At 38.1% G+C, this 121,896-nt stretch overlaps 3 protein-coding genes across 4 annotated transcripts; all 3 read right to left on the minus strand.

Moving 5' to 3' along the window:
* Positions 1 to 8,698: 8,698 nt before the first annotated feature.
* On the minus strand, positions 8,699 to 39,940 carry FAM171B (family with sequence similarity 171 member B; the record flags this gene model as incomplete). Its single annotated transcript, XM_080347058.1, has 8 exons — positions 8,699 to 10,034; positions 10,301 to 10,424; positions 11,243 to 11,359; positions 15,261 to 15,428; positions 17,257 to 17,415; positions 17,711 to 17,803; positions 18,520 to 18,753; positions 39,772 to 39,940. The coding sequence occupies 8 exons, from the start codon at positions 39,938 to 39,940 to the stop codon at positions 8,699 to 8,701; spliced, it is 2,400 nt and encodes a 799-aa protein (XP_080203184.1).
* Positions 39,941 to 48,910: 8,970 nt separating this feature from the next.
* On the minus strand, positions 48,911 to 92,823 carry ITGAV (integrin subunit alpha V; the record flags this gene model as incomplete). Its single annotated transcript, XM_080346301.1, has 30 exons — positions 48,911 to 49,006; positions 49,381 to 49,503; positions 50,568 to 50,675; positions 50,768 to 50,881; positions 52,373 to 52,486; positions 53,878 to 54,036; positions 54,697 to 54,802; positions 55,831 to 55,911; positions 57,706 to 57,785; positions 58,850 to 58,942; positions 60,142 to 60,289; positions 61,267 to 61,334; positions 62,065 to 62,202; positions 62,593 to 62,747; positions 63,795 to 63,853; positions 64,623 to 64,724; positions 65,324 to 65,369; positions 65,479 to 65,670; positions 68,085 to 68,287; positions 68,700 to 68,752; positions 69,226 to 69,282; positions 69,370 to 69,413; positions 69,603 to 69,647; positions 70,337 to 70,462; positions 71,859 to 71,904; positions 73,510 to 73,571; positions 74,880 to 74,994; positions 75,501 to 75,592; positions 88,012 to 88,139; positions 92,663 to 92,823. 30 exons carry the CDS (start codon positions 92,821 to 92,823, stop codon positions 48,911 to 48,913), a joined length of 3,114 nt encoding a protein of 1,037 aa, XP_080202427.1.
* A 12,946-nt stretch (positions 92,824 to 105,769) lies between these two features.
* On the minus strand, positions 105,770 to 118,263 carry ZC3H15 (zinc finger CCCH-type containing 15). 2 transcript variants are annotated; one of them, XM_080347236.1, is made up of 10 exons: positions 118,074 to 118,263; positions 115,257 to 115,358; positions 112,791 to 112,902; positions 110,897 to 111,049; positions 109,838 to 109,929; positions 108,702 to 108,884; positions 107,865 to 108,011; positions 107,599 to 107,703; positions 107,233 to 107,359; positions 105,770 to 106,307 (listed from the first exon to the last, which is right to left on the minus strand). In XM_080347236.1, the coding sequence occupies exons 1-10, from the start codon at positions 118,149 to 118,151 to the stop codon at positions 106,210 to 106,212; spliced, it is 1,197 nt and encodes a 398-aa protein (XP_080203362.1). In that variant the 5' UTR covers positions 118,152 to 118,263; the 3' UTR covers positions 105,770 to 106,209. The 2 variants fall into 2 exon arrangements, with proteins under 2 accessions (XP_080203362.1, XP_080203361.1); XM_080347235.1 differs by having other exon boundaries at positions 105,770 to 106,579; positions 118,074 to 118,262.
* Positions 118,264 to 121,896: the final 3,633 nt, after the last annotated feature.

The following is a 121,896-nucleotide window of genomic DNA, read 5'->3' on the forward strand; positions in this document are numbered from 1 at the left end:
AAGCTGAAAAGGAAGGGTAGCAGAGTCAGCACTGTTTTCTTATAGCAGAGAATATATGTGTAATTATGTTACAGTTAAGTAACTCAATATTTTCAGTACCTTTAAAAATGGGATTTAAATATCCAGTTTACAGAACTCAGTAAAATTTTAACTTTCCTTAGCATGCCAGTCCCCAAAACTTAGAATCTGTTCGTTGTATACATAAGCAACACAGTTCTTTAGCGACGTTCCTGGGGGTTTACACTCCTAACATCAGAGGCTTCTGTGAATTAGTGTTATACGCAAGAACAATTGATTAGTCCATATTCAGTGAAGAAATATTATGCAACAGCTGACCTTATTATCTTTTAAGTTTCATAGGGAATGCATTGACAGTTGGCTACTGCAGCAAAGAAACACGTGTCCTATTGATGAATATGTTGTATACAATCCTCTGACTTGGAAGGATACGCCAGTCAAACGCGGAAACTACCCAACAGGCTGTCACCCAGATCTGAGCCAACTTGCAAAGCAAGTGGAACCAGAAATGTGTGTATCTGGAAGTGGATTATTTCTCAAGCAAATACCATCTAAAAATGCATCAGAAAATTCTCAAAGTAGCTTCAGAAAACTTTCTAACAAAAATATGCCAAAGTCCCAAAAGGATTTAAGATTTTTTAGCAACCTCCATTTAGAAGAATCTGATCGGAACAGCAGTAGAAATCCAAGTTGTTTTTCCAGGCATAGTACGGATAACTCTCTAAGCTCTTTTGAAACAGCATTTTCTGGTGAGGCCAGTACCATTAGAAAGGATGACATCCATAATGCTTTGAGAAACCAGCATCAGTTTGACTGTGGTAAAACAAACAAAGCAGTTACTTTTAAAAAAGATGGCAGTAGTAATTCCACAATTCTAAAATATCCCAGGGAGCTGAGTTTTGAAATCAATTTGTGCACACCAAGCCATTCCTCAAAAAAGGATAATAAGCATGTAGGAAACACCAGTCATCAACAGAGGCTCCTAACAAGACCACAACTTAAACGTAATCATCTGAACTTAAGAAAAATAGATGTGTTATTGGAAGGAATTACACTGCATACCAGCTCATGATTGTCTCATTTTAGATAACATAGCTATATTCTTATACTCCACACACAAGAATTCTTCAAGACCGAAAAACAAATAAGTGAATAATCAGATGTCATCAACTCTTAAGTACTACAGAAATTAACTCTGTGCTGCTCAATACTGTGAGAAATGTTCATATTACATCTTCTTGAATAAACAGAGGAACTGATTTGGCTGGTGTAGATGTATTTCAGAAAATAGCCATATATTTGTAAAATTGTAACTGTTTCTTATTTGCAAGTTTTTAGCCTTCAGTCAAGTAAATTACTCATACGTAAAATGCAGAAAGCTTTGTATTCTTGAAAGACCAGTTAGGTAATGGTTCTTATTCAGGGGTGTAATAAATTAAGCCAGATTCATTTTAACGTTCTTGCTGAACGAAATTACATCAAATGGGCTATTTTCAAATGTACAGTAGTAAAAACCTATTTATAGTATCAGGTACATTGTGTAAGATCTGCTATAGTTTCCTGATACTAATGCTCAAAAGAGGAGGTAAGCCTCCAAATAATATACAGGAACCTCAGCCATTTTCAATCATGTATAGATGGTCAAGCCGAAGAATTCTCAAGTCTAATAATTTTTTCCTATATGGTAATATAATAAATAAATTTACATTTTAGTAATTTTAGTTTTGTTTAAGGTCTAAATTCCCAATAAGTCTAATGAGGATTTAAACCTCGATACCTGCAATAAATGTAAATATAAAGCCTGATTGAATGAGAAATAATTTTATTTCAACCCAGCTGCCAGCTGTTGATTAAACTGAACAAAAAGATGTATGAAAAGAACCTGCCATTTTTGAAGTTTTACTCCAAGAATCTAAGAAAAATGGAAACATTTTGTTGAAACTTAGCCAGATTTGTGACTTTACTTTTTCCAATTACCTTTTCTTATGTTTTAACAGAAATTAAAATGTGATAGCATGTCTAATACTGTATTTATAACAAACATAACAATATCATCTACTCACACATTCTTTAATTCTTATTTAAATGAGTAATCTGTGTAGTTTGGACTTCGTGTTTTATATGATGACATAGAACAAGTTGAACTTCAGTCAATTTTGATATAAGTATTTGCATTTACAGATCAGCTGATGACCAGATATCTGATTTTTGTATGAAAGTGAAATATGACAGTAAACACAGTTCTCTTGTTGAATTGGAAATAAAATTCCTGGGATTTCTTTAGCTTCCTGTAGAAAGGAAGTTCACTCCATCTATTTTAAAGTATCCAATGGATTTGCAATGGTTAAAAAAATTACTTCTCGGGAAGGTTTAAAATATAAAAGTTCTGTGAGACTATGAAGAAAACCAGTAATTTACTAGAAGACTGTAGCTTCTTAGAGCATTAAAGGAGTGATCACAGAACACACGTAAGTGCTCTTCATGGCAGGAAAACCTTTGCAGTGTGCTTGCCTGCAGTCTTACAAGTTTTCTGAAAAATGGTGAAAATACTGAAATGTGGGTTTTGTGGAAAAATACGAGTGTTTTAAGTTAAGTTAAAAATAGGACATCATTACACCCTGAAGTTTAGCTTAAGCTCTTCTATATCAAAATACTGTCTTGTTCTTGTACCTAGATATAACTATTTGAGCTTAATTGTACCTGGAATCAATGCCTCTGTCTTATGTAGTGTGCACACATACAGCAATAATCTTTTATTTGTTCTCAGAGCCACAGAAAGTCTCTAATTGAAAGAATGGAGGAGGGATTAGACATAAGAACAAAACCTGAAATAATAGTCTTCTATGGCTACCCCTTTCCAATTGCAACAAAATGAATTTACACAAGCAATAATCTTACACAAGCTGCACTAACCAAGAAACAGGAATCAGATTTAATATGGATATAGATGTCTTTCTTCAGCAGAAATGAAACAGAGAATGTAACTGAATTTAAATGGGTAAACCTAAGGGTAACAACATTCTTTTGTAATGGGAATTATGGTGATTACAAAAATACACATTTTTAGTGCTATTTAGCAAAAAAGTATAAAGTAAAAGAGGTATGTTCTTGGAACAACATATGACTTCAAAGCTGTTCAAATAAAAGTTAAGACACCAATGACTTTTTTAAACTTTTATTATATTGCATAAGCTATAACATTTTACAAATCTTACATTTTCAGCAACAGATACACTGAGACTGTAGTAAATACAGAGATGAAAATACACCTCTGACAAAATATAAAAAGGTAGAAATACTTAAAACCAGGATGCTGAACATCAAGAAAGTTTTACATGAACAATATCCATACTAGAGAGTTTTTGAAAATGATTGCCCAGGTAATGAAGTGTTTGTTGAATATAAGGCTCCAACGTGCAAGGTGGTGAGCACAGTCAGCGCCATCAGTTCACCTATGGTTCAGCATCTCAGAGCCGGGCTTTTGTGGAACTCCATGCTCTAATAAGCACTAAAAAGCACTTTTCTACACAATCAGGTGTTGTAAAAATATTACTGTTTTAATATGGACTGAAGTGCAACAAGTGCTTCAAAGGAACTGGATCATTTCACTGGGGAATAAAGTACCAGTACATGGAGGTGGGGGGTGGCGGAAAATATAGGAATGTTCAATAAATCTTAAAACTGAATGAAAAATATTCATTTGGTAAAATAATTTTCAAGCTGAGAGTGCTAATACTAAAAATAATGACATAGTTTTCCCCTGCCAGTCTTAAAAAAAAAAGTGAAGCCATTGTTTTTTGGTCATCAACACACTGAACACGGCTTTTAATAGAAAATGAAGCTCAGATTAAAGTCATTTAAACCACCTTTCATATAAATTCTTTAACACACATGTAGCTGCCTACTGTTAGAAGTGTGGCACAAATTAGTGCAAACTACTATGAAAGAATGCTCATTTTTAATCGGTAGGTATAGGACTGTGCTTTGCATAATTCCACTGAAATAAAAAAAAAAAAAAAGCAGAAGCTTGGGTTATATAAACAATACAGGTTAGGCTCCAAATTGAGATAAAACTGGTTCTAGAAAATCAGAATTAAGTACCTATCTCTATATACTTTGTACTTCTACTGGCAAAGGATGTTAGCAGCTAAAAAAAAAAGGATTTTTAACATGATAGTAGTTTTCATATACAAACATATATTAATTTTGTTTTTGAAGTTAAAATCCCAGTCAGTTTCATACCTGTAAATCCAGTGACTTCAGGATGCTCACTCTTGACATATGAAGTTGAATGAGATCATGTAGGTGCATTTTTAAAAGGTAATACTGTTCACATTGCTAAAGATATATTTTTTGATTTCTTTTCAAACATAAAGTACAAAAAAACCCCAAAAGACAACAGGGTTTACAACAATTACCATCATAACTGACATGCAGGAGTCAGTATTCCAACATAAAGAACACTAGATCTGCCTTTTAAAATATTATAAAAGCTACATAATTGTAAGTATGAATTGAGGTTCTTTTGGCTAACAGAAAAAAAAACCCCAAACATAATGTGCTTTTCAGATAGTCAGGTGTCCCACTGATAAAATAAGTCTGATGAAAAAGAAAGGCACTTCAGCAGGCTTATTTACCTTTCAATTTTCCTAACACGCAGTACTAGACAACAGATATAGTGTACTGCCTTTTAATTTGTACAGCATTAGATGGGTAATTAGACTGGTGCCCATTCATTTCATCCTCTTTGGTACAAATTCCTGCATAAAAACAAAGCAGACAACTAAACATCTTCATTCCTACATCCTGGATTACTTTTTGTGCATCATCTCTAGCTCTACATTGGTAAATAATGTCTCTAATTACCAAATTGATTGTGCTTTCAGGTTTGTAAGATAGAGTTGTTTTATTTTCTGACAGTACTGTAATTTTTTTTCATGTTAATCAAATGGAATTTTTAGGTGATTCCTCCATTTTTTAAAAATTTCTATAATATGTGACATTTGATAGCAAACTGAGAATTACTGCCAATTAGCTTATCCTAGGTAACATATCCAGATTAATGTGCATATAGCTGCAGACTATTTAGCCTTAATTTGTGATACATCAAAGTAGTGATCCAAGCCACCTGACTTAATCTGTAGAAACAAGCCTTGACTAACTCCATTAACCACCTTATCAAAACCAGGGAAGTCCTGGAACTGGTTATAACCTTCTGCAAGAAGAATCTCGACATCATGTACTGCAACCACAGTGAGGAAACTCCTGGAGTTTATTAACTGCCTTTCACCTTAAATATGTGACAAACTTTGGTCCTGACTGTTGTGTACCTACCCAACACCCTTCACTTAAAAACTGTACGTACGTATATGTGGGTTTTTTGCAAAAACTGATAGCTCAAGAGGCATCCTATGAAGAACTGAGACCTAATTCTTGCAAATATTTGTATTCTTCAAAAAGAATTGATTCCACTGAAGCACAAATACCTAGCAGTTTGGAAACAAGCATCAGAAAGAAGCTATTAATATATCCTTTCCAATTTTGCCACTCATTTCCCTCTCCTGAGCAGGGGCTTAGTTAAAGGTGCTTCAGGCATGGCCCACTTCTTGTTCTCAAAGTAATCAACCTGCAGATTCAGAGAAGGTAAAACTGCTGAATTTCTCCCTGGTCTTTCCAAAAGCAGTGTGCCATGAATCCTTGCCACTTTTTGTATGGACCTAATTCTAGCACTAGCATTTGAGCACTCTGTTCGTGCTGCAATACTGAGCCAACAGAAAAAAATAAATAATAAATTCAGTCATTCCTATTAATTCATATGTTGATATCATATATAGAAATATAGAAAAGCATTAGTTTGACCACAAATTTCATGATCACATTTTGTCTTTTCCACATGTTACACATCATGTATTGTTACCTCTGGAATTAAAATTCTTAGAACTCAGTATAGCCAAACTCCTTTTTTTGATGATCTAAAACCAAAAAGAATTCCAGCTGCTAATAAGTAATAAAGGTCTCCAGTGCATAAATTCCAACATACAGTTGGAAGATGAAGACTCAGATAATATATTCTGTAAATAATGAATATAAATATGAAGAATAATTCTAATAATTTTAGAGTTATATAGAGTTTTTAAAATCCAAGATTAATGCTCATGGTAGGGCCAAGGAAAAATTCCCTGTCATTGTGTGGTTAGGGCCACCACCTCTTTCCACGTGGCATTTATCTTTGCAGATACAACTGCAGCAATAATTTCTCTCTATAGAATCTTGTGATCATATTCTGACACAGAAAACAAGATATGTATTTATTTTTAATATAAGACTCAACTCTAGAAAAGCCTTTTCAAGTGTTACCAGCAGCATAAGACATTATGCGAAAAATTCTAGCAAGTTACACACAGAAAAGTCGGCGGATGGGATCTCCAAAGCAAGCAAAGACGGCTGTCGCTTGACTGGCATGGAGAGAAGCAACAGCTAATGACAGCCTTGGAAAGGGTATCACCAGAACTGCAGCAAGTGCTCTCTAGAAAATCATTTAAATATTCCGTTAAAAGAAATGTCCGCACCCTCGTTTGGCAAGGGAGGAGCTACTATCTAGTAGAGATATCAATCCATGTATGATGGAGTGCCTGTTTTTCAGAAAACTTTATCATATCTTTCTTCCTACTACCGAGAAGCCCAGCAGCCAGAAACTCTTCCAAGAAGATCTGTTCTGTTCTGCCTTGCTTTGTTGGCTACAAGCTGAAGTGCCTCATTGATGTACGGCCTTTAAAGGGGCCATTTGGCACTACCGTATGTGCAGGGTAAAATTGTGACTAATCCAGATAGCCACAAAATCCTTTAGAATGATGGAACAGAATCAAACCCTGCCCTTTGCTCTTGATCAGCTGTCAGAGCTGAGGAGAAGCTGCGTGACATGAGTCTGTTTTTTGGCACTGTTACTTTGAAGTCCCAAAGTTATAACTGATCTTCTCAACATTTCTAATCTTTTTACTTTGGTGCCCAGAAACCTACCTGGATGCAGAGCGAGAACACTAGAGTGCAAAACTTCATTCCTTTGAACTCACATGAATTAAGTCATTTACAGGAGTCTGTATCACAATATCAGAGAATGTTAGGGATATTTCCCTACTCTTTAGTGTACTACAGGGCAGACAACAATTCAGATTCAGGCATCCTGGTATAGAACCTTAGCCAGGCTCCAAAGGAAATGTTTATAATGCTTTTTTAGGATGACTTATAATCAAACTGCCAAAGCCAAAATGCTGGAACTTATTTCACCAGGGAAACAACTTCAAAGCCACAGAAAGACATTTGATATACTATATGAAGCACATTAAGGGATACATCTACTTTTCTGTTAGCCAAAGTTGAAGCAATCACTTTGATGAGATAAACATTAAAAATAAAGAATATTCTGATGGCCTTTTCCTTCCTCTATACATATCTTAGTTACATTTCATGCATTCATGACTTTTGGTAAATTTAACTCTAAGATGAGTCGTAAGTACTATATATATTGCATTACAGACCAAATTTTGCAATTTGCTCTCATGTTCATAAAAACCCCCAACTTTTAAAGCCTGCTTAACCCCTCTGCAATGCACAACCTAGACAAAAGTAGCTCAGGCTGGCAAAATGTAGGCACATGAACCTCTGATGATCTTCCACTTTTTTTAAACATAAAATAAAAAGCAACCATGACAAACTTTCTTGCTAAGAAAAGTTGTTTCAAAGGCATAATTTGTCTAAGCTTGTGTATTTTGATTCTGGGCCAAACTCTAACTTACAAACCTGCAGGGATTCAAGAGTATGTTGTGGAGCTCAACTTGCCCAACAGCATGCAGAACGAAATATCTTAACTGACAACGAAACCGAGACAAGACACTGGGATCAGGAGTAGCAGCAGCTTTGAGTGCTACCAGAACCAGACCTTTTCTGCTGGATGTGGACACTTCATAGCAGATGCCAATCGTTAACGTCCACAGCTTGTAACAAAGCAGATGGGCAACATCTGAAGACAGCGTGGACCCTGAACTGCACTGGCCACAGAGCTCGGACAATTCCCGCTTCTGCCACTACTACATGGAATGGCAACCATTTGCACAGGGATGGGCACACAGGGAGGGCAGCAACGCTATGGAGCTCTGCTGGTAAATCCAACAGAGCTCGTCTGCTGGTGTTGTGGGACTAACGGATGAAACATTTTACATTATACAAAGAAGTAGGAACAGATCGCTAGAAAAGTTCACATATAAAATACTGTATAGATGGTCACATTGATTAGGAATAAGGCTGAGGAATGGCTTTAAGAATGCCAACACAACAGCAACAAGTACAAAAAAATTAAAAGGTGTGCCTACATTTCTCACCGTGCATTCCCAGAGGTGTGTCCAAGAATGACAGGCTAATTAAAATGTGGGCCTTCCCCATACTGCCAGCAAAATTAGGAACTGGAAAATCTTAATAGTAGCATTTCCCTGTTTTCAATTCACATTGAATATCAATTGCCCAGTTGAAGTTTAGTAACTCAACCAGTATATTAAAAAAAACCCAGTAACTTTGCTTATTACTGGAAAACAACATTTCCCTTGTAAACCCAACACTGCAGAATTACAGAAGAAGCCAAGAGGTCAATAACCAGCAAGGAGAGCAACACCACAAAGCACATTGTGTTTTAATTTATAGGAACAAGTGGCCGCTCCTCTCTTTTCTTCCAGATATTGGTTTTGCTATCTCTTTTTGTAATAGATGGTCTGTCCCTTTTTTTAGCAGAAGGGATACCAGATTCATGACTTACTGATACAGTTTTTCTTCTTAGACCTTCTTCATCATGCTGGTCCATGACTGGCCCGTTCCCTCCATCCAGAATGTGCCTCACAGCCTGGTCCTCTGGAGTGCAGACAGTGGTCCCACTTTCACTGCTACTCAGATCCAGATCTTCCAGGTCAAGGATCTTAGAATGCGGCATATTTTTAATGAAAGTTTTCTCTCTCTCCAGTTTCCTACTAGGATGATGCTCATTCATGTCCACACCAGAGTCCAGACTGGTATCATTACTCTCTGTTTTTCTGCCCTTTTTCAGATCTATGAAAGAATGCCTCACTTGAGCGATTGGCTTTCCATCCAGGGACACAAACCATGCTCGAGGGTGCGGAGATGGTTTTCCTTTAGAGAGTTCCAATAGTGTTTGCTCTGAAATACCTTGGAGTTCAGATGAAAATGGAGTCATTACAACAGCTTCATTCAATGTCCCAGGAACAGAGACAGACTCCAGTAAGCTGTTAGTGTACCGGCCCCAGTTTGATGTTTGTGAAGGTAAGCCCTGTTCAGTATCCAATGCACTGTTTTCATCTCTGCAGGCGGAAGGCTGTGGATGAGAGTGCACTGGCATTTTCGGTAATGTCTGCATGTAACTCTCGCGATTCATGGGTTCCACCATGGGGCTATACACTAACTGCCCTTTTCTTGGCAAAGTTGCTGATTTAGCAGGATGCAATTGTTCTGGAGAGTGGAAAAGGTCAGAGGTTTGAAGAATAGCGATGGGTTGATTGTAAACATGCATTAGATGTTCTGGGATATGGGAAAGCCCATACATCTCCTCTTTCACTGAAAGGTATCTGTTTGGGTCTTGAATGTCCCTAGGACCCTGGGAAGTAGCACTGCTGCTATGCTTCGGCTGCTGTAAATTCCTAAGTCCAGCATTAGGCTCCAATGAATGGCCTGAATTTCTTGCCTGACCAGTCTGACAGGATGACTGATAAGAAGCATCCTCTGTGTAGATTTTAAAGTTGTCTCGTGATTTTCCATCTTCTGTGTCTATAGACATCCTTCTTTGAGGGCTGTATGAAGAAATCTTCGGTGTATATAACTGTGACTTATCCTCCAACTTTAAAGACCCTTTGACAGCATTGATGTGATTTATGTGAGTTGTTGATGTTGTCTGGTCTTTTTTTATGATCTCCAGCTTAGTTGTATTTTTTTCCTTCTTTTGTGCCCGACCACATTTGTCCCTATGCAAAAGAGATATAAGGTGACTGTACAGCATATTAGGAAATCACTAGACTGTTGTCTACCAAAGCTGAATATTAGATTTTGGTAAAGAAGTTACACTGTACATCACAAACTTAAAATAAGGTTCTGTAATAACTGTAATTTTTGAAGCAATATTAGGCTACATATTATAGTTTACCTAAGGAAGTCTCAACTTCAAAAGACTCTTTTATCAACCTTAAATTCCATTCATGCTGAACTTCTTATAGCCTCTCTTTTTGCTTACCTGCAATAACAAAGAAGAACAGCAAAAAATCCAATGATAATGACAACAGTAGCTCCCAGTATGGCCGTAAGGAACACTGTGTGATAGGCTGTTATGTCCTTGGAAACCGCACTAATAATGGATTCTAGATTGTCAAACAAAACCAGGCAAGTATTAGTTCTCAAAAATATATGATTCCCCTTGATATGCAGAGCTGTAGCTAATGAATTAAACTGTAGTTTTCCAATGATTTTGTGTTCCTATGGCACTATGTTCATCCTTCCCTTTTCACCTTGCTATCTCAGCAAACTAGTAAACATACGAACAGAGGTTACAATATAGTAGATCTTCAAAGGATCATCTCAAGTACTAACACCTTGTCATGACATCTACTCAATTTCAGTCAAATTACCTTTGTATTAGTTGTCCAAACTGACTTTGAAACATGGTCTATGTTTTCTATTTAGTGCTTCTGTTGGAAAGTATTGGTTTTAAATTTTGACATAATATTTCTCCAATAAGAATCCCTTCATATGAATTTCCAAAAAATGCAACAAGTCTACATAAACCAGAATCCACTGGGATGGTTCTACCCAAGTCTAATTTTCTTGTTTTATTTCCTCGTGTCATATATGATCCTCAATACTAAGAGATACAGCCCTGCTGATTTTTAGACTCTAAAGTCACAGCTCTCTTGCAGGCTTCTTCCAAAAGGTGGCGACAGAATAAACATGTAAGTTCAAATAAGTACAGTCTAGACTTTGCCCATTACAACATTCGAAGTTCTAGGAAATGGTTACATGCACAAAGACACACTAGCAGCATTCAAACAAAAGTTATCTAACTGTTGAAACTGCATGTCATTTTTTCCTTTCTGTTGTAAATAAAGCAATCAAGCTAACAGCCTTATGATACATTTTAAGTTGGGTTACTCAGTCATTTCTTTGCCAGTTGTTGCAGTACCTTTTGTTCCAGGCAGTGGAGCTGCTATCCAGTAGCCCAAGTGTTGAGCAGTGTATGTCCAAACTAACTGACCATCTGCTTCCTTCACCATTCCCAGCCCACGGCTTACCCAAGCACCTGGAAAAGAAAAAAAAAAGGCAAAATATTATAAATGCCATGTAGGATTCTTACAGAAGAACCTCAAACCATTAGCAATTAAGCTATTATCAAAAATACACAAGGTCACAAGAAAACCTGAAACTTCTGACCTACACACTATTCATTACACAGCTTTAGCTAAACACACAAACTTTCTCTCTTGACAATTTCATTGTAAATGTCCCAGTGTGGACATTTACTTTGAAACTAAGCACCAACATTACTTACCATAATTAATTTAATATAATTCATTTTCCATTAACAAGTGTCTTTCATAGATATGCACACAAATCATTTGAAAAAATCAGATTATATGAGCTTAAGCATGTATGAAGGCCACTACTAAAAAAAAAAAAGATCAAGGAGCAGGTAATTTAAGCATACGAATACAACTTCAACATTGGCAGCACTTAGTGGAAAAGCATTTTAATATAATAAACTACAATAGGATAAACAATGTTTGTCTTGAGTGCTTCTGTCCTGCTCCCTGCCCCAAGGCAGTAACAGTTCAATTAGCCTAAGGAAGGTCTATCATTAGGACACAGATCCGACACCATCTGTTTGGCAATGCAAAGGACAAGTATCATGTTATGCCAGCTTCTACAAATAATAAAATCATGCAGTGGAAGAGACAGAATTGTACTGAAAGCACTTGACCACATTTCTTATGGGCCATCTGTGAAATTCTCAAGACAGAAAACAACCTCATAAATAACCTTACATTTTCAAAAGCAAATATTGAGAAGAAGGGAGAATGACTAGTTTTTTTAGAACAACAATAACCAAAGCATGCAAACAGTATAATTCATGTAAGCCCTGTAAGTTTCATTTTCCTCCAGGACCTTTCTTTCAGCAAAGCAAAAAGAACTATCTACCAGACAGGAGATAAAGATGAGAACTGACAACATGCCATGTATGCACACAGACACACACACAGTATCATTCAGCAGTAAAACTTGCAGCCTCTCCTGGTGCTTGTGTGGGCTGGCAGAGGGAACAGCAGCCACCACCTGCAGAGGTGGCTTCTCAGGTACCTGGAAAACCCCTTGGCCAGACTCAGGAGCAACACCCCCCGAAGGGTCTTCCACCCTGAACTCTCATATGGATGCAACAACAACAGATCCTCAAATTCTCTGTCCCATCAACTCTATGTCAGGATGTCACTATACTCCAAAACTATTGTTTTACAAGTACAGAGGGTGGGCTGCTTACAGGCAGATTTTAAAAAAAAAAAAAAAACCACAAACAAAAAAACCCATAAATCAACACATACAAAAGGCAAAAAAATGTCTAGGTCTCCAAAAGTTCTATCTTGACTGACCAAATCTATAAGAAGCTGCACAATCTTTGCCGTCCTCTTCTGTAAATTATATCTTCCTCCAATACACTCCACAGAAAACAGAACGTATTAAAAGAAACGTTAACATCTGATTTATGAGTAAGCATATATTCACTATGATTTACTGGCAAACACAGGGATACTGTTCCCAATTAAATGTTGCAATGCAAGCCTTCTTTTTTTAATTCTATTAAATCCCACATAATACTTTTGGTACTAATGAGGCAATAATTTAGTAGAAATGAAACCACATTCAATATAGATCAACAAATTCTGCATTTACAGCAGCTGGAATATAGTTTCAAAAGCTCATTTTCCTGGAACAATCTCAGTACTATGACACTTTGAGTAACCCCAGGGAATGCTGCACGAGCAGACATGCAAAAGCAGTTTCTATTTTTTTCTGGCGCATGCGGATCAGTCTACAGAACATCAAACACAGATCTTTTCCTTTACCCCTAACAATACTGACATGGAAGCCCTGATTATCATTATGACATATTACCCAAGGACTTCAGAGTGTATAGGTGAGTGTAAGCATCTTGCTGGGGACATTCCACATGCAACATCCTGGGTGCCAGAGCCTCATCACTCAGTGCAGTGACAGCTCTTCATCTGAGTGGGGGCTGTTGCTCCTTATGGATGCTCCCAAATGCTTGCTGGAGAGCTGAGGTGGTCAGCTGTCCTCAGTCACCTGAACCTTGACTAAGGAATGCCTTGATATTACCCAGTTACCTTCAAAAGTAGTTCGCACATGTCAGATCAAAGGTAGAAGAAACATATTTAAGAATACATATTCAGAACAGTGAATACTGCTGCAAATTTTCACTGCAGAGAAGAGTTAAGGAAGTGGAAGAAAAAATGGGAGTTATGCCCGAAATGTCGCTCCTTGTCCAGAGCCCTTGTTCTCTCCTCAGCAAGCAGCAGTGAATGCTCCATGTGAACACCGCAACTCAGTGAGCACCCATCACAAACAATTTACATTCACAGAACCTTTATCAGAGTCCAAGAGGAAAACAACTACTGTTTTAATTGTTTTTACTGGGTCAGCATGCCACATTCCTGCTCTTGCTCTATCCCTAAGGCCAACACACCTAAGTAGGCACGTTGAGTAGGTCCCTCAACACTCACACACACCTTACCCTGGTTTATACTCTAACCTGACCCTGTGCCGAGCTGCTCTAGCTCTGTCAACTTTTATTTTTAATAATGTTGTTGACCTAAGCTTTCTGTTTAGTGAGTTAAAACAGCTCAGCTTTAATTTTCCATTTAGCTATAACTTTATTCAGCATGACTGTAGATAAGAGTAGCAGCAAACAATCATTGAAGCTTATAGAACATTTTAAAAATAAGTACCAAGGCCTAATTTTGTTCTGAAACTGTTTTTTGTATTTTCAGGGAATACTGTTTAATTTAATTGTATTGATTTTGAGAGCAGAGGAGCTGGCAAAAGTGGCTGTGGCAGTAAGGAATTAAAACACATTGTGCTATTTGACTATGTCAGACTAACCCCGCTTTTTTGATGAAGAATGATATCTCTTATCACCAGTTAGTCCTCTGAAGTCTAGGTGTATAAATGGACTTAATCTTTTATGTCAAAATTATTTTATTAATTCTCTCCCCATGAGACAACCTAGCCAATTTTTTATTAGCATGTTCTTAATTCAAATTAATGTTCTTTGGTTGTCCTTCATTACAATGAGTTTATTTCTTGAACATGTAAACAAAGCTTTGTCAGAGTTTGTTTTCTCCTGTACTTTCAACAGTTGAATAACAGCTTTTTGCCTTAGTAAGGAGTAAGACACTTACCTCTTCACTTGCATATTTCAAGATGAAGCGTGATGGCAAGTATAACGTACAATGTAAGGCAATCAAGACACTAATGCACACACACCTAATACAGGACATTCAAATGGGATAAGTGTATGTCACTGTTTTAGTCACTGTTGACTAAAATTAGACATGAAGGGATGACAAAAGGTTTAGAATGTCTAATCCCCAGCCTCTTCTTCCCATGCATACTGTAAGAACTATGTTGTTCCCTTTGATAACTCTTATTGACCCCTCATTTCACTTTCTCAATTGTTTTTGTTAAGTAATGTCTATTCCAGTTTTAGCATCAAAGGATCTTTAGAGCTATATGCTATGAAACAGAGCATCCAAATCTTTAAATCTGATTTGTTTTCTTTTAAGAAAGCATTCACAAAAATACCAGGCTTAAAATTTAACATCACTCAAAATGTAGGTTCCCTGAATCCTCAGCCTCCCAAGAAAATAAAAATCCATTACATTAAACATTTGTTCAATAGGAAGACTAACGAATTTTACCAAAGCTTTTTGAAGTAATGAAAGCAGGGAAATTCCTTTGAACAATTCAGGCTAGTCAATCAAAAACCAATACAGAATCCCTAATATAATTGGTGACTATTTACCACTACTTCACATATATTAGTGCCATCACTGTTCCATGACAAAGTGTCATGTGCCCAAAACTATATACATGTGCTATAACGCAGAATAAAAATTACTTAGCCCACTTACCAGTTTTCATATCAAATGTCCATGCAGGTATAGCATCTCCTGATTTTACAGTACTTGTGGGAAGAGGAAGTGTGATCTGAATGGGACCATTGACCTTCAGTTCTTTCCCAGACAAAAGAATGTTTACGCATATTGCAGCAAGAGGAGCTAATTCCATGCTTTTGAAACCTGAATATGAGAAATATCTCATCGGTAATTTTCCATTCATAATGTATTTTTTAAAAATATTTAAAATTAAGACTATATCCTCTTTATAAACAAAGGCAAGCCCTCATGCACATCCAGCTACAGTCAGCTATCACCAAATTGGTCAAAGAAAAATCAACATTTCTGCTCTTCTGGACTTTCAAAATTTTATTATTAAAATAAACCCCAGTCATTTCTACACCAAATCTGTAAAAGAGAAACAGACTTTTGACATACAGGTTCAATGCTGACTGTAGAACCAATGATTAGGCAAAACTTGGCCTGTGGGTACGCGAAGAAGAGATTGCAAAATAGATAACCTATGTCAAATATAAATAAGATTTTTTTATATAATTGCAATATACACAGCACTGAATCAAATGGAAGACATGCAACCATGACTGCTGCCTTTCTCTATAGTTAATCAGTCCTCTTAAAGTTTCCTGTAAGGATTTCTAATTTAGCAGTTACAATTAACAGAAGAGTTCATCTTGAGGCTTGTCAAAGCACTCAGAGGAAACGTTGCATATACAGAGCTTTACAATGCAGCCTGAAAGTTTGTTTCCTTTGTTTTTCTTACACTAATTTGCAAATATTTCAGAATGCACAATATGACAGGATGGTGGAAGAAGCTGAAACAGAATTAGTAAGTTCCAGAATAACGTTAAATCTATGCAAGCTGTTAGAAGCTGGTTGTGAGAAAGCTCCTGATGCATCAGATATCAATTAGCTTCCACCTGCCTTAAAAGGAAGCCTATTCCTTCAGGAATATATGAATAATTTAAAACACATGTCAGACAGATTGAAAGAAAAACTCAAAGGGGAGAAACCACTGCTTATTCTCTTATGTTTTACATTTAATGAGGTGAAATATAGGTAAGAAAGGTTCACAATATGTAAGTCATGATATAAATATATGTGATTTTAATTCAATTAAAATTAAAGAAGAGAGCATGACACATTCAAACAAGCCATACAGTGGCCTCCTTCTGCGCTGCAATGAATTTAAGAGCCTCATGGCTTCAGGTCCACTGGGAACAGAAAGAAAAGAACAAAGAAAGATGACTGCACAGAGTACAATCTACCAGAGATTACTGTATTTATGCAAATTAAAGAAGGATCTGATAGAATGACAAATACAAAAAGATCCAAGTGCATATAAGCAGAGTTATAATGACTCATGAAACAACTTACTGCTTTTCCAGTGAAACAGATGCGCAAAAACGTTATTGCAATTGTGCTCTCTATACACAGTGACTACTTGGTGTCAAACAGGCTTCTGCAGATTAACTGTTTGTGAGCCAAATTAGAGCTTCTATTCAGTCATCATGCTCAGTGTAAAGCTCCCAGAGCAAGACATTCTAGTGACAATGCAGAAATCCCACAGCTGAAAGCGACTGCTGCAGTTTCACTGATATCTTTCTGTAGGTTCACCTAGTTTATGCTTAGCCATAACCGTATTTTTAAGGTGTTTACTAAACCAGTTCCACAGTCTCATGAAACCCTGAACACATACATACATACATACATACACATATAAAAAGCAGACTCTGAAGGAATATTTCAGTGTATAAGATATATGTTATGTTCTCATACCACACAGAAGCGAATAAAGAGTAACATCAGTTATTTACCTGTTGTGTTTGTAGCTTACTCCTATAGAACAAAGCTTTGTGATTTCATGCCATAAAAACAGGCTAAGGCCCTTTTAATTGAAGTGTATGTTTTTCTGAATCACTGTGCACTCATATGCATTATAATTTGAAGATTTCTTCTTCTAAAAAACTTCTTAAACAACACGGTTACATACCTGATTTATTTAGAAGAATTCCTGTTGTATAGAGAAAGCTGTCCTCTTTTAAAAATTGCTCTGGTGCTGTTAGATAGGCTGTAACATTTGTAATATGGTGATTTGTTGGAAGCTTCATTAAAAATTTTGGAAACTGAACACTTGGTTGAGATTTGGCATCTGTAAGAAAGTAATACTCTGTCTTAGCAATGGCGAAACACACAAACAGTGGTTTTATTACTGCTCAGAAATCCATTCAGCATAACAACTTGTTTTCACCCATTTTCTCCATGGTTTGTATATTTCTAGTCTAGCACTTGTCACAGCCACACATACAGCTACACAATTAACTGAAAATCTGGCATTGAGTAGATAGGTATTATATGAGAATATTAACATGCTTAATTTTTTTTGGTATGTGCACAGATGGTTATCACAAAGTGTTTAGATTATCGTCTGCATACACTGAACTTACCAGACAGTTTTCCAGTAATTAAGACAATATCTTCGAACAGCCGCAGATTTGCTTGCCTTTGTGGGAATAACGAAAGTGTCACAGAGGAGTATACTGTGGAAAGTGATAATATCTGTTACACTGTGCAACCCAAAGAAATCCTGTAAGATCTCAGAATCTGAAGGAACAGTGAATAGAGCATTTGAAAAAAAAGCGTTTATGAAGACTGGATAAATACATAACTCCTGTTGTACAGAGCAGGGATTTTAGTGGACAGGCAGGAAGACCTGTTGTATGTTCGCTACTGTCTTATGCCTTCTGTGGATAAATGAGTGGCTGAAATACTTAAAAGCCCATCTCTTTAAAAAAAAAAAAAATATAGCACTTTTCTAAGATCATGCAAGAATTAAACAGGAAAACTTGTGAGGAAACACTGCTGAAAGGAAGCTCTAGTAACAGGTTATACCTGTTACACACCACTCAGAGCATTGGTGCTCTAGGAATCAGTAAAGACAACATGATTTTTGTCAAAACACATTATCAGCCCTTTGCTAAGCTTAGGTAAGCAATTTCTCAGAATACACTCACGGTATCGCAATATAATCTACTTAAGAGTTAAAAAGGGCTATTTTCTGTTTTACAACAATAGGAATTTTGACAAGTTTGACAGATTATTCACCCTTACATCTGCACTGACAGGCACTGCCTCCCTTGCCTGACTTCATTCCGTCATTGTCAGTTGACAGTAATTATCTAGACTGCTGAGGAAGAGAGAAATTTAATTAGCGACAGATACAGTTTAATAATAGGACTGTAAGACGCTTACGTACTTGGCATTCTCGCAGTCTTCCAAGGCAAAGGTGTTAACATGTAGCCATCCTTGTATGATATGATAGTTAAACTTAATCCTAATTTGTAGGGAACTTTTATTAGTACTGCTCCATTGTTTCCAGTAAGAGTAGAATTTGTCTTCGTGTAGTTGACAAACACTTCTACAACCGCTTGTCGCAGGTACTGATGACTGATGATGTCATTCACTTGAACTTTTAGCGTAAAAACAGATCCTATTAACAGAAAGAAAAAAACAGGAGGTCATAATACATCATAACTAAGGACCATACCTTAAATTTGTAAGGAAGTCCTAGAGTTTAGGCCTTAGCTTTTCATCCACTGTATGGTGGATCTCTGTCTCAACGAAGGGTAAGCTCCGTATGATTATCCCTCCCTTTGGCCAATTATACACCATGGATAAAAAGGAAGAAAACACCCGTGAGATGGTGCACAAAGATGCCAAAAAAGTGTTTAGAAAACTCAGCAAATATAACACCTAACCAGGTAAAACAAACAAACAAACCCCAAACAAACAAAAAAAGCAACCAAAACAAAATTACAAAGCAATTCTTCCCCTGTTGTTTAAGCTTGAACAATGCATCTGTGACAACACGAGACCCAATGTGCCTTGCAAGTGCTCTGCGGTATCGCACCAATATCACAGCTGGTCTTGTTATCCAGTGTAACCCCTGGCTTGGGTCACACAGTTAAGGATGGACCTTGAGTTTCTAAAAACAGAGAACCTCATGTCTACAGACTGTGGGATAACACACTTATGTGTAAAATTATTATAAAGTACCCAAATGCATCCAGATACTTGGACTGTTTTAATCATCTCCCACCAGACTTACATTTCTGGTCTAGTTTTCACCTTTCTGTATTGCGACTTCTATATAGTATCTGTCCGCTGCTAATTAGAGGATCTGAGTGTCTTGCAGAGATCATATTACAGTGATGAGTGGTATGTTGAAAATAGCAGGCCTGCTTGAACAACAGTCTCAAGATGCTCTGAATTGCATTTAATGTGTCTCTCACCTTGACTGTAAATAAACTATTAGGGAGTCTTTTCATAAACAGAAGGTACATGGAAATGGACAGAAAAACCATGTTATTTCCAGTGTGAAACTAAGTTATTATCATAAATTAAAATACCTACAGACCACCATTAAAAATATTTCAAATAACATCAGTTTTCCAGTATTTTGATTACAGACGTACTACTATTCAACACTACTGCATTACTTTATACCCAAATATTTTCAGATACTTCAGTTATGAATATGCATTTCTATTTAGGTCAAATGTCAGGCTAAGTTTGTTTGAAATTTCTCTACATAAAATCATAGTTCAATTTCTTTATGTTATCTCCTCTAGAATTGAGATTGACATTGCACCAAGAGACTACTACCATTGACCTTGATTTAAATGAAATGGTCTGGAAAAGCCAAGTGCAATCCATCAAAAAAAAAAAAGTACACATCCAAATTAGGCCTCTCTGAAATAAGTATTTATTTACATCTATTGTATGCATGGATCATACCATCTATTAAAGCAAAAAATAACCCACACACAACAAAAGCTACATTAATTTATTACTACTTATTGCACACGCAGCAAAGCTTAGCAGCTGAGCCGGTTTGATTCTCTATCGTGTTATAGAAAAGTCTACATCTTCTTTTGCAAATTAATATGTACTTTCAAAAAAAAAAAAAGAAAAAAATATCCCAGTAGTACTTCAATATATTTTGATGGAATTGAACAGAAAATGTACAATAATCTTAGAACAATGTCATCTGTCTTTTTTTCCTTATGCATGATATTTCAAGAATAAAAATGCTTTTAAATTGCTGTTGCTAGAGAGTTTTAAAATCATGTAATAATAAAAAAAAAAGTCACGTAAGCAAATTATGGCTGCTAAACAGATCTTCCAAGGACTGACCCAGCTACACATGTACTAGTGTGATTCTTGGAATACAAGCCATTTGCCCTTGGCCAATGACAATTTAAAAGGCTACTAAACAGGGAAGCAGACTGTGTACAATATTCTGACCCTGTAATTGCTTGACTGCCAGGAGTATCTTGTGAAATAGTATTTAAAAAAATAAGAAATTCAGCAGTACAAAATTCAAGCCCATGCCAGTAGGAACCAGTACCAGAAATGCTTTGTATAAACTAGTATTTTAACAGCTGGAGTCAAGTCAGGAGAAAAAGAGTCTATTATTAACAGCTGAAATAAGTTGTAAAAAAAATGAAAACCTAGAATGTACTCAGAAAGACACTTTCTTTCAATCATTTCACACTTTTAATGTGTATTTTTCCACTTCCTGCTAACAAAAAGCCTAATGAAAACACAGGGGTGGCAGAATTGCTACAGTCCTCCTCCAGCTGGTAGTAAATTCAAAGGCTATTTTTTGCAAAAATATTTCTTCCTCTCATCTCCCTTAGTCACAGCCATATTAAAACCTACTGTTTTAGAGGCCTTTGGTTGAAAAAAAGACTGCAAAAATGTAGAAAGCTATACTATCTTCACTCTCATAATGAACTGAGAAATATCATGGTCTGCTTTTAGCCACACTCAACTTTCATTAGTTCTTTCTCCTTTGGGTTCAGAAATTGCCATAGCATTTTTCAGAACTGGTACTCTGTGTGAGGCGGTGATGAGAAGATGCAGAAGCGCGGCTGTAGATGCAGCCTGCAGTCCCGGGGGGGTTACTTACACAAAGGCCTCCCATGTGAAAACAGACACAGCCTTGTGCAACACCAGCTCCGAAAGAGTAATTACCTGCGTATCACGGCTGTATGTGAGCAGTGCTTACTCACGTGGAAAACTCTCACTTCACACCAGCTCATATTAAGACAAAGATTAAAGGAGACTTGATCCCCAGCTCTCTTTGCTTCTGCCCTTACCAGACAAGAGTCTTTCTGACAAAGGAAAGCACACCAAACGGCTGGGAGTTCTTCCCTCCCTGCAAGTCATATACACAAACAAATAATTAACATTTCCTACTATCAACCAGAATATGCTCTGCCAACAAGTCACTTGAAGCTTCTGTGCAATCTTTCAATATCTTGACAGTAACAGGGCAGAAGACAATATTATGCCTCAGAATCTAAATGCTAGTGAAATGACAACATATACAAAATTCCAGCTAAAAAAGCCAGAACTCAACAGAAACAACAATTTTCCTCCCCCCTCCCAGTCACATTCCACTACTGTTTTGTGTAAAGTGGAGTGTACCAGAGCATCCTATAGCAGTCCTGAGTTATTAACAACGTCCTATTGACGCTCACAAAATCTAATTTGTAAAGAAAATCTTGCTTCTTAATTTTTGTTGTTATAAACACCTTAAAGCACGAGTCCTTAAAGACACTTTTAAGTCTCAACTATGACTGAGACTGTTGTAGGGGTTTTTTTAATCACAATAAAATGTACTGAAAAATATTTCAGATGCAAAAATGAACTGTTGGTAAACTGTTTAACAAAGCCAAAGCTGATAAATTAAGCAATAGATGAAGTTTGTGGTTTTCTTCTCATCACTTACACTTGCTAAACACAAGTGGGTCAGCTGTATCACAATATTAAATAGATTTGACAGAACTCCTACAATTAGAAGAACGAACTCAGTCTTAGCTAATTTGATTTGTGCTGCCTCAGAGGAAGGGAGATTTGTCTCGTGGCAAGTCCGCTGGAAATGCCAGCTTCTACGACATTTAAACATTTGCTGATAAATGTTCAGACAAATGCAGCAGTTATTGAGACAAAGAGAAACAAGGCCTTCTACCACATTTAGCTACTTCAGAAATGTCACAACAGTAAAATGACATTTCATTTCTTCCAGCAACAACATCTAATGCCTGCAATTTAGCTTCACATCACAGTCCTAACTCAGAAATCATATCACAGAATTAAGCCAAAGGACTGCTCGGAATTTCAAGCCAGGTACAAAATGTAACACTGCAAAAAAAAAAAAATCTCTGTTTATAATACCCCTGTGTAATTTGTTCCTAATTCTTTACATGCAGATAATCATGTCATCTGGTTTCCATATTTATCTGAGATTTAATTAACATGGTCAAGGCCAGAGACCTTACAGGCACCAATATGTTCCAAACTACACATATTATTAACTGTGAGATACAGCAGCAAACACACACACACAGGGCACTGCCTGGGAAATATTCCTACACATTCTGCAACTCAGTCCTAAATCCCTTCTCCTATTCCTCATTAAGGTCCTGTGGCAAAAGACGTTCTACACCTCAAAGGAGGCAGCTACTCTTCTCAAGCACACAGACAGTTACTCAATTAAGCAATTATCTTATGGAGTGGAGGGAACAGTAACTACAATTAAATTATTCATTAGTTCCTTCCTTAGGAGGAGACTTTTCTTGTGGTTGCCTAGAGAATGTTCAAACTCATGCCAGAAAAGGCACATGCTTACATGTGTTTTATGGAAACTGCCTACACTGTGTTAGCTGCTCTTGGCTAACCAGACAGATCAAATGTGTGCTGTGCAATTTGCTTGGTCTTAGCTGACTGAACAATCATTTTCTCCATCTTTTATATTCATAGAACACCATATAGTTTGGCTTAATATAATTAAGGATATGAAAGGTGCACTGATCTGTAAAGAAGAAATTACATGTTCTAAGAACATCAGGTTTTACTATCCGCTGCAATACTGCATGTGTATCACCACTAGGGAAGAGGAGGAAAAAAAAAATTAAAAAATCAATGAAATATATATAATCTACACAGTCACACATCTGGCTTTAGTAAAAAAAGGTCATATAAAACAATCCTCCTGCCCATCAAGCACAACCATTACTTCTTAAAATTTCCTTAAAACTACAGAAATGCCAGTGCCAAACTATAAAAGCATACCTATAAAAAGTAAAAGCCTGTTATACCTTTAAAGCTCATTAACAATCCATGTATGTGAAGGTGAGCTGTGGCAGCAACTCACTGCCGCAGGGATGGTTTAATGCTGAAGCCAGCCCTCCTCAGCACAGCGCACGTCAGCCCGCGGTTACCTTTTGTTCTTTATTAGGGTATAATACATTGACACTGGACACATTTTTCTGCCTTGCATAGTGCATTAAAATGACATAATAGGTGACTCCTAAACCCTAGGAACTATTTTATGGCTATATTCTGACAGTTATTGTCAGACATGAGGATAAGCTCTCTGAGCAGTTTTCAATTTGCTTCTCGTAGCTATCAGATAACCTGCAAATCTCATTAATAACCCCTACATCCTAATGTAGCCTTCGTTTGGTAGCTATCAGTGGTCTTTAATGCTGCCTTACTCCACAGTCATTTATAGACATTTATATACAGATGGGCATGTACATGTATGATGACATTTCTAAGTCTATGCAAACAGTTGTGTATGTTCCAAACTGCTAACAGAGTATCTCATTTAAAAACTAATTATGTGATTCTTTATAAAGAAGTTTAGATGCTATTTATATGCTGCTCCTCTGATTCAAAATAATAGCATAAGATAAATGCAAAAAATTATTTTTCCTCCCTAAAATGACATAGGAATACTACTAAAATAAGAAACACTGCAAATGTTTTGCCCTCTGCAATTTAAACTTTGTCTTTGTTAATTAGTTACAAGTACAATCTACACATTTTATTCTCAACACATTTTAATTGAACTGAGAAGCTAAGAAGCTCACACGGTTCACAAAAGGCCTGAGGAAATTCAGCAAACAAATACCTAACAAGCAGTAAAAATCATTTTCTCTGGAAAAGAGTATGTTAGATTTTCCTAAGAATGACATACACACAGGAGAACAAACATAATCATCCTACCTGGCTACAAAGAAACAAACACTTGAAAGTTGACAACCAGCTGACAGTTTCATTCGTGCATTTAGCAAAGGGTTAAAAGTTGTACCACCCCTCTCCAGAAACACTATGGGAGTTAAAACTTTCATCTAATTAGCAAACAGCCCTGTAACTACCTGGCAGAGAACCTGAGTGCATAAGGACAGACCCGGGTTACAGCACAGCTAAAAGTCGCCCCTGTTTAGGTTGATCTTTAAGCAAAATGACAGCATGATAAGCCTAATTTTAAAGCAAGTGCAGACCGCTCCTTGAAATGCACTTGGGAAAAAGAAGAGATTGGCATTGTACTGCCACACGTCAGGGTTGATGTTCACTAGTGTTTGACTATGGAGACTGACAGAGAACTGCTTTCAGATAATGCAAAATTGTAAAAAAATAAGTATTAAATAAATTGGAGCCCAGAGCTAATTAACGTTTGCTCCATTTGTATATGAACAGCCAGTCCTGTGAAGGCAATACCACTGCATAATCTATACAGCACAGTTCTGTAGCTTCACACTCCCTTAAAATATTTTAATGCAAAATAGAACATTAAGATGTATATTTAAAAGAACAGCTTTGGAAAAAAAAATGCAGTGGTGCAGAATATATTACACACTTCCACGGACAAAGCAGCAAAACAGGGTCTGGGAAAGTAGGACACCACGGTATTCCCATTGCCCTATTTCTAGTCAACCAATTTCCACAGAAGCCATCAACAAAATCTCAATCATGAAGGAGCTAAGGCTAGATCCTGGGGGGACAAGCAGTGCCTTTTACACAGCAAAAGGCTGTTACAGGCATTTTACAGGAGACAGTTCAATCCCATCTAGTCAAATGTAGGTGTCTCCAGCAAGCACTTGCTTCATTTGAAGATAAACTGTAACAGATTAGAAATTAGAAAAAAATTGAATACACTGTTACCTAAGTGGGGGATTCGTCACCCATCAGGCTGCTCTGGAGAGCTTTTGCTGGGGAAAAAAAAAATCTATTCTAAATCTGAGAGCATTCCAAACATTTTCTTTTACATTTGCTTCAAATAAAGCGTTATTTCAGATACAGAGAAACACTTCCTTCCATCAATAGTATATGCTGTGAGAGGCACATGCAGACCACAGTGTCAGAGTCCTTAAGCATCTGTATATTGGTTAGAGGAAAAAAAAAAAAAGAAAGAAAAGGAATTATTTGCTATGAGCTCATTCATGTCGATGCCTGCACTATTCCAGCACACACCACAGTCTTCAGGTGGCCCTTCTTCCCGCCTTACTGGGAAAAACCAAAAATAGTACTTCAGAAAACATTTCGTGCTCTATCCTGCCTCCTCAGTTCCAAATCAACAGTGGGCTGCATCTCTTGAAACAACTGGATACATTTGCTTTTAAGAGCTGAGCAAAAGAGCAACATAGGAAAAGACATAAACCAGTCTACTGTAGCCTCAAACAAAAACATCTCATCCTTGCTCCCATCGCTTTTGATTTCTGAAAACTATCTTCCCCAGTTCCTATTTCTCCAGGCTCTCACGCTGCCCTCCTGTCCTGGCCGAGCTCTGCTCAGTTTCCTTTCTCCTAGCATCTGCCCCATCCCCAAGACCTCCCCGTGACAACAACTCCTCATAATATTTTAGCCCATGACATCACAGATCACAACAAAAGATCAATACTTTTCTAAAGATCAGGTTTTTCGCAAGCTTCATAAATAAAAAGAGATTGATAAATGCGTTACGTAAAATTCAATGCATTGAGTCAAACCCATCTTTAAATGGTGACTTCAAATCTAGGGGAATGACAAACTACAGAGGGTTGCCTGTGGCAAATTAGCACATAATCCAGAAAAAACTTCAAGGGTCTAAGAAAATTAGTAGGTCAAAGACTAACTATTCATTTAGTTCAAAACAGACCCAAAATCCAGTTTCATGTTATAATAAAACCATATCAAACAGTACGGAGAAGCCGACCAACTACTGAAATACTGGAGAGGGTGTTCTCTATTTTACAGATAAGAACAAGGCCTCTTTCCCTTCTAAAAGAGATTTTGGTAGCAAATGGAACTAAAACAAAAAAATAATCACACTACTTTAGAAACAGACTGTTTTTCTCAGGTATACATTCTAGTTTTTGGTGGGTTTTTTTTCCCAGCAAAAATATTTATAGACTTAGCACCATTTCTTTACATAAAATTAACACTGAATTTTTACCGATGTTTTTATTAAAAACAAATGTTCATTGAATTTATTTACTTACAACAATCTTGTTTCATTTAAACAGAATAATTTTCCTTTTTTATGAACTTATTTCATGGATTTACACTTCGTATGTATGTATGTGTGTGCATATATAAACACAAATATTAAGCAAAAACACAAGAGGAAAGGAAAACAACAAGGAAAGGAAAAACAAACACCACAAAGGAAACATTACATAGCATTCCAGCTATCTACCTCCATGACCCACTTGTACAGATACAGATGGCAGCACTACCTTGAGTTCATGTGTTTAAAAAATTACCACACTTCACGTGCAAACTTTTAGTGCTTCTCATTATTTTATTGGATTCGGGTTATTTTATGGTCTGGACAGCCTTAGCATTTGAAATCTGTCCTACTGCGTAGGTAAGTTAACATTTCAGCTTTTTCTATATTAAGACCTGTTGTATACAAGAGTGGACTGATTTAATGAGTTAAATAAATAAAAACAACAAACAAAACAAGCCTCTTCTACAGCCAACAGCTGAGTAATACCATGGTTAAGTGGTTACACTTCCAACAAATATCTCAGACCAGACGCATAAATAAACTAGTAAGCATGACATTCATTCCACAAATGTTGACGTGAACCAAATATCGATGAAATTAAGGTCCTTCAAAATCAGTAAAATAAATCAGACCATTACAGGCTGTGTCCTTCATGATTACTACTGCATAATCAATAAACACCTTCCTGGAATGATCACACTTGTAAGAACTACTCAAGAATGGCACCAGGCTAATCCATAAAGCTGTCAACAGCTCACATATCTAGGGGAACAGACCCCCAAATGCTTTCAAGCACACCCAGTAAGATGGATAAAATATAAAGAAAACAAGCCTTCCCCTTTAAATATTTTTGTGGACTACCTAAGCAAGTGCCATGACATTTAGGCATGAAAGCAGCTATAAAATTTAGATGGAATTTTTTCCCTGTATTTTTTAACATTGGATGGTATACCTATGTCATTAAAAAAAAATTCCACTCGAATATTTTTAAGTGCATATCACATACTACTGTTGTAAGGTACTCATTTGGTAAGTAGTTGCAAGATACTTTTTCTACCACTAGATACCTTCTTCATTCAACTTATATATTAAAATATTTCATCATCCAAGACAAAAAACGAGAACTCACAGGATATAATAAACCAGAATTTTCATTACAGAATTATATTTCATATGTCTTGCTGTATGGTATATTGGTATAAATAATAAGAATTTCAATAAAATTCAAAATTGACACCTGTTATTGAAGCTATGACAATTACAATTACCATAGCAACTTTGCATTTTTATTTGCTGCTATTTTGTTGCCTCAGCCAGCCTGGTTCTCAGAACTCTGGTTACTATGGAAGATGGAAGCTGAGAAATTCACCCTTCTGGGGCAAGGGAGATAAGCAGCAGGCAGGACTAGATGGTACAGTCTGTGGAACTTCACTCATTTAGGATTCATTTATTTTAAATATCATCTTCTGTACTCTTATCTGAAAAAAATTATCAATATTATGAAACCAAAAAGCTTAAATAAAACTTATATATCAAATAAAGATAAACTTGCAAGTGAAAGAGACTTAAATGACCAAGTAAATACTAATAACAGAGATCCTGAAGCCTACAAAATAGAAACTCTTTGCCCAGGCATTTCAGAAGCCATTGTAAGATCATTTTTTCCATCTCAGTTTACTTACTGGCTAATACTAAACGTGTAATGCTGCTCTTTCATTTTTTTAAATCATTGCCTGTATCATTCCACCTTGCATCAGAGTTGAGGGAATGAAACGAATAAATATTAAAAATTCACAGTTTTTTATAGAATACTGGGGAAAAAAGTACAGAAAGCAATCATCAAAATCTGCATAATACTATTTTAAATATGCTATCTTAAATATTCACATTATATTATATACCCTCAAGAAAAATGGGCAAGTGCCTATTAGGTGATAAGCAACCAACATGCATTTCCCTCTCATTAAGTTTACAATCAAACCTTCATTATGGAAACAAACCAACAAACAAAATTCAGCATCATCTCCTTGACAAAAAAAGAGACCATTTCTTATGGAAAATTTCTAATGATTTGCCAAACCTATCCTTTAACATTCAATATACGTGGACAAAGGAAGAATATTCCAGTAACCCTGTAGCATGAATAATCTTTTTGTAACCTCATGGGCTAGGTATAGGATTTGTATCACATAATTCTTAGTGGTGGATAGTGAATGGAATTAGCTGAAAAAAAAATCCGTGCAAGTTCAAACATGCCCTAATTTGGCAGAGTGAAAAAAAAAGTCAGAGGAAAACAAAGCAGTACCTTCTTCAAACATGACACTTAGTGCCCTGAAGGTTTCAACCTTAAGACAGATATGCTTGTAAAAACTCAAAGTGGCATAGTATAACCTACAGACTAGTAATTTGAATGTCAGCGCATGTTATTCGCTAATCACAGAGGAAAACTACTGATGCATCCAGTGACGTTATTCAATAACATGCTGGTCACTACTCTTTCCTGAAGATACTTTTCCTCCCCAAAAGCTGCAAAATCTCATACTACTCCTTGAAGAAAGATATTTGCAATGTTCCGGCAATCTTTATCTTCAATTACAGCAAAAGATCCTCTAACCCCTTGTAAAAAGGCCAGAGTGTAGAGACCTATATGGAGAAAATACAACTGAAACTCTGCAGGCCAGCATTTCCTAACTGCAATCTTGTACACGCGGGATGGGAATTTTTTAATGCACTAGTTAGGAAATCCATATTGCAGCAAAACAAGAGCATCCAACAAGCTACTATCTCTTCCTTATATAAATTTTTACTAAAATTGAGTTTCATAAAGTATATAATTTTAAAAAAAAATCAAAATAAATATGACATTATTTTTTAGAAAAATGATTGCAGATTCTTCCTAATTTTAGTTAAGTAAAATTTCATAGATGCCATCAAAAGAGTTTAAAAAAGAGAAGGATCTGTCAAATCAGATCACAGGATAAAGCAAAACAGTTGAATCAAGACTGCTGCCACATTTATATAACCCTTCTGCATATGTGGATGCCACTGAGCTAAGTGGCAATACTGAACCTATTAATGATTCAGCCACTGCCATGGAATCATTATTGCCTCCCTACAGCTGAGCACAGGATGAAGTGCTCCAGGAGTCAGCTAAGGGACAGCTGGTAGAGAAGAACATGGGGTCCACCAACTGTGTCTCCAACACAACCACCACCAACATGGATGCACAAGTTCTCCCCTCACAGCAAGTGGCCATATTCCTGCAGGGAATAATTGGAAAACAACTTAGCACCATGGAAACCTTTCTGGGGTGACAGAAATATTTTTATTGACTCCAAGACTAAAATTGGGACAGTAAACACTGCTTTTTCCCCAAAATACGCGGATTCATTCAGTGCCTCTGATATTGTGCCAACTGGACTGGAGGAAAACAAATCCACTTAAGTATTTTTGAGACAAGTTGTTCCATGAAACACAAGAATCCAGGAGACAGAATGTAGGACAGGTTTTCTATACTGTGCTTAAGAAAAAAAGAAATCTGACAAGTAATTAAGAGGCAAACAGCCATGACCGATTCTTTTGCCCAACGCTGCACCAAAACTATGCAGAATCTCACAAATGTTTTGCTGGGTATCTATTCCAGTCAACTTAATTAGAGGATTTTCTCAACATCAGTGGTCCATAACCAAAAGAAAAATCTCTCCTTCAGCCCCGTGAGAGGAAGTTTTCCCCCTTGCTCTCACAAAAAAATGAAAAAAGCTCCTGTGATATTTATCACAAGACATAGTTCATAGTATTAACAGCTTTTATTGTTCCAAACACACACGCCACTGATGTCCTGCATTTACCCAGCATAAAACTACTCATTTCTCCTGTTCAGTCACTTAATGAAAGGCTTCAGAACAGAGGAAGAATATTTTCCACAATGACCTGAAAAACTTTTTATAATTCCAGTAGTGTCTATAATAGTTGCAGAGGGCAAGCACTTCCTTATTCATTCCAGCAAAATGGCCTATATTTTCAAATCTCTTGACATCATTCACCTTTTTTTCCAGTTTAGCTCACATTAGCACAGACAAACTATTAACCAGATTTGATACCTCATAGAAAATAGTTTATACAAGAATGCTCCAATCTCATTGTTTCATTTGGAATCCTTGCCCATACAAACTTGCAATAATAAATTATGAATTATAAATTTGGTATCTTGCCAAACTTCATAACCAAGGACATGCTCATCAGAAGTCAGAAAGTCCATGCTACTCCTTAGTATATATTTCAACAGACTGAGCCAGCTGTATGTGTCATATTTATAAAACAGAAGCTTAGCCAACAGAGCAAGATAAGTAATTAATCCCTCTAATTTAACACTCGCTAGACTGCAGCTTTAACTGCATCCAGTTTTGGACCCACAGAAAGAAATGTGCCTTGTTTGACCTTGCAAAGGAAAGGCTTGGGGAGACCTAAACAACTGCCTTCTAATACCCAGGAGTTTACCAAGGAGACGGAGACAAGGTCTCTGTTGAGGTGCATGGCAGGATAGTGAAAGGCATCAGTCACAAATCGCAGGGAAGGATCTGACTGGACTTTTTTTCTCTCTGAGGATAAGCAGTCATTGGAATAGGTTGTCCAGAGAGGTTCTCCATTCCTAGAGCTTTCCAAGGCCTGACAGGAAAGAGCTCCCAGGAGCGAATTCACTGTCAACCCTGCTTTAAGCAGGTTGGACTAGACAGCTCCTGATACCCCCGCCAGCCTGAATATCTCCATGATTCCAGGTCCTCATAGTTACTTTCAAATCATAGAAAACAGTGACAAAAACCCACAAAGATCATCCACACTCAATTGTGGTTTATTTCAGCTGCTAATTTTAACACACTTAGCAAATCTGGCTGGATGTTTTAGCAGGAGTGCAGCATCCTATCATAATCTGGGGCTCAGAAACCAATGCTAATTCTACACTTTATTAAGGAAATAGTGTGAAAATATGTATTTTATCTTGTACGGCCTTACTCAATTACACTTGCAGTCAATGTAAACAGAAACACTGTTGATTCTGAAAGTAAAGTGAGTTTGACTAACCAAAGGGTTGCTTGGACCTGTGACTAAAAAAAACAACACGAAACCTGAAAGCTACACGCACAGTCCCGTGGGAAAGCTCAGTTATTGAATACAGGTAAAAGATCTATGAGAAATGAAGAAATAAAGCTATGTTGACCAGAAGAAAACATTTCAGAAGAGGTAGATAAACTATTAATGACCATTTAGAAAATCAAACAAACAAAACCACCCAACATCAACAAATAAATTAAACTCTTTCCTCCAAAAATAAACTGCATGATAATGGCTTGGTGCTCTAGTTTCTCTGGCTGTAACTACACTTTGTTTAGTAAAAGTGCTCAAGCAAACACTCAGTTATACAGGCTGAAGCACATATTAATCGAACGACACTCTATAGACCTTAGAGCGCTTTTGGGGTGCAGTGGTCATGTCAATAAAGCATTTCAATAGGAGTATGCTGGGGACACGTTGAAGCGCTTCTGAGGTTCTCTGTATTTTGCTTCTTCATGACCTCTTAATGCACATGGCTCAATACGTGCCTCACACTCATACCTATAACCAGTGCATCATGTTCAACACAAAAACCCCACTCCCCACCACAGTTATTCAGCCACCATTTGCAGGTTAACTTGCTAAAGCTGCCAGTGGTTCAGGTTAAGACTCACACCAAAAACATCAAATTATTCAAAATGGGACAAGGAAAATCAGGAGGTAGAGGGTCAAGAATTTTTTTGCTCTCTAATGCAACAAGAGCCACAATGCATTTCCATGTAATCTCAATGAGAAGCCACCACTTGCCTCTTCCACTGGTAGGACTGCAGTGTTAGGTACCTGGCGCTACCAGCAGTGAATGCAGAACGCTGAAACAAGAAGTGTCATGTGCAAAGTCCAGCAGGAAGATCTTCAGCTGTCTCGTTTCCACATGGTAAAAAAAAAAACAATTGTGCCCTGAAGTCTGACATGTCTTTCAGTCAGTGGAGACGCTCTTCAAGCACACATGATGAAATATAATCACAACCTCAGGGAAGACAAAGAAGGGCAAGAAATTGAGGGGGAAGGGATAAGGACAGCACAGGACCCAGACAGGATTCATGCCTGCGCTTAGTGAGCCTGGGGGGCTTATGTGTCCACAGATGGCCAAGAGCATCACTGCCCAGCCCTGTCAATCCCAGCAGGTCACACGGGATGGCTCCCAGGAGTAACACTGGACAAGAACAGGCATCCCCAGGGCCATGCCATGCATGTAGTGTAAACTGCAGACCTGTCAGTATTTTGTTAACAAGTATGCATAACACGTTTACAATCAGAGGGCAAGTAGAATCATTTGGAAAGTTACGGCAACTGGTGCAACTGAGACGGGAGAAGGATATTTTCTTCACATCATCTACAGACAGCTGATAACCTCTCGTGAAATTCATAGCATACAATACAGTATTTTACTTGACAGAACTGCTGGTGCCACAAATTAGTACTGTGTTCTGCCTGAGAAGCCGAATTTAAGGCAACTGGTGCAGCTTCAGACCTGGTTTGGAAGGACTGTCCTTTCCCAGGGACCCATGTCTTCTACTGGATGGATCTGAAGTGCCTGGCTTAGGGACAGAGGGCACTCCTAATGATTAATTCATTCTCTTGGTCTTTCTAACATTAAGTTCCTTCAGCAAATACACTTCCATATTGCGAATGGTAAAGCTGTGCACCCTCACATCCTCCCGTAAAGCATGTGCTAGCATGAAAACTGCTTTCAAACCTCATGTTCTCTGTACAACAGCTAGTGCCAGAAAAGCAGAGAAAGAAAAACAATAGCTGCTTTGCAGCCTGCTGAATGAAACTTCTTGTAGACATCTGTGGAAGATGAGAGCTTAGGAATACACATGAGGTATATGCTGGAACACCTCTGGCAAGCTAAGATTAGATAGGAGGAGCTAGATCCGGAAGTTTCATCCTACTGGACACAGAAGTGTTATTCAGGAGTATGTTAACTCCTACAGTGCAATGGAAATTCTTGCTGAAGGGATCTGGGTGCTCCTATGGCACACCAGATAGCTAGATCTATGAATCAGGAATTAAGGGCAGTATCAGGAGTAACACAGAGGACTCACCTGCTCTGTCATATTGTGCCTCAAATCCCCATTCATTTCAGAAGAATATAGTGAATATAGAAATATGCAGCTTTCAAGACGACAAAGTAACCTGTGCTATTTTTCTAAGTTTGACATGCCAAAAATTAAGTTTATTTTGAATAAGCTTTCCTGTCAGATTTTTGCCTCTGTGTTCAAAGACTTCATCAAATGAGATAGTTCACAGAGAAAGCATGCTATAGATCCCTAGTGACCCAGATAGCAGTTGCATTCCACATCCCCAAACTGCCTTTTTCTCAGCCTGACAACAAGTCTGTGAATGTTTTACATATCAATTGGCCTTTGAAGATGTATCATCTGCCAACAGATTGACAAAAAGTAATGAAACTTTAACAAAACAAACAAGAACTGCAAAAACTACCACCTTGCAATAGGTAGCTTATTGCTGTCATTGATTTCTCTTGCTCCCTGTCACTTCTCACTGAGTGACTGTGGGCTCCGCTTCTGCGAATGCTAAAACACATTTCTGCCCTTGTCCCTCTCAGATCCTTAAAACGACAGCTACCAGCAATGCAAGTTTCTTGAAATCAAGTTTTCTGAAGTACAGAGCATGATGCTGTATAATATATTATAAGCAATAAATCAATAGAAGCAAACTTGCACCTTGGGAGAGCTGCCTACCCCTTCATACCTCCTCAGTACCTTTTTGCGTACATAGATTCTCCTTCCAAAAGATAAAAAGTACTTAATTTTTCATTTGTGCTCTACCATGGAAAACCCCAAACTCTCCTTTTTCTTGTATTAGCAACTGAGTGATGTAAATGATGGAACACATGGACATATAAATGAAGTTATCCGTGAATATTTCTTTTTCATTATTCATTTCTAACTCAAACCGCAGATGCTTTACCACCTCTCAGTGTCCTAATGCCCTTCCTGATATTTTGTTGCACTACTAAGCCTGAGATCAGCACAGAAAGCTAAGTCACTTAAGAACATCAGCTCCAATAAATCAGGACAACTCTTAAGTATCACATTCTTTCTCTACTTTCTCACCTAGCTGAGAAACATTATTGCAAATCCCCGAGGCTGAGAATACTAAGAAAACTGAACAGGAAATCAAAGGACATTTTCTGAGCTTATTTCCATAGGTGGAGTTAGCTCTTTGCATTAAACCATTTTGCTGGGTTGTGCACATAATACTTTTGGAGTTCTATTTTGTAGTGAAAGCATTATTTCTCACCAGATCCAAAGTCAGCTTTCCAAAGTTTCATTAAGGATCTTCATATAAGAAAGACACAGATTCCCAACAAATTTTTACATTGGATATATCTGAAATCAAGTTTTAAAGACTGCAAACCATCTCCTCCATGTCCAATAGAAAACAATCACTACAATTTAACCCATAAGCTGTGGTAACTAAAAAAATAAACCTTTTCCGAGACAGCAATTATATTCCAATAACTAATGGACAAGAATGTTGTGTTGCTGGTTATACAAGACAATTAACCCCAGAGCTGACCAGAAGTCCCTAGTTAGACAGCCCTGGCTTCTTGAGCAGCAACTTTATCCTTAGTAATCACTCTGTCATGAAAATTACTGAATTTGGAATCCTCCAAAACAGAAATGGATATATTCCTGCCATACCAATCCCCTATCCAGTGACTATAGATAGAGTGAACCATAAAGGTTGTTCCATCAAACAACAAAAAGTCAGTCACACAGCACTGCATATTTCTGAAAACGTGCATCATTATGTATTATCACTCAAATTCAAACCCAGATTAACAGAACAAGCTATCAAACCCAAATGCTCCTCTGAATACCTAACTACTACCTACACCAATATATAAGTCATTAGGAAAAAATATTTCACAAATAGAAACATTGAAAACAAAGATGAGAAAAGCAGTAAGTCCCACAAATATGCGTCAGATATTTCTGTTCACTATCTCAAATAAAAAAGAAGCACAAGGAAGTTTTATCCTCCTTAAATGTCAAGGAGGAATAAGACAACGTACAAAAGAGTTTAGAAAAATCTTAACTAGAAACCTCTTGTCTAGGTTTTGCACCGTTTGCACTGTTTTGTATTATACAGCAACTCACCATCATATGCAAGTAGATAATATTGAGAAATGGGCACAGAATCAAATACTACAGGCAGCATCTTGACAACGTATTCACGTCCAACAGGTACAAACACCATCTCATATTTTCTTCTGGGTTTGCCAACAATCACTTATGTATCTCATCAGTCTCAACAAACAAAACTAACTGCAAAAATACATACAATACATACAATAATTTTCTCCTCTCCTTTGTTCAGGACCACTATTAGCTGCTACAGGTTTTTAATTTCACTCTACAAAATTCAAGATAATCTTCCCATTGTATGCAAAACCACCTGCTTTTTTTAAAAAAAAAAAAAAGAAAAAAAAAGGCAAAATCAGTTTATTTTTCCCCTCAATTCTGGAATGTGAGGCAGATTGGGAACAGTCTATAACAAATATGATGGCAAGTCTTTTCCTGTTTATCCTGGGATTACAAAAAGTATGGAGAGATCCCACAGTGTAGAACATGCAGTTCTATGACAGAAACTTGAAAAAAATAATACCTATTTTAAAACATACTTCAAATCCAATTTAAGGGCTCAACGTGGGGAAAAAAAAATCCAACATTAAGATGATGTATGTTATTCTGTGTGCTGTCTACACATATGTGACAGCTTCTATTTACCCAACTGCTGTTCTTTCCAGAAGAATCTGGTTCATTCAGTACACATCAGATCTACCATGGAACTGACACAGTTAAGTATCACTTATTCAATTAGTGGTCTCTGCTCTATTTATTGCACAATGTCTGTATTATAAAGAGAATAACAGTGCACCACATCCAGAATATCCCAAGCATCATGACCATTAAAGAACACAACCCATACCTCCTGTAAAGAATGCATCTCAATAAAGATAAACAAAAGGGAACAAGGAAAACAAAACCAGATTTGCCTGGATCAGAGCCAGAACTATAATTTACTGAATTCTGTGCTCAAGCCCGCTGACCCCAATGCTCACTATCTGAAGCTCTCAGCAACTTCAATTACTTCTGCACACCAGAGTCCAGATTTCTAAACTGCCACACAGAAAATGGAAAAACTCACTATGAATAATAAGGAACCAATGCAGGCTCTTCACTTCAGCAATCACCACCTTAACCAGAGAGGCCCATCTCTCTCTCTTTCTGAATATTTCTTTTCTAAAATTTGGAAGAATAGTCAGAGTAACTCCATTAACTGATCCCTCTTGTGCACATTTTCTCTGCCTCGTTTTTAGAATTTACTTATTTCTTTTACAAGTGACAAGTTTTCTGTTGTTTTTAAAGGAGAAGAAAGAAGTGATGAACCACAAAACCTATTCAGTCATGATGTGCAAATACCTTCTCACTGCTACATTTACATGTCAGCAGTAGAGTCTGCACCCCAAACAACCTCTGTACACAGCTGTGCTGACTTTAGCATCTCAGACAGCACAATAACTACACTGGCAGAAGTGTGTTAATCCAGGAGGGAATTGATCCGTAAAACTGTATAATTAGCTTCGACAGAACAGGGACATCGATACAGAAACATCAAATAAGAAAAGGCTGCGAACTCCAGCCTTTGCTCTGCACCTTTCCTGCTTTAGGAGGATAAGGCTCCTTTGCTGTAGCAACACTGGGGTCACAAATATGCAGCATAAACCCAAATTTGGCCAGACGCCTCCATACCTCCTGAAGCCACAGGACCTGCAGCTGCTGCAGGAGTGGCCTCTTCAGAGCATTCCCCTTGGGGATTACTCTGCTGCCAGTCTGCTGCTGGAAAGCCAACAGCCATTTATCCTGCCTACCTTTCAGCTGTAAACCATCAAATATAATCTCATGGAAAAAGACTACATTAGTATCTGATAAATATATATCTGGAGTCAAGCTCTTCCTTTTTAGAATTTCAAAAATGTTGATATATGCTTTACTGAAAAGAAATACCACACAAAAAACAAAGGTGCTTAGCTCCTTCTTCAGAATAATGAAACTTTCATAGCAGTGATTAGCTTGGATTTTTAAAAGATTTTTAATCAGTATTGTTTTTTTCAATTCTTTAAGAAAGAAAAAATTAAACAAGACCATTTAAAAACCCAGCCAACAAGTGAAATGAAGCTTTAATTGTATTTCAGTGTAAAATAAACAAATGCTGAGGATCAGCTCAAATGATAATTTTAAACATTCATAAACTGGGATTTACCATTAAATCTGCATACTATAAGACACTTTCGGGGATCTCATACCTCAAATTCTATGAAGCATAATAAGTAAATAAAAGAAAGCAACAACTACCAGGCACATGGGTCTGCAACAGCTACAACGGCAAACCAGTAGCATCAGTATCAAACTGTTTGGTACCAACAAAGATTTTGGCCAGGACTGATAACTATAAGCTAATAGAGCTTCTTGAAAAGAAATCAATACCTGAAACCAAAGAGGATCATTGAATTACAAAAACAGTCCTTTTTTTCTTGCCACTCAATTTTTAATGAGCAAAATGTTCACCACACAAGTTAGAAATGCTGCCAATGCCTTTTAAGTGGGGTTTGCTGGTGATTAATGGTATATTCCTCTAAAAGCATTATAAGAAACAAAATACTGAAAAATTGTCAGTTCCAAAAAGAAAAACTAAGAACCAAGCTGTTCAGCAAATACCTTTATTTAAAGTTCTATATTTTAAACATTTGGAAAAGAAAAAACAAAACAACAAAACCCCAAACCCTCACAAGAAAGAAAACAAAATGGAAATCAAGGCATTTTAGGAGTATATCAGTAGAATTTCAGAGTGTATTCATATTCTACCAAATCTAGTTTCTTGTTCCACATTTCTAACAAGTTACAAGTAAAGACCATAATTCAAGATCTTTGCTTATGTCCCCTAATTAACACACATACACTGGCAGCTTGGTAAATTGGCTTCAATTTAGCAAGATATTAACCATATGCCTGAAACTAAGATCATTTTGTAACTTTTTGAAATCAACGGAAATAGAAACATGCATATATGTTAAAAATGAAACATATGCTCTACTGATATGCCCAAATGGAGCACTGGTGCTAAAGGGTCTTAAATAATGCATGTTTGAAACCATTTTGAAATTTTTTGGTGAAAGGCAGCATGCCAGGAAAAATACTGGTTTATCTTAATTTAAGCCACTAAGACTTCAGAATATACATGTATTTTTTGAACTAGACAACAGAACAAACATCTCCTCACTTGCCCCTCTTCTATAAAGGGGTAACCTCATACATTTGACCACAATACCAAGGCCTAATACAGAAACGAGCACATCATTTTCACACTCTCAGCTGCTGGATAAATGACATATTTCATCATTCTGCAGAGGAGATGATCTCACCAGGCCCATCACTCATTTGACAGGCTTAAGGTACTTGCACACGTATAAGCCGGGTTTTATTTATTTTTTCAATAGATATAGATTTATACAGAAATAAATATATCTATATAGATATAGATAGATAAATACATATCTTGCTCTGCTGACTTCTGCTAGCAAATACCAGTTCGCAGAGCATCCTCCGAGCCCATTCGACCGGCACCCGAGAGAGCATCTCCAGCCAGGTCACAAACCGGCTACACGACCGCCGGCTTCTGTTTTCCACCCCGCCGGTGACTCGCTACAGACCCGGCGCTATTAAAGATGGATCCCTCTCCGCTACCCGCTTCGTTACCAACCTGGCGGCCCGGGCTCAGCTCGGGGCCGCCGCCGGTCCGTGGCACGGCAGCACAGCACCCGGCCCACCGGCCACACCGAAGCACCGGGGCCACCTCGGGAGCCCGGCGGGAGCGGCTGGGGGGACGCCGACCCCTCGCCCCGGGAGGAGGGGGACGCAGCGGTGCTGAGGGGGCCCCGACGGCGCGGCCGCGGGGAGGAGAGAGGGGAAATCTCCCCACGGAAGGCGGGAGGGGGTGTCTGTGGGGGATCGGTACCTGAGGCGGCCGCGGAGGCGCCCCCGGGCAGCGCCGCGCGCTGCTGCTGCGCGCGGGTGGCGGCGGCTGCGGCATCGACGGGGGGCGGCCGCCCCATCAGTAGCAGCAGCAGCAGCGCAGCCGCCAGCCCCGGGAGCAGGGAAGAGAGGCGCCCGCAGGTCCCCGGCATGGCGAGCAGCCCCAGGGCAGCGAAGGCATATTGCGGGCCAGGCGGCGGTCGGGAGGCCGGGACCCGCGACTCCAGCGGCGGGACTGCGGCGGCGAGCAGGCGGAGAGACCTGCGTGCGCCCCGCCCCCCGCACGTGACGGGGGCGGGGCCACGGCCTGACAGAGCTGCGGGGCGGGAGTGAAGGGAAGCGCATCGGAGCGCATTAACATAAATAAAATTGATCCCACCTAGAGTGAGATCATGGAAAAATTACTGGAGTTGTTTGCAGCAGGTTAAGACTGCTACACCTGAGCACAGGCAGTGCACCTGGACAAACCAAACTCACCCCCAGGATGCAGCCGTCTGCAGGGCTGAGCTGAACAGGTACCGGGACCACCTCACAGTGCGTTTCACACTGGTGTTGATGAGTGTGCCCATGCTGTGATTTCAGTGAGGGAAACATCTCATTCACTGGAGGACTCTGAGAACTGGGTGATGCTACATTTTCAATGTATGTTTGAGTAGTGAATATAAATTTCTTTGAAAAGTATAACATCACTTTATTTGCCTTTTAATAAAATAGAGATTAGGCAAATAAAAATCTTTATTTTAGACATAATGGTATATTATGCAAAATTCTGAAGTTTTCAGATCTCAGAAACTTCTTCAATGCAGGAGAAAAAGGAAGTAAATAGAGCTAAAAATTACAGAGGAGTAGAAATTTTCCCATACTTAAAGGAGGAACTACCTGGTTACAGTGCATATTTTCAACAATCTCTTGTAAAATCTAAGGGAAGTCAAATATATTTTTTCCTTATCATTTAATGTTATTCTATACAGTATTACATAATTAATTCATTGCCATTACCAATGACTTCAAATAAATTTGGGATTGGCATAACATAATACTATTTACTTTTATTGCAGTTACTGATTATTTGTTGGCACTTTTTGAATACAATTTACTTTTATCGCAGTTGCTGATCGTTTGTTGGCACCGTTTGGGACCACCAAAGAACGGACTGACTTCACCCACTCATGCGTTATGAACAATCGCTGCCTGCAGAGTAATGCTGCAGTGGGAAATGTACACTCTCCTCTCAGCAGGTACTATTCAATACTTTTCTTTAGAATAGTTTGAGTATGTCAGCTTTCCTTACACCAAAAAATATCTGTGCCATGAAAACTTCATTTCATGCTTACTTGAAAGGCCCTGTCAAATAAGTGTACAAAACCCAGACAAAACAATTATTTACTTGATGTAGAACCCTCCTTCAGCAGCTTGCAAAGGTGATCTGTTTTATCTTTTGTTTAGAAAACATTTGTTCAGTGCCTAATTGCCTAGTTAAAGTCCTCTCACTCAGCTTTCTATTTCAACCTGCAAAGCACTATTTCAGCACTGCAAAGAAAAATAGTCTGCTTCTGCACAATCTCTGTTAAGAGCTGAATTCATTTTGGAATCTCTGTAATATTGTGTTGTCAGGTGGAAGAACAGGGTCTACAGAAAGCTAGCTAGTGCTTTGAGCAATCTGCTTCCTTTGTTAATGAATCTGACAAATGAGTATGTGGTATTGAGAAGGTGTGGATCACCTACATGTTCATTTCCAAATGTTTGTACACTCAGGCTTTTAGAAAGATATAAATTGAGTTGTTGAGGAATAGCTGAACAAGCTTAGTAGCCACAACATTTTAAAGTACTGTTGATGATATGAATATGCACAATTACTCATTTATAGTTCTAAATCAAATCTGCTAAATGGGTTACAAAAGTTTATTGAATATGGCTCCAAAAGAGGAATAACACGTGTAAATTAAGTGTTTGTACCTCTTTTAGATAAATTGCTGAGAAGGGATTAGAGTACACAACTGCACCCATTTCAGAAAAAAAGTCATGATCTGGATTACAGTTTTTTTAACCAAATTTTCTTTGAAAAGAGATGAAAGTTGGTAATTTATTTCAACTACCTGAGTATTTACTTGAGGAAATTTGTCCAGCAGTAACTCCTGCAGTCTTTAAACGTTGTTTGCATACTCTTCAAACTAAACAAGTTACAACCTTCATCATCAACCACTGAAGGGATATAACATGGCTTCTGATATTTTGTCAGGGACTGAAAAGCATGTACACAAATTACACAGAAATGTAAATGTAGATAGATTCTGAAAAATTCTATGAAAAACAATAAGAGACATGGTCTGCATGTGAAATGGTAGAGACTAGTAATGGGGTATTTTACTGTAATTTTTTGTTTGCTTCTCACATTTGGAGGTCTGTGTTGTGCAGTTCTGTCCTGCAAGCTTACTCTTACTGCATGACCTGTATGGCTGTCAAGAGAGGTAATGATTCAGCACCAAACTTGTAGAAGGTTTATCAGAAAGATGGAATAAAACAGATGAATTGTGAAATACCTTGTGAGAAGACTGGCTGCTGGTAGCAGTAATCTAATTCTTTATGTATATTAGACAATATATTGATGAGATGTTCATACAAATACTTGCTTAAAAAAAGTCCTTTTGATTTTTCACCATGTTCTTAAAATTATTTGAACTTGCAGTTTAAAAATATATTAATGTACTAGTACGTAATAAAGTATTGATATATTAGTAATTAATTTACCAACTCACTAGTGATAAAAGCATACAATAAAGTATCATACATGTATGCAAAGAGTCAGAAACCTAGACAATGTGAAGCAGCATAACTCAAGTGGAGGCAGTGGACTTGAGTTGATGTAAATAACCTCAAGACATGGACCATTATTTTGTTGAAGGTGGTTGTGGTATAAGATGAGAATTTGGAAAACCACTCTGCCTTGTTGCTGTTGTCACTAATTTCTCAACAATGCATTAATTTGGAAACTGCTAAACATGAACACCTTCAGTTAGTTATCAGTTAACAAAAACTAGGCCTGTATTTGCTGCGGTGTGTACTGAACAAATGGTAAGAATCATGTTTTGACTACTGCTGTGATGTTTCTTAGGCACATGAAGTGTAGTTACTGTGATATCACTGGAAGCTGTTAATTAAAACACTAATATCAGTTTTTCATCTTTTCAGTTTCCTTTTCTTATTATTTTCTTTATGTTAACAAGTTCTGTACTAGCAACCCAGGAAACTCAGGAGTTCTAGCAATGTAAAATAAACATGTTTGCCTCTATTGTGACACAAAATATTTACTGTCACCCCACTCAAAGATAAGTATGATTGTTAATCAGAAAGCATGTAATATTAAGATAAAATTAGTCTCTAATAATATGGCAAGAAATGCCACCTGAGAATTTTCCTAAGCAAAGGAAAAGAATTTACTGTATTCTAAAGTGATATGGCAGCTATAAAATCTGAAATATTTACTTTTGGTGTATAAAATTTTTGTAGGAAATTGGTTTTCTGGTGACAGAATATAATTTGTGACTAAATCCTCCTCCTTGCTTGTGATTGCAAAATTATTTGACTCAAAGTTAATATGTGCTGCTTTAGCTGAGAATGTGTTAATGTGACCTTTTTGTATTTAGTAGATAACTGTGGATTACAAACATATACTATGAAATATTTTCTGATGAATCAAATGCATTCTTAAAAATATGTCTGGGATGAAAAAAGAAAAAAAATTCCTGTTCATTAAGAAGTATTTTATTCCAAAATTCTAAATATCAATTCAATACTTACATTTTTCAGTTTCTCCAATCATAATATTTTGAAATTGTATACATATTTAGAAAAATACAACCTAATAAAATCAATTAAATTTGCATTAGGATGAAAAGAAAACCATAGCTGAAAAGCTATATATTTGATATCAGTACAAAATTACTGTGCCACAATACCCACTTTTTTCAAGATTTATAATTTAATAAAAATAAGGTGACTTCAAATGTATATTGCTCTCTTTAAATGTACCGAAGACCTTTGAAACAAGTTCATAGTTACTTAAAATATTCCCATTTATGTTACAAGTATTTACTAAGAAACCCAAAATACAGCACTCTCATTAGTATGTTAATTTTCTGCTTGTGCAAACAATGCTCTACTGATTCAATGCACGAGCAAAAATGGCAATAAAAAATCCTATTACAAAGAAATAAAATGTTACATTTTTAACATATTTGTATCATAGCAAACACAGATTTCCTTCATGGACTAGAAAGGGCCACATAAACCTGTAAAAGTTTTTTTAAGATTCAAATGCTACATTGAATCTTCATTTACTTTGCAAAAGCCAAGGGTCAAGTTACTCAACCTCAATGCAGCATCTTTGGAGAAAGTCATTGCATGAAAGGTTAGATTTGTTAGATTTCCTCTATTATACAAAAATTCTACGCACTGGAAAAAATAGACCAAAACACTGAATACCATAATCACATGAAACAGTAGTAGCACTACAGACTCAAACTCATTATTATATAGTCTTAATCAAAATTTCCACAGTGGACTTAAAGAATACTGTACCAATTCTCAATACCTCAAGAGCTAGTAATGGATACATTTTAGAATATACATCATGTTTCACCCAATGTGGGTGATCAAAAACTTTCAATCCCATTCATTTATCACCTCAATTTAACACACTGGTTTTGTTAATAGCCTTAAAAATATTGACCACTGCAAGTCAGCAAATGCTACATCCCTTCTTAAGCAAACAAAAATAAACAGATGACTTGGCAGTGAACTAGCTCTGATCATGTTATATTGCACTTGGGAATTAGAAGCTAGAGATTCAGTACCAAAGAGTTCAGATCCCTCTCAAGTCAATGAGAGTTATTAGAGCTCAGCACATCATCATGATCCAAACCGTGGGATTTGTTTGTGATAGGAGGCCACTGCCAGAGAGCTAATGGGTTCTTCCCATCTCAGAAGTAAACACACAAAGAAAAAACCTCTCTTTGCTGTAAGGCTCATCTGTGGTCTGCCACCACCTTTTGATTTTTTTTTTTAATTTCCATTTTATAAAATCCTGTTTATTTTTATTTTAACAGCCAGCACCATTGAACACCAAGTGTCACATTCAAAGTTGCAGTGAAATGTCAGGTTTTCTGTGACTTCATTAGACTGTGGAAGAGGTCTTAGTCTAGATTTTCACCAGGGTGATGCTGCTCTGTGACTTTTTGTGAGGCTGTAGGAAAACAGTGGTGTGGGGCCTATGCCAAGGTAACAAACAGCAAACACAAATGTTGGGGAAAAAAAAAAGTCTAAGTGCAACATGAATCCTTCAAATCGCCAAGAATATGCTGATTATAGCCAAAATATTTTCAACATACCTGTGAGAGTTTACCTTAAAAACTATTTAAGCATGGACACAACTTTAGTAACATCTAAATATTAAACATCTTTGTTTGGAATAAATGTTTTAAAAAGAAAGAGTATATCTAATAAACTTTCTTAAAGTTTCCACAAGCATTATGTGAATCAAAGATCAACATGTAAATCAAAACTCTGCATAGAAAAATGGGACAAAATATTGTAAACTTGATAATGACATCTGTGAGCATTTCCTCAAATATTTCAACTTATGTTGACAAATGTGTCCCACATTTGACTTTGCAGTCATGCTTAAAACAAAAGCTTTCTCCATAATTTGGTAGGTTCTTGAAAGAAATGTAAACTACTAAATTAGGTTCCTTGCTTTACTTTTTCTAAACATTGTCAAATATAGCAATAGATAACATGCATTTTGTAATTGAAATCACTTTTTAATGTTGATCATAAGATTCCGCAATAATCGCAAACTGGAGTACTTTTAGATTTCATATTTCATTATAGAACGCATAGCTCTTTTAAAATGTTTTCATTGTCTAAACAATTACATAGCTGTGGATCTATATTCATAAAAACTATGCTTGTGAAACATACTCAAAAGACCACTAGTTCTCTGTTACTGTACTTGCATTTTTTAATGCTTGCAGGATGCATTTTATGCATATCAACTTTGACTCGAGGGCATTAATTTCATTTTAAAATACATTGTTTAAATTTTCTTTAAAAGTTTTAACATCATTCTACAGTATTTGCTATAAGATTACATTGATGCTTGTAAGTCAGTATGAAATTTATACTGACACAAGTACATATACAGTCTGTAATATTATTGCTGAATCTAGAATGTGGTATCATATGTTTTCTGCACCCCCATACAGAAAAAGATCCTGTTCAGAACATTCCAGAAACAAATGTTACTTTAAACTGAATTTGGGGTGCTACATCTATGTTCACAAAGTAACCTGTATACTGCATTTTCATATGCTACTGATTTTTATTTAACCAAACTGGAAATTAACGGACATGGGAGAAGCAACTATTTGCTTTTACTCTCCAGTAGAATGCAAGAAAATAAAAGTTACTTAAGTAAGTCTTTCTTTATGTAACTTCAATAAATGGAAGAAACTTCTCATAGCTACAGTAGATGTACTAATAACATGTACCTTTTTATCCTGAAAAAATCAGCAAAATGAGAGTTTCCAGTTCAGTTGCCACAGTAAAATTCAAGTGCAGTTAGCACTGACATTAACAAGGCTATGGTATCCCTTCCATGGGAGCCGAAGAGATCTTGGTCATGCCTTTTTTTTTTTTTTAAATTTTAATTTTCATCTCCTTATAATGCCTAGACATGCAAGTAGTCTAATAAATTTCAAGTCAACAGAGTGTATACATGTAATGAAAGCACACATGTAAGAATTAGAGCTATAATCTGTCTGACAGCGTCTTAAACGTCTTAACCTACTCAGATTAAGACTGGGAAAAAACAATCTCCTTGCATATAATCTGCTGACAAAGCGTGTGAACTAGAAGCCTGTGCAAGTAACTGAAATTGTGTTTTATAAGTCACATTTTGAGGCCAGGATTAAAGCCGGACTCCTGATTCTTTACCATATTACTAGTCACAATACTAGAAGTAAAGACAAAAATAAAATGTTGGCCACACTGAAGACCTTGAAAATTCAGTGAAAGTGGAATTATGCCCTACACTCTCTCACATAAACTAATTCTATCTAAACAGATTTTCTAAAACAAAAACATGTGAATGGATAAATAAGCAAGCCTGTATCTTATAAATATGGGCCCCCACAGATTTCATGCTGTCTCCCTTAATGACTCAAATACCATCACGGTTCAGTGAGTAAGAATGGACTTAATGATTTTAAATCTCAGAAAGGATGCAGAAATGAGAGTTGGATCAAACTGTTCATTTCAGATGATTCTGGGTTTACTGGGCATTGCAGTACTTACGGGGGAGATGCAGCTTTGAACAAAAACCTCACGATAAAAACCCAAACCAGAGTTTTTGGCCTTTTAAGAACTTATCTACTTGAAACCTCACTAGCATAATTCTAGTAGAAGTCTTCCTTTCTGTATGTGGCTGCATATAGGGGATTCATACTGTAATTTATTCCTTTTTTTTTCTTTAATAGAGAATAAACAAATCTCCTATAAGGCAACTTTGTAATAGTTTTAAGTATGTCCACTCTAGGATTTGTGCAATACCGTTACACGTGGTTACAAGCCAAACAACCTCCTAATTTGCAGTTACATGTCTACAAAACGCATATTGCCCATGTTCTTTTGTTCTCTCATAAGAAGCTTCATTTTGCCACACCACTGATGGGGGAAATAAGCTAATAACGACCCGTGGCTTTAAACCACTGAAATTTTGGTGTGCTTAAAAAAAAGCAACAATGAAACAAAATATTTAGTGTCTTTTCCAGTAGTGAAATGTATTAAACATAGTGAAATGTCTTGTGCAATGAAATGTGTTTTGTGCAATGAAACATACAATGAATGACACAAAACAAGCCAAATCAACCTTCTGTTTTCAAATCCTCTCTCATTGCCAGCCAGGCTCTGCTTCATTTGACAAGCTCACTGTTCTCTCAGGATGGGTGTGAGTGTGGCTGAAGTACTGATGTAATCTAGATAAATTTGGCTGGCAGATAGTCTAGTTTGAACAGTCCCTATATTATTCCATCCTGCACTTACACACAGTCAACCGCAAAATATGAGAATTATTATCAGTTTCCCTACTGTGCATCAGGTAACCTGTCACAAAGATTCCCTCAACTGTTTTGCCAGAAACTGAAATTGAAGCCAAGTAATATACAGACTTATCTTCAAACCCTGTGGACGTCTGACTTGTGAACATAGAGGCTGTGGGTCTTCTTATCAGACATGTCTGTTGGCAGCCACAGTCTAACATTTTGTTCCTGGCAGTACCTGAATGGATCCACGCTGCCATGAACACCTAGATCCTGCTCCATGGAAAGACACAGCAGAGTCTTTGGACCTTGCCCTAAATCTTTTCACCAGGTCCCATAAAAAGTACATCATATCCAGCTTTCTACCATGCACTTCTGATCCTTTAGGCTCAATCCCTTCAGTAAAAGACCTGGAACCTGGAGAACAGTATTTGTAAAGTCTAGAGGGAAACCACACGATAAATGACTGAGCAGGCAGGCATGCAGAACAGCTATCAGATGTGCATGATTCCACTGAATAATTTCTCCCATTTTTGGAGCAGGAGGAAAATCATCAGCAGAATTAATGGGTCAAAGAATAGTCTTCAGTTTTGTAAAACAAGCTGTGTTCATTTTTTTTTGTGCAACTAGCTTTCAAGAACTATGAAATGAAATGCAGTGTACTCCCAACAAAAATAAAAACTAAATGTGTAGTCCAGCAAGTATCTACAGAAGCTGCTGGCTTCAAGAGCAAATGCAGAATCAAAAACGATGATGTCTCTTACATCCCAATAAGCAAAATCATAGTACTACATATTACTCAATTTTTTTCACACACAAATCAGTGCAGATGCATTAGTCACATGTATGAACATAATTAATACAAAAAGGAGGTTTAAAATATATTGCTCTTATTTTGTACATGCCGATACCTTCTGAGAGCAGCAGCTTTGCAGTCAGAGTGTTTTCCATACTGGGGAGACCAATATTCGTAACCAAGATGTAGGCCTTTTAAAATTTCAGAATGTCTTACAGATAAAGCTCTGCTCAAGCTTCTGATGTTCCTTCTCCATTCTCATGTGGTTGTAGTTGTTCTCTTTCTTGTTCTTCCTGAGGTGGTCTCACACGTTTGAAAAATCCCATCTGTGATTCAGAGAAGAATAAAGAAATGGCACAGTGATTTTCAAAGCATATGCACATTCTTTCTCTTTCCTTCTTGATCGGTTCTTAACTGATTAGATATTAGATTTTTTTCCATCCTCCTCTCTTCTTCCATATTTTTGACCTCCAAAGCCAATAAATATCAGCTGAAAAATTAAACCAAATAATCGAGCGCAATCACAGACATCTTCTTTTATTCTTCCTGACAAAGCTGAAAAGTTTTTACTGTTATCCAAAAGCTTAACTGATTCAGATCATTAGGAGACCAAGGTATTTCTGCAAGCTGCTGGTACTAGTTGAAATAATAACATCACTAATATGGAAAACAATAACAAAACCTCAAATACAGTACTTACCCTGTACATAACAAACACTAGAACAGCCAAGAGCAATAATCCTGCTAGGACAGCCAGAATTATAACCCACACTGGCACAGGCATAGGTTGTGGTTGAATGCCCCATGTAATATTTGTAGTAACCTAAAGAAAAACACAATAAATCACAGTTCGCACAGCAGCAACATGCTGAGCTCATTCATGAAGTTGAAGTCTTTTATATGTTTATTCTATAGTATTTAAAATAATCTTAATCCATCATAAATTACTTTTTTCTCCAATGTCAGTAAACAGCTATAAATTGTGACAAAGGCTACACTGACCCAAATTTAATAGGATTTCAAAATAAAATAAAAACAGGGTTGTGGTTTTTGCTGTTGTTGTTTTGAGGGGGTTTATTTGTTTTAGGTGTATGGGGTTTTGTTTTGTTTGGTTGGTTTTTTAATCAGTGATACCATGGCAATATGTAGTCTGCTCTTCTGCAATGCCCAATGATTTTCAGTAAAACTGTAGAAATCTGGAAATATTTGGGAATTAGAGAAAAAGATTTCAGGGCTTTTCCTTTTTTTCTTAAAAAAAGGTATTCCTTGAAATAAAAAACAACTCCACAAGGCTTAGAGAGAAAAAATAAGTGTTAATAATAGTCATTAGAAACCATACTCAAAAATAAATCAGTCACAATAATTTTCAACCCCTTTCTTAAGGCTTATTATACGATAGTGCCTACCAAAACCTTTTAATTTGGCAGCCCAAATAAATGGCCCGTATCTTCCTTCCTGTTTGCACTCTGTCTCCTTTCTATTTGAAACACATTTGGGCACAGATGGTCTTTTTGTTCCATATTCACATAGCACTTCATATAATATAATAAAGGTCCTTATTCAAGCTCTAAGTGCTACTACAGTAGAAGGCAAACTTCAAGTAAAATATTTCTCTAACAACAATGGCATTAACAAGAACATCAGGACCATTCACCATCATTTTTTTCATTTTCAGTTAAAGTCTTTAAAGCTACAAATATTGTTAACTCTAGTTTTAGTACAAAAATTTGCTTTACCCTCAGTTGTATGTGTATAACTGAAATTAATATATTAGTAAATACTTCGATAAAATCACAAGCCACAAAAAAGCTACTCAACAATCACTGGTTTTGTATTAATTTTGAAGTAATTCTATATGGTAACTCAAGCTGGATGTAAATGACTTACTACTGTAGAATTGTGGATGTCTTCAAAGGAAAGGTTCTTATAAGGGAACTCAATAACATTGAAAGAAGCAGATGATTTGAGAGAATAGGAATGATTCTGATTTTCTTTCTGTGTAAGAAAAAGCAAAATTAGTGTTTCATCTGGATTCAAAAATCACTTTATGTTTCAGAAGCAGGGAGAGAATATTCACAGTCACTCACATTCATGAAAGTTTGGGTCCACAGGCGTGATTTTAAATACAATATTGCACTCTTTCCCCTTTCCAGGTGGCCAACTTGACAGACTATCTTCAAACAATCAGCATTTCCACAGCCCTGCATATAAAAATAGGAAGGATATTAAAAATATGAAAACACTTGAAAAGTTGTTAATGGCATTACTTTACTCGTATACATACCTTATGTCCTATTTTCCTGGCAAAGCACCACAAACTATTCAAATATATTAAATAAACCCTAGTATTGAATATTTGCTTAACGATTTTCTGTAAGTTTGCATTCAGAAATCTACGTGAGCCACTTGTATCCCAAAGGTGAAGCAGCTCACAGCACCTTTAAGGTACATATTTTATCTACATATGTAGGAAAAAATGCCAGAGCGTGGGGGGCAGTTTCTGGTCTATTCACATCACAATCCTCCACGTGTTGTTTGATGGGAAAACTCATGGCAATTAGCAGCACTCAGTGCCAACAACATATGCTTTGTTGCATTCAGTGGAAGTCTCTGAAATGGACTGACTGACCTGATCTATAAGCCATACTTAGGACTACTGAAGTTCAAGTGGCCTTTATCAAACACATTTCTAGCAAAATCTATCAGATAATATTGATGCTAAACGATCAGTATTTCAAGAAGAAAGCAGAGCAAAACAAAGCTTCATTTTATACTCATGATTTTAGCTATACACTAAAACACTATACAGTGTAGGTACAGCTGCCAGTGTAAGCATAATACAACTCTGAAATTTTTAGGAATACTGAATATTACTTAGTATTTTCACTTTCTTTACTCGTCCCTATTTTGGTCCTCTCCAAAGTGTGAACATTTCTGGAATCAGGGCTGCACTCCCTGAGCCACTTTGCTCCACCCTGAACTGCCAAGCATCTCTCCCACTGCCTCCTTGTCCTGCCTTGCCCAAAGCAGAGACCGTGATATGACAATATATTTATTTCATATTACAGATTATTCCCAATCTTGTTTAGAAAGGACGGGTCCTCCACATGTCTGATCACAGAACAGCCAAGGATCCGCTGGGAAACAATTGTTGTGAAATCCAGAATTTGTCGCAAAGATGATGAGTGCAGCACTCTTTGCTGCTTCTCAGTTGTCCTATTTTACCAGCCTTCCTCCTATGGAATGTTGGTTTTCAAATGCAGGGAATAGCACAATATAGAAGACTGACGCAAGTGTTTAACTTGACCTTGGTTTTTAAGGACTTAGAACAAAACTGTAGGCACAAGCCTCATTGGCTGACTACCCTGAGGAAAACTGGTGTGCGTTGGAAAAATGAACCAAAACAGCTCCAGAGTGTGACTTTGTCTGTTAACCATTTAAATACAGAACATGGATTTTCTGAAACGTTTCTTCATCTCATGGAACTTTCATCTCAATCTTCATTAAAAAAGCCACAAACAAACAAACAAAACAACAAACACAAAAATCCACCCAAAACAAAAAACAAACCACCAACCAAAAAAAACCCCACAAACAAAAAAACCCAAAACAACCAAAGAAAAACACGAAAAAACCCACTAAAAAGACAAAAAACCCCCACATTCTCAACAGTATCAATGCTGAGAGCTTACCAAAGTCTGCACATCTCCTTCCATGGCAGTGATATCCCTTCGACTGATCCGATGATTGCGATTATCTTCCCTGCTAAGTGTTTCATTCTTCTCATCGTCTTTAGAAGCAGAAATCTAGGATACACCAAGGAAACCCAAATAATAAATAATTCTTGCAGACTTCAAAGTTAAGGTCAAGAAAATAATAACTGCTCAGGTTTCTCTCTTTAGTAGCTATTCTTCTGAACCTGGCTTTACCTGCAGCTGGAATTAAAATGTTACTCCTGCCTTTTCTAGATCACTGATGCACATTTCTACTAATAACTAACACAGAGCCTTGGGTATCTTAATTCTTCTTCAACTCAAAAGTTTTACAAGTATAGAAAAAAAATACTCTTAGACTGCAATAAATAATTCAAGTTTGCAATCTTTTAATAAAGATTTTTCTTCAACGTTTCTGTTTTTAACTCTGTAAAAACAGCACTAGTAAGATACTGATGTACCACATACATGTGTACATGCGTACACATGTCCAGACATAACCAAAAACTTCTTAATGATGGGCTTGACAAAGTATACAGTAGGTTTAATAAATTATTTCAGTAATCCCTTAGAGATTCCCAATGCAATATTGCAAATTGACGTATGGGACTAGGCAGAGCCATGCTACTTGCCCTCTACATTACAAATGTATATGAGAAAACTTACAGGAGAGTTGTAAAAAATATATTACAACTGGTGTAGCAAAAGCACAGGAAATCAGTATTCATATATTCACTAAACTTGCTTTCTGATTATCAAAGACAGATGATTATTCCTTGTTGTTCTATACATAAAATATCTTTCCTTAGTATTTTTATACATATGTTCAATTAAACTCTTCTAGAAGTAATATACTGATTTCTACTACTTGTTCTAAATTGTGTTAGAATTCAGCTCTCTGCTCTCAATCAAACTTGCAGGTTTTTACCTGCTGTTTCTTTGTCTAGTTCAACTTAAAAAGGGGTTTCTCTTCTGCTCTGTGCTCTGCAAACTGCATGTTTTGCCAGCAGTGATAGCGTACTTTTAAGGCCCAGTGAAACACCCCTATTGACCTCTGTGGCATTTGGATGAAAGCCTAAAGAAATAAGCTAGTATAATGCCATCTTCTTCCAACAAATAAAACCCAGAAAATTTACATAAACAGCCCAGAAGCATCTGGGATGTTTTTGTTCGTGACTACATTGAATATAGTTCCATTGCTTTGGACTTAAAACTCAACACAGCACAGTCTTCAAAAAAAAAAAAAAAAAAAAGAAATAAGCCCAATTTATCTCTGGGATGACATTCTATTGTCTGCCTTTTATTTCACCTGCTATACGCATTGACAAGTACTATCAAACAGAACAGTCTTGTTCCTCAGCAACAGATGAAAACTTAACTCAGACAGTGTTAGAGATTCTCAGGGGTCTGGGTATTTTGAGCAAGTTTCCAAAACAAACAAATATACTTTATTCCACTCAAAGAAAAACACAAGTCCTGCTTACCTTAATTTTCAATGGATTGATTTCCATATCAGACGTGCAGTTCATGGGACCATCAATTTCATACTGAACAATATACAACAGGGTGTAGTTTTTATATTTGTAAGGCCACTGCAGATTCATCATCACCTTGCTGAATGCACTTGGACCGTTGTTTCTCAGCTGATTATGAAAATAAAATTAACAGATGTTAAAAATGTAGGGTTTTTTGTAGTCTATTGCACTCATCACAGCCATTGTAGGTGTCTCAGCCAAGATGCTCTGAACACAGACACATACACCTATAAGTTTCTTTACGTAAATGGTCTTCTGAGTTCCAGAACAATTTTTAACTACTCTTATTCATGCAGAACTCTCAGTAAGTTTTGTTTAATTAAAAAAATCTACATTAAAGCTGTGATCATTTTGTGAAGAAAATTTTAAATATATTTTTTCAAGGCAAAAGACGTTACAGTAATGATTCAGAACAGTTGGAATACAAATGAGAACACTGAATAATTTACAGCCATGAGTCATTTTCTGAGTTCAAGTTCCTTCAAGTCTTATCTATATTTCAAAGGGTTAGAAAAGAAAATAAAGAATGTGTAATGATGTAAAAAAATCAGTCCCTTCTATTTGGGCACTGCAGTTACACTAATTGCAGGCATTCCAACCCTTCTTGCAGATACCAGTTATTGACCCAGCACTTAAAAAATAAATTGTTTCCGTGCAAGAAAGAAATGAAGGAAAAAAAATATTATTTACTCTAGAGAAAACCTACATCAAAATATTTATTTAATTTATTACAGAACTGTGTAACTGAAATCAGTAGTAATTGCCTACCTCATAGATATGCTGAACTAGAGGCCCAATATCATCTTCTGTTTCTGGATTCTCCTTTGGCTGCCAGTTTGCAATAGGAAGGAATATGTGATCAGGAGACGACACACTAAACAGTGGAACAAACAAGTGGTTATTGGAAAGAGTGAAATGAGTAATTCTCTAGAACATGTCAAAAAAACAACACACTTTAAATACAATCTCCAATTTTTCATCGCCTGTATATAAGAACAAAACCAACAGAAGCTGAGTGGCTTGCATACTAAATCTTCCGTTTTTTTTTTGTCTACATGGAAAAACGAACCTTCTATTTCGAGACTTTTTTTCCTGTTCTAAACTTTGAATTCAACCTACAATATCTAGTAAACCATTAAAAGAATTAAGATACATGACCTCCAAAAACCAAAGTGTGAAATACTTCAATTATGAGAAATATTGATGATGTAGAGATTTATCAGTACAGTCGTAAGAATAATTCAGCATGCACTGAAAACAGTGAAGCTGGCAATAACGCTTTTCAGTTGTGCCACCTCCCCACCTCTCAGATATTAACAAAATTATATCACAATAATTAATGTAGTGGAAATTTTTAAAAGTGATGACTCAGGAATCAGAGATTACTGGCTGAGTTAACTAAGGGGACTGTAGAGCTTTTAGGTGTGAAGTACAGATTTCTGGTAAGCAGAAGTAACAGAGGTAATGGAGTCATTACAATATTAATACTATGCTTAAGAGTGAAGAAGGTGAGGGCATTGCGAACGTATCTTCAATAGGATTTTCAACTTCAGTTTTAAAAGAGTTTACAGGGGTTTTCGGATGCAAACCCAGTCAGTTTGTGGAGGAGGAAAGTGACCTGGAGAAATGTGTACAACTGCAAAAAAAAAAAGGGGTGATTTTTTTTTTTCTTCTAAAAAAAAGCTTTAGTAATGGAGGCACAACATTCCTTATTGGAAATCATTTTGTAATTACCTAGAATTATTTAAGATGTGAAATTCCAAAGGGTGCCTAGAGAGAATCATATTTTCTTTACAACTAATACCTTAGGCACACCTGAAAGAACATTCATTGAATTATAAAGAAGCAAACATACAAAGCTCATTTGAGAAATACATTTATTAAAACAGTATCAATGCTTACCCTCTAATTTCAACAGCTGCTAAAATGGCAAGGTCAGCCTGATAGAATGCTACTGGACTTACATTGTCATACAGGTTGGAACTGCAGAGAAAATAAAAGCTCATTTATTACATTAAATAAATATTTAAAAAACACACCGAACTTAAAATAAATGACTCCTGAGCCACTGTAGGAAAGCACATGTACCGAAATCTAAGGAGCACATTTCAGCAAGTTCTCAGTGACACGCACGCCAGTCCCACCCTCAGGGCAGTGTGGAGGTCCCTCGGCAGGGAGCACTTGATAAGGACATGAAGCTAACACTGACTCGGTTCCTCAGCTGCCACATGTAAGAAAATTCAAATGCCAGTGCTGTGGGATGACATCAACTATACAGCGAGCAGAGCCTTAAGTTCCACTTCAGGGCATCTGTTTTGCTCAGGGACTTGTTGGCCTCACACTGCTCTCAGGGCAGGAAAGCATGCCAGGGCTATTTCTGCTGACGTCTCTTCAGTGTTTAAACTAGGAAAGGAATACAGTTTACATCCAATTCCTACACATCAGATATACCAAGAAATGACAGATATTAAGGCACATAGATTCACTCGTACATAAAATTTCTTGAGACTTCCTTTGTAAACAAAGAAACAGAACATTCCTATTTCCCTCAAAATGGAACTGGGAGCAGAATTCTGATCTCCTTAGACATACCTACCTAACCAAACAATTTCCTTTAGAACGATCTTCTTAAATCCGCTAATTATTCTTTGCTGCTGCTATAGTCAAAAAACACAAGCAATAGTGTGTTTTACCCCAACCTGTAAGCGCCTCATCCTTTCTGAGACTAGAGTTGTTCTGCTAGGAACCATGCCAGCTTTGGAAATCCAGCTTTGTGAGTTTAAGACAACCAGTGTGATCTTTAAAACCTCTTGAAGATAATACCTTGATAATGCCTGTCACTATAAACTGTGATTACTGCGTTCAACTGCATCACTGTTCTTGCATTCAGAAGCCATGTCAGGAAATTCCTTCCATAAAAGGTACAAAATGTTACAGGAATTTCCTTTCTCTTGCATCAGAAGAGAAGCATGACTTGAGCAGCCTCACTCTTTTTTCGCCCAGTGAAAAGCAGTTAGTGACTGCTATCAGCCTAAGGAAATCGACAGACACCCCAGAGAAGATCACTTTCTGCAAAGAAGGACTGGAGTGATATGGCACTGACACAGCTTACCAGCTGCTGGGGAAGGAATGAAAAAAATTGAGCAGACAGCAATGTGAGATCTGAGAGGTAATTAATGGCTGGTCAAGGCCTTGATCAGTATGGCAAACCACTGTGTCATTAAAATAGAATGGCGGGTTTAAACTTATTTAACACTTGTAGATGAAAACCACATGTGGATGAGAATAATTTACTAACTACCTTAAAAAAAGGAAGCCCTAAAACAGAGAAGGAAAAAAAAATGCTTCTGGATCACCATGGGTGAAGAAAAAGCAGCTGTATTTGTAGTGTCCATAAAGCAACACAAAACTGTATTGGCTAAAGAGATTCCTACCGATCACATCTCCAAATCCTAAATATCATCTCCACTAGGTATAAATTCACATTTATATATCATATTTCTATGAAAGCACTGTGATCATTTTATAATGAACAGGAACATTACTGTTTTGTTGTTTTTAATTTTCAGACTTTCCTATACTGGCTGCTGCACAACACTTAAAATGGTTCACTGCATGTTGCTTCTGCTGAGACCATCACAGGCATTGCTTTTTCTGAAAGACTTAATACCTCTCATCCTCAAAATACATGACATTTGAAGTTCTGGCTTTACATCAGATGTATTTACTTGGCATGTTATCTGCCAGGTGAGGTGCATAATCAATAGATTTCCATACCTTCGGATCTGCAAGTCAAACTTGACAGAGGTATCCATTTCAGACTGCTGGTGCACACTGAAACGCAGGCCAGCTAATAACTTGAGGAAAAAAAGCCACTATAGTTAGGTGAGTGCACTATAAAATACATTATAAAAGCTTCTTAATGCTGTTCTACTACAAGAAAATTGCTTCAGGCATGTGGGCATAGAGAGAACACACACAGAGAACTGGCAAATTAAACTTGTTCAGTTCACCAAGAGTAGAAATGTCTGTGTATTTCAGCTGATGCATCATTGCCACAAAATAGCAATGTAAGGTTTACATCGTGCTCACCCCCTGGCTTCAGCCCATTTTACACATAACTGAGCATTCCTATGTGTTGCAAAAAGTGCTGTAGAACAGGGAGCACTTTAATGGTTCTGAATTCAGCTCCCAACGTTTGTTCTAAGTCAGCACATGACAGTTGCTTCAAAATCTGTACAGTCAACTTAATATACTTCAAAAGACTTTGGAAGCAATATTTATTCACCTATACAAAAAGTCTCTTGGAAGCAAAGCCCCAAAGTGTTAATAGTTGTGACTGATTTTCACTTTATGTCCTCCAAAAATAAATACCACTTATGTCATATTGACTTAGTATCTTCAAGTCCCACTAATAGTTTTTTGATTCTTCTAGATTCAGCTACATTTGGTGGAAGTGCAGAGGTCTCAACTAGACAAAACTCTCTCTCAAACTTCATAAAACCAGGCAGAAGAGAGAAGCACTATTAGGCTTCCACTAAGAGAAAGGCGTGTTACAAGCTAGCTTTTTGTTATATACTAAGTTTTAAGTTTTATAAGCTAACTTTTTGTTATATACGTATCAGAGAAAACTAAAGACAAACTCATGAGGGACCAGAGTTTATTAATTCCACCGTTTAATGAACTACTCCTCTTGAGTTGCATCGTAATACTCATGAACATTCCTTTCAGCCTTTAATTTAGCTGAAAAGTTGAAACCCCTTAGCACTGAACCAACCAAACACGTTGGCAGCTAAATATCAAACAGATTTAATCTTCAATTCCTGAGAGTAAACATCCTGCCCAGACACTACTGTGATTAAGAGAAATGCCGACTGCACCCCTGTTTGAGCTCCCCAACACCTGCTGGACCAAACCTTACCTTAGTTCCTGCTTTCATGGGATTTCCCAGGTCACAAACTACCATGCGAGTTTGATTCTCTGTTTTAAATGCACATGACAGCCTTGCTAGAGCCTGCAATAAACCAGTAAGAAATATTAAGGAATGTCATTCTTTATAACTGGACACCCGTATTAAAGTCTGGAGAAAAACTCTAGATTATTAATTTTAACACAGTCAAGCACTAAAATTAAATAAAATCTGAGTATGAAAGTCTCCGTGGAGACAAATATTTTTGAAACAAGACAGATGCTTTTTCCAAGGCTATAAAAAGATAAATTCAATACTGTTGTATTGGGTAGCACTGATGATTTTTGTGACCTAAAGCATTTCTCCATGATTCTTTAAAATCTATGTGAAGTAACTTTGAAGATCTAGCAAGGGTTAAAACACTCCACTTATGTGGGTTAAAACACTCCATAGGAAAACAAAGATTGGAAGGCAAAATAGCACAAACACTTATTAGCTTACTCAAAAAGAGGCCTTAAAGGAGTTATCAGATTTCGGATAAAGCCACATCACAAAGGTCTAAGTAGCAGAGGCAAACTGGAGAACCAAACCAAGGCAGGGTCCAACATATATGAAGGATGTGGTATCAAAGTTGGAATCTTTTGATATAGGGGAAAATAGTTTTCCCCTTAACATTAGGCAACTTTACAGGTACATTGATTGATCATAGATTATACTGAATGAAAAGAAGGATGAAGAAAATCTGAAAGTATAATACTTATATATAGCTGTAACGGGCTAAAATTAAATTTGGACTGCACCCACATGTCTTCAAATAAATATAAGTTATACAAACATTTTATAATACAAAAAGGGAAAGTCAGGAAATAAGTTTTAATATTCTGTGTAGTCAGGATAGCTGACACCCAAGACTTTCTACATACTTAGGTGGAAGGGAATAGTAACACCTAACATCACTTTTCTCCTCAGAGGTGCACAGCTCTTTACCTACCATATGACATGCTAAGTCTAAGTTTAATAAATTAACATTGGCACTGCTCAAATAAAGACTTGTAGCAGATAAACTCTGCGTATCAAGCTCCATCACAAGGATGATTCTCCTTCGTTGCTAGCAGTAGGCTCTTAAACTGAAACCATCCAGCCAGGTGTTATAAAGCCTTTGGGCTTGGAAGAACCTGACCATTTTTAAAATGCTTTGCTTTAAGATTGAAGTGTAAAACCCATCACCAGAACCTCTCTCTTGGACTTCCATAGCAAGATCTGAAATACAGCTAGCCAAAGAAGAAAGATAGTTGTAATTTTACCTCATTGTTACGAACAACACCGATGAAATCTGCTTGGGGTGGAACAATGACAAAGAGTTCTGCTTCATAGGCTCCTTCCCCTTGGTTCTGAGCACTCACAATTAATGTCAAGGGATTGTCATCACCAATATAGATCTTCCTCTGATCGCTACAAAACACAGTGTAAAAATGAGCAGAGCTTTACACTATGTTTAAAATAAAAAAATGCCTGCAATCACCAAAACAGCACAAATATTACATGCCATTTTGTAAGAATCTTTTTTATAATGTTTACAATAAGCCATAAAACCACTGACACATTTTTAAAACAAAAACCAACTTATGAACAGCTAAATCACTGTGTACATTCTGAATGACATGCCTATTTAGCAGAGTACAAGCATACATTTACAACAAACTGGATGGAAGGCTCAACTACAGAATACAGCCAAGACCTCTGTAATACATTTGTTCCAGATACAAAACCAATATCTTTCCCAACAATGTATTTTTGTTTCACCAGCTACAACAAAACCTCACTGTACCTGCACTGATGTCAAATGTTTCTGAAGCATTTGCATGAATGAGTGTCCTTGTGAACTGTGCTACCTACACACAGGTGCATATGCTATAGTCCAGACTCAGGAAAGAATTACAAGTTAAAACTCGTTTCTTTTTTACATGTTTAATAAAAGATATTACCAGCACAAACAATTTTTTTTTTCACACATGTGACCACAGAACTGTGCCAACCCCTTGCTGGACAGAATCATTCCTATTCTCATCTTCTTGTATCTATCTAGTATTAAATAACAGAACAGTGATACAATTGCAGCTAACACTGTTTTATGCTTGCTATGCACATCCAGTTTGCCAAATATACAAATAAACACTGGGTACTTATAGTGGGGGCCAGGGTAGGGGGAAGTGATGTGTGCTCTCCCTGTATTACATGCAAAAGACATTAGCTTACAAAGCAGAAAATGAGTTTGTCTTAAAACAAATAATAATAAATTTAGATTGTATACAATGAGGAGTCCTATTTATTTCAATGCATCCTTGTAACAAAAGTATTACAATCTCTTGAAGCTTAGAATTCAAGCAGGGAAGTTACTTTTCTCCGAAGTATTTTGCTCATGTATTTACCTTTCTACTGAAACCTCCAGCTTTGGTTTACAGACATTATCATCACCACAATCCAGCAGAATGTGTGCCTATGAAAATAACAAATTTATATTGTTTTAATAATTCCTGCATCTGTTCTAACATGCATTCCCAATAACAGTCTTTCACCACCAAATAAAAAAAAACCCAAACAACGAGCAAATAGCTGGTTGTAAGATATCTTCATCTCATTAGTCTCAAATGAGAATAAATGAGTTTTGATATATGGGGGCACTGTGCCTAATCCTGCCACACTGCAATTCTAGGACTGATGTCTACAGATCTTAATCCTCTTTCCATACTTCGAATAATCTGTTCATCTTGAGTTGTATCTCAAATATCTGCTTTACAAACAAGTGTAAAAATTTGCACCAAGGGCAGAAATAGAATAACTGTGTTTATTCCCTTGAGAGAACTATAGAGATAAACACAAAACACATAACATACAGGAGCAGTGGACAAAACAGCCCAATCCTTCAAGATTAACATCTTCAAATACTACTCTAATGGCTTTTCTCCAGAAAACTGTTAATCAATATGCATGAAAAGGATGTCCAGTGCTAAGGAATAACATGTCAAAAAAGAAATTTAGATCAGAGAGATGGGAAAAATAGAGAGGACAAACATACAGTAACCATCAATACTTTCACAATGCAAAGACTAAAGCCTAGGTGTATATTTTGGTATCTTAATTCTTCAGAAGTCCTAAAATGAACATAAGTATTGCAAGCTGAGAATATGTTCTGGGTTGTCTCATGACAGATTGTGTAAGAAGTATACCTGTCTGCTCATATTAGCAGGAGTGAACTGATTGAGGATAGGGTGCAATCCTGTTTCATCTGCAGCCGTTCTGTAATCCAGACGATATTCCATAAAAATAGTAATCGGAGTTAGTTTGTCTCTAAACTCAGACTCATCCTAAGGAAACCAAAGATTTGAATTACAATTAAGACATGTGAAGAAAACAAGAAAAATATCCTTTAAAAGTCTCTATAGGCAACCAACAGTCATTCTGAGAGCAATGCTGAGCAATACTAGAACTCCTGAGCTCTTTTCAAACTAGTAAATCTCCTGTTAGAAAACCTGCAGTGTAAACTTTAAAGACTGACAATTTCAGTAGTAACATGTCTGATTTTCAAATGGAAAACTAGAGCAAAGAGAAGTATTAAGTCACAGAACTATAATAGCAATGAGCCTAAAGTGTTACACAATTCCACTCTTTCCTGCCACACAAAATTCAGTGTGCTGTAAGATCCCACATAGATCTTAGAAACTTGTAACAGACAATGTACAAAAAAAATCACTTACCCTCAAAAAGGCATCAAGTTCTTCACAGTTCATCTTGCCCCCCTTTGTGATAGTCATGTTCTTGGAGTGGCTGGGCTGTTTGCTGTGGAGAAAGAGAGCTCTCCTTATGGCTCCCTTCTGCTTCAGCTTATCCAAGAGCAGCTCCACTTGGAAATCTGCCCAATCCAAAGCAGTTAGGTTAGGGATATTTTATTCAGTTAAACACACTGCAGATTCCTATCACAAAAGGAACCAAAAGCTGATTTCAGCTGCAATGAAAACCTAATATGTCGAACTTTTAAAACGTCCAGTTCTTTAAATATAAAATCAGTTGCTACATTAGTTCTCCATCCAATAATTAACAAGCACTGTTGTTGTCCTTACTTAGCCTCTGCTTTTTCCTTACAAACTGGAAACATATATATTATAAATGTATCGGTGCTCTTATAATTGCTATAGAACTGCAAGACCAAGAGCTAATTGCCCCCTGAAAATTTCGAAGCAACCTTGCACGTACTTATTTAACTGTATTGCAATCTAATTACTTCACATATTTGATATAGATAATTAAACTTAAAATATGTAACAGCTATTTATACAAATATTCCCAGATGATACAACCTCTATACATGCCATACAGAAACAGGGAAAAGCTTTTATAATCAGCAGACAAAAGCTGATTGTATCGGGCTGTCTGCCACACTACAAAACCTTAGAGACAGGTTAAAACCTGTCTGAAACAACCTTTTCCTGACTCTCACCCAGGAAATCTGATACACACACACACACACACACACACACACACACAAAATCAGTTATATCAATCAGGTCATGATTTCAAGAGAAATCTGAGAAGTCCCTTGTGGCTTTTCTATATTGTTCAGGCCTTAGGATGCACATGCTTAAATATTCTTGTTTAAACTCCCCTCAATGAGAGTTAATCTCAGTTCTGTTTACATACAAAGGACTTCCAAGACTAGTTCCACCCAGTGGTTAAACATATGCTTAAACTGCCAAATATGCTCAAATCCCACTGACTTCAACACAACTTCAGCTAAAGAACTACTGGAGACAGTCAAATAGATGTATATGGTTACTGAACTGGTAGGATTGTGCTGTAAAGGGCAGCCAACTGTTTTGATAATAAAAAAGAATGATAACCAGTGCTCGTGTCTGCAAACAATATGAAAATACTTTAAAGTTTTTAAACTAGCAAAACTTACTGAGTGAATTAGGGAGCTTCCCTTTGCCATCCGCTTTTAAGCAGAACTTTACTTTAAAGCTGTTTTGGAGGAAAAGAAAATATTAATTTCACACACTTTTTCTCTCATTTTCTTCTAAAATTCTTTATTGTTTTTCTCAGTTTAAAGGCATTCTCTTTTAAGACTCTAGCTCACTCCTAAAAGCTATTTTCTACTGATAGGAGAGAAACTATAACTAGTAAGTAGACAGCAATGCAAAGCTTTGGAGTCCAGATTCATGTAGGAACAGTCACCTGTGAAGCAGAGTGTTTATTCCTGAAATCAAGCATGGCTCATGTATTTTTAAAACTAGAGGCACTGGCATACTGAGCTGAAAAGGGAGTAAGCGCTAGAAAGGAGAAGTGGGTTTGGATAATAGTTCAGGAACAAGATCCAACACCAGTTTGCATAGGAGAAAATTTCCCAAGTGTCTTCCATAAGCCAACTCTATTTTTCACCTAAAGAGTAAGCTAATGGGTAAAAACATTGCAAAAGCTGTGTGATCCGTTCCCATCTTGGGAAGATCTCACACTGCTCAACAGACAAGTGGCAAACTCTGCAGGTAGGATGTCACCTAGGAGGCAACCTGGCATCTGTTGAAGACAATGCTGGTCCTTCCACTGTTGTCAAAGAGTTTTTATTTTGTATTATCTGTTCTTTAAAAAAAAAAAAAATTAAAAATCTGTGCTTGATCACCTCTTTCTTAATTAGCAGACTAGACTTCCTGAATTCTTTCAAAATTGAAAGCTTATGAAAATAAAACCCAAAAAGGTCACTCCCCTCAAAGAAAAGCAAAGATATCCTGCTTACCAAGAAACTTTGACATCTCCCAGTGAACAGGTTTTGCTTTCTGGGTTTAGAATGGTTGGATTAACTTCCAGGGCAGCGTTGACTCTAATAACTGGTCTAGCCCTGCAAAGAAAACACACCCTTGAACAGCATTCAACACCATGTTAGACAATACCCTCCCCATCACACTGTGAAACAGATACATACACAGACAATATTTAATGAAATTGCAAGAACAACAAATAATCATTGAATAGATTAGGGAAAAGCAGGAAGCTTTTCTGTGCTCTCTTATTACCATCAGAGTCAGAACCTGCACAATTGTGCTAAGAGGATGTCCTATCTCTTTCTAGCACAGACAAATAAGGTATTTTCCCAAAATGAGCCAAGTTTGGATGAGAATATTGGGACTGCAGTATAACAGCTGGCAGCACCCTCTGTTTCAGAATCTAAAAAACTGTCACTCAGAAGCCCTTGAAGACAGCTTATTTATATGTTCTCTTAACTATGGATTACTGAGAAAGATGAACAATAGATGGCAGACTGTAGATTTAACTCAGTGAAAACAGCGATACAACCTTTTTTTTACCTCCAGCACTTTGGAAGGTAGAGTGGCAGAATATCAGAATTCCCTGATCCTGCTTTCTTTTGAAACTCAAGAACACCATTGAGCTTTCATTCTGCTTGCACATATATATGTAAAAGCAGAGAGGGAGATTTACCTGTACAGAACAGCTCTGTCAGCACCAAAGGCTCCAACAATCAAGTCTAGGAAGAAAGGACAAATATTACACATTACAATTTTTTTTTTTTAATATGCTGTCTAGAGGTAGGGCTACTATGAAGCTATTCTAAAGCAACACTTAGAGCAAAGGACCTGGATATCCATTTTTGTCCACATCCGTGGCTCCTTTCAGCGAGTACCCAAAACTGGGTGGCATAGTGCGAGCAGCCCACTGCCCTTCCAGAATCTGAGACGGGACTGCATTCAAACCATTGGCTCTTCCATTGTAGATGTAGACAAGTCCTCTCTTGTCCTCTCCACCATATGGTGCAGCAATCGCAATGTCTGTAAACCAAAAGAACAATCATCAACATCGCCGGAGTCTAGAAGAACATATTTGTGCTTACATCAACCAATAATTTCTGATACTACAGTTTCAAGGTGTGTCTGTAGGGAGGAAATGCAACCAGCCTTTATAAAATGCTCATCAACCACCTTTTTTGTTTTTAATTGGATGTTGGTTTGTCTAGAAAATATAAATGTTTAATGAGAACATGTATCATAGACTTGTAACGGAGAGGAGGAGGGAACAGAATTGTTCCGCAAACACTTCTGCACTTCAGTGACTGACTTACAGCCAAATCATATGGATTTGAGATGTTTGAGAGTATTAAACACCCAGAACTAGTCACTGTTGGTGCCAAATCACAAAAAAGTGGGACCATCTGCCCATTTCATTAACACACTCATGTTCATCCAAAGGGTGTGACATTTTAATAATTCTGGAAAATCTAAATCAGCCTAAAACAATGGTAAATATCAAATTCCAATCTATCCTATCCTGATTATGGCTTGACAATACATTTTATGGAGAGTTTTCAGTGTAATTATGCTATCTCTTAAAGCTTAGTAAATTTGAGAGTACTCATTATCAATGACTAATAAACAGTAATAAACAAAATGCTAATTGGGTTATCTGTAAGGCTAACTTCAGAAGAGTACATATGATCCAAAGTCAGCATTTTGGCAGTCAGTTCAAAGACCAGACACCAAACACTATACAGAGTAATTACATTATTCCCTCATTTTTCCTTAAATTTGAGAAAGTTTCATGAAAAGAACAAGGACTTGAAAGTTTATAATTTCATATTTTTGTTGCTTCTTTACAAACTTTATGAAAAGAGCAGAAATTCCAATCTTGCACCATGCCATGATGTAAAGTATTTTAGTTAATGCTCCCAAAATTAAATAGAGCAAGAGAAAAAACAAAACAAAACAGACTAAAAAATGGCAAAGTAATTAAAAAGAGGCAGCTTTTGCTACGATTTTTTCACCTACAGTGTAGTGCAGATTGAAATATGATGGAATCAAAATAATTTTTGGATAATCTCATCAAGTGACCAGATTTTTTGGCTGTCAGCTGTAGCCTTTCCAGTGTCTTCTGTAAATAGTTGTGGTGATATTGCATCTTCATACTAGTTCTGTATACTATTGGCAATTAAAATCTAAACATTAATCTCACCAAAACCAACGGCATAAAATATTTTGAGCTACAAAATATACATTTTGTTCAAACTGGTACATTACAAAAAGAGACTCAGAAGTAAACATACTTAGAGTTGGTTCATAAAATCAAGTTTTATCCATTAATGGATACACATTAGTATAGTGGTATATTAGTATAACTTAATGGCTAAGTTGCTGGGACAAATTATCCTGCTTTCTACATCTTTTCTGCATTTCTCACAGGGTTTTAAAATATGACTATTTTAGATATAGAATGAGATCTTTCCAAAACAATTCAAGAAGGCTGAAGATTAGAGAAAATGCCAATGATTTCATTAAAAAAATAAGTTAAAGCTACCTAGCAATTAGTAATATTAGCCTATTATAATTTTTGACCTTTCAGAAAAGACTTCGCTTGCAAGCAGAATGGAAAACAACACCCCACAACCCACACAAATCACCATTTTTGTGAAACTCAAATTCCTGCCGCTCTTTAGGAAACACTGGTGTATGATCTGTGAAACAAAGCATTCTCGCTAGGATTCCTAAGTCTTACCCCCAACCTATAGGAGTCTTGTCTGTGTCATTGCTCCCCATTCCTAAGCAAAAGTACCAAAAAGCAGTGGTCAAGGAGAGTCCGCAGCTTACACTGTAACAGCCCCAGACTTCTCATCCAAAGACTCACCCAGGACACCCAGCTCTTGGTACCGATGGCTATACTTGTTATGGGATATTTTCACCAGACTCTCCCATTTTGAAATAAACGACAAAAAAAAAAAAAAAAAAAAAAAAAAAAAGTAGGCTTTTCTCAGGAAAATCTCTTCTATCAGAACATTTTTAACCAGCTCTCTGAAACAAAACCTCCTTTTCAGTCACCATTGTCGTTCTGGTCTTTGAGCAATGGAAACAGGAAAATTATATCGAAGATGTCCTAACAAGTCACAGCAGAGAGCTGGATATTTCATCAACATTTCTACTGTACTTATCACTTACAAAGTAATAAACTGACCAGCATAACAGCTAAAATAGTCCGCGCTGTAGTTTAAATGGTATAGTCTCTGCTCGATGCATACATGGAACTCCTGTTAGCATTCTTGGGAGTAGCATACAAGCATCGAAAGGAGTCTAGACCTTCATGTCCAACATTCAGTCATGGTGAGAATGCAGAATGTTTGTGTGCAGAATCCACATATAGTGTGCTTTTGAGATTTCATATATGAGCTGAAAATACTGATCAAGAAATCATGTCCTACCATTGAAGCCATCCTGATCTAGATCGCCCAGAGGTGCAATAGAACTGCTGAATCTTGCAAATATCTCAAAACCATTCAGCTTTGTGATCTGAAACCCTCCAAAGGCTCTTTGAAGGCAAATGGAAACTTGGCCGACCTCTTGAAGTTTCCCATCAGAACCTCGATCCATAAATAGAGGAGCTCCAATAAACAAATCTGTATAACTGGACCGAAGAAGGATAATGTTCTTCAGTAACAGCATGAAAGTTCAGTGTCATTCTCTTAAGCATCTGTTAGCAGGACTAACTCAGCACTGAAGTCAATATTAAGATCAAAGTTACCCATCTTTAAACTGCAAATATCGATTGACAAAGTAAGCACAAATATACCAGAATTTCATGCGTTTAAAGCATGCGAACACACAATGTATTTATGTAAATAAGTACAAAAACAAATCTACAATTGTTAAAAGAAATGTTGAGTACCAGCAAGAAAGTGTGTTGGACAGATAAATGTTAAACCACTGATAAAGACAGAAATCTGTAATGTAGGAAAGACTTTTTAATAAAAGCTTCTTTTTTTCTTAGAAATCCAGAAAAAAAAGTTAGGTGGCAGTGGGGAGAAGAGGGAACTTACTTGTCCCCATTGATATCTGTGGCAGCCACTGAATACCCAAAATAAGCAGCCATCTGGAAAACAAAATTCAAACCAAACTTTTGAGTTGCAGTGATACAGACACACAAAGAAGTTTATACAAAGCTGAACAGAAAAGATAGTAGGGGGATGATTACATATACCACAATACTTTTTGCCTCCTTTCTCCTGATATTTTTCTTTCTGTTCCTTACTGTGTTAGAAAGTAAACTGAGCAGTTACCTTCCCCATTCCCCCTTTCACGATCTAGTCCTCTTCCCCAATTCTCAAAACAGGCAGCATTTTCTTCATTTAAATAAGATTGTTTCTCTAAGTAGTACTACAAAATGGGAACTCCTAGAACATATATTCTTAGGATTCCTACAGACTTTGTAATTTTTTTCTTTGGCACATAAGCTAATAACATATACAATTTCTATGTTCTGGTACCCTACATACTCTCTCAATGTGTCATCTTCCTATAGGAATAGCCTCCTGGTCCCCCACCACACTGAATAAAGCTACACACCTGCTCTCCAGTGAAGTTGTACATGGAAGACATGTTTTTCCCATTGTAAATAGACACCTGCAGATGAAGAAATACACATTACAGCATACCAACAATATCAATATTTTTTATTTATTGTAAAGTTTAATGTTTCAAATTTCTTACCATGCCCAGAGTTCTTGCTGCCCTTGGGACTCCTGATACAAAGTCTGAAATATAAAAGCAAGACACCCAGATAACATTCAGGTCCCAAAGCACAATGATGTTGCTTGAACACAGTAGCCCGTTCCCAGTGCTTACACATTTTCCCATGCACTGTATAATTTGTTTTATACCATTTATTTGAAAGGGCTACCCAGCATATTAATGTGATTTTTTTACTGAAGCAAGGGTCTTACCTTCTGTGCCATCACCATTGAAGTCTCCAACAGCCACCGAATAACCTGACCAATACACAAAATAAGTAAATCCCTTGAAAAACCTTATTATACCTTTCTTTTCTCTTTATACTCTTCAGAGGTCTCTGTGCACAGTCCTCTTGCTTCAACTTAAAATAAACATTACTTCTAAGTAGCCTAGCCTATGAACAGCTACATGAGTAGACTGCAATTCATTAGCATCCATGAATTTGAGATCAGAAGATTAACATTTTAAAATTATCATCCTAGGAATTGTCCTGATCTATCCCTGCTGTTTTCTGAAGACAGTTAGACACATATGAAGTAAAATGATGGTTTTCCTCTTCTTTGAGGAACTCTCTTCATTAGTTTTCTTCCTAAATATTACTCTTTCACATTTTTATTTTGCTTTGGTAGATTATTTAAAAACATCTGCCTTTCTGAAAAAAACAAACAGGTATGTGACTAAATTATCACGTAAAAATTGTACCTTGGCCATTCTCATATTCAGCCTGAATCACAGAGCACAAAAATTCATGGAAGTATTTTCAATCAAGCCTATGGCAAGAAAGTTAAGTTTCTGTCACATGTAAATTACTGCATTTTCAGGTATGTGGCTCTTTAGTTACCTGACAAATGTTGAATTAGTAGTTGTGTGATTTAGACTTAAATGTGAATGGCGCAAGGAAGTTTTTCAAGTACAACTAGGTTTTCTTCCTTTTCAAACTACGCACCCAAGTAGCTGTCATCAAAAGCAGCACTGGCAGGTCTGGTTGCCAACTGGTCATCATACTTTGTGCTGTACACTTTGGAGTCATATTTAGCCACAATCTCTGCCACTCGATCAGAAATAAGTTGGCCTAAAGAGAAAGAAAATAGCTTAAAACCACAGAAAAATGTGCATGCACGCATTCAATAAGCAACAGGACTCATTTACAGAATGCTGTCTTCTAAAGCAACAACTGTTCCAACAATATTGACCAGAAAATAGCCAACAGCAGCACTAGATAGCATGCAAGTGAAAGTCTGGATCTCACTTGAGCAAGATTTATGCACAGTTAATCAAAAACACACAGAGTTCTCACTGACAATAGAAGCCACTCCTACACCTAAGCCAGGACTTAAACGGGACCACTCAGGTCAGATTGAGCACATGGTTATGGTACTGCAGAACTGAGTCACCATCCCTTGTCTCTATACCATGAGCACAGTATATGGCTGCGTTTTCTGTTCCCATGTCGCCAGCCACTAGGTGGTGACATCATCACATTCTTTTCTTGGCATTTAAATTAAATCTTAAATCACTAAAATTTTTTTTTCAGAAGAGCACTTCACATACATATTCATACATGTATGAAGTATGGGCAAAACTGCTCCTCTAGCATCCCAGAATGTGGAATAAAAAATTGGGGGTGAAAAATCTAGTTTTTAGAAGTCTACTATTGTCTTCCATTCAGAGTTCGGATATTTTTTTTTTTGGTCATAGTAAAAGAGATTAAGGTTGTTTCAGTAGAGGAGCTGTCACTTTTGCCAAAAAGCTATAAAATGAATATACAAACATTATATTATACTGTATCCATAGTTTGATTTCCATCATTCCGTTTTGTTCAGTTTAAAACATAGGACTGTCACAAACAGAGTTTGGCAGCTACTACTTGATTATAGAAGCATCATCTTTTGAACAGAGAGCTGTAACTAAACACTGAATGATCCTGCAAATACTAACTGAAGCCCATATTAGCAAAATATATAGGTAATGTTCAGTGTAAACAGTGCAATAAGCGGTAAAACATGCACCATGGCACAAACAGATCCATATGAACAAATGCCATACATCTTTGCCATGAAAGGAAAACGATGATTGTACTCTTTGCAGGGTGCATTTCCCATTGAAAATACATGCTTCATATGTGTGTCAGAAATCACAAAACATGTAGATTCTGAAGGAATAAGAAAAACATCCTAAAGGAAACATCCTGCTGGTGGAAACAAATTCCACATTTCTGGGAAAATGCCTTTAAAATGATCACAGAGTTATTTAAAAGACACATCTATACAACTGTTACTTCAGCTTCAATCTGCAGTTGCCTTAAATATTTAGGATATATTTTGAAGGATAAAGAAAAATTATTTCTGTTAGTTTTCTTACTGACAAAGACTTGCACAGTGGTTGGAGAAGTGTGGATACAAATGACTAAGAAGATAAAGAGACAAATCAAAGAGGTCAACTTCTCTGACTTAAATGATGTATCTCACCTTGCCAGTAAAAGCTTCCAGGTCCTCCAAGCAGCACTCTGTCTCCCTTGGAGAGGAAAAACAACACAAAACCAAAACACCACCACACACATTAAGCAGAGCTAAAGACAAGAAAACATGTCCTGTGTTTATGGGAAGTAATCCCATATATGAATGTGGCTGTAGCTTCACTGGCCCAAATACTTTTTAATTTTTGAATAAATGATTAATTTAAAATGCACCTTGTAAAATGTTAAAATAACAAACAATATGCCTTCGCAGTGACTTGCTTCTCTATCTCAACCATTTAAGATTCCTGGCAAAATTCTGCTTTTATTGTAATAGACCCTTCTAGCTACATAAATTTAAGACAACAGAAATACAATTAGGAGAAAACTTTCAAAACTGCTACAAGGCGATCATAACATGTTTTAAGTCAGGACACCAAACTAGTTTCATCTTCTGTCCCTGCCACTTTCTGCAAGTTATCTTTAGAAAAGTTTAATTCAGAAAAGCTGTGATGTAACTCCTCCACTCCATATCCCTTGGTACAACTGCAATTCACAAACCAGTTTATGAAACTTTAACCACATTAGCTGCCCCAGTGCTGGGAATCTGCTCTGTAAGTACCGAATTGGGCCATAGGCTTTGCTGCAAAATTAAGCCACTTATTGTGGTTTTAATCTTAAAAACTCTCACATTTACCACTCAGAAAAATGTAGGTCAGAGATTTGGAGATCTCTTTTACCCAGGCTTGTCCACTCAGCTGGGGTTTTGGATTAGAACTCAAGATTGGTTTTAGCTGGGGTAGAATTGGCACAGCAAGCCTGAGGGGTGCATGCAAAATAAATTAAACACAGCCCTACACTGCATTTTGCAAAGTTTCCTCTGGAGGAAAAACTAGAGTGTCCTCAGGCAAAGAGCGAGGGGATATGACCTGACCATAAAATGTAAAGAACCCAAAGAATTGCCACAACACAAATAGGACTTGTGTGGTGTTAACATGTCCAGACTATGCTAAACAATTTAACTGTACAATATAAAAAACCTGTAGTTCTTAGATTTGTGCACAGTTTTACTGTGCTTGGATTTTAAAAGTAATTGTGAATTAAAAAAAAACAAAACACAACAAAACAAAACAACTATAAAAGGCAGGGAGAACATAAAAGTAGAAGAAACGTAAGACAGATGGTAAAAAAAAGTCTGCTTCTCTTAGCTGACGAGAAAAACAAAATACACAAGAACATTCTTTACCAGTTCCCTTTAGCAGCAGGTTATTTTTCCTCAAGAAGTAACACTAGTTATGCCCATTCCCTTCAAAATAAGTCTCTCAAAAAGCCTCACTACTACAGTTTATTTCATTTGAGGCCCAGCTGCAGCACAGGTTTATGGCATGAGGCTGGAAAAGTGGATTATTTGTTTAGGACATGGTTCCTGCAAGAGATGAAAGTGTGCTGCTGTGAAGACATAGGAGAAACGAGTTTATGATACTGGAGTGGTTTTAAGTTATTTTTGTTTATTTATAAGTCTGTGTTTGTAGTTTTTTCCCCCAGGAATGGTAGTTTACATTATTTAGTTTTGTAATAGCTGTGCTTGTATGTGGTCTGTACCAGGGCTGTTGTTAACTTAGAACTGTCTGCTGACCCGTAGGAATTGAGAAAGAATCACATACCTTTGTAAAGTCAATACTAAATCCACCTTGACAAAATCCCTGTCCATCTGCATCGATAGTGGCTACAAAAAAGAATGGATAGAAAAGAGAAGGGAAAATAAAATAAATAGTATCAGTACTAGATGATATGATTCTGTGGATGCTTTCCAATGCATCTGTCTAAGTAACCTTGCACTCCTGAACTTGAACATTGGAATATTTTTTCCTACTAAATCAGTATTTTCTCTTTATCAACAACTCAGAACCAAACGCTGTAACAACTTAAGGGCTGGCCTAACATGCTTATAACATTAACATATGTTCTAGCCTAACACAGTAAAAGTAAACAGCAACTCCATCTGCCTTTCTATTTAACCTTCAAAAGTTTAGGAGAAAGAGATTTGCAATTTTTACTCAGGAAATAAGGTATCTGGAAAGTAAGGAGTAACTTTTTCTGTTAGTATGGAATAAAAATCTGAAAGGTACATAACCATAAGTTGTTTCAAGTATTGGCTTCAAACAAACAAACAAAAAAACCAAACCCATACCTGGCTGAAAATACCTCTACATACTAAGACTCACCCCAGCAGGAACTGTTATGGCCGAGTTAATCTTACAACTATACAGTTTCAGAGCAGAAATGTTGAGACCCTATTATATGGAAGCGTGACTACTTAACTAGCATGAATTAATTTAATATATGCTATTTAACTCCTTTTCTATTGGACCACACTGGATTTCATTCCTGCTGTTCACCAATAATTTTCAGGCAATTGAAATAAATCCTAGCTGGAACGTTCAACTTTTAGACTTTTATATTTAAAAAAAAAAAAGTTATAAGCATCTGAATAATCCACCAACTCAACTACATGACATGGTTTTGAAGTGTTTGGTAAATGAGACTCAACATTTTCAACAATCAATGTAATTGAAACAACGCATCAGTACATATGCATGCATACATTGATATCAGAAACTACTTGTGCAAAATCTTGTCTTCTAAAATGAGTTTTGTCTTTAAGTTACTGGAATAGTAATAAGGAAGCTCAAGAAAATTCTCGATTTGGTCTTTGAAAAAGCACCCAATACATATTTTTGCTGGAGTGATTACTACAGAAGTGACCCGTTCACAAATCAAAGTCCTCAGTTCCAATGGCACTTGGATCTCAGATTTCCCTCTGGCCTACAGCAGAGAAAGCAAGGTCTGTGCGCTCAGCATCAACGGGAGAAGAATTCAGATGTCTTGATCTAGCTTAGGCTTTTTTTTCTAATTGCTATGAGATTATACATGGAGGGGGGAAACACCTGTAAAACATCCTGCTTCAAATGTACACAAGGTATAACACAAGAGAAAGTCCCAACAGAAAAGCAACAAAGGACTCTACACTTACTGGACCTGCACGGTGCGTATTCCACAGATTTGGATCCGACCCGCAGGTAACAAGTTCCCACAGGCTCTCGCTCTTGTTTGGTTTCAGTTCTCCAGTGGTACAGTGGGGCACAGGCCTGAGGGAGAAAACAGGGCAGTGAGAACACAAACTCCTCCTCAAAATGCTGGAGGATATAGAATAATATAATGGAATTCCCATTTTCTACAGAACACTAACCAAAACCAATTTTGGCAGATGTACCATGTGTTATTAGAGAAGATTTATACTATGAGTGCTGGGACAGAAGTACCACAAGTTCGTATTTTCAGAAACAGCCTATTTATCTCAGATGTTTTAGAAATAATAATTTACTAAAGCAACAGCTGTAAAAGAGTTCATCAAGAATTTATAATACATTCTAACTTCATGGAAAATAATTCTACTACTTTCATCAAGACCAGATAAAAAAGCTACAACCTTTGTTTATAAAGAGTAGAAAAAGGCTAGCCAATAAATTCCCAAAGAGACAAGCCATATTGATTAGTAGGACTTTGTTTAAATCCTGAGTTTTTTGGGTCTTTTCACATTTTTTCCACTACAGTATCCCAGTACTGAGGCACTTCAAGGGCATCAAATACCTACCAGAATTTTATCATTTTTGGATCTCACAGAGGCTCCAAACCACTGATGAGACTTGAATTCCAGTGGATCATCAGGAGCAAAATCTCTGTTGCCTAAAAAAAAAAATGAAAACGCAGCATAATTTCACAGGAAGCTCTACATTAAAAATAACAACAATAAAAAAGCTAAGTCATTGGTTTGAATGCATATAGAAAAAAGCAGAAAACAGTAGCATTTGAAGATATCACCCTTTCATGGACATACACTTCAAAAAGGATTTATTATTATTATTATTCACTTATATATCTAGGGCCAGCCTTCTTACATAGGAAGCATTTGTACAGTCCTGATTTCTTGTAAGAGTGCCAAGTTCATAGTGTCTTTGACAGCGCCCCCCGTAAATACCTCATGCTTGAGATATTTGCCTTTCAAGTCAGATTACAGCACCGCTCAAGAATCAGTGCCAAAGTCAAGTTAGGCCTAATGCTTCTAGAAGAAATATTGCCCTGATTAAATTGTGCAAGTTTTGCCTTTGGCTGGAATCGGGACAGAAATCCTTCCACTGTTCTCCCAAGTGTTAACATCTCTATTCTGAATGCCACAGCAGTGTCCAGAGCACAGCAACTAGCATGCTTAAAGCTACAAGTAAAGGGAAAGGATATTCAATAATGAAAATGTCAGAGAGTTTTCCATACAGAAAAGGAAGTTAAATAATGGATAATTTGCACTGGTGTCTGTATATCGACTGTTCAGTGATGGAGGCTGGTAAAAGCAACTTAATGAGTGGTATTTGTGCAAGTATAAATGTTAAAAGTCTTTACATCACGTAATGTTTCTTATCTACTTCCAGTGGAACAATGGAAACTCGGCCAGCCTAATCAGAAAATGGATGTAGCAGTCCCAAAAACATCTCTTTTAAGAAAAGTCACCTAAATCGCTGGTTTACCGGGCAGTGAGTTCAGCAGCCACACATCACTTCCACAGACTGCAGGGGAAATTCCCAGACCCAGCCCGCTATGAATCACAGACCTGTGACCACTTGAATCAAAACTTCCTTGCATGTCTTACACCTTGTAAAGAATGTTTTGTCTGAGAGACTGTGTTACTGCCACTAGGAAAATCCCATGAAAAGGACAACAAAAGTGATTCTAATCTGCAGTCAACCAAAACAAGCAAGTATCTGGACTACTTTTGCCCTTAGGTTAAAACTCTGTAGAAATCAATGCCAAGTGCATAGCATCACAGAGAACTACTGTGGTTTCCCCAGTTTCATGAAAGATAATTAAAAAAAATCCATTTCCTTCTGTCACCCCCTCCTCCACTTTCTTATTGAACAGGTGCTAAAGACATGGAGGGCCTGATGATGGGCACATCTGCACAGATTTATGTACACTTGAACGTTTATACTGTTACCCTTGCACAGACAGAAACACAGTTTGGAAACCTGTATGTCACCTCCTCATAGTACAGAAAACCAAAACCAGATCAAGATGTTTTCCAAACAGGGAATTGTCTTGAGCACACTTCCAAAATCCCTGTTTTATCATCTTCTTTTTGCTCAAAGGACGCAGTTGCACGACGGGGTTAGTTTCAGATAAAGCTGACACCAAAAAGGGTAGCAACTCCCATATGCTCATGTCCATGTGTTCATGCTGCCAGCCCCTGTCTTGGCACTACTGCCTTTTGGTCACATAGTCACAACAAGAACCACCTAAGAATGAAACCTACTAAAAAGAAAATATTCAACAGGATGAGGGACCAACCCAGCTGAATTCAGGGGAAGCAGTGCTAACCTGCCGGGGCAAAGACAGGAACATATGGCTGGGAACTAGATTCTTTTTGGCAGCACCGGGAACTTAAAATTGGTTTATTCTGCTTCTAACCACACCCAAGGTTACACAGCCTAGAAAGACAGATTTGGCTTCTACCCTCTATTTGTCCAACTACTCTTGAATACAAAGAAATCTCTCAGCTTTACTTGCCAAACAAAGCTTTAAACAATTTAAAGTTGGGAATAGTTACAGCATGGCACTTTACACCTTTCTCTGCTGTTGGATACTTTACAATGTTCTATATCTACGACTAATACAAAAGGTTAGTGTAGCGGTTTTATAGTGTAAAGCAGAATCCTGTTGTGCTAGGTACCATAAAGATATCCAGGATGTAATCTTCTCAATTAGGTTTAAAACAATAGGCAACAAGTAGAAGGAAGGTCTTGTTGCAATAGCAGATAAACAGCTGTTTGGCATTATCAGCAATCTGAGTTTATCACAGATGGTGAGGAAATCAGTTCCTTCAAATTTCAGTTGAAGGCATCACCTGAGACAACATGAAGAAAACAAAAAAAAAGCAAGCCAGCTTACTGGTCAGCAGTGCCATCTACCCACAGCCTATGCTGATTGCACTGGAGAGCAGGGGAACCAGCAGTTTAAGCAGCACATGCTGCCAGAAGAGCAGCTACAAAACCACCTCTCTTCCTCAGTCTTCAGGACACAAAGATTTTTTTAACACAGTACTGAAAAAAGCCCTGATTCAGCTTTAAATTGAGGATAATATTGGAAACATCTCTTCAATTTTATTTTAATTGGTAAACATCTAGGCTTTGAGATATAGTCAGAAGCTGGCATATAAAAAACCCAAAATCTCCAACTCAGAAAGCAAATGAACACCACCCCAAGTTGATTATGTTCCAAATGTCATGACTTCAGAAGCCAGCATCATAATTTCTGAAGGCCTAAATAACAAGTTCGGAATTCTTATACACAAAATAATCTCCCACCACATAGTAAAATATGTTCCATTAGGCAATTTTGCTAAATAAATTTTATTTATTTATAATACAGTACTATCGCAAGAATATTTTACCAACATCTGAGTTAGCCAAATTGCCTAATATCAGTGCAGATGCACATAACAGAAACCAACATCTGCTAGGAGGCTAAAATGCCTTACGTTGAGTTTATCCTGTACTCAAAGCTTCATTAGGTTCTCTAAAACTAAGGGGGAACTTGGGAGGAGGAGGGTGATGTTCAGATCAAGTATAAGGTACATACATTGGAAACATGGACTTTTCAAGTAAAAACCTGCAAACATTAAATACAGGTCAAATCTGATCACAACTCTCTATTAAAGAAATTTAATTAATTACTTAATAATTTAATTAATTATTAAAGTAACCTTTATTTACCACCTCTATTCAAAATTCTCCCCAGGAAAACACTGTGTTAATAGATTATGAGCCTTTCCCTCAGGTCCAGAAGAAAAACTTAGTTTATGAGGAAATCTGGAAAACACCATGGCATCAAAAATCCCCTTGCTTTAAATGAGGAACCATTTGTGTTTCTGTTCCTGACTGTGGAAAACAAAGACACTTAAATGTGAGCCCTCACTGAAGCAAATCAGAGTTAAGTAAGTTGTTTTAGCTGCACTGTGAAGTAGATTTGTCACGGGAAGATACAGGACTGACTTCAGCATTTCTGGTTTTTATTATAAAGACCTTGATTTTATTATTATTTTATCATTTTATAACTTCCCAGTCGTAGTTATAAAAATTAAATTAAAAAAACACCACACACCAACAAAAAAAGGCACTTTCCCCCACTTCCCTCATGCCTTTTAAAAACAGCACCTACACTAAATGAAGCAAACTGTAATATGGGCAGGATTTAAACATACTGGGGTTTATAAATTCAGACCAACACTTCAATGTACTATAGTGAGCCTTAATACTGTAACAGTTCTTATAGCCACTGCTGTTTTTCTTGTATTGCTAGATAATTTTCCATTTACAGTATCTCAATAGCACCTTAGGAACATTTTAAAACCAATTATGCACATTTTAAACAGGCATTTGAACAAATATATATATATGCAATACAAACTATGTTCCAACCAGATTTGTTCAAGAAAACATCCAGAGTTTTTACCAATACTATTTGTCAGGCTAAAAAGCAGCCGCTACAAGGACTTCTACTTGATGGGTCATTAATTTCAGCATCATGTCATTTGACCATAGGGTATTATTTCGTATCTGTAAAGGCAGCTCATGCCGCAGATTTTCCTTTGCTCCTTCTCATTTTAGCAGACATCACATGATGATTTTACTTAATTCTCATGAGGGAAACAGGCTGACAGGCCAAGTCAACAGTGCTTTGCCCCACAAAGTACTTCCCAGGTGGGGTGATGGGGTTGTCAAGGCAGGAGAATCACCCTAAAAATCCACTACATAGGTGTGTTGTTGTTGCTGCTGGACCAGTGGAACAGAGTCACTTTACTGCGCTACAAAGGATTTAAATGTATAAATGGAAACTAACGTGGAGTGATGCTGAGTAGAAAAAGTGCAGAAAAGGTGAAAAAAAACCCCAACAGTCTAAACCATCTTCCAAATAATAATGAAAAGATCAAAAGTTCTTTCAGTGATGAATTTCTTTTGGCTGCCAGCTTTGGATAGTTGGCACCTTCTTTTTCCAATGCAAATGTTACCGGTTAGAGAAACAGCAGTGTTACTACAAAATGATTGCAGTTGAGTAAGTGGATGGAGTTGTAACACGTAGCCTGCTTGCACGGTAATGAGAAATCGGAACTAAAACATCTGCCCCGGCTCTGAGTGCCAGACTGTGCTGAGATAATCATGAGTCAAGAGGCAGTGACCTGAGGAAGCCTGGTTCAGTATCATACTGCAAATACTTCAGAAGCTGTAAAATTTAAATAGTGTCTCAATTCACAGAATTTCCATTAAAATAAACCTTTTTGTAAAGATGCCAATCCAAAGTAAATGATGTTGCCCCTTCTAGGCAAAGGGAAACTTTATGCAGCCAGCCAAAAGAAAAACAAACTTATAAAATATACAAAAGCTGTGTTTTCGTAACATGAGAACTTGGGGTGGTACAAAGCTGGCTATCTTCCATCCAAAATTTCAGTGACTTCAACCTTCATTAATGGAGCAAGCACCAGCTTATCTCTTCTTGAAACTCCTCAGGCCGTGCAGCAGCTGATGCTTTAGCAACCTCGGTTCAGCCACAGTTTTGCTACATAGAACTTCCACTACTCCCCTCCCCTCTCCTGAGGTAAGAACCCTCCTTCATTCCCTGGGGGAGTGTGCTGGAACAAAAGCACCTTTTTCCCTTTACTTAAGTAAGACATTTTATTTTTTTCCAACTAGTCATGCAATTGAGATCCAGCTACACGCACGCAGAGCCAACAGTATTCATGCAGGAATCTACCTAATCACAAAGGCATGAGCATTTTTCCACTGTCAGCTACAACAACTTGCGGAGGAGGTTTGATTCATTTGCCTCCCTCTTTCGCATTCAGAGCAGCACCCAGAGCCCAATGCAGGCTTCAGTTAAACCAGCATACATGATAAGGATAACAACCAAACTTCAATGGGACTGAGGTAATGCTAGATCTAGTGAGATAAAAATCAATGCACTTTACTACAAATGAATGAATGGTCTTCACAAGATTTATTGCTTTGGTGTTGACTAAATCAATAGCCTTTGACATTGAAATCCCCATACAGATTGCACCCTAATACCAATAAAAAACAAAGAGCTAAAAATAAAACAGTACTTCATTAAAGCATGCTACTTTCACAAAATACTGCCCTATCCCAAATTTCCTTATCCACCTCCTTCTTTTGTAACTGGAAAAGATGGAGTGATGAACAACTGACTTGTCTGCACATATGATAAAAATCTCCCAAAGGCAAATATAAGCTCATGACACCCTCCCCAGTCACAACTTCCCACCACCAGCAGATCTTGCACTGTGCGATGCTACAGCACGAAGCTGCGAGAGGCAGCTAAAATACCCACTTCAAACTAAATAGGTCACAGATAGATAAAGCTGTGCCAAACTGGTGGTTTAGGCTTCCAAACAAAGACTCCTATTGTCTAGAATCACCCACTTGGGGATAGAGGGAAAAAAATACAACAACACACACAACAACAAAAACCAAAAGCCACCACAACACACAAAAAAGGAAACATAGGGAGGAATCAGGAAAGGTTTTATAAGTATTTTCCAGTTCAAAAGCTTCTTTCTCCTCTTTTAGTACAGATCAAAACAACTGGTCTTAAAATAATTTTATCCAACATTAAGAACACACCATTTTCTCTAAAATTACTCTAGTGTGTCAAAACAAATGGGTAAGGGCAAGAAGAGGGAGAGTACAACTGTCAGTGATAAAACTTTATGCAGCCAGAGGCTACACTGAATTATTTTTCCAAAGCAATAAACTCACAGCACATTTGAGATGCTCTTAGTTTTTAGTATTCAACACTTCCTCTAAGTTTCCTTTCTGTAAGTTTTCAGATCTGATATAGAGCAGAAAAGCAGTCGGGAAAGCTTTCACCAAGAGAGAATGACAATTGAGCAGCGCGTGGAGCTGTTACACTACGTGTCTCGGAAGAGCAAAACAACCCATTGTCTGAGCAAGCAGATCTTTCTGTGCTAAAAATGAAATGTGCTTGAGAAATCTGCAGTTCATTAGCATAGAAGTTCAAAGTTGGTTTATGAGCATATTTTCCTTCGTAACAGTTTGTAGAGCTGTCTGCATTTCATCAGATTATTCTAGATTCTCGGTACTGCGCTTTTTGGTGCTGATATAGAGTTGTGCTTCAAGCATCCTGTACAGAAGCAGGTACATTTCTCAGTGGAAGTTTTCATTAAAATAATGGCAGGTTTTTGTAAGAGAAACTTCATAATCACAAATCCACTTTGTTACATTTTTATGAAGAGCCATGGGAGCACAAAGAAATGCTATTTCCACCAGCCCACTTCCCACTATTCTTGACTGATGAAGAGTTAGGACTCCAAACATGAACAGTAAAATAATATGAATAATTATGAAGATTGTTTCCTTTTGGGAAATAAGCACATAGGAAACTCATTTGGTTTACATTAATTTGCTACATATTGCCAACATGTGTACAGTCTGATTAACTCCAACTGGTTACATGGGTCTCTGAAGAATTTTTTGTTTGTCAGAATGAAAATTCCATGATCCTGCTCCCTAAAATTCCATGGCTAAGTAATAGAGGTATTTATCTAGATGTCAGACAATTAGCTAAGTGTATTTACCCTGCTATTCCATGTATGCCAAACCATAAAATACATCAAAACATAAAGATGACTTGTTGATTTTCCTAAAAAGCCCATTTGACTACCCCTCTGATCGCTGGTTTTGTTATCTGGCTCAATGAGCTTCTGATCTTCCTCTTGCACAGAAAAAACATGTTTAATTATATACACAAAAAAATGGACAGCTATACAAAATAAATATAACTCACAGAAAAACCATTAACTCTTCAATAATATTTTCCCTGAGCAGGATTATGGAAATCCTTTCAGTAATACGTGGTACCAACTGTTCAAGCTTTGCTGTGACAGTGCGTGAGGGCTTGTGGAAGGGGAGGGAGAATAGATGTGTCTTTAAAACAAATAGGTTTGGACCTCTGGCTCAAAACTGATCCAAAACAGAAAATGGACTGCTATATTAAGTGCATTCCTTTTACAGTTTACCCACAAGAAATATGTTTTCCCTGGAAAAAGCTGCTAAGCAGCTGCCAGATAAAGCCAAGTTAAGACACAGTTAAGCTTTCTAAGAGAGGAGCCACCTCTCCAGCCTTGTCGAGAGAACAGTGCTGGGGCTCGGCAAGCTGCAGGAGCAGGTTTTCCACCATTCGCTTTCCCAGGTTCTTTCTTTTTTTAGAAGATTCAGAACCTTCCTCTATTGCTGTGCATTAAAACAAAAACTAAAATAAATTTCTGGTCACAAAATTATGCAGTGTAAAGAAGGGTTAAGAATGAAGACAAATATTTACCCACCATGACCTATTACTTGTAGTTTTTGGTAATTTTAATGTGAAATGTAAAACACCTTGCAAAGGAAATGATCTACTGATAATATTTATGCTTAAGACAGGTCTGAAGAATATGCTATCTTGAGAATGTAAACTTTCCTCTGGTGCTTGCCCTGAAAAAAATACAGCCTCCTATACGTTCTGAAAGTTAACTGAGACAGACAGAAAAAATCCCAAGTATTTTACATTAAAAAAAACCCCAAACTGAAATTGTGGTAATGCTGTGGCAGTTGTAGTAAGCAGGCAAGATACAGAAGAACACAAATACCAGGAACTTCAGTTTTGTGACAGCAGCACATTTAGCTACTGAATTAACAAGGTAAACAGGAATAAGGCAAGAAAAAAGTTCATTGCTTACACAGCACTTTTTAATCAGACCTATTCCTATTTAGATTCGCATGATAACCTGTTGAAGTAACAGATATGAGCACTGCTTCATATTTCAGTTCTGCAACAAGATCAGCAAGAGCATATCAGGAAACTCACTGTGGCGGTTGGCTCCTTTTAAACTTTTATGTGCTTCTAACAGCAAAAAACCAGCCTGAAATGCAAGCCTAACAATACTTGAAAGCCTTAAAAAAAGAAAAAGAAAATACTTTCTGGCCATGTACACACAAGCACATGCAGCACAGCTATATGCACCCCTGAATTTGAGGGCATTTTCTACCACCGCACATGTTTGTTATGCAATTTTCACATAGTCGTAACTACGTTAAATCAAAGCCAACTGATGTCAGTGCTAAAATGCTCAGCAGCCCCACAGCGAAGCATCTTTACATTTGGGAAGTGTTAATGTGCGATATAAACATTTTGCCTTCCAAAGCCACTATGTATACCAGAACATCAAAACCAATCAGTATAATATGCATGGAAACACACATATATATATATATACACAGAACATTCTCTCGTGTATTTTCACATGAGTGTAACCATTGTGCTGGGAGACCCCTCCTTCCCCTTCACAAGTATATTGCTGTTGTAAACAAGAAAATATGCTGTGTAGGAACAGTGAAATATTTTTTTTTTCTGGTCAGCAGTTTAAAAACTGTAATACATGTTTTAATAAGGCATTTTTTAATGTAGGGAGGGCGTGAAAGAGAGGGAAATATACATATTTTCAGCATGAGATCTATGCGGGTTCCATGAATGGGCTCCTCCTGCCCAGCTCCCTTCCTTCAAGAACTGAGTTGTCATGCACAGGAAGGAAGAAACAAAGCAGTAAATTTGGTGCTACCAGGAACCACCAGCTTAATGACTTATCACTTTCCTCCAGAGTCACTGGGGTGAGGGTAAATATAAGTAACAAGCAATGCTGGAATAAGGTAAGGGCTTGAACAACTCCTCCTCCAAATATGAACATAAAGCAGCTAGGACCTTCTCTCCTGCGCTACACAACAGTTGTTGCATTTGTCTCGTGTCAATGACCACACTTCTGTGCCGACACGATATTTAAGCCAAAAGCAAGCATTAGAAAATAAAACTCAATTCTGTGCCATCAGTGCAGCCTTTGTATGGGTGGAGAAGAGAAAAGGACACACAGAACTGGAGGAAAACTTAACTAAAAACAAGGAACATTTAATAAGAAAAAATAATAATAATAATAGGGAGAGTAAAAAAACCATTGCTTGGTGGAGCTCTGTAAAACCCTATTCATTTTTGTGATACAACCACAAGGTGAGTGGACAAACACAACCTCACACGGTCAGAAAAAGCCTTGCTCTTTCTTCTATTCCCCTGCTACATTCACAGACGCTGTGAGCAAGACGTAGCGGCTTGGCCTGGTCCAGGATCTTTGCTATTTGGCACAGGGAAGCAGGAGGATGAACTGTGACATGCCTTCTAGTAATTGTCGTTTTGCAACTCCACACATGGAGTTTGGCATCAACACGGAAACAGAAAAAAGCCACAACTACAAATGTTCGTGTTATTTTCACAGGTCAGGTTTCTCGCTAGCTGCACATAAGTAGAAAAGAACTCCAAAGAAATTAATCTAACTAATTATGCAGAACTTGTGCTGCTTTTTCCATTAACAAAACCGCTAAATAATAATCTTGGAGGGAGGAGAGTTTTTACTTGTATTTCAGGGCTAAACAATAGCTCTGGAGTTACAAACACTGAAGTACTGTTGGATGAACCTCTTGCAGGGGTTGTGTAAAGCCATCTACAAGAAACACCTTCACGTCAGCACCACAAATCAGTGGTCAAATCATCTGCTTCCTATTTCCTGCACAGTGAATCACAGGTCTGCCCTAAACCTGCCACCTTACGAGGCAGAGGCAGGCAGGACTGGGGCTTTACACTGTGCTGGCAGTAAGACATTGTCATCGTAACGTAGGGAATCAACCATTGTATTATGCACAAAGAAAAAGACGTTTTATTTTCTCTCAGTGCATTTATTATTTTATTACGCTGAAATACAATGCCCCTTTTCACTCAGGGAATAATCAACAAATGCATTATTTCCCAATTCATTGCCACAAAGCTGGAACGAGTTAAAATGTGCCCAAAAGAAATCCTTCTTAAGCCCTTATAACCTGCTATTTTTACTGTTAAATTTCAAGCAATTAACATGCCCACTACAAGCAAAACACTGTTTGCCCAGTAGCATATACCTTATGCACAGACACATAGCAAAGCAGCATGGCCTCTGTATCTATTTACTCTGCCCGGCACATGAAAAAGCCTATTGCAAATGTTCACAGTCTGAACAGATAAATGCCCTGTAATTCCCATTGAAAGGTGCATCTAGAACATACTCAGGTGGATCATCTTTCCCTACCAGAAGATTTTGGCTGTTACATTAGGGGTGATTATTAATTAGGGGTATCTAGAGTCTTTCTTTAATACAACCAACCAAAACCCACATTTGTATCGTAGTAAGCGATAAGCCCCAAGAAAAAAAAAAGAAAATTAAAAACAACTTTTGCAGACAAAATGTCACACTTTGCAGCTTACTAAAGATCTCAAGTAATCTGGTAGGGGGGTACCTGAAGAGTGAAGAAGTAAAGAGACTGATAATGACTTGGGTTTTGTGAGCACCACTACATACCATTATTTTAATTTTTTTTTTTGCAAAAGAATGGTTAACAAAATAGTTTTCAGAAAAAATATACAGGGATTTCAGCAGTCTGAATACCTTGACAATGGAATTGGAAGAAGAGCTTCTCCACTGTATCACGCGTGATTTACAAAGGCTGCAAAAACCTAACTGCCTTTACGCTGCCAAGTCAAAATACCAGCAGAGGCAAGAACCAATTCTCACCAAGTGGACCTTAAAAGCACAGGTGCTTTCTCTGCCCTACCATATGGGTCTTGCTAATCCACTCCCATGACACAGAAATGCTTTTCCACTGGCCTGAAACATGCTGTGGAAAAGAGGATTCAGCACTGAATGGCTGAAGCAGAAAAGCACACGCAGTGTGTTCTCACATGAGCTGCCACAGCCTGTGCTCATCACTCTGTGCACCAGAGCATGAAGAGGGAGAGAAATGTTCAATGCCAGCGCTGTTACTGCTCAGCTTTAGCATACTTCAGAAATGGGCAAGTAATGCCTCTGACCTCAGGCACCTGGAGTGCCGCTACCCTGCTTCCCCAAAAATAAGACAGGGTCTTATATTAATTTTTGCTCCAAAAGATGCATTAGGGCTTATTTTCAGGGGATGTCTTATTTTTCCATGAACAATCTACACTTATTCTTGAGGAAAAAACCTAACATTTATTCAAATATGGTCATGTCATCCCATTCTGGAACATCACCATACCTCTCCAAAGCCTGAATTCCACCGTGAATTTCTTGTGACTCTATTTCCTTTTTCCACGTACCACAACACCAGCAGGACTGCCCAGTCTGTGCGGGAGAGCCCAGCGCTCACCGACCTTATTGCTTTGGGTCTCATGGGGTCTGTCGAGTGCAACTGTTTTGGAGGTGTCAGCTGTTCATGGTGAAGGGTCCATCTGTCCTGCTGCATCCTACTGCCAATTAATTTTACTTTTTTACATGTATAGCTGCCTGGACACTATTCAAATTGACTTTTTTAATGAACTGTGACATTTTTGGAGTAGGGCCTATATTTCAAGCATCCTCAAAAATCCTGAAAAATAATGCTAAGGCTTATTTTTGGGGTAGGTCTTATTTTCGGGGAAAAAGGGTATTACAAATACCATGAAGCTATGTCTGAAAAGAAAAATAGGTTTTTTCCCCACAGTTTGAAGATTTTACTCTCAGCTTCAGACTGAACTTTTGAATATTACTACATACATTACACCTTTGCTGATATTAAAAAGTATCACTCCTCACATGCCATGTTTTAATAGGCAATAAGCCTATCCTTATTGGGCATTAGGTTGCTAAATGTTTTAGCATTGCTGAGAAGTACAGAGGAAAAATATAAATGGGTTAAAACAGAAGAGGAAACATGTGTGCTCACTCAGGCTTTCAACACATAGCGAGGACAACAGAATTCTCAAAGAGAGGAGATGAAAAAAACCCAGAAAAACAAAAAACCAAAACCCACACCCACAAGCCTTGAATTGTTGCCAGTCCAGAAGCGGCTGCCCTCACACTGACCGTCAAACACCCCCCGCGAATCTCCATCTTTCTGCGCCCCCACACCAGGATCAGCGCAGAGACGCCCCATCTCCCCGCACAGAGAACAACGCGCTACCTGTGGAGTCAAATATGATCGGCTGGCAATTTCTGTCGGAATTCCAGTTACATTTGAGCACCTGGCCTCCTTCTATGATGTTCTGCTGGGTGGTGTTGGCTTTTGGAGCTCCCACGAGAAGAGATATCCTGCAGTAAAAAGAAGAAATAAAACAAGGCACAGATGTTGTTACTTTATGGCATCTGAAGAGTTAATAAAGCAAAACCCTTGCCCATTCAAATCTAAACGTGACTAGAACTACACAGAGCTTCAGATAAATTAATATTAGGTTTTGGGTTCTTCTTTTCTGAAAGTAAAAAAAAAAAAATAATAATACCAAAAAGAAGATAAAATTATGCTGTCCTACTTAAAATTATGTTTTAAAGGACATAAACAACTTTTATGTTTTTTTCTCCTTTCAAAAATATGTACGTATGCAGTGGAACAGGAAATCATGTACTTCTGTAATTTGAGCAAGTCATCAACTGGCATAATTTCTGGTTAATTTTGTACATAAGGGTAATTCAAGGAAATCAGACAAAAATGGAAACAATATATAAAGAAAATACTGCTTCTGAGCTCAGAAGGTACTAAGTGGTGAGTCAGCCTAGTATTAGCAAATGCTCTTTTAAAAGTAATCTCCAAGTACCCAAGTGACCATCAACCACAGGTTTTTACATTAACGAATCCTCAGTGATATTCATTACACAGTAATAATTTTCTTATTAAGATCTGTTGTGCTTTCATAAATCTCTGCTTATATGTACATGTCAAGTGCACTCTAAGCAGGAGTTGCCACAAGATTATGCCTGTGCAGGTGGTAAAATTGAGAAGTTGCAAAAGAAGAAACAGACTGAATAAAGCACCAGAGCAGGCAAGGTTCTTAGCGTCTGCCAACAATGTTACTAATGTCTTCTCCTTACTCCAGCACCTCTGAGACACACTTGACTCATCAGCACTTTCCTGAGGAAGTCAATTTGAAATCTAGACAAAGACGTACAAAAGGCATAAAACTAAATGCTTCTTTTCATCAGAATCTGCTCTGTTGTTTCAATGTAGATGGTTTAAGAGAGAACATCGCTTGCAAGAGCAAGTCGCACCATCCCCTATCGGGCATTATGGTTAGTTTTGGAATTGTGTTAGCTGAACAAGCTGCAAAACTGGTTGGAGAGAATGCCCACAAGTAGGCAGATCCAGACTTATCGAACTTGTTCTGCTCTTCACAGTCACCTTCCAGACTTCACTTCTGTACAAAGCTAACTTTGTATTTCTTCATATGTAAATACCAGGCGTAAATACGTAGCACCTCAAAGCTCAAGGCATAAAAACCAGCACAGGCTACCAGTTTCCAACTTGTTTGAATTTGCAGAACCTTAAAATCTTCCTGATGAGGACCCCGATAGAAAACCTAGGCTAGATGGCAGTCCATTTGTTACCCTTAGTTGCCATTCATAGACTCCCTAGATTCCAAGAGCAAGAATTTGAAATGCTTTAATCAACTTAAAATATTCTCTCTGGGCATAACAGAAATGCTTAAAAGTAAACATCATAATGCCAAGTATGGAAACACATTAATTATTATAATTACAATCTATTAAACAAGTGGTAGCTTGCCTCCCACTTTACACTTGTATGACTAGCTTCTTGAGAAGCCTCCCAAATTAAACGTTCTAAAAAAATAAATCATTCTAATAATATATTTTAAATATTTCTCAAGATAATCTTTGTGATGAAGTTTATTAACCAGATTACCAATAAAAGCATCATTGTGGGACTCCACAAAGGTTTAGTCACCTCTTTTCCCAAGAGAGGGAAAAAAAAAAGCGCATTTTTATCACCACAGAGCAGATTTCTGTCATGGGTCTTATAACAATACCATGAATTACCTAAAAGCAAAGAGGTCTCTAGTCTACCTACTTTGGGCGAGGGGGAACGGAGGGAAACCTGCTCTTTCCATGGAACAGGCCAGCAATGCTTTGATCCTGCCTGTCTCCTACCTGACGCCACCGTGTGTCCCAGCACAGCGCTGTGGACACGAGTGGGAGAGCATTGACACCCTCAGCAGCTCCACCTACACAGGTGCTGTCCTTTCAGCAGCCACCACTTGCCAGTGCTTTGCTGTGGGCCAGTAAAGAGAAACCGGTATTTCCATGTGCTTGTGCACTGGAAAGCCAGACTATCAAATGCCATTCTTTTGTGGGGGAGAAACCTTCTTCCTTTTAATAAAGTTATTATATGTTCAATCACTTAGTATTACAGTTAAGCCCTCTGTGAAGCACCACATAACAATACAAGACTACCAATGACTCCTGGAATAGGTCTTTCACACTGGACTTCTAAATATGCTTTATTTTGGTATCCAGCAGGTCAAAATAGACTATGAAACAGCAGCCTGAGCATTCCAGAACTAATAACACTCCTTTGTTGTCAGGCTAGCCAATCCAAATAGCTTTAGCTCAAGTAAATTTACTTAATCTCTCATACTCATGTTAAGGAGATAAATAAAAACTCACCAAAGCAACAACAGAGGTGTAAGAAACAAGTGACACACACGACACTCAATAGAAACCACATAACAAGGCTCATTTTACTGAACATCTTTTGCTAATCATGCTGCAAAACAGTTCACTCGGTTTTCAACCCAATATTTAACTGCAGACATCGCTGAGCTTGCTGTTCATCGCAACCTGACTGGATGATCCCTGTGGGTCACTTCAAACTCGGGACATTCAATGATTCTACCTTTCTCTCCCCTCCAAGAGCTCGAGGGAACCCGCAGGCATTCCAGTCTGGGGGAGTGTGCGTTGGTCCTTCCTCAATGATGGGGAAAACACAGGCCTGTGTCTGAAGGACACTGCATACCAGTATTTCTGGCTATTTCAGGGAGCAAAAGATCAGTATCCGGAGGCATAAATTCAAAATTTAAACCATTAGAACCTGCTTCTGTAAGCGTAAAAGTTGTCTAACTTGCTTTGTTTCGATTATGAGCTTAAATTTAAAACAAAGCTCAGTAATGGGGTTTAGCTTAGCAGATACAGACTAACTACTAGGCACACCTTAAAATTGAAAAAAATCCTTTAAAAATATGAAAGAGTCTTCCATGTTGTCTGAAAACCACTAGTGTTTTAAGGTTTTTTGTGTTTTGGTTTTTTAAGAAAAAAAAAAAATCAAGACAATACTCTTTTATTTTCCAGCCATGCACTTTGAGGTCAATAGTTATTACAAAAATAATGGAAAGGTTCCAAATAGTGATTTCAGTGAGAGCTGGGTCACATAATCCCTTATCAGAAAGCAAGGAAGTTCACTACATGCATTTACCAGTCTCCTGATAACTCTGCAGCCATACATGCTGACTTAAAAATAAAGGGAGGGACATAACTAGAAGCTTTTTTCTTTTAGTACTGAGACTTACAGGATTAAGATAGCTGAAAGATGTTGCAACACGTGCAAGTTAAGACAGGACGACTTCTAATATTTGTAGGCAATAAAGAAATGCAAACAAGGCTAGCTAATGTGCTGCAAAAGAACTTGCTCAATAGCTAGAAAATTTGTTTATAAAGTTTTAGGAGCTAGAGATTGTGAGAGAGAAAAAAATCCCCTCAGCATGACAGAAGGCAGCAGCTTTCCCAGCTTTACAGCCCTTTCATAGGATGGGAGAGGAAAAAAGTGGCAAAAGCTGGATCTTAATGTAGCCCACGCTTGAGAAAGACAGGCTAATTCATTATGGCAAGACCAGGACTTTGAAGTTAGCAACACGACTATTCAGAAGTCTGAAATACACCAGCTACTGCTCATTGCCTAATTTTTGCTTAACGTGAAAGAAGGTATTCGGGAAGCACATGTGGAGGGCATTTACATGGAACTTTATTTTCTCTGGACTCCTCAGCAGCTTTGTGACCCGCACAGACAGAGCACAACCCAGAGCACTTCTGCACAGAGGACTCAGGAAAGGAACAGCAGAACTGCTGAAATTCCACGGGACAAAGCATCAGGTGGAAAACGTAACGAAGCAAAATACCATACCTTCAGCTTTCTACACTGTATTTACTGCCACCATTATTTGCATAAACTGCAGACTGATAAGGCTATTCAGAAAATCCAAAGTTATGTTAAGAGAGCAGACCGACCGCACGAAACCAAGATGTGCTTCCCAGTAAACGAGCATCAGCAGCCAGAGCCACCCTAGGAGAGTGAGGAGATGCAGCCGAGCCCGTGTTCCCGGCGTGGCTCGGTCCCTTCGGCACCGCCCGGCCACCGCGGGGTCCCGCTCGGAGACCCGCCCGTGCTGCGGGCCGCCCACCGCGGCGCCGCTCGCTTCCATCTCCGCGCCCCCCACCCGGGCCTGAGCAAGCTCCCCCGTCCAGTAATCTCTGCGGCGAGCGCCGCCCTGCCGCCAGCTCTGCCCCCGGATCGCACAGTGAACCAGGGGCAGCAGCTCGGCTGCTGACACCAGGGGCTCCTCCCGGCCCCGGCATCGCCCTCCTCGTCCGCATCCTCCTCCGGGCTGGCCGGGCTCTCGCACCTCGCCGGGACAACGCCAGACTCGACCACGGCCCCGCCAGCACCGCGCCACAAGCGGAGCGGAGCGGAGCGCGGAGCCGCCAGGACGGGCCCCCCGGCCCGGGGAGCGGCAGCCCCGGCAGGCGCCGGCCGCCCGGGACGGGGCACTTACGAGGATGGGTCGGGAGCGAAGAAGTCCACGGCGAAGCCGAAGTAGCTGCCCTTGGGGCCCGAGTAGACGGCCGGGCGCTCCACGTCCAGGTTGAAGGCGCTGCCCGGGGCCAGCGCGCCGCCCAGCAGCAGCAGCAGCAGCAGCAGCCACAGCCGCGCCATGGCCCGACCCGCAGCTCTGCCCGCGGAGGCGCCCGGCCCCGCGGCAGCGGGAAGGGGGCGGAGGGGCCGCACGTTTCCCGCGGCGGGGCGGGGAGCGGAATCACTTCCTCCCGCCCTGCGCCCAGTTCCCTTTTCTCCTCGGGACAGGGGCGGCAGGAAGGAGAAGCGGCATCATGTGGTGCCGGAGGCGGGCCCTGCTCCGCACCGGCCCGGGCTGCCGCGCCGCTCCCCGCCCGCCTCTCCCTCCCGCCGGGGCGGAGGGCACGGCCCGGCCCGGCCCACGGCTGCGAGAGGCCCTCCCCGCTCCGGGCGGCTGCAGCCGGCCACTTCCAGCTGCGGGGAAGGTACTTGCCCCGTGATCTCCTTCTGGTGTAGGCAACCGAGCCCTTAAAGCTGGTTACTGCTGGACTCGAAGGCTTGAAAAGGGCAAGTGCTATTGAGAAGTACCGAAAAAAAAAAAAGAGGGGGACACATCCCTCTCATAAAGTCTTTCTTGGTAAGACTTTCCTCAGTAAAGCCCTTCTTACGAAGTCTTGGAGACAATCTGTTGCAGGAAAACTGTTAATACAAGGAAAGAGTGAAGTAGGTGCCGGCATGGACCCACCTGTGGAGGAAAACAACGAGTTTCAAACAAACAGGATATTAGATGGTGTAATTTAAAATGGCAGGGTCGCAGCAGAGCCCAGCAGCACCTCCGCCAGCGGCGGGCGCAGGGCTGGCGCTGGAAAACCTCCCTCATGGGGATCCCGGCTGCCGTTTCACCACCACACCTGGGGCAGAAGTGTCCCGTGTCCAGCTTGAACCTCTTCACGCACAGCTTCTGGCCATTGGATCAGCTGTCACTGCCAAGGTTCTAGCACTGTCATCGTGGGAGCTCAGGCAGCTCTAGGCTGTTACCAAATCCCTCGCAGCCTACAGCAAAGCTCAGCATCTGCTTAGCAGATCAGTGTTTCAGGAAAAATAAAACATGCTGGAACACCAAAAGTGGAATTAATTCATATTAATTCATAAAACCCAATACTGTTACCACATAATCAGTTTAATGCTATTGCCGCCAAAAGTCTTAACTTTCAGCTCTGCTTTCTCATGTGAGCATGATAGAAAGTAAAAGGAACATAAAATGATGTTTCATACCCTGAAGACAAGTTAAAAATATTCCATATGTATTTACTGAGGGACATAAGTGAAGAATTCTAGTGCAACAGCAGCTGCAACGAGGTTGAAAAGTCCTGCCTTGGAGGTATTGTTAAGGCATGGCTTGTTTAATTAAAGAGTAGAAACTACATCAGTTGGAGCGTCTGTCTAAAATGCTGGTATAACTCCCCCTAAACTTCTGAACGGGCTGTGGGAACCACAGCTGCAGTTCTGAACTTACAGTCTACAAGAGAAATCTGTTAAATCTACTGTAAGTGAACTTCTGCATGCTCAGGTGCATCAGGTAGAGCTAACAAAATGCAGGGCAGGCAACATTAGAAGCCAGTTACTGAGAATGTTTCCAATAGAAAGCAATCATCATCATGGCAGAAAATAAGTACAAATAATCAGGTACAACTTGCTCAAGACAGTCAGAAGCATTATGTCTGTAAAAGAACTGCTAATTAACCTACTGAACACGGCATGATTTCATAATCATTTGGCATTCCAAAAGTTTTGATGTAATTGGCTTAATTCAATGCAGACAAATTAGTGTAGTAAAACTTTGACCCAGGTTCATTTAACATTGTCTTCTTTTAATGAATTAGTCTTTGAAGAACCCAAGGACCTTTAAAAAAAAAAAGCTTTCTTCATTGCCAACAAATGAATCATATCTCAGAATTAGTATCAGTTTCCTGTTTTCGAGTGCAAATTTACAGTCACTGTTGTTTGTTTTGTTGGGGTTTTTTTCTGTAATGTCCAATCAGCTTACATTTACTGATACCATGGAATTTAGGCTTACAAGAAATGTGTGATGTATAAAGGATCCCAAGGTGAAGGACTGAACATTGATATTGGGTGATCATTTCAATTTCTCACTAAACGAATAGAGAAAGTTGCTTTAAATACAGTCAGGATTTATATTAACATGTAAGGTAAATTTAGTAGTCTTGAAACAAAAAAAACCCCACAAAACAATAGAGTAGCATAAAGAAGCTGAGTAATAGCAACCTTTTAAAAGCTGGATGTAAAATATGAAAGCAATATTGTACACCAGGGATTCTTGACAAACCTACTGCTACTTACCTGCTGTTACAATTTTTAAAAATTTCGCTTGGAAGAATTACCAATACGAGGGAAAAAAGCGAGCAACGACAGACAGGGTGACAGGGCTTCACAATAAATTGTTTTCATTGAAAAGAGGTTTTGAGTTAAGAGTTTTCCATTTAAAAATGTGATAGGTCTGAACTCTCTCCTCCTCCCACCTAAGAATACAGGCGTTGCCTTGATTCTTGCACAACTCTGCGGCACTGGTGCTCCACTGTAAGCAGTGAATAATACATATTATTCATGTACATACTTATGCTTTTAAAAAATATTTTAAATGTAGGTTTTCCAGACATCCTGGGGTCTATAAAGGAAGAACTCCCCAAACAATTCAATTTATTCATTCTCACAATTCCCTGTGTGTAGCATTCCAGCTTGACACCCAGCAGCACAAACGTGAGCAGTTTGTTCAAGTAAACCCATGGCAGAGCCAGAAAGAAGAACCAAGTCGTCCTGTGTTCCAGTCACTTGTTCTTCCTACCAAGTGATAATAATAATAATTCCTTAAGGGAGCCAACTCAAAAATTCTCATTCTATCAAGAATCGGAGAGTTCCTATACCTAGACTTGATGTTTGTTGCTAGTTTTCCTAGCTTTGCTGCCTCTTCATAGGTCAAAAAACCAAAACAACAAAAAGTCATCAATAAGATTAACTTTTATTGTTATTTACTGACTACTCCCTCACAGTTGTTGGACTACAGACCTGATCAAAGCAAAACTGCAGATGGGGTAGTAGGTACTCAAATTCTAGCAAACAGGCAATAAAATAAAACAAAAAAGTGGTTTATGTGTACTTTGATCAGAAAGGCAGTAGTTTAGAGAGAAAGAGGATTTATTTTTTCTACCTGATTTCATAGCTTCACTACATTACACAAACAGCATAGGATAAGTTATTTTTTAAGATATTACCAAATGACAAAATTTGGCTGCCGTGCAGCACTACTGCTTGTTGTCAGCGAATTGCTGAAAGACAGGCCAGAGGAACAACTCGCACTTTACACAGAGCCAGGGGTTACTCATCCCTGGGGAAATAGTTTTTGCGAAGCACTTCCTGTCCCCAAGCAGATAATGGCTTTTTAACCAGCTGTTCCTGTATCTCCTTTCTGCCGTCACCCGAGCCACGGAAGGTGCAGCAGGCTGTGGTTCTGCTGACTCAGCGCCCTGCTCCGCTCCCGCCGCTGAGTCACGCAGCGGAAGCGGCGGCAGCAGCGCTGTCTGGCTCCCTTCAAACGCCACCGGAGGCGCTGGGCGCAGACAGCGTGCGAGCTCAGCCACAGCGCCCTATATGGTGTTTAATACACCCCCAGCCTCCACGTGGGAAAAATCCGAAGCGCACAGGCTGGGGATTGTCCGTCTAACCCCAGCCAAGCTTACTGTAAATGAACCAAAACATTTTGTGTTGCGGAAGAGACCGAGTGACTTCATTGCTTGCACTGAGCTGCTGTGACTGACAGAACCACGGACGAAGGAATCAAAGCCTAAATCAGATTTTTCCACTAATGTAAAGCAAAAAACCACCCTTTCGGTGAGGATGTGATTTTTCTTCACTATCTGGTTTAGTTCTCAGTATGACTACCAACCAGATAAACAGCTGCTACTGAGATCATACTACGGAATGTAAACAAATGAACTATGTGTTTCTGTATTTACTCTTCTGTTATCTCTAGTTTTCCAATTACAGGTTACTGACTAAGATACTCAGTGGTGAAAATTAACCACAAAGAAGTGGGCAGAGAAACTCTCCTTCCTTTTGACAAGAAACCAAATTTTTATCTCTATTTATAATTGAATACAAGTAGTTTGGAATTCTGTGGAGTCTAAAGAACTGCTTTCCATTATTTGGCAGATAAAACTGATTTCCTGTTACAAGTTGTTAGGTTTTACTCATGCAACTAATTATTAACACAGCTGAACAAAACTGTGCAAGATGCAAGGCACTGCTGGTGGACAGGTACTCATTTCCATTTTTGCTATTCCTGAGTCTCCAGCCCGTAACATAAACAGAGCAGTTAAGAATATTTTTTCCTTTGCAATCATGTCTCCTCCTCATGATACTACACTTGTCAGCACAAAATGGACAAAATCCTATGATTTGGTAAAAAATGCGGATGTGCAAGGCACAATGGTCCTATTTAAAAGGCTCAGCAGTATGTCCTATATGTGAGTGATGAGCTTTAGCCTCCCAGTGGGTCCAGTGCTCCACAGGATCAGTAGCACGAATATCTGGAGCCAGGAAAGGATTACCACTGATTTGGTCATCAATACTAATATTAGTCTCCCAGAAATGCCTTTATTGACTTGAGAGTTTAACTACATATTTTGCTCTTGTGCCATCCAGACACTTGGATTGTAAAGTAGCTCAGCTGCTTGGGACACATCTTTAAGAAATAACTCACTTTCTAATGAGGCAGGAAAAAGCAAGCCTAACTTGACCAAAATTATAGACTTCGCATATTATTTTGGTTTGGTCAGCTGATGCCTTTTATTTCTATTTTGTCTAATATTAATCTTTAATGTTAATTTTCTAGAAAAAAGAAAATCTGAAAACTATGCAAGTATTACTGGGTGAGAAGCATGAGGAAGCCACTACAGTGATGTGGTAAGCTTGATTTGCCTTATTGCTCCTATGAGCAGCTCACCACATCAACATCTCATTTCGTTGTCATGCAAAAGCTGTTCTTAGCCCAAGGCTACAGGATAATGGATTTTTTTTAGGACAATGAGGGTATAACCATGTTTGTAAAATCAGCTTCTAGCTGGTGAACAGCTCTCAAGTCTCACTTCTCAAGGAAGTGAGTTGTAGCAGGATTTTTTCAGATTTGTTCAGTACCATTAGCTGTGTTACTTCAGGATTAGTCAATGTCTTTCCACCATCCCCTTCAGCTGTTTTAGAGAATGCTTGTTACTCACCAGGCCTTTTTTTTACATTAGGATTTCGTGCAATCAAATTCAGGGACAGCTCTGCTTGATTCACAAAAGGATTCATATTTCTTCAGTCTGACAAAATTAGCCATTATAAAATCATGTGCGTGTCTCAGCTTTTCTTCACAGAGCAATTCTGCAGATCTAACAAACAAACGTATCCTGATGTCACTCTAACACCTCCAAAGACTTCAGTACTTTAAAAAAGATATTTTTAAACAGTATTCTTACTCTAGAGAGAAGGATCAACAGGAAATAATGCAGTAAAGGAGAAATGGATCAGGAAAAAACCCAGCCTCTAATATTCCCTACACAACATCAAATATGTTTTAATAATATCCATGCATATATGAGGTGTAATACAGACACAGAAAGTTAAATACCCCCCTATTCCATTGCCTCTCATTGTTTTCAGATAATTTTAAGTACAGTCCTTTCTAATGAGTGCATCAGCCACAGCAAGTGCACCCAGAACATGTTACTAGAACACACACAGAGTTTTTATTTAGAAAGTGGAAGTGAGTCTGCTTGGCAGAAATCCTTGTGAAGCAGCATTCTGCTGCGAGCAAAGAGAAACACAACACTTCCCTGCAGCCAGGATCCACAGACACCAAAGACAAGGGGCACTTCCTAGGAGATTGCCAGTTATGGAGAATTTCCAGATGATGAGGCATTTTCTAGTTTTCTTACATTCTTGCTTGCTTCTGGTTGTACAGAAATACTGGAGACCACTGCTTCCTGGTACAGAGATATTGCCATTCCCATCATTAGTGTAAATAATCTATGCAGTAAAAGCATGACAATGTGTACAACTTTATGCCCTGTTTTTTGAGAATTTTTCACAGATTTTTCCATTACTTGTCCATCATGCATTTTCAAAGTAATCAAATAAAGCTCAGTCTCAAAGAAGAGTCTTTTTCTAAATCTGCTGTTCCAGAAACATAATACCACTTCTTGCCTTGAAGCGTCTGTCCTCTAGTGCTCCTGTATTACAGTAACACTTCTACATTCTCACTAAAGGATTTGGAACAAAACCAAGCTTAAAACTTACCAAAAAATGGTTAGAAATACAAAACAAAGTTCTTCACACTGCTCTGTGCTTAATAACGAGTTCAGACTTTAAATATGTTGAAGAATTCTATGGCAAAACAATAATCACATGCAGAGCAAGTAGGACTGAAAGGCAACAGAGTACAATAGAGCCAAGCTCCTTTCTGTCTGATAGCAAAAGGGATATTGTGATGCCTTAATACTTCAGAAATCCACTAACAAACTAAACCTGTTACTCTCAATGTTCTTCTACACTGAAGCACAAAAGCACTGGAAGATTGCATTAAGACAAACTGACATGGGAAAAGGCATTTCCTTCCTGTTCTCTCTCAAAAAGTGTTCCAGGTATTTGAGCCCAGACACCCTGGGCCTTCCTATACCAGCTCGGCCATCAGCTCCAGCCTCTGGGCCTTGGAAGACTTGGTACCATCTTACAGAATGGCCCAGAGTCCAAACTTCCTCCCTCTTCCTCATGCAAAAATCCCATTTGTCCCAAACCAAGGACCCAACTTCATGTTCACTTTGAAAACTACTATATTTGATCTTCTATATCCACAGGATACTGTCTTGTCTGGCATTAACATTAAACCAAGGTGTGTTGTTATCTACAAAATGTTATACTGGTCACTACATTTTTCCTAGGTTAAAGAATGAGTATCTAAAAAAAATAAAGAAAACAGATAAATACGGAACAAGGTCTCTAATCATTCTAACATCGGCAGGTTAGTTTTTGATTTTCATTTTTTGGGAGGTTATTATCGTTTGCTTTTAAGACATAAGCCTGCAATTGCCAGGAGGATGATGTAATAGACTCCTAGTTGGGTGCTGCTGGAGAAAGAATTCCAGAAAGAATTCTGGAAATACAAATCATCTTCACATCTATCAAAAAGCAGCCTGCCAGTTAGTACTGACAACAGTTATCTGTGCTAGAAACTGCAGACACTTCTGTGTTTGATGAAAGAGCACATTTAAAAACTTGTTTAATTTTTTTGCTCTCTTGGAGGAAGAGCCCTCATTCTGCTCCATCCTGCCTCCCCATACAAAGAATGGACAATTATTTATGTATAGCAAACATGTAGAGCTATAACTTCTTATGTCTGTGGAAGACACTGTTGTGGGACACAAAAATCTAGAATTGCAATTTATAGAGTGCAGACTTTTTGTATTGACAAGAAAAAGACTGAAAAGCCTGTGGTATAAGGCTGATTTCTACCAACACAAAGTACAGTTCTGACACCCACCCCCTTCTTACTCAAGGAGAAAGTTCACAAAGGTGAGACGACAACAGTTAAACTCCCATTGATCCCATATAGTTTGGCCCCTCCTATTATTCTCTACTCTGGTCTGACAGATGTTCAAAGAGATAAGATCTTCGCTATGTCCTTTCCAACCAGCTTTCCTAATTCTCCTCCTTTCCATTTTATAACCAAATCCCTGGACCGTGCAGGGCCACCTGAGGAGAGACCCTACTGGGCAACACGGAGGGAGCCCAAGGGAGAGGCAGCACTGGCTGACACAGCACTAACCTGGTTGGTACAGCTCAGAGAGGTCAGGCAGAAGAGCCTCCCTTATGACATGTTTTCACTTGGAACAGAGAGAAGGCAACAGAGAAGACAACACAAAAAAGGGATGAAGAGCTAAGATTAAAGGTTTCTTGATTAGAAACTTTGCTGTTACCTGATTTTAAAGAGGCATTGAGTTGCAGCTGTAGAATTTTTAAAGTGGAGGGCAATTAGTCGTAAGTAGCCTACCGTTCCCAAACCAGGACAACTAAACTACTTGACATTGTCAGACACTACCCAGATTGGTAGAAAACATTGACTGAGAGCTTGTGAAGGATTCACATTATTGTACAGAGACCAGCCTACCATGATGTGTTCAATCCAATCTCTACGTGCAGCATTCAGAGCATACAACTGACAGCTTCAGTGTCAGAACATAAACCAAGGAATAAAACAGGAATGGAAATGAAACATGAACAGGACAAATGGTCTCCTAGAATAGCAAGCTGTTAAAATTTATTAGAGAACTGAGAAAATAGTATTTTAGCTGATTTTCCACAACTCCGATAGATGCACTATACCTACATTACATGCTGACAAGACAGTTTCATTCCACCACGGGACCAAGGATGCAGCATCCACAGAACACATTTCTGTAGTGGCCAACTGTACAAAGAATATTTTGCTCTGTGAAACATTCTATAATAATTTGCTCCTCTTTTTCCTTCAGAAATGCTTCTGCTTCTCTCCATGTATTTTATATAGTAATTTAGGTGGGGATTTTTTTGTTTGTTTGTGTTAAAGGAAAGCTGTGATGCTTTCTTTTCCATTGCATCTTGCTTTAATTTAGGACTACATCTCATTTGTGCGTTCTGATGGGGTATTCTTTGGGAACCTCTCTTCAGTTTTAAGCCAGGCTTGTTCAAATTTATGTCCAGACGTGTTATAACACTCTCTAACCATTTTCAATCACAAATGTAAAAGATAGATTGTCTCTGAGGGCTTTTTCACTAAAGAAAGTGCTGCTATTTTATGATCAAAAGAACTGATTATTTTTGCCGTTCATTTCAATAATGTGTTATGAGGAAACCTATTGTGTTCACATACTAGGGCTACAACATCATAAATGAATAAAACATCTTGGCCTTATTTCTGATACCAGCAACAGCCACTCTCTGTAAAAAGACAGAGCATCTATTGAAATGAAAGAACTAAAAGTGACAGACTAAGCCAAGGTCACTGCTAAGCCTCTAATATGAGCGCGAGGGAAAGAGAGAAGGGCAATTTGCAGATATTACTGGAAAAGCACTTAATGTCATCATAGCTACATAAAATACATCCGGTACATAACCGGTAAACAAAGACTGTTTCATTAAAGATTTTGCTGATTAAGGCCCATTTGTAGCAAAGAATCAAGCACCTTAAGAAAGTATCTGATTTCGTTAAAAAAAAAGTTCCTAGCACTGAAATGCACCAAGGGACGGTATTCTTCAAAACTGAAATATATTCTTTTTTTTTTTTTATATCTACTTTCTTTCTTTGGCATCAAGTCAAAGCAAAGGAAGGTGTAAGATATACCCTCCTGTGAGTATTATTAGATGTCTAGGGGAAAATACAAGTTAGTAGGACTCACATTTAAAACAAGATGCAGCAGAGCTGTGGAACTGTTGGGTTTCCGAAGATGCTAAAAATGTAGAGAGATTCAAGGGGGAGAGCAGGGAATACAGTGGGAAGGAAAAGCCACCAAGGGACACAAGGTACAGCTGGTTGAGAAAATCTTCTAGACTGAAAACAGTCAGAGGCTACATAAGACAAGCGCTCCTGGAAGTACACAGGCTTGTCCTTTTCCTGCCTCTTTCTTCCCCAGGCATCTGGGTTTTGGAGTATGATAAAAGGTGTCTCCATCTGATGCAGCACAGCTGCTGGTATGGGGGTTTTGCAGTTCCTCTGGCCTTCCCAGGCCTCATTTTTCCAATTCTCTTTCTATTCCTGTTGATGTTATTCAGGGTTTTCTTCTCCTGACATATTTCAGGTGAATATATATGAGAGAGGTTTGCACATGAGAGCAATCTCATTCTCTCAGTTTATGGCTGTAATAAATCCACTCTTAGAGAAAGGAAGATCTAACCTCATAAGATTTTTGGTTTAGTCAATCACTGTACGGTTTCAGTAAGTTATACAAAACGAGCACATGAGACAAGAATAACAAACGCTTATTCCAAGTTTCCAAGTATGTTATTTGCAAGATATGTAAGCTTACAAAATATTTAAGCCTCCATTACTCATATTCAGGTGATTTTTAAAAAGAGGCATAAACATCACAAAGTAAGTAGAAATCAGCTTTCAGAATACCTGAGACAGGTTTTTGTTATTCCTCACATCTGACTAAAGAACTGTGGAAGAAAGCATTCATAAAAATATACTAATTTATATATGTAGATTCTTTCTGTACAATCTATTTGTTAAACAAACAACCTATTATGACAACACTGAATTGCCAAGGAAAGTACCGCTGTTTGACCCAAAGTTTATCAATAGTAAAACCTCCCCTGCATAAAAAGCAGATGAGGAGAGTGTCCATTAAGAAATGGCAACATTTCTGTTGCAAACAACTAGTAGATAATGTAAGTTACTGCCAGTCTTTACATTTAAATTTTTATCTATTTTTTTCAAGGGCTTTATCAACAGGTTATATTATACAAGTATGGAGCTCTTTGAGTTAACAGCAATGGCAAGCATAAAGTTCAATCACAAGGCTCTCAAAAAAAGTGTTCAGAAAATTTAAAGCCAGCCAGCTTATGCTGTTCAAGTAGTTTTTGTGTGAGATGGAAATGGTATTTTAACATACATCAAAATGTAAAGCCAACAAATACTCTGCTAGCATAACAGCAAACCTCAGGAAGGGCAGGCATGGCTTTTCAGCAGCACTTGGTAAATGGGTTCTGCCCAGACAGACATCTAGTAAGAGGTGCTGTGAAGGCAGAGTGCTCCGCCAGCTCTTTCCTCCACAAGTGTCAGAGCCACAACTACACCACACTTCTCATTGTATGCACTTCAGTTATGAGACAAACAAGAGGATGCAGACGGGTGCATGTTGCAAGGGACAGGAACAAGGTTTATTACAGAGGCTTTGCTTTCCTTGCTTATGATCCTTTATATGGCCTGACCTCATGTGTATGTGTCTCCTCCTGCTCCCACACAAACTGTCTAGTCACTGAAGTGATTTAAGATAGCGCTATTTTGTGATTCAGATGATATCTCATTTTCCCCATAAGTGACTCATTCACTTTACATCAGATAAATTTTGGGTAACTTTCATCAATAGGAACAACTCAGCAGCAAGTCACACTCAGGTGGGTTCCATTCTGTCACGGTGCTAATTTCTAATATAGTCTAAAAATAATACCCTAGTTAAGGCCTTTGCTTTCATTTTTAATTGAGCATTTATTGACTGAAACTCTGTCAGCTGCCAGTTTAGGCTTTTGTAACTCCTAAGATGGAGAAGTTTTAAGAGGCTAGCTTCAAGCCTACCCTCATGCAGAAGGAACAAGCAGCAGCATGTTGCTACTCCAAAGTACACTGAACACTCTGTGACAGAAGACTGCTTTACAAGCAGCCACCCTGTGCTCATGGTCAGAAATGCGGACAGACGAGCCAAGCCAAGAGCCTTGAACAAGACCAGTCAGGGAAAGTGCTGGAACAAGTGGAAAAGAAAGGGTGAAAACCAAAAAGGGACAGCAAACTATTGTTTCTTGGCCGCAGGAAGTCATCTGTCAGTAACTACTGCCTCTAAGTTTTTCTTCAGCTAACTTATGGATATTCAACATATTTAAATACACAAGGCAGCTGCCCTGATGTCCAAATGAACACACACAGGAGTTACACACCACAACCGAGCCCCTTAAACCAGACAGGGTGTACAGGCACTCCCTCTCTGCCCATTACCTCAGTGTTTTACAAGCTGAAATCACAATGAGTTATCCTGTCACTCCTCCACTGTAAAATGCAGATAATTAACAACGCTGATATAATTGTTGAAAAGATTTAACCTATTTAGATAAGCAAAACAGAGCAGTTTTATATACAATATACCAGCCTCTAAGACAAAATATAGAAAGCCATTTTCATCCTTAATAATGATTAAATTACTTTTATTCCCATTTAAAATATACAACTTTGAAAAATTATGCAGCATACATTCAAATATGAATCGAATTCCTAAGTGTCCCGTTATCCTATTGCTGACCTGTTTAATCCAATGATCTGTCAACACTGCTTATTTATGGCCAAAGGAGAAAAACCTCCATAAAGAAATATTTATATCTGATATTGCAGCTTTTCCTTACACACTTACAGTTAGAAGTCAATTTCAGTCGGCCTTTCTCCAAACAATGCTGCTTGTTCCTATAGGAGAAACATTCCACAAAGATCCCAGGAAGTGCAAAAAAAAGTCGAGTCAGCTATTTTAGAAATAGCATTTGAGATACAAGAGTCAATTTCGCAGTGTCAAAAATAACCATTAAAGCTAATATTACCACCCAAAAACAGTTCGAAAAAGCTCACCAACAATGCCACAAATCTTAATGGTCTTTAAGTAGTAATTTAGAAGCTTTAGGAAAAAAAAATAATAAAATCAATACAAACAGTATCATTAGCACAGCAATAGTGTTGCCAATACTATTAAGAGTATGGCAAAGAAGCGTAACCTACAGCCCCCTTGAAAAAGTACCACCACTGAGAAATCTTTATGGCAGGGACTTGATGAATTTTCAAAGGGCACATTGGCTTCATTTAAGCCCAACTTAAGTGCCCCTGCAGGGTACGAGCCTGCTCTGCTTTGAGGCAACTTCCTACTGCATAACTCTGTGTTATTTATAGAACACCACTGAGATGACAGGCATTTTTTAGACTCTAACATCCCTGCTCTGCAGAGTGTCAAGCCTTTGCTAATGTATGAAACACAGAGGGGTAAGAGTCAAACGGCAACGAGTTACGTATAGAGTGTATCAAATCAGTTAATGGATGGGTAGGAAATAAGAGCAGTAGGGGAAAAAAGTCAGCTGCTGAATTTTACACTGCATGAAGTATAGAAAAAGAAATTGTAACTGCAGTTAGTCCTAATGTGGCTGAAGCCAACATCATCACTTCTTTATCAGGACCAGAGAAAATATTTATTACTTCTAGTAAATGAAGTTGATATATCCTAACTTAACAGAGAAAAATCAGCACAAGTTTTTCAAAGTTCATAGTTTTTATTTACAGTTTTGTTGGCAAAAGGCGGTGGGAAAGTTTAAAACATTTTAAACAGGGGGCACCACGTTGTATTATATGATATATCAGTTCACAATTGCTATCTTCAGTATCCAGCTGATCAAATCAAGCTGATCACCACTTCAAGAAGCATAACCTGCATCAGCTCCATTAGAGTATGCTGCCTAAAACCACTTCAGGCAGTTTCTAAATCAACACAATCACTAATAAAAATGCAGCTCTGGTGAAGAATGTATACTTTGATTTTTATACTGTACCTGATATCAAATTGCCCACTTACACTTGCATACCGGCAGAGCAGTTACACTTCCTACTTTTAGTGGAAAGATACCATCTCATTTTCTGCAAATTCAGCTGGCAGGTAATTCTGAACTAATCTGAGTATTTTACTGTGAGCATACTCAAGACTGGAGTAGATGAGACTGAAGGAAAATATTCCTGGTACATGACGTGCCCATCAGAATCAGCTGGGTAACCATAAACATCCTGTTTAAGAATTCTATTCAAGAAGGAGAAAAAAATGTAGTCAGTTTTCACTATATCATATGGATTTAACTTGTCACTTGAGCTTTTAAATTCATTCTTCTAAATCAAGAGTGTTTAGTTCTTCTTCTAGTTCATCCAAGTCCTCGCCAGTAAAAAGATTTTCATCAACTGGAACTGCATCAATTACTCCATTTTCCAACTCCCCATCTCCATCATTATCTTCCTCTAAATCATTTTGCTCACTGCTGTTTATATCACCACCAGAGGCTTCACTTAATTTATTATCTGAAAATAAAAATAATTCTTACATATTTCAGTGTCATACATTTTTTAATCACTAATTCACAATTCCACTAAACAGGCTTTAAAGTTCTAAAACAATAAAGAAGTTCCTTTTTTGAAATTTATGTAGACTTCTATTGGTTAAATTGCATGTACCTGATTAATATACAGGTTTGGATCATCAGTTACTAAAACAGGTTAAAAAAAACCACCCCCAACTCCTGTTTTCATAGTAGGGTCAAACTCTATGAGCTGTTCACACTCACAGTCTGCGCTGAAAGGATTAAGGGTCTTAAAGACCAGGGCCTGCATTCCACAAGCACACCACGATCAATGCTTTGCTCTAAGAAATTAGAAGCTGATTCAAGCCAGCTAGAAAAACTGAAGAAAAGCTTGAACTTTGTTATTATTCATTTAAACATTTACCAAATCTGGGGGAAGGAAAAAAAAAAAAAAAAAGGAAACTGCTAAAATATAAGAAGTGCATAGAATTTACTTGAAGCTGCTTCTTTAGTAACTACGTATATCATTAATAATAACTTGACTTCCCCACCTTTTCAAACAAACACTTAGATCAATAATTCATTTCCATCTACCTTTTGGAAGGCTCTTAACAATTCAATCCCATATTAATGATGCCTAAATAATGAACTTACCGTCTTTTTCCAGAAAACCATATGTGCTGAATCGCTCAGGACTGGCCACAGTAATACCAGTCTCATCTACAGCCTTTGGGACGTAGAGGTTCAAATCTACATCATTTATGCAGACAGGGTCTTCCACCTGAAAAATAAGCCAAGATGCTTCACGTGAATTACTTTACTACAGAAATTCTTATTTCTGCAGGATTTCTACATTTTTTTAAATCTTCTTTTTGAAACAAAAATTTTGACAAAATGTATACCGTGTAGCAGTGTTAAATTAAGAACCAAGATTATTGGTTGCACTGTAAGAGCAGAAATGAGAAGTTTTCAAACTTGAATGTAACTTGAAATATTATTCAAGCTAGTACTGTTATTTACCTCATCATCATCTCCCGTTCCTTGAATGTAACGGGTGTCATCTGCTTCTTCATCATCAGCATCAACCAATTCTGGTCGGAACTCAAATACTTCACGTCCACTAATCTATTAATGAAAAAAATATATTAATCACTTCATAGATTTCATACTGCTGCAAAAAAAAAAAAAAGGGGGGGGGGGGGCAAAGCAATTCCAGGCCAGCTACCTTATCACAAAACCTAATTTACTCTTTCTTCTTGCATTAAGAATTGGACTGTAGAACGTACCACCAATGCTTTGCCGGCTTTAAAATCTGCTTTCCTCCTCTCCATATCTTGCTCAGCCTTATCAATTTTTTCTTGTCTTTTTCTTCTCTTCCATGCAAGAAAACACTCTAGAGTAATTTTGGTAACATTTGGTCCTAAGGCAGCACGCTGTCAAATAAAGAGACTGATTAATACTAGAAATTGTTTGCAAAGGCTTTAACAAATTAGAGATTTAATTACCCCTTTCCAGAAACTAATTAAAAACATTTCTTTCTAACTCTTTCTGCACTCTCACCACTGTTAAACATGTGCCATCAACTCAAAGTTTGACTCACACAATTTTCCAGTTAGTGAGATGAATGGACAGGAAAGTTAACGTGAAAAGTGGAAGAGGACAGAAACCAACAACAGCTCAGGTTCCTCAAATTGAGGCTGCCAGGCAGTGGGGACAGAAACCAGCAGAGCAGCAACCTAACGCCTTCAGAAGGCCCCTTTCTCTTCGTGTTGCTTCCTTGTTATGGAGTTATGAGAGAACGCTAGAGGCAGTGAGCTGGGGATAAGAAAGGCCCATAGAAGCAGTTGTAGCAAACAAAGGGAACACAGCAGTAAGAAAAACCTCCTAAAAAAGATTAGCGAACCTGCACTAAATATGCAGCTATAGTTCAATCTATTCACTAAGTAATAGTTTCTAACCAAAGACACAAATCAAACATTTTGTGTCCTTCACCCTGCCTCAAGCTCATGCAGCTATAAAAACAGTTTATACTTTTTAATTATTAATTAGAAAGTTATTTGCAACTGTCTCTTCAGAGTACTGAAAACAAACACCACCCAAAGGTACCTGTCTGAGAACTTTACCTCTTTTTCTATTAGATCTTCTAAAGAAATTTCATCTTGCTTTTCCTCCTTCTTTTTGTCTTTTTTTAATACAAAACCTGGAGGGAGAGCATGGCGATACATGCAGTTGTCTCCTCCGCCTGGACAGACCCAGAACCAACCATATTTGTTGTTTTCAATAGCATCAAGGAAATATTTGCAGACCTGTATAAAACATCAGTTGTTAGCACATTCTCTTTTAATCCCCAGCAATTTACACTACACATATGGCCACTACCTGTCAGAAGTACAGTAATTCAAAGCCAGTCATGCTAAAAACAGAAGAGGCACATGAAATGCATTGCTGCTAAAAAAGCAGACAAAAGAAGTACAAATTGTTATATATAAGGCATGTAGTCAACAGGTTTTTTCCCATTAATATAATCCAAATTTAAAAAGAAAGGGTGATTCAGAAGACTGGCAGTTATGTATGACTACAAACCCCAGAGTGCCTGTAAAAGCACATTGACAGCCTTTCTGTTCTACTCACCAACAGCTGTGTCATTTTAATAAAAATAAATTGAACCTGCCTCAGGTGTTAAACCTTCCAGCTTAAGATCCTGAGGTAAAGATGCCATTCTGGAACTCTAATCAAGCAATTCACAGTTCAAACTTGGCCATAAAGTTTAACTTTTGCAAATATAGGCAGTACCAATAGAGTATTTAATTATTTGGTATTGAAAACAAGGTAAAATAGTTCAAAAGAATGAAAAAAGAAGTTGTGATATTATACCATTTAGTCTCCAAACTGAAGAATATTCTTGAAGTTAGAGGTCAGGAACCACTAATAACTCCATTAGTAAATTCCACCTTATAGGAGACAAGTAGAATGCCCTAGATACATTACTAATTCTTTTAGCATCTCTATTTTGAAAACTCTTAATCTACTACCCATTTCTATTTTACAACAGAAATAGAAAATACCTTGTGATGGCTGAAAGAGCTCTGGGGTGTGGGGTTTTTTTAAATACATTATTAGTAATACTATCAGCCAAACTGTATACTCGGAATATTGTTATAATGTTCCATTCAAAATCTTTAGATAACGATAAACGCATCTAATAGCAGTCTGCAGTTAACTCTCTCTACTACAGCTCAATTAAAAAAAAAAGACATACTATTTGAGTTTTGGGTTTTTTCTTTTCCGCCTCACCATGCTTCTTGTTCACCACTTCTTCCAGCTTTTTCTCATCCCAATTATCCATTGTATCTAGAAAAAGACAGACAGTTTCACAAGAATTCCAAATGCTAAATGTCAAGTTGTTTTTCTCCCTAACAACAGTTTTATTGTGCCATTTTTACATTTTAGTTTATAGAATGGAAAATAAATCAGGCCTTTATAATGAAGTCTTCAAAATCTCCTATGCTGCTCACAAGATCATTTCCTCAAAGGTCTTAGAAACTTATAGAAGAAAAATAGGAAGATAACTGAAAAGAAGGTTGGTGGCTAATGTCCGGAAATACAGATCATTTAACTTGAGGATCAAAAGAGAGAACACCAACTTATCTGTGTTAAAGTTAAAAGAACATGCTATTAAAACAGCAAGATCATGAATGGCAACAGCAGTAGTGAATCTATGGGATCCTATAATATTAATTTAGGCTAAAATTCAAATAAAGACCGAGACATGATGAATTGCGGAAAAACAAAATAGATTATTTTGACTATAAAAATCACTAATCCCTGCTAAGTTAAAGTAAAATCCAGAGTATTTAGCCAACAAATCATCTGGGGAAAGGAGATAAAGTCATAGAAAATATTCCAAAGTATGCTGAATTCTAGAACTGTGCACAATGGGGCAAACACATTTTCTGGAATTGTGGCTGCTCATTACACTGCCTCCTTTTGCACCTCCGTTTTATACAACTTAGAAGAAGTCAGCCACTCTAAGAAAGACCAAATACTGTACAACCTGCTACTTGTATGACATAATACATCACACAGCAGAATTTAAAAACTACCATACAATATCACTTGGTCATACTTCTTTTGTAAACAAGATCTAAAGAATACTTGTGAGCAAACAAGTTTCACTGTTCATAATTTTGAACATGGTGGTATGGATTGTCTCAGTCATTGATCAGAGCCTTCAGCATCAAAACCACAACACAAGGAGATTCAATCATAAAAATCCAGTTTCAGAATCAGAATAGTTCATTTTCTAGAAGTATTGTACCTTTTTCAAGGTCTTCATCTCTTGCATCAATGTAGACACTTCGTTTTTCACACTTTCTTTCCAAAGACAGATCATGAGAAAACTTGCATTTGTCTCCTTTAGTGCATTGTCCTTGCTTGAAGAAAGCGCAAACCACAGATTTGGGGTCAGCACCTGTGCGAAGAAAGTTTTTATATTTTAATACTATTTTTAAGCAAGAGCTATGTGTTAGAGGTTCTGAGAACAATGTGGAGGATCATACAATCTTTACAATCGATAGAGAATGAAAGTTGTTTAAGGTGAGGTTCATCAAAAGTAAATACTTAATGTCCTGAACATGTCATATTTACTTTGTATAGCATGATATTTGCATTAAGTATCAAAGCTAGCACTTGACTGTTTAAAAAAAAAATACAGATAGCACTGCACCCCAGGAATTATTCATTCATATAAATGTAATACATATGAGATATCACTCTGTGCAACTTCTTCTCTATACAATGAAGTATTTTTGCCTCTAATACACAGCAAAGCATCTACTGGATGTCAGAGTTTCCTTAAGAGATCAACACCACACTGGAATAAATTATAATATTCTAACCTGCACTCATTCAGACCACTTTCTTTTCTTTAATAATAGAAATAAGATGGCTACTCATAACCTCCAAAATAAGCAATTTTTGTTATACTATGAGCTATTCAATCAACCTAACTACAGTTTAAATAAATATAATACCAAAGGAATTATTTCACCATTATGAGGTGAGAGCAAAAGTGAAAGCATGTAGCAACTTATTTATGAGACACAACTAAATCAGAAATACTTTACTTTTAATATTCGTTAAGTGCTCATCTAAGATTTCAAACTCAACTTTTTCACTTGCTGATTTTATCCTTGGTGCAGGTCACCAATGACACCTGTTTGAAATCTTAACTAAAAATCTGCTTTTTTTTGGTGTTTTGTTTGTTTGTTTTTTTAAACACTGAGTAGATCCCTGAAAGAACTTCACATAATATAGCTCTCCTTGTTGGCAATCTCGACAGAAAGCCAAAGCTTTAATTACAACAATATAAGTCTTCTGGAATAACTTTAAGTCAATAACTATTATATTTGGAGAAAGCTGACCACTGCAGATCATAAACAGAAAACTGGCCTTTGTTGCTGCTACGTGCCACAATGAACAAAGTATCCGGTTTGCTTTCAAAACTTATATGTAAACCAAACTTGTTTAATAAAAAATTATTGCACATAATTTCATTAGTTCCAGAAGAATAAAGGAAAGAGTTCATCACATGACATTTAGTTCATTCCTACACGTTTTTCTGTTTTGTTTACGTCCCACATGGTAGCCAATTGCAGAGTTTCCTAGAAGGATGAAACACTCTTAACCTTGTATTTCATGACAAAACTAGTTTGTTCAATAACTGAGTTCAAGTAAGATCACATTTCCAAACCCAAGTCCTACTGTTAATCATAAGGTGGAACAGAAGTAACTGGAAATTTTTTACAGTTCTGATTTGAACACAAGTTTTCTGTGAAGACAATAGTGATCATATTTTATTCCTTGTCACACCTGCATGTTTGTGTTTCCCTGAGCAGACAAGCTGCTTTAAACAATACTATCATGCATACCAAAAAATCATGCCACTCAACCAGAAGCATCTAATTAAGGAAACTGTATCTATAGCTTCCCTGTCAATATTGACGTAGCTTTTGATATCCTAATGACCTAGTAACCCCAAAAGAGTTACTGAAAAAAATATCAAATCGTTACTTACAAACTACTTGGTACCTAGACAGAGAAGGAAACAGACATATCTACTCCATTAAAAAATGAACTGGCATTTTTAAAGGATTATTTTACCTGAAGTTATATAGGAATAAGAGAACATAAAATAATTTAGTTACCAGTACCTTTGCTAATTTTCTGTGCAGCAACTACAGGCTTGAAGAGTTCATTTAATTCTTGTAATTCTTTCTTCTTATCTTCTTTTTTTAATTTCTTCTCACTTTCTGTTTGAGCAGCCTATAATGACCCCAAATTTGAAGTTATTACTATAAAATTAAATGACATTACTCGCTTCACATGAACTTTACATTAAGGTCTGTGATTCTGTGAAACCATTCTAAATTTATAAGGGGAAGAGGGAAAGAACCTGCGACTTCTGCATTTCTCCGAATTCCTGCCCTTGTGTGCGTGGCCAGTGCCATCTAGCGGTACCGCCCTTTCAGACAGAAGAGATTCCAAATGCAAATTGTCAGGGATGTGAGATGCTGGTAGGTACCATGAGGTGACACAGTAACCTTTATTCCAACTTTACAGGCGAGGAAATCAAGTGAAAGATATTGAGACTGGGAGAGGAAATTGCTCTTCTGTGACACATTAGCAGTTACTTCCAGATCTATGCAAAAACCATCTCTCTCTAGTCCCCTCTGTGCTGCTTTGCTTTTTCTCTTCACATATCCCCATAGCAATTTCAGGAAATCTGTCCTTAGAATTTGATAACCAATTTTAGAACACTGTATGTCTGAATTTATATCAATTCGACATATCAATGTCTCAGTGATAACCACTGGTTTATAAGACTCTTTTTTTTACAGATACTAGAGGTCCAAGGTTGAACAACAAGCTCACTAAGGAAAGGAAGGTTTGTGAATAAGAAAAAACCCTGACTCTGCCTTACTCTTTTTGGATAAGCCAGAAAAGGCCTGTATCTGTACCAGAGCAACAGAGAGGGATGAAAACAGAGTACTGAGGGAAACATTATTAGATAATTCAACTCTTTAAGGGAAGGCAGTGAAACTAACACCACTATACAAGTATGGGGTCTACTTTATTCGTAAAATATGGTGTAATATTAAAAAATGAGCTTTGTTCTTATGGTGAATTGGGATAACATACACCAGATGGTTTTAAAAAGGAACTGATTAGTCTGGTCAGTTTTCACACTATAAGTTCACAAATCCTATTTTATGTAACATACAGACCCACATGTCAACTATGAAGAATAGTACTTTAAGAAAGCTTTTGTTTCACCCTAGTGTTCTAGAAAGCACGAAGATGAAGCTTGCCTCTTTTTAAAACAAACAAACACAAACCACAAATATGAACACTATTTCCATTTGTATCTCAGGACACAAAACCCCTTGCTTTTAAGTGTTCTTTCCTTCTCAGAGACAACCCTAACTGAAAACTATTTTACAAAATAAGAACTGTATAATCAGTTCTAAAAATTAGCTTCCAACATCCATCAGTCAATAGCTACAAGCATTTTAGAAACAAATTATTTTCAGTTGGTTAATTTACGTACTGGTATTCCTATACATGCTACAGATTCAAAGATTTCATACAGAAGTTTCAGAAGAATTGTCTGAGTAACACACACATAGAATCATAAGGGATATCAAGTAGTGCTTTCCACTACAAGAAATTATTAGATCTGATGACCCAAATATCAACTTTACAAGTAAAGTCATACTTGACATTTGTTAGTTAATACTTGTGTTATTTACGGAATTTAACATACATTATGACATCATAAATTTAGCTGATGCAAGTGTCATTATTTTACAGGCTTATTCATAGAACAGGAAGCTGTGTAAATACTTACCAACCAGCTTCCCCAGCACTCAGGAATAAGAGACTTGGCTCACTGTCATTACAATAATATTTTAATGAAATCTGTGCTTTCTGATTAAGTAGAATCTAAACATTATAATTTACTTCATTATACAAAAGAAAACCAGAGGAGTAGACAGTGGCTCAAAAATTCAGTTTCTTTGACCAGTTCACCAAATAGATGCAGACTTGTCATACTTGTTTCCACTTTTTATTAAAATAAATAGTAAAACAATGACTACACAAGGGCCTATACTTTTTTATTCTTCTCTCAATTCCAGTTTTAGTATTAGTAACAACTACTCTTATTTTTAACTGTTCACTATTTCTTAGATCAGGTGGGAATTAAAGGGAAGAAAAAAAGAATGTCCAACTGTACTTTGCTGATAACCAGTTTCCACAATTTGATTTCAGTCACACCTTAAACTTAATTGATACTTTTAAAATACTATGTAAACAAAAAAAACCACCCTTGTTAGTTGAGTTTAGGGGGGGAATGGCTGGGTGTTTTCTTTGGTTTTTGATTTATTTTTAAAAATCCAACAAAATCGCGTCCTGTACAGAGGTACCTAATTCAGAGCAAGACAAGCTTTGCAAGAGACTGTTAGTTAAGACTGTTAGTTAAATCTGTGCTAGTCACAATACATTAGGCAAGTAACATTTCAGCTTTTTTTCTACTTCAGTATTATATGACAATTTATAATTACAAGAAAAGATTATTTGACTATAGAATGGGAAAACATTAAACAATAAATGCTTACCTGACGTGGATTTTGCTGACCGAATTTAACCTGGTGAGTCACGGCCTTGATAAATTTCTGTTGCTTTGCACCTTTTTTATTCTTTAGACCAAATGTTTTATCCTAAATCAAGAGATAAATACAGCCACATTAGTTGAAACAAGTTTAAGTTGTTACCAAAACAAGACAGACCTGCCACTCCCACCAGGTTTTCAGTTAAACACAGACTGTCTCCTCTAGCAACACACCCAACCCACTATGGACAATATTTAGATCCCTCACACCATCTTTAAAATTTGCTTTCCCAAAGCAGCTATTAAATGTTGCTTTTGTGTGAGCTGTTGCTTTTATCACCAGACCTACTTCTGTCCAAATACAAGTATGAGTATACACACAGGGTCTCCAGGCCCCTCAAAGCAAAAGGACAAGATGTTTTTGGTGACTACCCAAGTAATCTCTGAGGAAAACATGAACACTGAATAGCCGTAAATACTGCCTTTTTTTCCGCTGCTGTCTACCTGAAATCACTTATTACTTTTATCTTCAAGTATTCATATATAAATGTTACATATTTATTATGCAGACAAATATCGCCCCATGTAATGTATTACTTTTTATTTTCAAGTATTTTAAGCTTTTCATTTTCCAGCTGTACTAATTTGAAGATGTCTTCCCCCTCTGTCAAGTCCAGACAGGTGCATGCACTTCCTAAACTCCATTGCAACCTGTTTCTGTTTACCGCCTGAACCAATTCTTCCTCTTTATCTCAAGTTTTATTGGTAGACAGATTTCTACACCAAACCTATTAAGAACTTCATTTAAAAAGCTCATTCTCACAGGAGTATGTGAAGTAGAAATTATCTTCTGTACTAGAAATACCTTCATTAAAAACCTATCCCTACCTTTGATTTGACACTAGTATTTTTTCCTTCCAGCAACAACAGATGTTCATCCAGTGATAATTCCTCAATTCAAACACACTATTAGAAACCTTAAAAATCCAGAAGTATATTCTAAAAGAATGACAGAATAAACAGTTCCAAGTTTCCAGAGTTACTGTTTTCATTTACAATATATCCCCTCTCAACAGCAGCTGGTCCTCTGTTACTTCATGCTAATTTGAAGAGTCTGCAAGTTGTCAAAATAACTAGTCAGGAAAGAAAATACATAGTTCACACACGTGATTTCTGTGACAACTGCCAGATGGAATATATATATTCCCATGTATTTGAATTATGTAACAGATCGTTGTCGATAATCAATGCACGTTTTTCCCCCTTTCAGCTGTTTTTTTAGTTTGGTTTTGTTGGGTTTTTTTAATAATTAAAAACCAGAATTCTCCTATGTAGCTAGATTCAACAAGAACATCAGAAACACTGAAGGCAACAGAGAGTGAGAACGACTGCAACTTAACATTTCCAAATAATGTAGAAATCATATTTTAGAATGCTAGATCAAAAAGAACACTTGCATTACATGAATATTCTGCCTGAAGAGCTGAGCTGCTTCTATCTTCCATGCCAATGGATATAGGCAAACATTTCATTTTCTTATAACTGCTCTCTCCTTGTACATTCAATACCGCTTTCTTTTGTATAGCGGAAGATTTGCATGACCATCCTAATAATTACCACACACATACGCCTCTAACAGCTTCTTTAAAATCTGTTTTACCATGGAATTGAGCATCAGTTAAGATCACTGAATGGTTTGGGTTGGAAGGGACCTTAAAGATCATTTAGTTCCAACCCAAACCATGGGCAGGGACACTTTCCACTAGACCAGGTTGCTCAGAGCTCCCTCCAGCCTGGCCTTCAACACTCCCAGGGATGGGGCATCCACAGCTGCTCTGGGCATCCTGCTCCAGTGCCTCACCACCCTCATGGGGAAGAACTCCTTTCTTTTATCTAAAGAGAATGAGATATTACCGGTTAACGTTCAAATTATTTCATATTCAACTTCAATGAAAGACTTACTAAATTGTTACTCCAGGGAGTGCCTCCTGAGCCACACAGATGCAACTGTATCACAGTATGTTTGGGATTGGAAGGGACCTCAAAAGGTCATCTAGTCCAATCCCCCTGCTGGAGCAGGAACGCCTAGGTGAGGTCGCACAGGAACATGTCCAGGTGGGTTGTGAATGTCTCCAGAGAAGGAGACTCCACAACGTCCCTGGGCAGCCTGTTCCAGTGCTCTGTCACCCTTAATGAGAAGAAGTTTTTTCTCAAAAGATCACAAAGACCCAAAACAAACTACACACAGGTTTTAAACTGAGAAATGCAAAGCTACGGCTCAAAAAGCCAGGCTCAGAAAATACAGGAACACACAGAACAAACATCTGGAGAAGGGAAAGGAAGAGCTCTCTGGTCAAATCACCTTCAGCCCAAAACTAGCTCTGCCCAGAAGTCGTTCCGGCTGAAACCCCGATCCCCAGTCCAAGAAGGGCAGCGGCCACCAGCACAACTGACAGGAACATGGGCAGTGACCCCGCAGCTCCGCAGCCGCCGACGGAACCTGCACGGCCGGAGCGGTGCTGCCGGGCTGGGCTGCGGCCCCGCTCAGGGTGGGTGCGCACACCGCCTCGCGAACACCGGCTTCGGGCTTCACGACCATCGCCGCGGCCGCTCCAGCTGGAGAGGCGGCCCGCGGGGGTTCGGGGAGCCCGGCGGCAGCGCCCATACTCGCAGCCGGGGCGCGGCACAGGGAGGCACAGGAACTGCGCCGCCGCGTCCCAGTGGACCCGCGGAAAGCGCCAGGCCCCGGGAGCGCCCGGAGAGCGGCCCGCTCGGTGTCGGCGGCAGCAGCCGCCTGGGCCCAGTGCGGCCCTGCTCGCCTCACCTCGATGATCTTCTCCTTCTTCTTCTGGTCCGCCTTCTTGCTGCCCCCCGCCGGCTGCTGCTGCTTCTTGGGGGGCATGGCGGGGAGCGCAGCGCCCTCAGCTCTCGCTCGGGGACTCTCGGGCCCGGGGCCGCCGCGGGGCCGCAACTGATCCGGCGGCCGCGGGGCACGCTGGGAAGGCAACGCGGGCAGGGCGCGAGGGCCCAATAATCTCCCGGCAGGCAGCGCGTGGCGGAGCGACAGCCGGGCGCTCCGCCCAACGTCACAGAGGGGCGGGGAATCCGGGAGTAGGCTCCGCCCCCCCCGGCGGGCAGCTCCGCCCCCCGGGCCGAACGCGGGGCCGGGTCGTGCGGAGGCGCTGTCCCCGCTGAGCTGTGTTATAGATTGTAAAAGCCGGCTTTGTGGTCTGGCTATGTTCAACCTGTAATTTTAGTAGTTCATGTCCTTCATCGTTGCAAGTTGACATGATGAATTTTGTATTTTGATCACTTGTTCAGCTAAGAAATAATTAAGCCAGTTCTGAAAATCAATCAAAGGAAAAACACAAAGCTTAAAACTTGCTAAGGCCCAATTCTATACTGACATATAGGGAGCCGCCCTAAATTTTGGTGCGGGTTCCTTTTTAGGAAAGGCTGCAGATCCTCTTGTACCCGACTGGCTTTTTAGATAAACAAGAGCAGAGAGAACTTCTTGCCAGTGAGATCTGGTAGATTGAGACTTGAATGTCTGAAAAATGCTATTGCCAATAAATCGCCATGTACTACCATAAATATTGGGGAGGAAAAAAGTGTGCAAGATGACCCAAGATATATTGTAATAACCCATCATATCCAGAACCTTTAGTGTGGAACAGGCAAATCCATCTTTGTTGAGATTGTACTTCTTTATGACACATATAATTAAAAGATTCATTCTTCTAAGATGAATAACAGTATTTTATTTCTAGTTTCTGGGAATTTATGCAACGTTGTTCTAGTTTGCATTCAGCATTAGATTTTGAACTAGCTTAGGCTAGACTTGTGAGTAAATACAAGTCAATACTATCTACAATATTGAATTAAAAAAAAAAAAGCAGCAATAGAAATACCAGGCTTAACATGACTCAAGCATCTTGATTTTTTTCTGTTTTCTTTACCTTAAAAATTAAGATCGCTACTCTAGTTCTTATTAATTACTTTATGAATAGTTTAATGAATGACAAGGGAATGATTAACTTAGATGTGTTTATGGGTCATCAAAGAGCCCATTGTACTTTACTGACTATTCTGTTTCACTATGTTATGTGTGCATCTTTCACCATTAAATAAATGAACCAAATTCAATACATTGTACTGTTTTTTCCACAAAAGTATAGATCTAGCCATGTATTTCTGCTGAGTGGGAAAGGTGAATATGAACTTAAAGCACAGCCAAAGAGCCGCAGTTTGCACCCAAATGGGCACAAGCAGCAGCTTCCAATTCCTTTCTTCTCGGTCAGAAACCAGCTTTACGGTTGTGACTCCCACTTACCCGAGTATTTGTTCTGTATTTGAATAATCCCCGCCCCCCCCAAGGACACTCATTTAGTCATCTCCATCTCCTCAGCCAACTGTTTTCACATTTGTGCTAAACCCCAAATTTTAAGCTTCTATCCCTCTGAGAGACTTTTCTTGAAGATAAGTAAGTTTCAAAGCTGTCAGAAAGAGCCTAACAAAGACAACACAGATTTTAAGAGCCCCTCACTAACACAGCCTCAACAGGACCAGCAACCTGTTTAAGCTACCCCACCACATCCTTCCTCAAGCCCCACCAGACTCCAGTGGAGGGTTTTGTAAGATAAAACCAAACTTCACTGTTTAAGTCAGCTGGAGATGTTTTGGCTGATAATGAGAGTCACCTGGAAAACATGATCGTGAGGGAAAGGCAGGGGATATATAGCTTTCTTAGGGGACTGGGAAGGGCTCTGTAATCCCTGCTAGAAATTTAGTGGGAGCTGAGTACTGTTGTGATTTTCTGCATGTTAATTTCAGTATTGTCTACTTTTGCTTATGGGGAAGCCTCCAGAGAGGCTGAGCTGGGTTTAGATGAGCCTAGGGTAAGGGGTGCTTGGATGTGCTAGGCAAGTGAACTTGCTGCCACGTGTTAGTGTGGTAATAATAGATCATCTATGGTGTCATTCTGTGGTGTCACTGCTGAGGGGGCAGCTCTCCTGGACAGGCATGGGGGTGACAGACCATTCCTGTGCATTTGTGCCGGGAGTCACCTGGAACAGACTTGTAGCTGAGCAGCTCCTGTGGTGCATAGAAAAGCTTGAAGATGCCCTTCAGGCACGAAAACTTCTTGGCAGATTCCCAAGTCTCAGGTACTATTTTTTATCTTTCAGGAAAAAGAGGGGAAGGGAAGAAAGCAAGCAGCTGCCAATAACTTCTTAATACCTCAAAATGAGAGGGTGGTATGACAAATGGGCAAGCCAAACATCAGCAAGCTCAGCAGAACAGAGATAGCAAAAGCCCATCCTGCTGCACCTCAGGGCTGTTGGGGACTTGGCTGAGTTTAAAATAAAACATTGTGTAGAGAAAGGCCTGTGTTGAGGGAGAGCTGCTGTCAGGCCTCCCTGTGAGGCAGTGCTGGGCCTGAGGTGGCCACTTGGTTGCGAAGCTGTTGGGGTGAACCCCTCAGGGCATGGTCGCCATTTTGTTGAGCTTTGTCTTTGTTCACTTGCATTTGATTTGCTGCACAGCCTGGAAGAGGGAAGGCTTGTCTTCTCTGTGGCTAGTCTACTGCCACAGTATTGCTGGATGTCAAGATTGAAGTTGTGGTGAGACATTGCTGACCCCATAGAGAAACCCTGTGACAGCAGAGTGTGAACAATTCTCCTCAGAGCAGGTCACTCCCTGGTGCTCTGAGGGAAACGGGCTCACAGTCACTGTACTGCACAATTAGGTATTTAAAACCAAACAATCCAAGATAATGATACCAATCATATGATTTTTTTGGGACAAATGATTTTAATTTGTGCTTACATTTCTTTATTATGTTGTAGTAACACCTTTTGTGTGGAATGACACAGCTGATTAGAGATAGTAATTTATGAGAAGAGGGAGACAGAAAGGACAGTTAGAGGCATGGGGGGTAGTTGAGGTCACCAGGTGTGTCTCTTATTGCAGGCACATTCTTAAGTCCTGTTTCTTGACAAGAACATGGCATTTTTTTTCATTTTCTCCACAGCAAAGTTCTTAAAAATTGGAGTCACGACATAAAAGAACATATTTTCTTTCTACACTATGCCATGCTGGACCATTACAATGAGCTGTCCATGTTAGAATAACCTCCTTTTTAAGCTTTCTTGTAGGTGGAACTGAAGTAGAGGTATTCTTTCAGTTGTAATGAGATCCTGTAAAAAAGATGATGCAGGGTATAGACGAGTTTGACTTTGGTCAAGAGTGCATTCCAGGCTGGGATGCACTTAGCCTTTGCTATTTTTGCTTAATTCCTGGAACGTGCAATGAGCTCATTTGAAGAGTCTCAAGCAACAAATAATTAAGACATAGCATTGGTATAAATATTGACATTTAGTATTATGCTTGTAATTGTTTGTAATCATCTGGTTCTGTTCATTAACACACTCTAGAAATGAGAAGCCTTCAAATGCACTTGCTTTAAATGTGCTTAAATAAGCTTGCCTTTTCTTTTTTTTCTTCCTCCAAAACAGTACATTCGATGTACCTTTTTCACATGCAATGAGCTCTGTTTTTCTTCATTGAATTTTCCTTATTGGAAAGTTTTGTGTTGACTTGTCACGTATGTAGTGAAGTCTGAACCTAGATCACTGCAGGAAGAAGTT

Source organism: Nesoenas mayeri, assembly GCF_963082525.1.
Source record: "Nesoenas mayeri genome assembly, chromosome: 6".
Classification (NCBI taxonomy): domain Eukaryota; kingdom Metazoa; phylum Chordata; class Aves; order Columbiformes; family Columbidae; genus Nesoenas; species Nesoenas mayeri.

Excerpts from the sequence above, each read along its gene's own strand:
- ZC3H15 (XM_080347235.1), bottom strand. The coding sequence starts at position 118,151 with ATGCCCCCCAAGAAGCAGCAGCAGCCGGCGGGGGGCAGCAAGAAGGCG. Across the intron at positions 112,903-115,256 it reads GTCAGCAAAATCCACGTCAG|GCTGCTCAAACAGAAAGTGA; the intron begins GTAAGCATTTAT and ends GGGTCATTATAG. Across the intron at positions 111,050-112,790 it reads TGCACAGAAAATTAGCAAAG|GTGCTGACCCCAAATCTGTG; the intron begins GTACTGGTAACT and ends TTCTTCGCACAG.